At 48.6% G+C, this 120,934-nt stretch overlaps 4 protein-coding genes, 1 long non-coding RNA gene and 1 pseudogene across 15 annotated transcripts; 5 read left to right on the top strand and 1 right to left on the bottom strand.

The window, feature by feature from the left end:
* Nucleotides 1-24,573: 24,573 nt before the first annotated feature.
* On the top strand, nucleotides 24,574-25,393 carry LOC118553420 (large ribosomal subunit protein eL6 pseudogene; annotated as a pseudogene).
* A 16,489-nt stretch (nucleotides 25,394-41,882) lies between these two features.
* LOC118553414 (uncharacterized) lies at nucleotides 41,883-43,123 on the top strand. The gene is made up of 3 exons (XR_004926024.2): nucleotides 41,883-42,051; nucleotides 42,148-42,370; nucleotides 42,749-43,123. It is a non-coding gene; the product is annotated as an uncharacterized LOC118553414 (long non-coding RNA).
* Nucleotides 43,124-44,084: 961 nt separating this feature from the next.
* On the top strand, nucleotides 44,085-94,294 carry DDR1 (discoidin domain receptor tyrosine kinase 1). 6 transcript variants are annotated; one of them, XM_078055589.1, is made up of 18 exons: nucleotides 44,085-44,188; nucleotides 82,869-83,010; nucleotides 83,100-83,202; nucleotides 83,406-83,634; nucleotides 85,010-85,157; nucleotides 85,390-85,498; nucleotides 85,953-86,139; nucleotides 86,245-86,491; nucleotides 87,012-87,107; nucleotides 87,220-87,371; nucleotides 88,277-88,442; nucleotides 89,497-89,607; nucleotides 90,729-90,973; nucleotides 91,147-91,274; nucleotides 91,535-91,753; nucleotides 92,230-92,464; nucleotides 93,022-93,171; nucleotides 93,286-94,294. In XM_078055589.1, exons 2-18 carry the CDS (start codon nucleotides 82,911-82,913, stop codon nucleotides 93,424-93,426), a joined length of 2,766 nt encoding a protein of 921 aa, XP_077911715.1. In that variant the 5' UTR covers nucleotides 44,085-44,188; nucleotides 82,869-82,910; the 3' UTR covers nucleotides 93,427-94,294. The 6 variants fall into 6 exon arrangements, with proteins under 6 accessions (XP_077911715.1, XP_035976326.1, XP_035976325.1 ...); XM_036120433.2 differs by lacking the exon at nucleotides 44,085-44,188 and adding an exon at nucleotides 78,523-78,543; XM_036120432.2 differs by lacking the exon at nucleotides 44,085-44,188 and adding an exon at nucleotides 79,855-80,095.
* A 5,179-nt stretch (nucleotides 94,295-99,473) lies between these two features.
* Nucleotides 99,474-105,253, top strand: GTF2H4 (general transcription factor IIH subunit 4). The gene is made up of 14 exons (XM_036120440.2): nucleotides 99,474-99,711; nucleotides 100,363-100,505; nucleotides 100,767-100,871; nucleotides 101,224-101,355; nucleotides 101,635-101,731; nucleotides 101,823-101,911; nucleotides 102,108-102,219; nucleotides 102,361-102,429; nucleotides 102,629-102,712; nucleotides 103,089-103,221; nucleotides 103,425-103,555; nucleotides 104,221-104,268; nucleotides 104,421-104,499; nucleotides 104,954-105,253. Exons 2-14 carry the CDS (start codon nucleotides 100,366-100,368, stop codon nucleotides 105,124-105,126), a joined length of 1,392 nt encoding a protein of 463 aa, XP_035976333.1. The 5' UTR covers nucleotides 99,474-99,711; nucleotides 100,363-100,365; the 3' UTR covers nucleotides 105,127-105,253.
* A 109-nt stretch (nucleotides 105,254-105,362) lies between these two features.
* VARS2 (valyl-tRNA synthetase 2, mitochondrial) lies at nucleotides 105,363-116,717 on the top strand. 6 transcript variants are annotated; one of them, XM_036120436.2, is made up of 30 exons: nucleotides 105,363-105,508; nucleotides 105,907-106,133; nucleotides 106,275-106,356; nucleotides 106,474-106,574; nucleotides 106,870-106,991; nucleotides 107,112-107,178; nucleotides 107,278-107,375; nucleotides 108,100-108,181; nucleotides 108,361-108,480; nucleotides 108,884-108,995; nucleotides 109,697-109,785; nucleotides 110,266-110,356; nucleotides 110,590-110,717; nucleotides 110,843-110,946; nucleotides 111,182-111,263; nucleotides 111,583-111,659; nucleotides 111,742-111,817; nucleotides 112,113-112,218; nucleotides 112,420-112,490; nucleotides 112,639-112,764; nucleotides 112,986-113,090; nucleotides 113,239-113,307; nucleotides 113,431-113,509; nucleotides 113,626-113,753; nucleotides 113,880-114,032; nucleotides 114,647-114,853; nucleotides 115,512-115,623; nucleotides 115,782-115,957; nucleotides 116,146-116,274; nucleotides 116,366-116,717. In XM_036120436.2, the coding sequence occupies exons 2-30, from the start codon at nucleotides 105,933-105,935 to the stop codon at nucleotides 116,459-116,461; spliced, it is 3,189 nt and encodes a 1,062-aa protein (XP_035976329.2). In that variant the 5' UTR covers nucleotides 105,363-105,508; nucleotides 105,907-105,932; the 3' UTR covers nucleotides 116,462-116,717. The 6 variants fall into 6 exon arrangements, 5 of the variants coding, with proteins under 5 accessions (XP_035976329.2, XP_077911717.1, XP_077911718.1 ...); XR_013441336.1 differs by lacking the exon at nucleotides 115,782-115,957; XM_078055591.1 differs by lacking the exons at nucleotides 111,583-111,659; nucleotides 111,742-111,817.
* Nucleotides 116,718-119,835: 3,118 nt separating this feature from the next.
* SFTA2 (surfactant associated 2) lies at nucleotides 119,836-120,465 on the bottom strand. Its single transcript, XM_036120441.2, has 3 exons — nucleotides 120,405-120,465; nucleotides 120,072-120,160; nucleotides 119,836-119,922 (listed from the first exon to the last, which is right to left on the bottom strand). Exons 1-3 carry the CDS (start codon nucleotides 120,463-120,465, stop codon nucleotides 119,836-119,838), a joined length of 237 nt encoding a protein of 78 aa, XP_035976334.1.
* Between the last annotated feature and the right edge of the window lie 469 nt (nucleotides 120,466-120,934).

Genomic DNA, 120,934 nt, shown 5'->3' with positions numbered 1-120,934 from the left:
GAATTGTGATACTTCCAGTTTTGTTTTTCTTTTTCAAGATTGCTTTGGCTATTCAAGGCCTTTTGTGGTTCCAAACAAATTTTAGGATTGTTTCTTCTAGTTCTGTGAAAAATGCTGTTGGTATTTTGATAAGGATTGCATTAAATCTGTAGGTTACTTTGGGTAGTATAGACATGTTTTTAAAAAAGATTTTATTTCATTTATTTGAGAGAGAGAGAGAAAGAGAGAGCGAGAGAGCAGGGAAAGGGGCAGAGGAAGAGGGAGAAGGAGAGGGAGAGAAACAGACTCCCCGCTAAGCAGGGAGCCCAACTTGGGACTCGACACAGGGCTCAACCTCCCAACCCTGAGATCATGACCCGAGCTGAAATCACGAATTGGACACTTAACCGCCTGAGCCACCCAGGCACCCCTGGGTAGTATAGACATTTTAACATTATTTGTTCTTCTAACCCATGAGCATGGAATGTCTTTCCATTTCTTTGCATTGTCTAGAATTTCTCTCATCAGTGTTTTATAGTTTCAGAGTATAGGTCTTTCACCTATTTGGTTAAATTTATTCCTAGATATTTTTTTGTTTTTGGCACAATTGTAAACAGGATTGTTTTCTTAATTTCACTTTCTGTGGCTTCATTATTAATGTATAGGAATGCAACAGATTTCTGTACATTGATTTTGTATCCTGTGGCATTACAGAATTCATTTATCAGTTCTAGCAGTTTTGTGGTGGAGTATTTAGGGTTTTCTATTTTTGTAACATGTCATCTGCAAATAAGGAGAGTTTTACTTCTTCTTTACTATTCAGATGCCTTTTATTTATGTTGTCTGATTGCTGAGGCTAGGACTTCTAGTACTATGTTAAATAACAATGGTAAGAGTGGACATCCCTGTCTTGTTTCTGACCTCAGGGGAAAAGCTCTCAGTTTTTCACTATTGAGTATGCTTTTAGTTGTAGGTTTTTCATATATGGCCTTTATTATGTTGAGGTATGTTCCCTCTAGATCTACTTTCCAGAGAGTTTTTATCATGAATGGATGTTGTACGTTGTTTAATGCTCTTTTTTGCATCCATTGAAATGGTCATATGGTTTTTGTCCTTTCTCTTATCGAAATGACATAACATGTTTACATCCTGGGAATAAATCCTCCTTGATGGTGGTGTATGATTTTTTTAATACATTGTTGGATTCAATTTGCTAATATTTTATTGAGGATTTTTATGTCTATATTCATGAGAGACATTGGCCTGTAGTTCTCTCTCTCTCTTTTTTTTTGTGGGTGTGTTTATCTGGTTCTGGTATCATGCTGATGCTGGTATCATAGAATAAATTTGGAAGTTCTCCTTCCTTCTCTATTTCTTGGAATAGTTTGAGAAGAATAGGTATTAACTCTCTTTAAAAATTTGGTAGAATTTGCCTGCGAAGCCATCTGGTCCTGGACTTTTAGGGGAGTTTTTTGATTATTTATTCAATTTCATTGCTGGTAATTGGTCTGTTCAAAATGTTTATTTCTTCTTGCTTTAGTTTTGGTAGATTATATGCTTCTAGGAATTTATTCATTTCTGCTAACTTGTCAAATTTGTTGGCATAATATTCTGTTACCATTGTTTATGTTTCTGTGGTGTTGGCTGTCATTTCTCCTATTTCAGCAGTGGTTTTCTTTATTTAGGTCCTCTACCCCCCTCTCTCTTTTTCCTTTTCTTTTCCTTTTTTCTGTTTTGGATGAATCTGGCTAGAGATTTACCAATTTTGTTCATCTTTTCAAAGAACCAGCTCCTGGTTTTGTTGATCTGTCCTATTTATTTTTATTTTAGTTTCTGTATCATTTATTTCTGCTCTAATCTTTATTATTTCTTTCCTTTTGCTGGGTTTAGGTTTCGTTTGTTCTTCATTTTCTAGCTCCTTTAGGCATAAGGATTTTTGTGTATTTTAGAAGGAAAGGAAAGAATCAGGCTGAGTGGGACTCTAAAGGAAATCCACCCCTAAGTAGGCTTTGGTTTTGCAAGGTACTGGATGTCTGGTCTGAGAGGGGAGGGTGTGGAGACAGTAGCTTACCACTTGGTTGACTCTTAGACCCTTTAGGAACTCAGAGAGAAGATAGGGGATGAAACTTCTCCAGGGCATGTAGAGCTCTAGGCCTCTTCCAAAGCAGCCCCTCAGAGGGAACTGTGGCTGCCAGGTCCATGAGAGCTGGGCTGGGGTGCTCTGGATAGGGCATTTTCAGAGCCTCAGCAAATCGCCCCAGCCCCCAGGCAAGGCCAGATCAAGACTGTAGAGAAGCACTAAAATTTTACAGTGCTCCCCCACATATAATTAAAAATGAAAGAGCTATATGAAACCAAAAACAACTTAAGGATGTACTATAGATTTGTGATTTTTCCTAGTATATAACTGCTTTCATGTTCTCCTTCTCTCTCTCCATCTGTTTCTCCTGCTCCTCTTCCTCCTTCTTCTCAAATATAAAATTATTTCCAAAGTTGTTTTTTTTTTTTTTCCCCTCTTCTGGCTTTGTGGGTGTCACGCGTAGGTGATTAGGACCTGCCCAGGCTTGACTGAGCGGCTTGACTTCTAATGGCCCCCACAGGCCTGGGCAAGGAGTAAGGCAGTGCTGACCACCATGGTCAGAGCAGGAGACTCTCCTCTGTTTCCTCAGGACGGCATGAGCCTAGACTTCCTTGTATGACCCAAGCGGGCAGTCTGAAAACTGTTAGACTCTAGAATTCTGGTCTGTGATGGTCAGGGCTAAAGCCAGACTTGATATAAGTGAGTCCATAAAGACAGAGGACATTGCCTGTGCCCCAAGAGCTGTGGATCAATTCATTCTTACCTGTTAGTGTATATGGACATATACATAAATGTTTCTAGATAGAGAAGGAACCAGTAACAGTTGTGGCTTCTCAGAAGTAGGACTGAGTCTGCCTATTTGTTGTTTTTTGACCGAGTTTTTAAAAAACATTGAACAGATGTTATTTTTATAATAAAAATGTACTTCAAAAATTAAAATGACAACAACAATAAACTCATCAGATTCCTAATATCTTCAGATTTCAAACTATTGGACAGATGGAGATTCTGCTATGGGCTATGAGAAGGGGACCAGTGATGCCTTCCAGCTGGGGTGTATCCAGTGCATCTGGAAAAGAGGCTAAATATAGACTAGACTGTGCAGTACCCCAGGATGAATCAGGGCTAGTGCTAGAACATTCCTTCATTCTACCCACCTTATACCTAATCTCCAGGCACAAGGATGTGGAAGTAAACAGAGCAGGGGTGCCTGGCTGGCTTAGTTGGTAGAGCATACGACCCCTCATCTCAGGGTGGTAAGTTCAAGCCCCACACTGGGTGTGGAGCCTACTTAAAAAAAGAAAAAAAGAAAGAAAGAAAGAAAGAAAGCAGACTGAGTCCTTGACCCCTGAATTTGAAATCTAAAGGAGGTGATGTGTAGGTCACACTGGCATAGCAGGAGAACCAGGAGGGAGAGTGTGAAGCATAGGGCCCAGGAAAATCCCAATGGGGTTTGGGGTTAGGGTGGAGGAAGGTGGTGGCCTTTCCAGGGCACTTAGTTCTTCAGTGCCTCTCTCCTCAGGGCCCCTTCTGTGCTATTTGAGGGGCTAGAAGGTATTTATTTATTTACTTATTTACATGGGGCTTGAATTCATGACCCCGAGATCAAGAGTCACATACCCCACTGACTGAGCCAGGCAGGCACCCCTTTCTGGCTTCTTTCTTTCTTTCTTTCTTTCTTTCATCTTTCTTTCTTTCAAGATTTTATTTATTTGTCAGAGAAAGAGAGAGAGAGGGCACGCACAAGCAGGGGGAGCGTGGCAGGCAGAGGGAGAAGCAGGCTTCCTGCTGAGCAGGGAGCCCGATGCGGAGCTCCATCCCAGGACCCCGGGATCATGACCTGAGCCGAAGGCAGACGCTTAACCTACTGAGCCACCCAGGTGTCCCTCTTTCCTTCTTCCTTCCTTCAAGATTTTATTTATTTATTTGACAGAGAGAGCAACAGAGCAGAAGCAGGGGGAGCAGCGGAGGGAGAGGGAGAAGCAGGGTCCCCACTGAGCAGGGAGCCTGATACAGGGCTCGATCCCAAGACCCTAGGATCATGACCTGAGCCTAAGGCAGATGCTTAAGGGACTGAGACATCCAGGCATGCCTTAAAAGATTTTATTTATTTATTTGAGAGAGAGATAGAGAGAATGAGCGGGCAGAGAGGAGGAGCAGAGGGAGAGCGAGAGAGAATCTGAAGCCACCTCTACACTCAGCACGGAGCCTGACATCAAGATATAGAACAGTTCTACTGCCCCCAAAAGATCCCTTATATTATTCCTTTGTAGTCACATCCTTCCTCCCATCCCCCACAAACCTCTTGCTAGTTTGAACTGTTCTCCATGACTATTGCTTGTCTTTTCAAAAATGTCACATAAATGGAAAAATGTAGCATATAACCTTTTAAAAAAGATTTTATTTTTTTGAGAGAGAGCGCAAGAGAGAGCATGAGTTGTGGGGGAGAGGAACAGAGGGAGAGGGAGAAGCAGACTCCCCACTGAGCAGGGAGCCCGTCATCATCATTGTCATCGTGGGGCTCCATCCCAGGACCCTGGGATCATGACCTGAGCCAAAGGAAGATGCTTAACTGATTGTGCCACCCAGGCGCCCCTAAAAGTTTTATTTTTAAGTAATCTCTACACCCATCATGGGGCTGTGCTCCAAGGTTTGTGACCTACTTGGTTTTGTCTTAGAAAATAGAAGTCTCCAAAAACCTCACTTTGGAGAGAGATGCCGATGCCCTTTCCAGATGTGATGCAGAGATTGGTGAGCAAAGCAGGGTTTCTTATCATCTTGCTTCTGGCATGCCGTCAAGCCACAGCAGGGTCCAAAAACTTGGTAGAAAATGGCAGAAAAGGTCTAGGCATGCTAAAAATCCAATTACGTGGGAAGAGCAGAGCATCAGGAATCCAAAGACATGGGTTCAGCCTCCCTCTCTGACATTTCCCGAATGTCCTTGAGCAGACTACATCAACTTCTGGAACCTCAGCCACTTCATCTGTAAAGTGGGAACAGTAATATCCACTGTGCTTATCAGGCTTGTTCACAGACAGATGAATCTCTTTCTCCTTCCAGTTTCCTAGGAAGACTGTACTTTGTCACCCCATTTAACTCTTACCGATTAGCCAGGCATGGCTATGTAACTGACTTTGACCAGTTAAGATGTGTCTCTTCTATGTGCAAGTTTTAAAAGCCAGTGTGTGCTTTTCCACATTGTCTCCTACTTATGGCAACTGGCAATGTTTTAGATAGTGGCTGCCCTGGCAGCCTGGGTCCTGGAGTTAGGACTATGATGATTCAGAGCAGAGCCTCAGGCAACCCATACTGCAGGAGCAATAAATAAATTTTCGTTGCATAAAGCCATTGAGATTTTGGGGATGTCTATTACAGAAGCATAACCTAGCTTCTTTGGGTGATACACCATATTATGGATGTTACGAAAAATAAATGAAATAAAAGGTATGGAATTTCTGGGGACATAATGTTTGGTTTTCTTCCTTTCAAAATCTCTTTCTTTCTGTCTGAAGTCATGGGGGTACTCCTAACGGCCCAGAACTTTTGATGAGCTGTTAAGAGAATAGACATCCATTCAACCACAAAAGAAAGAAGAGGAAAGGATACAAAGCAACAAAGGGTAAGAAATATGACACAAGACGAGGAAGAGAAACAAAGTGAAAAAAGTGAGACAAAGTATAAAAGGGCAAAGAGAGGTACAGAGAATGCCTGAGACACAGACAGAGGTGATTCTAAGACAACTGATGAGGCCGACGGAAACTGTATCTGTTTGAGATGTCCAGCCCAACCCCAGGCAAGCAATACCATCTGTGATGGTAGCTGAACAAACAAGCTGTATTGGTTCCTGGTCATCCATCCATCAGTCTTGGCACCCAATGTTTACTGAGCACCTGTGCTTGTGCTGAGTTTAAGGAGCTAAGTACGACCCAGTGCTGGCCACTGCTTTCAAGAATCCCCCAGTCAGTTGTGAAACAGTCACATGAAGAATTGGGATAAAATCTGCCCTGGGCCATGATGGACGTGCCTTCAAGGAACCAAGCCCTGCACAGGACAGTGAAGAAGGACTTTCTGGAAGACATGAAACTAAAGGTCTTGAAGAATAACTAGCAGTTGGCAAAGGCAGGGTGGGTGAGGGCATGCTGGGCAGAAGGGTAATGGGGGCCAGGGGGTGGAAGTGAGAAGCTGCAGGTAGTTTGGGGTTGCTAGAACCTTGACGAGAGGCAGTAGGCATCAGGATATGAGGCTGGAGAGGAACTCAAGGGCCTATCTCAGGGGCTTGATAGCTTTCACTGGGTTGGTTAGGGCAGATTTGGGTAGTTAAGCAGAGAAGTGACATGGTCAGATTGTAGCTGAATTGCTTTGCCTGCTGTGTGGACAGTGGATTCGGGGCATAATCTCTTTTTGTGAGATCTCTTGGGATTAGACTGAATGCCCAGCCCAGGTCCTGGAAGTGCACAAGATGGCCTCTCGAATAATCAGGCTAGCCAGGGCTTGATGAGCGCTGCCATGAGCTGGGCAGTGTTCTGCGTGCCCATGTGCTCTATGTGGAGTAACTACTCAACCTCCTGACAATGCTGTGATGAGGGTATTCTTATCACCCCCATTTTTAAAAAAGATTTTATTTATTTATTTGAGAGAGAGAGAGAGAGCATGAGACGGGGGAGGCTCAGAGGGAGAAGCAGACTCCCCACTGAGTGGGGAGCCTGATGAGGGCTCGATCCTAGGACTACGGGATCATGACCCGAGTCTCCTGGAACTCTGGGATCATGACCTGAGCCAAAGGGCGCCCTCTTATCATCCCCGTTTTGACCACCAGGAAGCTGGGCGCAGCGAGGTTAAGTTATGACTCCCTGTCCCAGGGCTGCTAAGCAGCACAGCGGCTTTCCAGCGCAGGCTGCTTGGCTCCGATCAACCTGTAACCACTCTCCCTCCAGCCTCCTCGGGGTCTGCTGCTGTCAGGAAGGCCCTCATAGAAGCACACTTTGGTTTGGGCATCCTGCTTCAAGTTTATGAAATCTTCCACAGAGATGACCTCACTTAAGCCTTGCAACAGTAACTTCTGTGAGGTAGGTAGTGTTATTCATAGCTAAGAAAACTGACCAAGGAAATCGAATGATTTGTCAAAGGTCAGAAGTTAGGTGGCAGAGCGCCAACTCAGACTTGCGTCTTCCAAGCCGGGAGTCCAGGGTCAGGTCTCACGCTCATTTGTCAGTCAAGACTCTGGCCAGCCTCATGTTGTATGGTTGTGTGGTTCAAAGGTCAGAACACTTTCCACTCCTACTGCCTTCTGTCCAGGAAAATGCTTTTCTGAACCGAGGGAAGGAGTCACAGAGAAATGTGTTGTTGGCATCGGCTTCCTATGGTTGGGCAATGGCTTCCGCCATCCGGACCAGGTGACGTCAGCGGTCTGGATTTCTGCCAGTGTTCTCCTGCCCAGGAAACACACTTCCGGCCGGGGCTCCCAGCTGTCTCTGGCTTCCTGGAGCAGCAGACCTCTCAATTTTGCAGTGAGAGGGGGAAGAGGAGTTGAGAAGACACTGTCTAGGGATGACCATGGAGTCCCCCCACCTGAGGTCTGAGGTTTCTCTTCCAGCATGAGGGCAGGAGCCAATGATCAGACTGGGAGGTTTAAGACTGTGACCAAGAGGGACACCGGGGTGGCTCAGTCTGTTAAGTGTCTGCCTTCAGCTTGGTCATGATCCCAGGGTCCTGGGATCGAGTTTGGCATCGGGCTCCTTGTTCAGTGGGGATCTTGCTTCTCTCTCTGTCTGCCGTTCCCCTGCTTGTGCTCTCTTTTGCTGACAAATAAATAAATAAAATCTTAAAAAAAAAAAAAAAAGACTGTGACTAAGAGACTTAAATAAGTTGGGGGTAGAGGGGAAGAAAGGCAGGCAAAGCTAAGGAAATCTGGAAAAAATTACACACAGAGATATAAACACAGAAGGTCAAACATAGGCCAAGAATAGAATGTTGATCCCAATCCTCATGCACTTTTCTGTGGATACTAGGTCTTGAACAAATCAGTAATGCCGGAATATAAGCAGCCCTCATTCCTTTTTTTTTTTTTAATTCTGAAAGTATACCAGTTATAAAAAATCTGAAAAATAGATACATGAATTAAAGTAGAAAGTTAAAGTGTCCCTCCACCATCCCGAACTTCACTCTCCAAACCTGGTTCATAAATGATGTTGCACACTTTAGCCATTCCTTCACCCAATATTGATCTCATTTAATCCTCACAACAACCCTATGAGATAAGAACTACTACTGTACCTTTATTATTATTATTATCATTATTATTATTATCTTTGAGAGAGAGAGAGAGAATGCATGCATGCAATTGCGATGGGAAGGGCAGAGGGAGAGGGGGAGAGAGAATCCCAAGTGGACTCCCCAGCCAGTGCGGAGCCCCATGTGGGGCTCGACCTCACAACCCTGAGATCATGACCTGAGCTGAAATCAAGAGTCGGATGCTTAACCCACTGAGCCATGCGGGCGCCCTGCCTTTGTTACTATCTTTAATTGTAGTAAAATATACATAACATAAAATCGACCATATTAGGGATCCTGGTGGCCACTGGAGGTGAGTGGCCATCATGGCCTCTTGCCTAGCTGACCCGCTGGCAGCCGGTGCTGCAGCTTTATGAGCGGATGCCGGGCCACCACAAGTCGTGGTGCATTCACAGGGACAAATACTGGTCCTTTGCTTGTTTGACAAGAAGCCAATGTGAGAAATATAAGAATGAAAAGGATTTGGGGAAGGCTGCCCAGCTGCTGACGGAGACGGAGGAAGAATTCTGGCACAGTCGGCCTCCACCACCAGGTACCCTCCCTAACCCTCCCGTGGCGCCTCCCCTGAGAGATAGGGCTGTCACAAGGCTCCTCGTGGTGCATAGATGACTGGCATCCTTCTGAGAAAGCAACGTATTGGGATTTCTTTGCCAAGAGAGCCGTGGAAGACGCTGTGGAGGGAAAGCTGGGCACGAGCGGCTAAGGCGGCTGCGCCTGCTGGTCCTAAGACTGCAGCTTGGCCCCTTGCCCGAAAAGAAGATTGTATGTTTTTTCTCGTTGTATATTCTTGCCTCTTCTATTGTAGATTAATTGACCATATTTATTCATTTCTGGTTTATTTTTGGTTTCTCTATTCCGTTCCCTGACCTGAGTCTATTTTGTGCCAGTACTGTACGATTTTGACTACTAAGCTTTGTAGCATAGCTCGAAATGTGAGATGGTGATGCCTCCAGCTTTGTTTTCCTTTCTCATAATTGCATTTCACTTGTGCTTTGTTTCTTTTTATTGCCAAATACTATTCCATGCTGGGCATGTATATACCACAGTTTATATAACCATTTGATGAACTTTCGTGTTGTTTCTACATTTTGGCTGTCATGAATAATGCTGGCATGAACACTCACGTACAAGAATGTCTGTGGATATATGTTTTCATTTTTCATGGGTATATACCCGGGAGTGGAACTCCTAGGTCATATGGTACCTCTGTTTAACCTTTTGAGGAACTTCCAGATTATTTCTAAATTGACTGCTCTGTTTGACATTCCCACTAGCAGTGTATAAAGGTTCCCATTTCCCCAGTCTGTCTTTTCAATTCTAGCCATTTTAGTGGGTATGAAGTGGTATCTCATTATGGTTTATATTTGCATTTACCTGATGACTAATGATGTTGAGCATCTTTTTATGTGCTTTTTGGCCATTTGTGTATCTTTGGAGAAATGTGTATTCAGATCCTTTGCCCATATTTTGAGTTGTAAGAGTTCTTTTTTAAAGATTTTATTTTATTTTATTTAAGATTTTATTTATTTATTTGACAGAGAGAGAGAGAGCGAGAGCAGGAACACAAGCAGGGGGAGTGGGAGAGGGAGAAGCAGGCTTCCTGCGGAGCAGGGAGCCTGATGCGGGGCTCGATCCCAGGACCCTGGGATCATGACCTGAGCCGAAGGCAGAGGCTTAACGATTGAGCCACCCAGGTGCCCCAAGATTTGATTTTATTTTAACTTTTTTAAGGATTTTATTTATTTATCTGTCAGAGAGGGAGAGAGAGAGAACAGGAGCCGGGGGGGGGGGGGAGGGCAGAGGGAGAAGCAGTCTCCATGCTGAGCAAAGAGCCTGATGTGGGACTTGATCCTAGGACCCTGGTATCATGACCTGAGCTGAAGGCAGACGCTTAACCAACTGAGCCACCCGGGCATCCCAGAGTTGTAAGAGTTCTTTATGTAGTCTAGATATAAGCCACTTATCAGATATATGATTTACAAGCATTTTATATCATTCTGTGGGTCATCTTTTCATTTTCTTTTTTTTTTTTTTTTTTAAAGATTTTATTTATTTATTTGTCAGAGAGACAGAACACAAGCAGGGGGAGAGGCAGGCAGAGGGAGAAGCAGGCTCCCCGCCGAGCAAGGAGCCCGATGTGGGACTCGATCCCAGGACCCTGGGATCATGACCTGAGCCGAAGGCAGCCGCTTAACCGACTGAGCCACCCAGGCGTCCCTCATCTTTTCATTTTCTTGATTAGTGTCCTTCGAAACACAAAAGTTTAAATTCTGATAAAGTCCAATTTATCTATTTTTTCTTTTGTTACTTGTGCACTTGGTGTCATATCCATGAAGCCATTACTAAGTCAAGGTCACAAAGATTTATGCCTATGTTTTCTTCTAAGAGTTTAATAGTTTTAGCTCTTACATTTAGGTCTTTGATTTATTTTGACTCAATTTTCATATATGGCACGAGGTGGGGATCCAACTTCTTTCTTTTGCATGTGGATATCTAGTTGTCCCAGCATTAGTATGCCTTTTTACAGATGAATACATTGTAAACTCCATGAAAAAAAGGACAGTGCCTAGTTTTGCTCACCTTTGTCTCCTCAGGATTCATTTAGCCCCTGACATATAAGATGCTCAATAAATATAGGTGGAGTGAATGAATATATGAGTGACTAAGACTTAGAGAGTTTAAATAACTTGCACGGGTCAGTCAGTTGGAAAATGGCCATTCATGATTCAAATCCAAGGTTTCCCATTCATTTCTAATAAAGAATTTTTGTGCTTCCAAGTTTCCAAAACTGTCTCATGTTACCAAAAGCTCTTTATCACGAGAAACCAGATTTCCTCAAAGTTTCGTTTGATGCCCCCTCTGTATCATTCCGATCATTCCATTGTTTGTGAATAGCCACACTTCTCAAACTAGTGAGCCTCCTGTTCCTTCCACTTCTGGTGACTCCCCTCCTCTCTCCACCCTTCCCAGCCACAGAGACAAAGACTCCACTTCCTTCTTTGGTGGTTTTATAGCTGGAAAGCTCTTCTAGATATCTGACCACAGCCTTCTGCTGCACAATTTTACCATAAATCCCTGTGAGTGTTAGGTGTAACCATTTATTATGGGACCTGGTTTGGTGTGGGAGGCGTTTTGGCTGTTCAGAAAGTTTTATGAGCTCTGCACTTTGTGAAGTACAGTTCTGGTGAAGGCCCCTGACCTTGCTCTGGTCCTGACATGGTTATCCCTTCATGGACCATGGTTTCTGATTCAGGGTATAGCTTGCCATCTCAGAGGAGAATGAAGCCAGGTGGCATGAGCCCCAGTTCTAAAACATTTTGATGGACTCACCTCTTTTGGGATGAGGACAAGGGAGAGCCTGGAAGAGAAAAAGCTTTGTTCCTCAAAGCTTCCCCAGTTAAAGCCAAGACAGGTGAGAGAGTTGAGCTGAATTATCAGCCCCCACCCTGACAGTGTTGAGTTTGGGCTCCCCCTGTTGGACCCCTTGGAAAATAATTATGTGAACTACAGGAAAAATCAAAACAAGGGTGGGCACAAAAGAAAGAATATTTATGGAGAGTTTGCTATATATTAGGCATTTTATTTAGGCATCTCATTTCATTCTTCAAGTGATCCCACAGGTAGGTTTTATCAATTCTCTTTTGCAGAGTCGGAAGCTGAAGCTTGCCCAAGTTACACAAGGATTTGAACCCAAGGCTTTGACTCCCTAAAGTCCATACCCTTTCCAGTACTCTAAGCCAAGAGAGTCAGCAAGCAAAAATGGCACATGAGGGTTCTTACCTCCCTTCACTTCCACTGAATCTATTGTTCGTTTTGTTGAGACATTTCCGGAGGCCCAAGAATGCTCTGGAGATCCCCTTGAACAGTGGTGTGCTTCAGCCAGCTCAGACCAACTGGTGAGAGCAATTGTTAGACTGTTACAAGCTGGTTGTTAAACCATTGTAGTTGGAAAAGGGTCATGGTGGGAGGGAGTATTTACATCATGGAAACTGATAACCTTTACAAATCAGGGATTCTACCCCCCTAACCACTCATACTGGTTTATCAGCACACCATTGTAACTGAACTCTCCTCTGAGGTCACAAATGCCCTAACAGAGCATTAAGTTTGAGGCCTTGAGTGAGAGCCTGAGATGACAGGGCCTGCCCCCAGTGGTCACAAACCTTCAACTGCAGGCTGAGGAAGGATAGACACATCAGTTGGAAAAATGAGAACGTGTATACACGTGGGAGAGAGAAAAGAGGCTGTAGAATATTGGTTATTCACATGTAAACAAAATACCAATGTTTTTAATCATGGGGATTTCCGGGGGGAGGGGTGGTGACTTGTCATTCAGAGTTCTTTTCTTTCAGAGCAATGGAAGAGGAGATCCAATTCTTGTGGGAACTAGAAAAGTGCCCTGGATGGAGGGTGGGGGGCTCTGCACAACACAGAAGAGGGGAGATCTCATTTGTGAAAGGAAAGGCAACTTTGAGCCTTTAGGTCTTGAGGTGGGAGGCAATTTGTAGACCACATTCCTGACTCTGAGACTACAGTTGGGATCCTTTTACCTGCCTGGTGATGACCTTCCTCCATCAAGTCCCCCAGATTACCCAGGGCTACAGGAGTCTGTGAAGAGCAAAACAACTCTAAGCATCAGGAGAACAAATCTCCAGAGCCAACTCCGGGTGCTTTTGGGTCATCTCCATTTGAGAACTGGAGTCAGGGGCCTTCCTCGGCTGGTCTAGATGCTGCAAAGAAAGAGCCACCTCCCATAATAAAAGAAGAGGAACATCCTAGGGGGTGCAGTTGGAGGGAGCATCTCCATGGGCAGGGGAAGGGACTTCCCAGCCCTACCATGTCCCCACAAGTTTCCCTGTCCCTTTATGCTTGCGAGCAACCACATCAGCACTGCAGAGGCTCAGAATAATTAAATAATACTTCCCTAAAGGTCTAGAGTTAAGAAAAGGAAATCAAAGAATTGAGTAGCAGGCAACCAGGTAATCTGATTCACAAGACACAGCTGATTTATCTTCAGCCCACAGGCAACTGCAGGAATTGCTCTTCCTTTGCTCCTAGCTTGCTGCCTCCATCTCAAAAGAAGCTCCCTGAGTCTAAGGGGAGAAGGATAGACACCTGCACATTCCCACCCATGTCTGCTTAAGGCTCCCATTCTGAGTTCCAGGTCCCTGCCCTTGGACCCACCTCGCTTATGCCTGCCTGATGCCAGAATACGCATCTCTAAGAGATCCTGCCTGCATGTGACTTTAGCCCCCAGGGCACAGCAGGACAGCGGTCTCCAGGTAACCCCCCCACAGTGAGGGGTAGAGTGGGGTGTTGTCCTTTGTTCCAGGTGTTGAGACTCTCTTGAGGTTCAGCCTAGGGCTAGAGATTGTGATCAAAGAGACACCCGGATTGGATTGGATCGGCCAGAGCTATGACACTGATGTGATTCTTAGGATTAATTAGCCCTTTTGACAGGGCAAGCCTCCACCCACTGGTAGAGCTCCCGGGCTGGGCGGGCCTGGGCAGACCTCACGGTCAAGGCAGACACCGGAAGGTGTGTGCAGAGGGAGGGAGGCTTGAACTCAGAGGCTGCCGGTTTCTGTTAGGCAGAGATTAGCACCCTGTGGCACAGATAATATAATCAGCTAACTACTGGCTGGTAAAATACCTTCTCTAACCTTTGAGAGAGCCTGCTCCCACTGCCTGTTCACATCCATTCCTTCAACAAATATTAAGTTTCTCGTAGGGGCCCCGTGCTACACAAGACACTGGATATAGCAGTGAACGGGACAGCCATCTTGCCCCCGTGGAGGTCACAGGACAATGGGGTGAAAGACACTGAACAAATTATTAAAGGGTGATGAGTGCTATGAAGGAAAAGCGTAGGGTGTAGTGGGGTTCCACATTAGCAGGAGGCTCCAAGAGGACAGGGACCACGCCTGATCTGTGGACCTCGTGCCAGGGTTGGTGTGCAGGAGGCATGGACACGTTTGGTTGAGAGGATGAAGGAGTCTAGCTGAATAAAGGGTGTGTGTGTGTGTGTGTGTGTGTGTGTGTGTGTGTGTATTGTGTGGTTAACCCTCCTTTACTTCAGCTTGGTAAGCAGCTTTTATAAAACTGCTGATGCTCTGTGTAATTAATGATGGGTAAGAGAGTGATATAATGAGATGTGTACAATTAGGGGCAGCTTACTAATAGGACAAGCCCTGACACAGATTCCTTCCCACTTGGGTTTGAACTCTGAATCTACCACATACTAGCTACGAGAATCTGAGCAAGCTGCCCACGTTTCCTGGGTCTTGTTTCTTTAAATTCTATCTCTCCGCATTGTAAGCATATAAGACAATGTATATAAACTGGAATGTTATGGTATACTATAGCATTCATACTATAACTATTACTGTAATATATCTATATCTATCATAAATAGTATAGTATTATATAGAGTATAACTAGAGCTTATATCATAACTGTTAATATAATTAATAGCAATAATACTTGGTAGTTACTGTTATTATTCATGTACACCAAGCTTATATCCAAAAGGACTTTGGTAGTCAAAAGACATAAACACGATAAATCTGGATTTGAGAGACAAGAGTAGAATAATAAATCAAGAAGGAAGGGAGGAGAGGGTGTGTACGCAGTGCTAGAGAATATCTATGTAGAGAGAGGATGAGCCCTTGGAAAGTGAGTCAGAAGCCTTTCCTTTTGGGGAGGGGCCAATATGCTTGGCGTGGGGGCAGTTTTACCAACCTTCCTCCCCCCAAGACAATCTCATTCCAGGGAGTTCAGAATTTTTTAACCTCCAAAACCCGTTTGTAGAAAGTTCTGATTGAGGGCTGCTGCAATGAAAGGGAGATTGATGTGTATTCACGCAGTGGCCGTGTTTGCAGAAAGGATAGCAGACCCTTTTGACCTTTATAAGAGGCACCAGAGATCTTTGCGTATCTCCAGATTAGATGATACATAAATATTTATCCAGATTTTCTGGACCTTTCTCAAATACATTTATGTTGAGAAGCTGCTAGTTTCCTGTTTACAGTCTTTTTACCACGAGTTAACCGCTCTTCCTACTTTCACTTAAGTTTTGTATCTTGCTCTGTGAGAAACTTTCGAGCTGTCTGAAAATATTTCCTGAAATTGTTTCACAAGTCTCTTTTCAAATATCTGCATTTATTGAGGGTTAATAAAGCTAAGCTGCCATCAAGATCAAAATGCCTGTCTTTACCCCAATTTACAATTCCTAAAAACCATTATTTTCTCGGAACTCTTCACATTTTCATTACTTCGATTACCAGCGTTGACCACTGGCTTTCTTTCCAGGCAATTTTCACAAAGAAATAAAGTTAAAAAAATTTTTCCCCCCATAGGTCTCCGCCTACTGGACTATCTGCTGAGAAACACAAAGCTGCTTCCTGAAGCTGGGTGGTCGGCTCTCCTCACCCAACCAGACCCAGCTGGGCAGCACCATTCTTGCTGTGCCTCAGTAGGATCTTCACAGACAACTGAAGCAACCTGAATGTCAAATTTACAGACGCCCTGTGTCCTGAGTATCAAGTATCAAGTACCAAGACACAAACAAGTAATGAAGCCATGCACCCCATCAGCGCCTCATTGCTCCCCTGCAATAATTCTAGATATGATTAGTTGTAGCTACAGAGTTAAGCCCCATTGTTAATTATTTTTTGGTGTTTTTGGGGGGCCAAAGTCATGGGCATATAATTCAAATGTTGTTCCTTTACTGGGGTCAGACAGATCTCCCAGGACATCATTTGCTTCTCTGCCTCATGTGTCAGTTCTTCTCCCTCTTCTGTCATTATCATTAGGCCATTATTGACTTTTCAAGGCATGACCCTTGTTAGGAAATGATGGAAACAGTGCAGTTGCTCTGTAATCCCCAATTACATTGTGACTTCTTACAAACAAATGCACTCAAGCTTCAGCATCACTCAGTCATTGTAAAATTGTAAGAGGTCCAACATGTTTAAAGATGTGGTTCATGCTTTGCTTGCTCTACTTCCTGGAAAAGGATCCAGAATGGCCTGATGAGACACTGTGAGGGGAGCAATGGCTGGTCAGGGGTCACATCACACACAAAACCCTGACTGGAGAAGCGTGGCATCTTCTGGACATCTTTTGTAAAGATGACAGATTTCTTTAGATAGAAACGTTAGATGGAAGAAGCTTTGTTGACTGTGTTGTGGAGGTCTTTGGCCTTAGACCTCCCACAGGTGTAGGGAAATCTGCTACATATCGTATGAAACTTCAGTTATTATGTATAATTGCCAGGTGTTTAAAATAGGAAACAGGTAAGAGATGTATTCCTGAGAAGAGGGAGTGAAGTTGCCTTTGAGAGGAGGTTGAGGGCATTACCTATTTGGTTGTTGAGGGTATTAAATGGGATGGTGCATGAAAAGGACTTAGCCCAGCACCTGGCAGGTAGTAGGAGCTCAATAAATGTGAAATTATTATTATTATTATTATTATTATTATCTGCCTCGCAGCTTCAGCCCCCTTGGCTTCATATCCAGCAACATTTCCCAACTTGTTCATTTCTTGCCCTTCCTTGGGTTCTTTTGTTTATCTTTAGTTCTCCTTCTGTCTCCTGAAATAATCATATCTCATATCTACGGTTGAAGAGCTAAGAGCAGTGAGGGACCTCAGGGGTAGGTGTAGTCATAGATGGGGATAATGGCTAATTCCCAGGTCTTCTGACTTAAGAGTATTCAGGCCCTAGGAACAGGGTTTTTACTTTTTTCAAGATGGAGTCCTGTATTACATAGTTTATAGTTATTCCAGTCCGTGGGGTTGCTGGTAGTGGTATTGGTAGAGTATCCTAACCTCCTCCCTTTCTAAATCAGGCTCAGTTGTGATCAGGGATATCAGCTGACTTCATACAAACAGAACTTGTTCATTTGGGGCATCCTGAATGCTGCCAAAACTTGTGGTCCAGATGGGCAAGAGCCTGAATAAGAACCACCTCAAGAGAACCTCCTGCCTGGAGCCTCATGCTGAATTGTTGAATGTTTTTATATGGGAGGATGGGGAGGTGGGGGGCTGAGAGGGAAGAAGAGAGGTGGCCTTGTTATGTAGACTCTTCCTCTGACAGCAGAGCCAGTTGGATGGAGCTGTTCCAACTCTAGTTCTGGGCTCTGAAGTGGTCTTTACTTACAACAGCAGCAATGCCTAGGCTCAGACCAATGGGGAAACATCCTGGAATTTAGGAGCCTCAGATTTTCTTTTTCAGAGTCCCCCAAATGTCTCATTTTAAAAAAATGAGTTTATGTTTTTGTGAATCAGGATTGAAATAAAGGCCATACATTATTATATTGGTTATTTTTATGTTTCTTTTAATGTGTAAGTTCTCTCACCCATTCTGTTTTACCCTTTGTAATGTATTTGTTGAAGAAACTGTATTGTTGTCGTTTGTTTGATTGTTTTATCTTTGTCCTATAGAATTTCCCTCAGTCTGTGTTTGGCTTATTTTGCAGGATTCGCCAGAGAATGTTGTGAACTTCCAACAGAAGGTGCATAATGTCAGCTTGTCTCTCTTTTGGTTATGTTATCAGGTATTGACTAATCCATGCTTTTCTTAGTGGTTGCAAATTGGTGGTATTGGAATTCTACCATTCTGTTCTTCATTTACTACCTGGACTATTTCTGTAAGAGAAATTCCCTCATCAACCATGTGATCAGGTATGGTTCCTATAGGAAAGGCAGGATAAATGTTGATTTCTCTTTATGACCAGTTTTCAAATTATTGAGATGGCTGCCTACAACTCTCCAAACGTGACCAATTAAAAAAATCATTATGAAGCCATGGGTTTATTTTTATTTTTATTTTTTTTTTAAAGATTTTATTTATTTATTTGACAGAGAGACACAGCGGGAGAGGGAACACAAGCAGGGGGAGTGGGAGAGGGAGAAGCAGGCTTCCCGCCGAGCAGGGAGCCTGATGCGGGGCTCGATCCCAGGACCCTGGGATCATGACCTGAGCCGAAGGCAGACACTTAATGACTGAGCCACCCAGGTGCCCCGAAGTCATGGGTTTAAATATACTTGATCTGTTTCAGTTTATTGCAACCCATTGCAATTATTATTCTTATGAATGCTTGAATTGTTTCATCTTTGACAAGTGGGAGTCTCACCTCCCTTTGATATGGTCCTAAGATACTTTGATAGCTTCTTGAGTTTTTTGTTATGATGAGATATCCAAGCACATCTTGTATATTTCCTTCTCTAAGCTGAGAACCAAACATTTCTTTAAGGTTTCCATCAATGGGAAATTGCAACTAGAGACCACAGTCCGGGTGGTAGGGACGTTCATTGCTATTAGGTTGATCCTTGTTTTCAAGGACCTTCTGGTGGACAGGAAATGCAAGCATATATGTTTTCACATAAAGTAAATCTTTGTTTATACTAACACTTTCTTTTTTTTTTTTTTAAGATTTTATTTATTTATTCATGAGAGACAGAGAGAGAGAGAGAGGCAGAGGGAGAAGCAGACTTCCCGCGGAGCAGGGAGCCTGATGCGGGACTCGATCCCAGGACTCTGGGATCATGACCTGAGCCGAAGGCAGACGCTTAACCATCTGAGCCACCCAGGCGCCCACTAACACTTTTGATTCAAATAGAAACTCGCACTATTTTACATGACTTCATCTTAGATCTGCTCTTTCTCCTAACCAAGTATCTCAGTTCCCAAACACACCAACATTTGTGTTATCTTTCCATATTATCACCATTAATTGATTAATCATTAATCAATTAACATAAAAATGAAAACCACTTTTCAATTCTTTTTGTCCTTAGGGTATATCTCACTAGGTATATACACTCAAGTTAGTGTTTAGTGTTTAAATTTGTTTGAAATAGTTCTTTTTGTGATTATATCGCTAACTCACTGTGCAGATAGATTTTGTTTTCTTTCTTTTGCTTTTTAGGAAAAGCTGTTTTTTTTTTTTAAAGATTTTATTTATTTATTTGACAGAGAGAGAGAGATAGCTAGAGCAGGAACATAAGCAGGGGGAGTGGGAGAGGGAAAAGTGGGCTTCCCGTAGAGCAGGGATCCCGATGCAGGACTCGATCCCAGGGTCCTGGGACCATGACCTGAGCTGAAGGCAGAGGCTTAACGGCTAAGCCATTCAGGCGCCTCAGGAAAAGCTTTTTTTTTTTAAGATTTTATTTATTTATTTGCGATAGATAGAGAGAGAGCATGAGCAGGGGTGGGAGGGAGCGGCAGAGGTGAGGGGAGAAGCAGACTCCCCGCTGAGCAGGGAGCCCGATGTGGGGCTCAATTCCAGGACCCCAGGATCATGATGTGAGCCAAATGCAGACACTTAAGCGACTGAGCCACCCAGGTGCCCCTAGAGAGAGCTTTTTAAGTTAAAATTAATTTTTTTGTAATTATTTAAAATATTTACATAGCTTCAAAGTCAGATCTACAAAACAAAATGTATCAGAACCCAGTTTCTATCCCTATCTCCTCTACTCAATTTCCTCCTTCTCCCACAGACATTTTAAAGTTTTTGTCTTATTCTTCCATTGTTAAAAAAAAAAAAAAAATATATATATATATATTCATTTATTCTTGGACATATAGTAGCATTCTATGTGATTTTCCCCACCTTTCATTTAAAAGATTATTATTATTATTTTATTGAGATATTTACATACAGTTCTAGCAATATATGGTAATGGTCTCTCCATGGCAGTCTATAGAGACTTTTTTTTTAAAGATTTTATTTATTTATTTGAGAGAGAGAGAGCAAGCACAGAGGGAGAGTGAGAGAGAGAAGCAGACTCCCTACTGAGTAGAGAGCCCAACGCAGGGCTTGATCTCAGGGCCCTGGGATCATGACCTGAGCCGAAGGCAGACACCCAACTGACTGAGCCACCCAGGTGCGCCATAGTGACATTTTTTTATTCCTTTTTTTTTTTTAATGCTCCATAGTACTTCATGTTTAATTCAACCAGTTCTCTATTGTTGTACATTTGGATTGTTTCTATGCTTTTACTATTACAAACAGGGCTGCAATAAATAGTCTATGTAAACATTTTTCCATATTTTTGCCCTTAATTTTTTGGGATAGATTCTGAGAAGTGGTATTGCTGGATCAAAGAGGAAATGCATATGTAATTTAAAAAGCATATACTAAAGTAGTATATTTTACCTATCAGATTGGCAAAAATCCAAAAGTTTGTCAACACACCTTGTTAGCAAAGCTGTTGTGAAACAAAGAGGAAATGCATATGTAATAAAAAAAAACATATATATATATTCAAATATAGTTGGAATTGCCAACCAGATCCCCTCCATAAGGGTTGCCTCCTTCTGCATTCCCACCAACAGTGTACTAGAATGCCTGTTTCCCCTCAGCTTTGCCAACAAAGTGTGTTGACAAATTTTGGGATTTTTGCCAATCTGATAGGTAAAAAATACTACTTTAGTATAGTTTTGATTTGTATTTTTCTTATTAGAAACAAAGTTGAACATATTTTTATATGTTATGGAGCCCTTTACATTTCTTTGTGTGAACTGTTTGTTCGTGTCTCTTCCAAATTTTTTTAAGTTTTTAAAAATTTATTTAAGTAATCTCTACACTCAACATGGGGCTCAAACTTATAACCCCAAGATCAAGAGTTGCATACTCTTTCGACTGAGTCTGCCAGATGCCCTGTTCTTCCAGTTTTCTTTTTCTGAAGACTTATCCATTTATTTGAGAGAGAGAGAGAGAGAGGAAAAAAACATGCATGTGCATGGGTTGGGGAAGGGGCAGAGGGAGAGAATCTCCAGCAGACTCACTGCTGAGCATGGAGCCCCATGTGGAGAATCTATGAAATTGTGACCCAAGCTGAAACCAAGAGTCAGACAGATGCTTAACTGACTGAGCCACCCAGGTGTCTCCGTTCTTCAAATTGAGTTCGTAGGGACAGAAAAAATTTCCCTTCTTCTTTCTAGGCTCTTTGGCTGGCCTAATAATTAAATTGACATAAATTAAAGAAGAAAAACAAATTTTGTACATATGAGAGCCCAATAAAAATATGATACTCCAAGATAGTCAGGCAACTGAGGCTTATATGTTGGCCTAAGCTAAGGAATGGAACAGGGGCTTAGGGCTTCACAGGGGAGGGGGACAATTCATAGGAAGATAAAAAGAACAGATGTTTGGTAGTCATATGTTTGTCCTGCCAAGCAGGTAAATTTTTCAGGTAAAAAGTTACCAGGGTACCTGGCTGGCTCAGTTGGTAGAGCATGTGACTCTTGATCTTGGCGTTGTGATTTGAGCCCCACGTTGGGTGTAGATATTACTTGAAAAAAAGAAGTTATCTTTGGTAATAACTCTGTTTGTGGTTCAGAACCCTATCTAAGTTCTTTTAGGCAGTTGAAGGAGAGGTAAAAAGCTTTTCCTGAGTCGGCTGGGTGTTGATTACCTTCAGGTCAAAATAATTCACATGCCAAAGTGGCACATTTTGGGGTGGCCTATTCTGATCCCCTTAAAGTTCTTGGTTCTTTTCCCTCTAATTTTAGAAGTTCTTTATGTATTAGGGATGTTAGCCATTTGTCTGTGACATGTTTGTCATTTTACTGTGCTCATAGTAATGTTTTCCTTAAGAAAGTGTGTGCTTTTACATTTTTTAAAAAAGATTTCATTTATTTATTTGACACAGAGAGAGAGAGAACATGAGCGGGGGGGGGGGGAGCAGAGGGAGAAGCAGTCTCCACCCTGAGCAAAGAGCCTGATGTGGGACTTGATCCTAGGACCCTGGGATCATGACCTGAGCTGAAGGCAGACGCTTAACTGACTGAGCCACCCAGGTGTCCTGTTTTTAAATTTTTATGTAGTTAAATTTATCAATCTTTCTCTTCAGTTGAAGCTGGATTTTTAGCCGTAGTTATGAAAGTCTTCTCTACTCTCAAGTTATAGAGAAATTCTGCCGTTTTTTCCCTTGGTACTTCTATAGTTTCAATTTTTTTTTTAAAGATTTTATTTATTTATTTGACAGAGAGAGACAGAGTGAGAGAGGAAACACAAGCAGGGGGAGTGGAGAGGGAGAAGCAGGCTTCCCGCGGAGCAGGGAGCCCGATGCGGGGCTCGATCCCAGGACCCCGGGATCATGACCTGAGCCAAAGGCAGACGCTTAACGACTGAGCCACCCAGGTGCCCCTATAGTTTCAATTTCTTAAAAAGATTTATTTATTTATTTGAGAGAGAGAGAGTGTGCAAGCAGGGAGGAGTGGCAGAGGGAAAGGGAGAGGGGAGCTGGATGCAGGGCTCCATCTCACAACCCTGAGATCATGACCTGAGCCGAAACCAAGAGTCGGACGCTCAACTGATTGAGCCTTGCTATAGTTTCAATTTAAAAAATATATCCTATGTAGAAGTTATCCTTTTGTATGCTATGATAAATGGATCAAATTTATTTTTTTATATAGAGTCTCAAATTTGCTATTATTAGCTCCCTTCCCTCCCTCCCTTCAGCTTGCCTTTTCCTGGACATTGTATTCTTTTCTAGGTTTGCCAAAACTGGACATGGATCAAAATAAACATCTGTTCAACTCCCTGCACTTGTTCTATTTTGTTGCCTGTTTTTCTTTCCTGGACTCTCTGTGATTTCTGCATAGTGTTTTTCCAGCAGCTCAAGGGAGTGATGACCTTTCGGGCTTTAGGAAGAGTGGGCTGAAGATCTGTCCAGAGAGTGATTCAAGCTGGAGCAGGTCCTGCAGAGGCCTCTCTGCTGGGGGTCCAAGTGGCTTTGTGGGGGCAGGGCAAAGGTGCTCACTCAGGAGCACTCAGGAGGGAGCTCAGTTGTTGTTAATGACCCACGTTTCCTGTCCCCACATACCTCCTGCTCTTGTTTCTATGTTAGGAAGTGTCAGTTTTCTAACTGGAGAAGACTGGAGACAGAGGGAAGAGAAATGGACAGCAAAAGGGAGCAATGGGGTACGGAAATTGGAAGCTCTCTTCCTCTGTGTTCACATGCTATCCAGGGCATCTCTGTATCATTAATGCCAGTTCCCACTCGCTATTTTCTACAACCAACTGCCAGGTACTCTGCTAAATGGAGTAAAGCATCAATCTTGACCTGTTCGTTGGCTGAGGTTGTTACTGCCAGAAAGGAAAAGAGGCTCAGAGTTAAGGTCACACGGTTGGTAAGTAGTAGGATTTCGGTCTGTATGACATCAAATTCCAGGCTCAATGCTCCTAAGTCTGTGGCCCCCATAATAAAAGGTTCATAATACCCTGTAGTTAGGTTTCCTTTTCAATCTGAGCCCTAGCCTCATCCCACCTCATTGCCCAGATCCCCTTAGCTCATATGTGGGAACTGTGGTTGCCTCTAGACTGCGGCCCTCGTGCTGGGTTGCAAGGCTCTGTGGTCAGGAGGGCCCCTTGCTGGCCAGCTTTTATTCTGTTCCCAGCATGGTGTCTGGCCCTTGGCAGATACTCAGTACGTATCTGCTGGATGCTTGAATAGTTGAAAAAGAAGGGGAAAGAAGAATGTGTGTGGGAGATGAAGGGGCAGGAGTAGAGAAAGCACAGAGGGAGAGAGGCAGATTTGGGGGTAAGATGGTGGGGCCTGAAGATGCTGGTGGCTGGAAGGGGCCCATGTTGCTGTTGTTTAGAAGCACAGACAAGATGTCACTTGCAGCTCAAGGAGGATTTCAGTTTGTTTGTTTTTTAAAGACTTCTATTTATTTATTTGACAGAGAGAGACACAGCGAGAGAGGGAACACAAGCAGGGGGAGTGGGAGAGGGAGAAGCAGGCTTCCCGCTGAGCAGGGAGCCCGATGCAGGGCTCGATCCCAGGACCCTGGGATCATGACCTGAGCTGAAGGAAGACGCCTAACGACTGAGCCACCCAGGTACCCCGGATTTCAATTTTTTAACAACTTGGTCATGAGGAAATGACCTAGACTGTGGGCCCAGGACTGAAGAGAGCTCCCCTCTTTGCGGCAGAATATGCACCTCTTCTTCTATCCTTCAGATTCTGAACATTTCCATTCCACATTCAAACATCCTCAACTTTCATCCTCAGCCTTTCAACTGAGAAACAGAACACGCAAACACAAATCCTGACTGTATTCTACAAACAAGGTAAGGTGAAGAAGGTATTGATCTCTTTCAGATGGCAAAGAACAGGGAAACACCCAAGTTACCTTCAGGGAAGCCCTTTTTCCAAGGCTACACAGGTGAGTAAGAAAAATAGGAAATGGCTCTTTTCCATCTTGCAAGATGGTGGGTGAAAAAGCTGAGAAGCTGGATACTAAGAAGAAACATGAAGCCAAGAAGGCCGATGCTGGTTGCAAGGTTATGACAGTAACCTCCAGGCTAAAATACCAAAGAAGGGGAAGGCCCACTGCAGCCGATACCCTGTCTCAGTCCCAGGGAACCTCAGATATTCCCCACTGGGTGTGTATTCCCGAAGAGCTCTGTGCAAGAGGAAATAGCAGCTAAATCCAGGGTTGAAAAGAAAAAGGAGAAGGTTCTTGCTATTGTCACAAAACCAGTTGGTGGTGACAAGAATGGTGGTACCCAGATGGTTAAACTTTGCACAATGCCTAGGTATCATCCTACTGAAGATGTGTCTCAAAAGCTGTTGAGCCACGCAAAAAACCTTTCAGTCAGCATGTGAGAAAACTGTGAGCTGGTGTCACTCCTGGGACCATTTTGATCATCCTCACTGGGTGCCACAGAAGCAAGAGGGTGGTTTTCCTAAAGCAGCTGAGCTGTGGCTTGTTACTTGTGACCAGACCCCTGGCCCTCAATCCTCTGCATAGAACACACCAGAAATTTGTCATCGCCACCCCCACCAAAACATCTCACTGATGCTTACTTCAAGAAGAAGAAGCCATGTAAACCTACACACAAGGAAGGTGAGTTCTTCAACATGGAAAAGGAGAAATGTGAAATTACAGAGCAGTGCCAGGTTGATCAGGAAGCTGTGGACTCACAAATTCTGCCAAAAATCAAAGCTGTTCCTCAGCTTTGAGGCTATTTCTGCTCTGTGTTTTCTCTTACAAATGGAGTTTATCCTCACAAACTGGTGTTCTAAATTTCTTAGAAAGAACCTAGTTAAGTAACAGATCCATTTAAAAAAGAGAGAGAGGGGCGCCTGGGTGGCTCAGTCGTTAAGCGACTACCTTCAGCTCAGGTCATGACCCCAGCGTCCTGGGATCTAGCCATCGGGCTCTCTGCTCAGCAGGAAGCTTGCTTCTCCCTCTCCCTCTCCCCGGGCTTATGTTCCCTCTCTCGCTGTGTCTCTCTCTGTCAAATAAATAAATAAAATCTTTAAAAAAAAGAGCGAGAGAGAGAGAGAGGAGGGCACCTGGGTGGCAACAGTCGGTTGAGCATCTGACTCGTGGTTTCAGCTCAGGTTGGGATCTCGGGGTCATGAGATCAAGCCCCACATTGGGCTCCATGCTCAGTACAAAGTCTGCTTGGGATTCTCTCTCCCTCTCCTGCTGCCCCTCCTGCTCATGCTTGTGCGTGCGGGAACTTGCACTCTCTCTCAAAATAAGTAAGTCTTTAAAAAAAAAAAAGAAGAAGAAGAAGAAATGATCTGTGTAGGCCTTGAGGAGAGCTGGAGTGCCATTCACGCTATAACAGCCATGGGACGTTATGGCCTGGCGGAGGAGGAAACCACTCTCTGTCCTTGAGGAAGGTGACAGTAACTCCTTCTTTCCCTCCTTCTCTCCTTCGTACCTTCCTCCCTTCCCTCCCTCCTTCCTTCTTTCCCTCCCTCCTTCCTTCTCTCTTTCCCTCCCTCCCACCTTCCTTCCTTCCTTCCTTCCATCCTTCCTTTGTTTTTGCTTTAGGGTATGATTGTATCATTAATTTGGAAGAGTATTGCTCTTTTGTAAGACAAAACTCTGCAACATATCCTTTGATTACGTGAAATTAAGGCAGAATCTGAACTGAGAGGCTGATCAAAGAGGTGTTCTGTTGCTGACCACAACGAAAAGAAAGGGTGTCTTCCTTGAGCAGAGAGATGAGAAATGTCCAGAGTGGGTCCCCTGAGACTGAAATCATTTTAGGAACAGTTACCTTTGATATAGAATTCTACCATGTCCCTGCTCTGGGCTATAATTCCTTTTTTTTTGAGAGAGAGAGGGTGCACACATGAGGGGTGGTGGGGAGGGGCAGAGAGAGAGGGAGAGAATCTTAAGCAGACTCCATACTGAGCATGGAGCCCAATGCGGGACTTGATCCCATGGCCCTGAGATCATGACCTGAGCCAAAATCAAGACTCAGATGCTTAACCGACCGAGCCACGCAGGCTCCCCTGTAATTCCTCTTCTTGACTGGCCTATCCATGGTTCAAGCCTCTGCTGAAGCTGAGTTGACCCCTACCCCAGTGTTAGTTTGTAAAGGGAGGGAGGGGCTGAAGAGGCTGGATGCTTACAGGAAGTAGTGAGAGGAAGAAGCGAGAGGTGATACTGACCTTGGGTATCAATTGGGGATACTGACTGACCCGGGTGGCACTTCCTGGGTCAGGGTCCTAGACTTCCTACAGCTGTAGAAAAGTGGGGGTCTGGGTCATTTTGTAGCTGGGACCCCTACGTACAAGAGCACCCGGCTTCGGGGGTCCCAAACAGACCAGGTTCAGCCACTTGCCACTGACAAAATCCAAAGGCAGAGACACGAGTCGTGGTGAAACAAGAAAGGAATTCATTTCCGTGAGGCCAACATGGACTAACATCTCAAAGATTATCTCCAAAGTGCTGAAAAAGCCTCCAGGTTTATAGGGGGAAAATGTGGGACAAAGGTTGGTAGACAGCCGAGGTCAGGTGGCTCATTGCCTTGGGGTCTTGCTGGCTCAGGGCAGCTCTTATTGCTGGAGGGGATAGTGTCAGTCCCCCGCTCTGCCCACGGGGTCTTTTGCCTGAGTTAAGAGAGAAGCTGGAAAGAAGAACTTAATCAATTGGAAAGTAGAGACTGAAGTCCAAACGGAAGTAGTCGAAGTCCTCTTTCAGTGTGACTCTCAAAAGACAGCGATGGCCAGAGGCTGAGAAGCTGGGCTTCCCCTTTACCGGGTGGAGCTCTTTCTTGTTCCCCCTGTAGTGCCAGCAAAATCCCGTGTCTCTGGGGGATGGTTCCAAACCCCAGCGCTCTGCCTAGAGCAGCCCTGCTGCTTCCTACCTCTTCAAATCTCCTCCCCTTTCACACATTCTTCTCCCACCTTTTGTACCTTCTTCCTCCCAATCTCTTCTTGATCACATTCTTCAACATTTTTTTCCTTTCTACCTATTTTATTTTATTTTATTTTATTTTAAGATTTTATTTATTTGACAGAGAGAGACACAGCGAGAGAGGGAACACAAGCAGGGGGAGTGGGAGAGGGAGAAGCAGGCTTCCCACGGAGCAGGGAGCCCGACGTGGGGCTCGATCCCAGGACCCCAGGATCATGACCTGAGCCAAAGGAAGACGCCTAATGACTGAGCCACCCAGGTGCCCCCTATTTTTTTTTTTTTAATCTTTCCATCCCACCATCTTGGTCTTTTCTTCCATTTCCCCCTTCTTTCCCATCTCCTCACCTTACCTACTATCAGATAGCTCCTTGCTTTTCTCCCACTTTTTCACTGCAACAGCTTTTTATCCCGTCCATTCAGCATACCGTAAACTCACAGCCCACTGCCTGATAACTGCAGAAACATAATATGCCAACAGAATGTTTACCAAAAATATTGAATTCATTTCCAATATTAAAAATTGGGATATTTCACCTAAAAAAAAAATCCAGATTTCTAACTTTTAAAAATTGAGACTATCTGGCATGAGGCCTACATTGAATGCTGGTAGCAATTGATGGAGCTGGGTGGTAGCTGCCCATGTCAGGTCACCAGAGTCTACTCGGTGTCCCCTGACCTCCCTCACACTGAGGGAAAATGTCAATTAGCACTTGACATTTTAATGTCATTAGGTTGAGCAGCTTTTTATCCTTTAGCAGAAAAATTTCTGTGCCTACCCACATCTTTACTCAAAAGTGGGAGAACAAAGAGACAGTGAGAGTCTTGTTTTTTTTTCTCACCCCTGAGTGCTTTTAGCATTTACATTTCCTGCTTTGCCTCGGCGACGTCTGCAACCTCTGCTATTGAAGACTCATGCCTCCTTTCCCCATTTCTCTCCCTTCACGCCCTCTTTTAACATAGTACATCCTCCTCCCACCTTTGGTTCACATGAAGATTAGTATTTAACGCAGCACTGGAAGGTTAAGTAACTTCTGGACCACCACCGAAACTTTCAATCTTCAATCTACAGAAAAGTCCTGTGAAAAATCATTGTATTTTTACAGCAGTGTCTTGTGTATGTTCACAGATGGGAGTAGTTATCTTACTGACAGTCTATTACTTGTCTTGCTCTTTGTATCATCGGGCTAACAGCCTATTCATATGGAGCTGAGGAAATGTCACTGCGCATGCCCGAGACAGTCTTCTTTTAGGATCATTATCAGAACAGTAACAGAAACCTGAAAAATAGTGACATACACAATTTAGGGGTTTAATTTTTCTGCATTTAAAATCAACCTTCGGGCACCCGGGTGGCTCAGTTGGGTAAGTGCCCGATTCGATTTTGGCTCAGGTTATGATGTCAGGGTCTTGAAATCGATCCCTGCGTCGGGCTCTGCGGTGGGCATGGAGCCTGCTTAAGATTCTCTCTCTTTCTCTGCGCCCCCCCTTCCTTGCAAGTGTGTGCGCGCTCTCTAAAAAGAAAAATCATTCTCAAGGTGAGAACAGGGCTCCTGATAATGCAGTGGGAACCTGGCTCCCTCAGCCTCCTGAACGATGGTCTCTACGGCTGGCTGGGTCTTGCTTCATTTCTTCATCTGTTTTCCTCCTTACCCCTTACCACATTCTGACATACTATCTAGCAGTTTATGATCTGTCTCTTCTCACTGAGGGAAGGGATTTTTGTCTGTTTCCTTCATGCGGAGTCCCCAGCCCTGAAACCTCCTTGTGTCTGTTGAGTAAATGAAGGAATGCTGTTGAGATGCCCGCCGGAGGCCAGGCTGCCGTGCCGACGCTTCAGGCAGCAGAAGCGGGGGTGTAAAGGGCCAAGGGGATCCAAGCCTGTAGAGTCAGCTCCAGAAAAGTTCCATTTAGTGACTTAGAAGGACATCCCATTCAACTGTGTCACACACCCACTTCTACCTGCACGGGAAGCTGAGAAAAAAATTTTTTTTAAAGCAGAGGGACATTGCTAAACAAAGTAAAACTGGGCTTCTGTCAGTAGGAGGAATAGAGAATGGATATCGGGTCTCTGCAAGACGGCTGTGATGCAATCTGAGGGCTTGGAGCTCCAGGAATCCCACACGAAGCTCTTTACCATGGCCCTATGCCTCCTACTTTATTTACTCTTGTGAGTAACATCAGCTTCCTTGCACTTCATTACACTGTGATTCCTTAATTCCATACTTACAGTTTACTTGTTGGGTTTCTAAAATGTACTTGCATATAAAACCAAGAACTATGAATAGTAAGATAACCCCCACCTTTATTACACCAACTATTCAATTTTAGGTATCACTCTTCTTTCTGAAACATTCAGTGGCTTAAGCTCTACCCAGCAGGCCCCTGACTTTGTGTGCGCGTGTGCAAGCAAGTGTGTATTCATGTGTTCACACGTGCACAGACCTGTGTCCACACAGGACAAAAAAGGGGAAGAGAAAAGAAGCTTCCCCATGTCTCTTCCTCCTCCCTTCTAAGGCAGATGTTGTCTGGAGCTGAGAATGCTTTGATGTGTAGAATGCAGGGCTGTGCACCCCAACAGATGACCTGAGGCACAGGGAGAATTGGATAACTCGGGCCCTGCCTATGAGCTCACAAAGGTGGTAAGTGTGGCTGAATTTCGGCCTCTGCTTGGCTCCCTCGGCCTCACGCCCCAGCAGGGCATAGCCAGCCTACCCAAAGGAAGGGGCCTTTTTTTCTAACTTACACAAAAGGTGCCCCTTGTTGCCCAGCTTGTATGCCTCTGGGCTACCTGTGTCTATTTAATTCGCCCTGAGGGGGAGTCTTTTAAAAACCGCACACAAAGTCTCCCCACAGGTGGGCTGCAGCTCGCGCTCCTGTATGGACGTCAGCTTTCTCTCCTGCTGGGTCCGAGAGTCAGATATCTGCGTGTGAGTCATCACTGAAACCCTGACTCTTTCTCTTCCTTCTTTCCTCCATCCAGTCAATGTGTGACTACTGAATGAAAATAAGCTGAAGACAGACACATTCCGTTCTCCAGTTCAGACCATCACCTTCTGCTAAGCCGCCCCCCTCCCCCCGCGTGCTGCTGCAGGAGAGATGGAGCCAAGCTTGCGGGGCTACCCATCCGATCCGGTGGAGGCCAGCTAAGTCCGAGGTGACAGAATTCACCCAGGGCAGGACACAGGAGACAGAAGTTTACTGAATACCCTGCAAGGGAGGAGCGGGCAGGGCAGCAAAGGAGAGCCTGCCTGCCAGGAGGCAGTGGTGGGGGCTACAGTTAATGGGGGAGTGAGGAGGTGTGGGAACGTATGGAATTTTCCTTTTTTTTTTTTTTTTTTTTTAGGATGTTTGTTAAGGAGTATTCTTCTTTTTTTTCTCTCTTTTTTTATTGTTATGTTAATCCCCATACATCAGTAGTTTTAGATATAGTGTTCCATGATTCATTGTTTGTGCATAACACCCAGTGCTCCATGCAGAACGTGCCCTCCTCAATACCCATCACCAGGCTAACCCATCCTCCCACCCCCCTCCCCTCTAGAACCCTCAGTTTGTTTTTCAGAGTCCATCGTCTCTCAGGGTTCTTCTCCCCCTCCGATTTCCCCCCCTTCAGGCTTCCCCTCCTGCTACATTCTTCTTCTTCTTTTTTTCTTTCTTAACATATATTGCATTATTTGTTTCAGAGGTACAGATCTGAGATTCAACAGTCTTGCACAATTCACAGCGCTTACCAGAACACATACCCTCCCCAGTGTCCATCACCCAGTCACCCCATCCCTCCCACCCCACCCCCCACTCCAGCAACCCTCAGTTTGTTTCCTGAGATTAAGAATTCCTCATATCAGTGAGGTCATATGATACATGTCTTTCTCTGTTTGACTTATTTCGCTCAGCATAATACCCTCCAGTTCCATCCACGTCGTTGCAAATGGCAAGATCTCATTCCTTTTGATGGCTGCATAATATGGAATTTTCCTTTTTTGGTACCCGTGCCCATGTGTAAGTAGCCCCTTGGTCAGCTAGGGCTTCTGGCTATTTCGAGGTGGGTCGCCTGATGGGCCTGTTTGCACTCAGCCCGGTTGTCACCACAGGCCCTTTTTCCTTGCTCAGATTTCCAGGGCTCAAGCCTGCTGCCTAAGAGTGGCCTCTACAAAGCTCACAGGGGGTACAACCCGTATTGTACTCCACTGAGGGACACTTGGGGATATCCTGACTCCCTCCAGATTGCCTCTGCAGGTGTCTGACCCCCTCCTCCTTCATTTTAATTCCATTTTAGAGAGTGCTGTCTTCTGATACAAGCACCAAACAAGTATGAATTTTTTTCTGGAACCCCTTGTGCACTGGCCACACTTTTGAACTCAGAGGACCTACGAATGTATGAAATAATTAGATCTACCCCCCTCCCTTTTTTTTAAGTAGGCTCCACGCCCAGCCTGGAGCCCAACATGGGGCTTGAACTCATGAGCCTGAGATCAAGACCTGAGCTGAGATCAAGAGTTGGACACTTAACTGAGTGAGCCACCCCGGTGCCCCATAATTAGATCTCAAACTGCTCACTGAATAATGAACGTACACAACAACTATACAGCAGAATGGCTTTTAAAATAATGGTTTAGCCTTTTTATCAAATTAAATCTCATAGAGAAAGAAGCTCACTATATAAGAAAAACATGGAGGTGGAACTTCTCTGGGTGAAGAGGGCCAAGGAGTTGAATCCTACCCACTGTGTACCCATCTGGATACTCACTAGAGCCCTTAGAGGCCCTTCTGTGGATCTCCAAGGGTCCCTTGAATCCTTGGTTTGCAAATGTATAGGGTTTGCAAATGTATAGGGTGGTGAAAAGAACTCAGGCTCCCAAGTTGGGAAATGGTGTGCGTTTCGGCTTTGCTATTAACTATCTGAGGGACCTGGGGCAAGTGAAGCAATCCACTCACTCCCTGTCAGCCTCATGCCCACACCCACAGGAACAGGAGACCAAGCCATGCAGATGCCTGCATCTACCATGGAGAATTACTCAGATATCCCCTCCTCCTCATCTACTCAGAATGTCCTTTCTCAGCAGCCTCCTCCATCTTGTGGTTTGGCTATTTATCTGGATGACTATGTCTCTCCGATATCAGCAGAGCTGATTGCTGCCCCAAACGCCATCATCCTCTTCAATGGAATCTCAATCTTGTCTGGTTGACAATGTACTACTTAAGACACTTACTTCCCCAGACTCCCTTGCATCTAGGGGTGGCCACCTGACTCTACGGCTAATGAGTCATCAGCAGAAGTCCGCTTGGTGTGGCTTTCAGCAATTCAATTGCTTTCCTGATTAAAAAAAGAAAAGATAGGGCACCTGGGTGGCTCAGTCGTTAAGCGTCTGCCTTCGGCTCAGGTCATGATCCCAGAGTCCTGGGATCGAGTCCCACATCGGGCTCCCTGCTCGGCGGGAAGCCTGCTTCTCCCTCTCCCACTCCCCCTACTTGTGTTCCTGCTCTCACTATCTCTCTCTCTGTCAAATAAATAAATAAAATCTTTAAAAAAAAAAAAAAGAAAGAAAAGAAAAGATAGATCCTGTTGCGACATGCCTTATGCTCTTTCCTCTTCCTTTCTGCCTGAAATGTGGATGTGAAGCCTGCAGGCAGAACAGTCACCTTGCGCCCACGAGGCGGAAGGATGGACTGGTGTAGGTGGGAGGTAGCCACTTAGGCAACATTGGGGCCAGCATTTTACCAAGCTACAAGAATTGGGCCAATGCAGCAGCAGTGTCTTTCTTGGTGCGCGCTGTCCTCCTTGGAGAGCCGGATAGAGGTGGGGTCTAGGAGCCATTAACACCCATCCTGCCTGTGAAGGTGAGAAACGGAAATCCAAAGAGTTGGGTCTCATCTGGGGCCTATGAAGGGCTAATGGGCCAGTGATCTTGCCTGTCTTACCCACCTCCTTGTAATAATATTGTCCTAATAATCTTTCTTCCATGACCTTGCCTCTGTCTCCCGGGCTATTTCTATAGTCTCAGTTTTTGGCCGTAGCTTTGAGAAAATTTTCTTACTACTATTCTTTGTTTATTTTGCAGTTCTCTGAAGATATTCTTCTGATAGCTTTTTGTCATCCGTCATTCTCTTTTTCTCTATTCCTTGTGTGTCATCATTATTTCTTGCTTATTTCTGTCATATGCCCACTCCCTGAAATTTGATCTACCCTTCAAGGTCTGTCTCAGATGCTTTTATGAAACCAGCCTGGATGGAGACATTTCCCTTCTCTGGAACCCCACAGCACTTAGTTTCTGTGGCTTCTGGGATCATCAGCAAACTGGCATGTGCTTGATTAGACTTATTCCCTTTACTACCATTTAGGTTCCTTAAGACAGGGATTGTCTTGTACTTAGCCCTGCCCGTGGCACATTATACTTGCTTGATAAGTATTCATTGGATTCAACTGGAAATTCCAACTTGGGAAGAGAAGATACACGGTGCATTTAAATACAGTGGAGATCATTTTCCTCGAGAAATGCCTCCTATACAGGCCTTTGCCACACAGATATAGGACTGGAAAAGAAAAAAAAAAAGGCATGGCTGAAAACTACCTGGTCAGAGAATTCTTCTTCAGGAGAAACACAAGCTACAAAAGAAATCACTATCACCTCTCATCACCTGTAATAAGGGAATGCTGAATAACCCTTTCCTGGGGACCCACTGAGTCAGAGGTTCACAGCTGGTTAGGTAAGTAGTGGGTGTGATCAGGGAAGAAGTGATGAATATTTTTTCGGCTTCAGCACCCAGCATCAGCTATTTATATGGCAGTAATGCAGGTTTCCATAGGTAGAGTCTTTGCTGTTGCTCAGAGTACTTTCACACACAAGCCCAAACAGGACAGAGCAAGGGTAGCTGCCTAGAAAAGGAACTTGATGGAGCAGGTGCAAAGGATCCCTCAACTGTTGCCCCAGAAGAAGAGCCTTCTTTGGGGTGGGAACACAACAGGAAAGGAAAAGAACTTCCCTGTCTTGACAGTTTTAGCATCAGCATGTCTAGCAACCGATTAGATGTGAGAATCGGAAGCTCAGGAGGGAGGGAATGGGCTGAAGAGTAGATTTTGGAGTCACTGGCATGTCACTGGGGATTAAAACCCTGACGGTGGGCAAGGTCACCCTGGGAGGGTATGGAAGAAGGGGAGGATGGGGTCCCAGCACTTCGGTGGTAAGTACAGGACAAGACCCCTGAGAAGGCCAGCCAGAGACGCTAAGACTAGGTAGGAGAGGAAGTTATCATGGAAATTGAGAGTTGAGACTTCTGAGAGGAGGGAGAGAGAGAATGAATCAGCACCATGAATGCAACAGAGTTTCTGGGAAGGGAAGAATCACAAAGTACCTGTTGGATTTGGAGTGGGGCACAGGGATGGGATGCATGGGATAGAAGTGGAGACAGAAGGTGGATTTCCAAGGTGCCACAAAGGAAGGAGAAGCAAGGAGAGAGTGGTAGACATAGAGGTAGGGTGACAGTCACCAGCTGTCAGCTCCTTCAGGGTCCTTCCTTTTTCTGGGCAGCCCCACATAGTGACTGAGCAAGGCTGGGGTTGGAAAGGCCTGGCTGGTTCAGCCCAATTTGGTTTGCTCTGGGGGGCTGGCCATAGCTGTCAATGACTCTGCAGGCCTCCCTCTGCCCTGCCCTGCCTGCTTCCTCCCCTTTTACTTCACAGAGGTTGATTCCTAATCAACATCTCGCATCCCAAATTCCATCTGGGTGTCTGCTCCAAGAGACCCCAACCTCTGACAGAGGGGTGGAAACAAGTCTTTTGAAGAGTTTATTGGGAAGGAGAAAAGGGTCTCTAAATTTTTTCTTCTTGTTTGTCTTAAGAGCAGGAAGGAGAGGAAGGAGGCTGAGAGGGAGTGCTTGAAGATACTGGAAGGGGACAGGATGGTTAGTAGGTGAGGCCTGGGGAGAAGATAGAGGATGACCAGGAAGAGTGATTGGCCTGGAATCAGAGGGATATTTTGCCCACTCTGAGACTGAGGCTGAGGGCATATTGATCAGGTGAATTTAGATTGTTTTCGGGGTAGTCGAAGAAGTGAGGAACATTCTTCTCAGTGACTTCAAAGATCAATTGCTAGAGAGATGAAAGGAGGAATCCTTGGGGTTAAGGTGGATAAGATGCTTTCACCCACAGTGAGGATTTGTTGGAAGCAGGGCAAGTTTTAGCTGAGCCGTATACAGAGGAGAAACTTTGGGCAAAACCCATAAAACAAGACAATGGGATCTGGGATGGAAAAAAGAAAAGACCCGCTTCTTCCTGTTAGAATCTGTTTGGTTGACTAGATGGGTTTTGGGTAGATTTTGGAATCTAATGGATTTTCTATCCTTCAAACTCTGTGCCATCCTCATATTTGCTAAACATATCCTTTGTATAACACATGAGACATGATATAAATACTGAGCAGGGCAGGACTGAAGTGAGAACCCCCCAGCACCTTGGAATTCTGTCATTTAACCAGTTCCAGTTTCTCCTAACTGTATAGTTACCAATTCCAGATTTCTCCATTTGTTCCAGAAGGATATAATTTGAGATGTCATGAAATGCCTTAATCACATGCAGACCCTTGGTCTACTATAGTGCCTCTGTCAGTCTTAACCCTGACAAGACAACATGAATGAGGACAGTCTGGCATGACCTGCCTTTGCTGAGCCCCATGAGCCCCTGAAGCCCCAATGACTTCTCCTAAGGCCTCACAAGACACCTTTTTGTATCTCATTTGTGGATTTTTGCCTATGGTCATTGTCAAGGTCACCGATTTGTAATTTTCAACATTCACCTTTGTCCATCTTTGGAAGTCAAAGTTACCTCTGGCCTTCTAACACCTGTCTGCCTTTTCATGATTCCTCAAAGATCATTGATGGTGACTTGGTGATACTAAGAGTATCCACGTGGATTTTTTTGGGGGGGGTGTACTCTGACACGTAATCCTTTCATAATAGGAAGTTTGAACACATTCAGTGCAGCTACAGTTTCTCTTGTCTTCTTTTCTTAGGTGTTGTGTTCTGATCCCTGTTTACCAATACCCACCCTTCCCACTCAAACGGCATGCTTCTTATTGAGAAGCTGGAAGCACTCAAAGGATTCTGCTCTCCATCTCTCATCTGGGAACACTATGAGTGGCCATGAGTGAGGGATGTATCCCTTCGTCCTTTGTCCTTTTGTCATAATCAGTTGCACATCCTCGGAGACCAAACTTCCTTATCTTTCCCTGTAGGGATCCAGATACTATCAAGCTCAATGCCCCGGCACTCCAAATGCGGCGACTGATATATTCTCATGGGAAAATGGGGGTGGGGAATAAAAAGGAAGGGGAATAAAAGGACCCATTCACAGGTTCTCCAACTACAAAGGCCCTGCTCAAACCAGGTGCTTGCATGTTTCCAATTTATTTGGCCACCAGATGGCACCAGATGAGTGCGTTTAAGAAAGGAAAAAAAAGAGGAAGTCGGCCGTTCCTACCAACCACCACAAAGCAATCGCTAGATACAGGTACCCCTGCTTTTTGAGAGTTTGAGCTATGCCATTTCACTTTTACAAAAGACCTACATTAGTACCTACTTTCCCGGACCGAAAGAAATCTGAAGAGGATTTTTGCTTCTGTGGAAAAAAAGTGAAAAGTGAAAGTAGCAGTCAGCACTGATTTCCCGGGAGCCCCTAAGGAAACTGCCGGCACCACGAGCCGCGGGAGTGGCGCCACCAAGCGCCTTCGCGGGGAATTACACTCAGCCTCTCAGCATCTCCCCATGGAACTGTGTCTGTGTGCATCTGTGCTTTATCTGGATTTATTTTGTGTCTCCGTTAGCACGATGTGTCCTAAGGTATCAGAAAAGCCTAAGAGAGGTTATTTTTTGGGTCTTTGGATGTTAACATTTTTTCTATATAAATTAATGTTAGCTGTTTCTTCACTTTATGCCATTTTGGCTTCCAAAAGTTTTCATAGGAATGCTCTATTTTTGGAGAGGGAGGGAAACCTGTAATCAATGCTGAAAATGCCCACAAGAAAGCATATTTCACGTGTCCGTTCTAAGTGTCAGTTGATATTTTGATGTGCTTTTCTTGCCATCAAGGTACAGACAAATTCCTTTCTTAACCTTAAAATGACAGATAAGGGCCTCCTGGCCCTGTTTAGTCTAGATTTTCCTTCCCTGCCTTGTGTCTAGAAAGCCACCTGGGAGTAAGAACTGGAAGCAGGCTTATCTTTATCTGCATCTAACATGTACTTCCCTTGGCTATAGACTGCTCGCCAGTGAGCCATTGAATACCACAGTAGAAGAAGAGGTCAGTGAGGAATTATTGCTGGTATTAGCATTATTGGACTAAAATACGTATCCCATTTTGTGAAGAGAAGTGCTGACTGTCTTGTGCTGTCTGAAAATGAGTACAGTTGGCCCCTGCACATTAGCCTGTCTCTTCTGGTTACATCCAGATTGGATTTGGCACATGTGGGATCTAGAGTCCAAGGTAAGGAGTGCCTGAGAGTCCACCACAAGGTCTTTGGGGCTGAGAAAGTGGGAGTAGGAGGCACAAGGCGGGAGGGAACTGAGAAAAATAAAGACATACAGCGCTGGCTTTGTGATTCTATACATGTTTGACCCTGGGGAATTTTAAAGGACTATTTCTTTTTTTTTTTTTTTAAGATTTTATTTCTTTATTTGACAGAGAGAGACACAGTAAGAGAGGGAACACAAGCAGGGGGAGTGGGAGAGGGAGAAGCAGGCTTCCCGCGGAGCAGGGAGCCCGATGCGGGGCTCGATCCCAGGACCCTGGGATCATGACCTGAGCCGAAGGCAGGTGCTTAACTGACTGAGCCACCCAGGCGCCCCTAAAGGACTATTTCTAATATTTATCTTAGGTGGATGGATTCATTCTTTCACTCAATAAAAATACGAGGCACAGTGTAGGAGTTGAGGATAAATAGTAAATAAGGCAGAGTTCTAGGCTTTAAGGCACTTTCTAATTTTGGTCTTTAGTCCCACAGGGAGATGGAGATCCCAGGAGAGGTTCTTGACTGAGGCCCCAGGAAACCCCCAATGCCCAGATGTGTGGGTGGAGACAGAGCTCCCAGGGAAGGCAAAATTCCTTTAAAAACTTTGTTGATTGTGAGGAATAAATTAAAATGGCAAACCTTCATCATAACATCCTGGCTCATTTTTTTTAAAGATTTTATTTTTAGTTATCTCTATACCCTATGTGGGGCTCGAGGTCACGACCCCAGGGGGAGATCAAGAGTCTCAGGTACCCCTCGCTCATTTCTTATATAAGGGAAGATACTGAGGGTTTGCTGAAGAAAGGAGAAAGTAGTATAATGGAAACCATGTTGCAAAAGTATAAATTGCTCCCTGATCATTACCAGGATCTTGGTGATCTGATAAGATGATTGTATAAAGCAGAGCAAATATGCCCTTGTTGTAAGCCAGAAATTTCAACCACCGAGAAAGAAAGATGCATACCAAAAGGCAGTGCAGGGGTGGATTGGAGAAGTCAAGACCGGTATCAGGAAAAATAATTGGAGGCTATTGAAACTGTCTCAATGAGAGCTGATGAAAGTTTTGATTAAGATAACCACCAAAGGGCAGGCGGGGACAGAAGGGGGACAGACTTCAGGGTAGGAAGGACAGATATACAGCCGAGGGAGAGGAAGAATGACTGGAGAGAACATCACTGCTCGTGGCCTGACCACAAGGCCTGTGTTCTTTCCTGAGATGTCATGTTGCCCTGTCACAGAACGAGGACCCCACTTTAGTCCAGCTCTTTCATTTTATAGCAAAAGGAGGAAATCAAAACCCAGGAAATGGAAACCCTCGTCTAAGGCTGAACTGCAAGATGGTGGAAGAGCATGCGCGGAAGCCAAGGCTCTTCCCAAATCCAACCGTCTCCCACGGGTTCACATTAGAGCTTTTAGCTAGAACCACCTGAGGGGCCTTTCCAAACACATGCAATCATATATGATTGTAGCCATCCTAATGGGTGTGCGGTGGCATAAAGCCTTTCCAGAACATACGTTTACTAAAGATGTTGATGTCCCCAACCCCAAACTTTGAATAAAGTCCTAAGTTCCTTAATCACAATGCTTTCATCCAAGGAGAATTTTAGAATGGTTACAGAAGGAATACTCTATTGTCATTTTAACAATCTTTACCAACTAAAAAGGTAAAAATTAAATTTTATTTTGATTTTTTTCGTTATTGGTGAAGTTGAATTTTTTACTGTGATTTTTAATTAGTTATGGCTTCTCTGCTCTGAACTGTTTGTGTCCGAATTTATCACACAGTACAATAAAAAATAAAAACAGCTATTGAGTGCTTTCTATGCGCTAGTTACTGGTCGAAGAGCTTCACGTGTAGTCAGTCGGTTAGTCCTGACCCATGAGGAGGCAGGTGCAATGATTAATCTAGTTTATGGAGGACACAGAAACATGAAGACACCAAGTATCGTACCCCAGGTCATACCCAGAAAGTCTGGATTCAAAGCCTGCACAAACTACAAGATGGCCAGTATTTCCCTAATTTATTTGCTTGCCTTTTTTTCCCTATTAATATAATCATTACATTTTTATGGTTAAATCTATCAGTCTACTCCTTCCTTTTGTTGCCTTTTTTTTTTTTTTTCCAGTCAGCTTAGAACATCCTCCTCTTTTCAGAGGTTAGAAAATATTTGGATTTTTTTTTCATATCAAATGATATTTTTGTTTCCGTTGTTTTATAATGGCACCTTTCTGCTGGGTTTTATTTCATAATTGCTTGTTTTTAATGAACATTATATGTTCAGTCGGCTCTTTGAGGACACTGAAGTCTCCTTCTGGTTGCTCTTTTCACCTCATCTGGCGCGAATCTGTCTCCGGAGTGTTGATGCTGCCGGCGGACTTTCTCGGTATGTTTTTGTGTAGTTCCGAACTCAGCCTCCACGTTCATTTCCTGTTTTTTCCTTTCTGTCTCCCTTCTCTGTTCCTCAATCCTCCTGTCCAGTGACTGAGTGGTTGCTCTCCCTGGGGCGCTGGGGCCTGTCCAGAGGGAGGTCTTATAGGCAGCCAGGGCTCCTGCCCTGGTGTGACCCCGGGCATGACTCAGGGCAAGAGGAGGCTGTGTTAGGTCCACGTGCAGACTCATCTGGGTATCCAGGGACCTCCCTATCCATCTATTTTCGTGAAGATGGTGGGGACAGGCCAGACGTGGCTCCTGGAGTTTTGATCAGTGAACGTGGACTCTGGTCCCCCACCTCAAGCAGACAATTGAATTCTTTCTCATCACTTGGCAGGCCTTGAATTCCTAGCTGCCCTTGACTGTTCCAAGACTCAGAGCCCAACAGACCTCAGCTTCAGCCCTATTCATTTTTTGCTTTTATATTCCATTTCTGAGAATATCTGTGGGTATATTCTCCCCTTGTTGAACATGGATTTTTTATTTTCTCCAATATTTTATACATCATTGTTCCGCACTGGAAGCCTCTGGGCTATCTGTTCTGTTTCACTCACGTGTCCATGTCTTTTGTACAAGCATTAATTGTACGTGCTACATGGTAGGGGGCTACTCTAACAAGTTCCTCCAAGCATATTCTGCTAACTTTCTCTAGGCTGGATCAGGGAGGAGGCTCTATAGTAGTCACCTGAGATGGGGACGGGGGAGGGCGTGCTGTCCCCCACCCAACTCGAGGATGCATGAAAGGAGCCCTGGGATGGCAGCTTTAGGACAGGAAGAAGGTTTCTGCTTGGGGTTCCATGCCAACATTTTATTAGGGGTCTCAAGCCAGGCTGGATCCTGCGCCAGGGAGTATATGAGAGCAAACACTGGAAGATGGAGACGGTCCCTGGATGGACAACCAGAGGTGTCATATGTCATGGGTGTATATGATAGCAGGATGCATCAGGGGCATTATGTAGCCATGTCCTTGGGGCCCAGTGAGTAAATCATCCAATATTCCAGATCTACCCTGGTTTGGGTGAGTAGGGGATTTCCAGTTGCTTCCACAGGGAGGCAGGGGTCACGCATGGCCCCAGTTTGTTTCCCTTATCCTGCTGCACCAGTTTTGTCCGAGGCTCGAGGCTCGGAAGGGGATCTAAACATAGAATCTCATCAGCCTTGTTTGCAATATAAACAGACCCGGTTCCTGCTCGAGTCCCCTCTTGGCTATGAATTCAGGGGCGGTAAGGAGCAGCCTCTGCCCACCCCGAGGCCCTGGCTCCCCTTGCCACTAGCAGTCTGCGCTCAGGCCCAGTGGGGCTGAAGAGCAGACAAGGGCCGGCTTCCCGAGCACGACACACTGGGCTACCTGCTTGGCCAGACTGGGCACCCGTGCAAGTTTGTCCCAGAAGCCAGTTCTTCCTGGAACTGAGTGTCATTTCAGGACAGAGGATGCCAGGAGTCATAACTTGGCCCTGCAGCAAATGAAAGTCTTCCAGTCCTGCCTGAGATGGCAGATTGTTCAGCTTGGCCGGGAGGCCCGAGCTGGGAGTGCGGTGGCGTGAGGAGCGGCTGGAAGCCCCACCAGGGGGAGCCCTCGGCACATCTTGCGGTGGTGGGTCTCCGCCGAGCCTCCCCGAGGGTGCGTGGGGGTGCACACCTGATTTCGTTTTTCTACCACACACGTTGAACCGTGCCTCCATTTTCCTAGGTCACGGACTGGACTTGACCTTCCGCCACGGTTCAGGTCCCGGCGAGCTTCGGCTGGAGTAGTTCCGACCGGGTTCGGCACGCGGCAGGCGCCGAGAGAGAAGGCCCGGGGCGGTGTCTTCACTCCCCAAGTGCTGCTTTGTCCACCGCACCTGGTCACCGAGGTCCCGAGGACGTCCCGCAGCTTCAGAGGCCCAGGCAGAGGGAGGAGAGAGGCGAGGGAGGTGGGTGGGCGGGCCCCACTGCTCTCAGAGCCCCGGCTGCCAGCAGCCCCCCCCTTTCTGCCCTTGCCCTGTGCTCTAGAGACCGCGGGCGGGGCTGGGAACGCACAGAGCAAGGGCTGCTCAGGGAAGACACTGCCCCGGCGAGGGGGGGGGGGACCGCATCCGAGGGAGGGACTGGCACGGAGAGTGGGGTGAGGCCTGGCAGAGAGGCTGCGGCCACCTTTCCAGCTTTAACTGCACAAATACAGGTGTACTCTGGCTCCTCGGAAAGCCCCACAGGCCCCCCTGCGTGGGTTCAAAACACTAGGGGGCTGTACTGTTAGAAGCGGTCAAGTAAGTCAGAGGGAATTTCAGGGTCACGGGGCTTGTCATTCTCAGGTGCAGGCTGAGAAAATGCCAGGCTCTCCCAGGAAACCTACCGTGTTCCGCATAGTGCTGCCACGTTGCAGGTAAGAGACAGGGGGAAGGAGGGACCTAAAGCTAGGGCCTGCTGATCCTTCCGTGGCTCCTGAGTTTTAAATACTGGACCTTTGAAAAAGTAGGGACCCGAAAGGGTACGTGCACCCCGATGTTTATAGCAGCAATGTCCACAATAGCCAAACTGTGGAAAGAGCCAAGATGTCCATCGACAGATGAATGGATAAAGAAGATGTGGTATATATATATACAATGGAATATTATGCAGCCATCAAAAGGAATGAGATCTTGCCATTTGCAACGACGTGGATGGAACTGGAGGGTATTATGCTGAGCGAAATAAGTCAAACAGAGAAAGACATGTATCATATGACCTCACTGATATGAGGAATTCTTAATCTCAGGAAACAAACTGAGGGTTGCTGGAGTGGGGGGGTGGGGTGGGAGGGATGGGGTGACTGGGTGATGGACACTGGGGAGGGTATGTGCTCTGGTAAGCGCTGTGAATTGTGCAAGACTGTTGAATCTCAGATCTGTACCTCTGAAACAAATAATGCAATATATGTTAAGAAAGAAAAAAAGAAGAAGAAGAATGTAGCAGGAGGGGAAGAATGAAGGGGGGGAAATCGGAGGGGGAGAAGAACCATGAGAGACGATGGACTCTGAAAAACAAACTGAGGGTTCTAGAGGGGAGGGGGGTGGGAGGATGGGTTAGCCTGGTGATGGGTATTGAGGAGGGCACGTTCTGCATGGAGCACTGGGTGTTATGCACAAACAATGAATCATGGAACACTATATCTAAAACTAATGATGTAATGTATGGGGATTAACATAACAATAAAAAATTTTTAAAAAGAAAAATAAATAAATAAATAAATAAATACCGGACCTTTGAGGGAAATGAAGGGGTTCACGGAAAAGCCCAGGACTTAGGAGAAGGGGACACTAAGAGCAACATGCGCCCCTGGACTGGAGGGGCAGAGGTGATGTGATGAGCCTGGGGACACTTGTGGGTCCTAGAGGAAGGGGTCCTTGGGCTAAGCCCTGGGAAGGTGGTAGAAGTGCCAGAAAGGATTGTGGGACAGGAGGGAGGCCCCTGTCTTGCTTCCTTGAGCCCTGCAGGCTGCAGCCCTTGGGAGGGCAGCACTGTGTGGTGCTGCGGGCTGGGCCAGGTCTCAAATGCCTCAGACTGGTGCCCTTGCCTCAGCGAGAGGCGGGCGGAGCAGAAGTGCTCCCGACAGAGATATGGCTACCGGGGAACATGCTGCAGCCTAAAGCGGAAACAGCCCAACTATCCTTCCACAAGAGAATGAGAAGAAGAAAAACTGTAGCAGCTTCATGCAGTGGGATGCTTCTCAGCGAGGAAGGTGAATCATTTCACAGCAACTTCTGACAACACAGGTGAATCTGCAGACAGAAAATCGGGTGAGAGAAGCTGGCCATAAAAGGGCCCCTATTGTCAGGTTCCATTTATATAAAGCTCAAGTCCAGGCAAGACTGTAGAAGTCAGGAGAGTGGTTACCCTTTGGGGAGGGTAGTGACTAAAAGGGGACATGAGGGAGGCCCCTGGCATCCTGGGAATGTTCTGTTCCTTAATCTCGGCGCTGGTTGCATGATGTGCTCAGTGTGTGAAAGTTCATTGTGCTGCACACTTAACGATTGTGTGCTTTTCTCTATGTATATTATATTTATGTAAATCATTTTTTAAAAAGATGTAAGTATTAGAAATGAGTCTGCAGAATGGAGTGAGGGAAGTGGGAGTGGTCTTTTGTCATCTCAGTGCCCACCGTCCTCAGTGCCCGCCTCATAGGATCTTTGCTCTTGTCTCCTCAAGAGGAGGGGTGGGGGAGCAGAATTTAAATGGTGAAGGACTTTTCTTTTTGCTCACCCTTTTAATGGCTTCCTGAATTGATCTCATGCATTTTTCAGCTCCTGCAAAAACTGAAATGAACTAGATGGGTTTGTGTTATTGAGAGCTCCCAGTTTGCTGTCTCCTTCATCAAATACAGCTGGACTCTTGAGTGTGAGCATCGGCATTTGTAAACCGAGCAGTAAGGCCTGTGTGCTGTTCACAGCAGCTAGGCAGACACTGCTGATCAAGTTTGAGGTCTTCCTGGGATCTTCTCCAGGGCCATCAAGTTTCATAGGTGCTGTTGCTAAAGCAGGACTCAGCTCACCTGGAATCACCCGGAGGGAGGGGGCTACTTCTGTGCAGTGCAGATTAAAGATGGCCACAAATCCTTTGCTCCTTGTCCCATTAAGAGGGGGCTTTCCCTTGAATCTGGGTGATTCTATGGCTTTTTGATCAACAAAAATCGGTAAAGTGATGCTGAGCCAGTCTCCAGACATAGGCAACTTCCACTTCCTGTCTCTTGGAACACTCTGGGAACCCTGACCTGCCATGCAAGGAGTCCAAATTCCCCAAGACCGCATTCTGCAACAGCCGTGTGCAGCACTCCCATCGACTACCGGTGGAGTCCAGCTGTCCCCACCAAGGAGACAGAAACGTGAGGGAATGTCTTGAGCACTCTAGACCAAGCCCATCTGCATCTGATGGTGCCAAGTGATTTCAGTCAACATCAAGAGCAGAAGAGCGGCTCAGTTGGTAGAGCATGTGACTCTTGATCATGGGGTCATGAGTTCAAACCCCATGTCGGGTGTAGGGCTTACTTAAAAATAAATAAATGAACTGTAACTCTTACATTAAAAAAAAAAAGAGGGGCGCCTGGGTGGCTCAGTGGTTAAGCGTCTGCCTTCGGCTCAGGTCATGATCTCAGGGTCCTGGGGTCGAGCCCCGCATTGGGCTCCCTGCTCTGCAGGAAGCCTGCTTCTCCCTCTCCCACTCCCCCTGCTTGTGTTCCTGCTCTCGCTGTCTCTCTCTCTGTCAAATAAATAAATAAAATCTTAAAAAAAAAAGAAGAAGAATTGCCAGACTGACAGACAAAATCATGTTATGAGGCAGCGGTGGTTGTTTTAAGCTACGAGGTCTCAGCAATAGGTCACTGGAAAAGTTGAATCTTTACCTAGACCAGAGCCTTCACGCCCGTGATGAGCAGTTCCTTGGCTCTGAAAGAATTCATCTCCTTAACTCACTTTGCCAAATTGTGGCTACAGTATTTACTAGCTCTCCATTCCATTAGAATTTATCTAAGCTGCCAGGCTCATGGCAGCATAATTTATTGTGGAATTATTTTTTATTTTGTTCTTGTTGCTCTATGCACATTTTCCTCATTGAGCAAGTTATGAAGCTTTTGTTCTCAATTCTGAGCTTCTTTTTGGGTAAGGAGTGGGTGGGTGTTGTTGGCATCTGGATTATGTGCTAACACCTAGGCTGACAGAGACAGAACTGGGCTGTGGGTGTGCGCTGAGCAGAGGCTGAGATTCTCTGGGGTCTGGAGATTTGAGGTTTTCTCCCTATGAATAGTGGACACCCAGGCCCCTAATTTTGCCCAGAGCATTCCTAGGCTGAGGGATGGCTGGAGGATGCCTCGAGAGGCTGGGCCTGGTTTCTCCCAGTAGGAGCACCTAGGCCAGGGTCCCCCAGGGAGACCCTGCTGTCAGTGACATGGACACGTGGGAGGGCCAGGACTGCAGGCCTTGGCAAGCCTCTGAAAGCAGAGGGAGCGACCGAAACGGTGACTGCCACAATGGACTGCATGTGTGTGCCACCTGAAAATCCCTATGTTGAGGCCCTCACCCCCAGTGCCTTGGTATTTGGAACTGGGGCCTTTGGGAGATAATTCGGTTTGGGTGAGGTCATGAAGCTGGAGCCCCCGTGAGAGAATTCATGCCCTTATAAGAAGAGGAAGAGACCAGAGTCCTCCCACCCCTGCCATGCGAGGTTAAGTGAAAGCCTGGAAGAGAGTGCTCACCAGACACTGAACCTGCTAGCACCTCCCAGCCTCCAGAACTGGGAGAGAAATGTCTGTTGTCTAAGTCATCCGGACTGTAGTATTTCATTATAGCAGCCTGAGCTAAGACAGCTACCACTAAGTGCCTGGCCTTGCTTTCAATTTTTCTGGCACAGCATAAGCCCCTGATATTTTGTAACCTTGTGGAGGGAGGACGGAGCCCCACTAATGACTAGGGTTGAATTTCTTCCCAGTGTGGCAGGTTGGGGCACAGAGTAGATTCCATTTGATTGAGAAAAAATAAGGAATGTGACATTTGGTGTACATTTTGTAACGAAAATTGATAAACAACATAATTCTCAAGTCATTGGAACATTTTATGGCCTTCTCTCTTTTTTCTTTTTCTTTTTTTGCATTGTGGCTCCTCTGTCCATTGAATTCTAGGCATTTTCCTTGGCAGGTTTTTCCTGAAATGTCTCCAGGCTTGGAATTTTTATTTTATTTTTTACAAAAAGAAGGGCATGGAAACAGAAGAGAGGCTTCCTCAGAAAAATAAAAACCAGGTATTTTTTTTTTAAGATTTTATTTATTTATTAGAGAAAGAGAGAGAGAGAAACAGCATGAGAGGGGAGAGGGTCAGAGGGAGAAACAGGCTCCCCACTGAGCAGGGAGCCCAATGCGGCACTTGATCCCAGGACCCTGGGATCACGACCTGAGCTGAAGGCAGTTGCTTAACCAACTGAGCCACCCAGGTGCCCCGAGATTTTTTAAAAATTCTAATCTTTTTCTCCTAACAAATACTTCCTGGGTTTTTCATTCTTTTTTCTCTATTTCTGTTTGGAAACTAGTCTGTCTTCCAGTTCACCAAGCATGTTTTATGCTATTTTTAACCCATTGTTAACCCATCCCATCTCTTGAGTTCTTAATATCAGATGTAATTTCTTATTCCAGAATTTCCATTTGATTATTTTATAGATTTCAGTTTTGTGGTGAAAGTTTCCATTTTAATATAGGTTCTCCATCTTTTCCTCTCTTTCTGTGAACCTATCAACCATAGTTCTTTTAAAGCCCTTGCTTGTTAAAGCAATATTGGGATCACTTGTGTGTCTATTTATATTGCCTGTTTTTCTCTTGGTTTTCATTTTCATGGAAGTGTCTCTTTCATTTTTATGAAAGTGTCTTTTGTCTACTGATTTTGATTTGATATTAAAATATTGTTTATAAAAACTGTGGCTAGGCCAGATGATGATGTCCTCTACTACAGAGTGTTTACCTTTTTTTCTGCTAGGCAGACAGAGTGGAAGCTGAGCACCTTGATCCAGTTGGTGACCTAGCTATGCTAAGGCTGAATTGCAGTTGTTTATTTAGTTAGTGTTTATGGCTGTAGCCCACCTTTTATTTGTTCTTGTTCCTAGGGTATAGTTCTCAAGACTTTGAGCTAAGAGCTGGTGAGTTCACTGCAATCCTTCCCCTGGAGAGTCCTTAACTCTAATCTGTAGTATTCAAAACTTTGAAAGACTGTGGAAAACATTATTCATTTCAGAGGTTTCTGCCTGCAGCCTTATGTGCCTTCAAAATTTGGTAAATGTCTTGAAAGGATACTGTAGTTTTGAGACCTCTTAAGTCTCCAGTTTTGTCACCCTAACTCCATGGCATTCTGTCTGAGCCAAGGTCAGATTCTTAGCCTTTTGCCTGAGTCCAGGGTCAGCAAATGCCTCTGGGAAAAAAGCAGCTTCAGATCATAAGCTCACTTTCTTAAGTCCTCCCTTTAGAACTTTAACTAAATTAGTTCCATGGTATGAGTTGCTTCCTCAGAATCTCTGATGATTATAAACATTGTTTCATCTGTTTTTTCTAGTTTTTTTTTTTTTTTTTTTAAGTAATCTCAACACCAAACATGGGGCTTGAACTCATGACCTGGAGATCAGGAGTCACACACTCTACTGACTGAACCAGCCAGGCACCCCTCTAGTTGTTTTTTGTGGCCACTTTAGTTTGCCACAGATTACTCTAGCCTACCCAAACTGGAAGTCTTCTTGTTTAGATTTTTAACAATCTTTTGAAGAAAACATTCTTTAAAATGTTTTAAAATTTATTTTTAAAATTACTTATTTTATTGAGATATAACTGACATAACATTGTGTTAGTTTTAAGGTCTTTTTAAAATTTTTATTTATCTATTGTTATTTTTTTAAAAGATATTATTTATTTGAGAAAAAGAGAGAGAGCGTGAGCGGAGGGGAGGGGCAGAGAGAGAAGCAGACTCCCCGCTGAGCAGGGAGCCTGACCCAGGGCTTGATCCCAGGACCCTGAGATCACGACCTGAGTGGGAGGCAGATGCTTAACTGACTGAGCCACCCAGGCACCCTGTAAGAAGTCTTTTTAATAGATATTATATTCATGTAGTTCAAAATGAAAATTATATCAACAGATACATGAGAAATATCACTCCCACCCCATCCCTGTCTTCTTTGTTCTCCCTGGCTTTGCCCATGTAAGTAATCATTTTTATTATAATAGTGTCTTATTTATCCTTCCAAAGTTTCTTTATGCAAATATATAAATACTTTATTTCCTCCTTTCTTTTTTTACTTTTTATTTTTATTATTATTTTTTTAAGTAAGCTCTATGCCCAATGTGGGGCTTGAACTCATGACCCCAAGATCAGAAGTCCCATGCTCTACTCACTGACTCAGCCAAACACCCCAATTTCCTCCTTTCTTACACAAAAAGCATATTATGTTATGTATATATATATAATCTTATAAAATATTATTATATATTCTCCTTCATTTTTAAAATTTTTTAAAAGATTTCATTTATTTATTTAAAGAGAGAATGTGTAAGCAGGGGGGAGGGATGGAGGGAGGGGGGAGAGAGCATCTCTGGACTCCGCATTGAGTGCTGAGCCCAACGTGGGGCTACATCTCACGACACTGAGATCATGACCTTAACTGAAATCAAGAGTCAGATGCTTAACTGACTGAGCCACCCAGGTGCCCCTCCTTCCTTTTTAAATTTTAACAAAATATTCTGTATATAATTCCATAACGAAGCACATTTAGCAATTCCTCATGCCTTGGTCTCTTTTTGATAGCTGTATAGTATTCCATTGGTTGATACCGCAGACTTATACATTCAACCAGTCCCCTACTGCTGGACACTTGGGCTATATTACAATATAATAAGTTGTGATTATAAACAACGCTACAATGACTAACTTTAATACCTGAACAAGTTTGCGTTTGTGTGGGCAAATCTATAGGATAGATTCCCAGAAGGGAGATTTCTGGATCAAGGGGTAAATGCATTTGTAATTTTGGTGTATATTACAGGTTCTGCTCCTCAGGACTGTGCCATTTGCACCAGTACCAGCAATGTATGGGACAGTGGGTTTCCTCAGCCTCACTCATGCACTGCGATGTCAAACTTTGAATTTCTGCCAACCAATGAAAGATTTATATAAGTTTCACATGGTTGCACTTAGGCTAATTCTCATACCAGCATTTCCCTCAGAGTATCCTCAGACTCTTCTTTCATGTCAGACACCTTAATTAGCTCTGGGATGGGGAAAGTGAAGGGACCCCACAAAAAAAGCCATTTTTTCCCCCTTTGCTTCTTTTCTGGCTTCTATTCTTGCTAGGATCTGCACACCCACCCCACTCTACACAGGCCTTCTAATGCAAATAGCATATGTACTCCTTGTAAAGGACAAAGAGAATGATGTCTTTGGAAACTTCCAGCACAATAGATAACATCTAAGGAGTGACTAGGAGGGGTCCTCATAAACATTCTCCAAGACCGCTGACTCCAAACACCTTGATGCCAGGACCCCTGACTTCAGGGAATGAGTGACTTATTAAGGACACCTGGACCCTGTCCTCTGACCAGTTCCTGGATGCCTAAAAGGACACATACACCAGATCACAGTTGCCAGTAAAAACCCCAGACCCCAAGCAAAGATGAGACTCATGCTTTTTTCCTTTCCGAGTCTCCCAGACCTTGGTCTGTGTCTCTCTTTGTATATATATATCTTCAATAAGCTCTGCTTTCACCTCTTGCTGGCTCCCATCTGATCTCTATCCTTCTCGATGCCTAAGAACCTTCTTGGTTTGTCCTGCAGGACCCCCGTGGGTCCTCAGACCCAGGCTGCTGGCGTCAGTTTCATCCATCTAGGACTGGAATTTAAAGCAATCAGTCTGGAATGTCCTGATCAACACTGGTGAGGTAATCCGTATGGTAAAACCCCCTGCCTTCCCTTAAGAGAGGGTAACTTTGCTTACCTTCCACTATAATCCACTCCTTTTGACTTCCTGTCCCACTCTCTTGCCTATAAAAATCTTTCATCTTGTACAAAATCTTCAGAGCTCCCTTCTATTTGTTAGATGGGATGCCTGATTCACGAATCATTGAGTAAAACCGATTAGATCTTTAAATTTACTCAGTTGACTTTTTTATTTTTTATTTTATTTTATTCTTTTTAAAGATTTTATTTATTTATTTGACAGAGAGAGACACAGCAAGAGAAGGAACACAAGCAGGGGGAGTGGGAGAGGGAGAGGGAGAAGCAGGATCTCCGCTGAGCAAGACTCCCCCAGTGCGGGACTTGATCCTGGGACCCTGGGATCATGACCTGAGCCGAAGGCAGGCGCTTAATGACTGAGCCACCCAGGTGCTTTTCAGTTGACTTTTTAAAAAACAGTATCTATTTCCTACTAGTTCTGTACTGGTTATTATATATATATATATATACCTGCTCTGCTGTCTGTAGCTGGAGAACCAGAAAAGCCAGTGATGTGATCAGTATGAGTCTGAAGGCTCAAGAACCTTCAGTCACAGCAATGTGACTTCTGAGAGCAGGAAGAGACAGATGTTCCAGCTCAAGCAAAGAGCTTCCTTCTCCTTTTTGTTCCATTCAGGTCCTCACAGATTGGATGATGCCCACCCATGATGGGGGGGGGGTGGTATGGGGGGCAGTCTATTTTACTAAGTCCACTGATTCAAATGCTAATCTCTCCCAGAAACACCCTCACAGACAGATGCACCCAAAAATAATGTTTTAGCAGTTATCTGGACATCTCTTACCCAGTCAAGTTGACACATCAAATGAACCATCACAAGGAGTAATAGCTAAGGTATAAAAATCCCATCAGAGTTAAGGACTCAGGTGAGAATGCCTGGGTCAACCTCTCTTGTTGATACATGAGGCCTAGGGTCCTACTTAGGTGTAATTTTTACTGCCTCACAATTAACTATTTTGAAAATTTATCTTACATTCAAGACAACATTTTCATTTTGGTCTGATTTTCAACATCTTTGGGATGAATTGGTAAGTCTAGGAGGGAACAGGATGGCTGAGGCCACACTGGGGGGGTCTGTGCAGGTCCTCAGTAAGAGGCTACCAGGTGAGACACACCGAGCAAGGGGCTATCAGGTGAGATACCTAGCTGGCTGTCTCCTGGGCTGAAACTGTTGATTCTGCAAAATAAAACACATTCCTTCCCTGCTTTTGCCTCTCCCCCTCTTCCCTTCTGATAGCTTTTAGCCCTCTGATTTGAAAGACTTCCTACTGCATCCTGGCTAAGAGTACCAGTCAAATGAAAAGACATGTAGGGTGAAATCTAGGAGGGTCCCAAACACAGCTTCCACAATCTCTCCCCATAGAATCAGGGTGCCTCACCTTCCAGGCACATGGATGTGTTCACCAACCTGGAAGCTCTCCCAAACTTCATTATGTAGGCATTAATTGATTGAATCTTGGCCATATGATTGAACTCAATTTCCAGCCACTCTCCCCTGCTGGGAGGTTAGCCTGATTCAAAGCCCCAACCTTAAATCATATGGTTGGTTTTTCTGGTGACCAACCCCTCATCCTGCCATCTCATTAGCATAAGTTCAGGTGTGACCAAGGGGCTCATGAATTACAAAGATACTGCTATTATTCGGGAAATGCCAAGGATGTGGAGTCCCCTTCCCAGGAACCGGGGACAAAGAGCAATCTTTACTGTATATGGTACAACAGGGACACATAATATAAAATAAAAGAGAGTTGAGAAATGTTGACTTGTTGTGAGAAGCCTATCACGGGAGTTTTAAGGAATTCACACTTAAATATTTAGCAAGTGCTTTAGGGAAGAAATCAGCCAGGTATAGTCTCTTTTTGCAGTGGAATCATAGGACTCAAGCTCCTAGTTATTGCAGGAATTGAAATGTGGGTGTAATAAAGCCCAGGGTGCTGTGAAGGAATTGGTGCTCCAGAAGATGAGAGAGGTTGAGGGACATGTCAACAGAAACATGGAATCTGTCACAGTTTATGTACTCTTTGCTTTCTCTTAGGAATGGAACAAAATTAAAGGTTAACCTGGGAAGTGTTATGGAACAATATATCACAGCTGCTAACTCAGGAAATGAAGGAGTATGCCCTGGTGCAGTGCCATGGCCGACTGCCCCTCCTTGCCCCCAGAATCCTGAGGGAGCAGGTAAAAGCAAAAGCATAGCTCTTGGCTGGGTTTGCCAACAATGTTGCTGAACAAACTCACATAAACTCATTGCAAAAGAAGCTAAAAACTCAAGGGTTTGGAAAAGAGGACTGGAGAAATTTATTTTGGGTGCCAGCCAGTGAGGTGGTAGGCTCACACCTTAACAACCGACTTCTCCACCGGCAGGATGGACATCTAGAGTCTTACAGGGAGAGGTTGGGGGGCAGGGATGTACAAGAGAGCAGGCAGAGGGTGCGTGATCATGGGCAGGGGAAGGGATCTGTGGGGTGTGGTCTTCTAGGTGTTCCATTGCAATCAGGACTTTTCTCATCTAGTGCTTACCAGAAGGTCATTGTCAATGCCTCAAGAAAGTGTGATAAGAAATAACTATTGGGTCCATAGTTGAGCCAGAGGACTCACTGACAGAAGCATATAGAAAAGTTGACTTCCTCCCTAACTCAATCCTATGCTTTCATTTTCCACATTAAAATGTTTCCACATTTATATACATATGGAATTGACTTTGCATATAGAGAGACAATTCTAATTATTATTGTATTTCAAATGGTTAGAACCAATATCATTCTTTCTCCACTGGCCTGAAATGCATGTCTTACCATATATCAATTTATATACACTTAGGTTTATTTGGGGGCTTTACATTTTGTTTCACTGATTTATGTCATTCTTGCACCAGCAACAGTTTATTTTAACTCCTGGGACTTTTTAACATACTTTAACATCTAGTAGGTCTGACACCCCTTCTTTATTTTTATTTTTCAAAAATGTCTTGAAAATTTATTATATTACAAATCTTATTATTATTGTAATTGATGCAGGGTTGTTGAGCACAGCAGTCAAGAAAGAATTGAGACCTTTACGGTGCAACTTAGTAAGTTTATGTAAGTAGCATGGAGACTGCTGTGTGAGGCTGGTGGTTACATACTTAGTAATCAAAGGAAGAGGGCATGCGGGGAGTATCAGATTACAAAAGTTTCTTTGAATTTCTACTTGCAAAAATACTTTTGCAAGATTCTTCTGGTGTTTATCAATCAGCTCAGTATTAAGTATTGGTGAGATATACAGGCAGTCATGAGACCCTGAAAGAATGTAGCGACCAGCACATGTTTGATCCTTATTGAAACTATGTAGGTTTAGGTCAGCCTTCCAGACTAAGGGTAAACATTTTCCTGCTTCTGTCCCTTATCATAATGACCTTGTATTCATAGATAACTTGGGGGAGATTAATGTACAATATTGAGGATTCACATTCAAGTGCTTAGGGTATTTGCATTAACGTTTATGGGCCTTCAAAAACATTTGTAATCTTCCCATGGATGTGAATGTTTCTTTTCAGTATGTTTCAAGTATTTTATATATTGATATTGTTTTTTTTTAATTTTTTATTGTTATGTTAATCCCTATATATTGATATTGTAAATGAGAATTTTTTGAATGATATTTTCCAACAGGCTGCTATTGGTAAATGGCAAATCTATTACTTTTGTATATTATTTTGCAATTATCCACATTTCTGAACTTAATGGTTTTTCAGTTTACACTCCAATTTTTAAGGAAGATAATCAAGTCTGCAAATAAGAATACTCTTCTGCCTTTCCAGTGTATATTTAGGTTCTTTAATTTTATATTATCTTATTATATTGGATATGACTGTTTATTACTGGAAATATAAATAATAGTTAATACTAGTGGTTATAGTAGGAAATTTGTCTAATTCATGGTATCATAGGAATAGTTCAGTATTATGTTGGTGGTTGATTTGCGATAGACATTCTTTAGCATAAGGATCTTTCCATGTTTAGGTTCTAATCTTTTTTTTTTTTTAATATCTATACAGGCTTGATTGTTCAATTTTATCAAATGTAAAATAAAAATCATCATATGGTTTATTTTCTCTGGCCTATAAATGTGGTAAGTTTGAATATATTTTAAAATGTTAAGCTATCTTTGCATTCTTGGTTGGTCATGGTGTATTATTCTTTTACTGTTTCATACTAAATTTTTACATTCTGGATTGAGACTCTGGAAGTCTTAAAATTTCTTTCAGAAACTCTTCCTATATCCAATATGCTCCTAAACTAACCTCACAGAAGGAAGACATTTTTTTCCTTTGTTCTTTGTCCAATATCAGAGGAAATTTCCAAATTCCAGGTAGGTCAGGCTGCTAATACCTACAAATCAATTCTGATAAAACCATTTTACAATAAACAACTGTTGCTAAGTGATTACTCTCTACTAGGCATTGGATTAAGAAAAATATTTAAGCCCTAAATTTCTCCATAGTTTCAAAAGTATACTGTAGTGATAAGTCAGCAAAATCTTAAACAATATCCCTGTGACAAAGACCCTTACAGCTGTTCAAAAAAACACTGTGCTTGGGGCGGCTGGCTGGCTCAGTCAGCAGAGCATGTGACTCTTGACCTCATGGTTGTGGGTTCCAGTCTCATGTTGGGTATAGAGATTACTTAAAAATAAAAATAAAAAAATCTTAAAAAAACTCCACTCTGCAGGCACCTGGGTGGCTCAGATGGTTAAGCGTCTGCCTTCGGCTCGGTCATGATCCCAGGGTCCTGGGATGGAGCCCTGCATTGGGCTCCCTGCTTGGCGGGGAGCCTGCTTCTCCCTCTCCCTCTACTGTTCCCCTCCTTGTGCTCTCTTGCTCTCGCTATCAAATAAATAAATAAAATCTTAAAAAAAAAAAAACTCCACTCTGCTTTATGATAATTTTCAAACACACACAAAAGTAGTAAGAAGAATATAATGAATCTTCCTATGTTCATCACAAAGCTTCAACAACTGCCAAAATTTGGCCATACTCACTTAATCTACTCCTCCCACTTTTATTTTTTTCTGGAGGTTTTTTTTAAAATAATTTTTTAAAAAGATGTATTTATTGGGGCGCCTGGGTGGCTCAGTTGGTTAAGCGACTGCCTTCGGCTCAGGTCATGATCCCGGAGTCCCGGGATCGAGTCCCACATCGGGCTCCCTGCTCGGCAGGGAGTCTGCTTCTCCCTCTAACCCTACCCCCTCTTGCGCTCTCTCTCTCTTACTCGCTCTCTCTCAAAAAAAAAAAAAAATCTTAAAAAAAAAGATGTATTTATTTATCTGAGCGAGGGGCGGGGGAGGGACAGAGGGAGAGAGTATCCAAGCAGACTCCCACTGAGTGGGGAGCCTGATGTGGGGCTCGATCTCACAACCCATGCGATCAGGACCTGAGCCAAAACGAAGAATTGGAAGCTTAACCGACTGAGCCACCCAGGGACTCCTCTGGAGATCTTTTTAAAACAAATTCCAGACATCGTACCATTTCATCTATAAATTCTTCAGCATTATACCCAATTGTTTTTTTTTTTTTAAGATTTTATTTATTTGACAGACACAGCGAGAGAGGGAACACAGGCAGAGGGAGTGGGAGAGGGAGAAGCAGGCTTCCTGCTGAGCATAGAGCCTGATGTGGGGCTCGATCCCAGGACCCTGGGATCATGACTTGAGCCGAAGGCAGATGCTTAACGACTGAGCCACCCAGGCACCCCTATACCCAATTCTTATTTGAGTCCCTGCAAGCTGAGAGCATAATCACAAAGCATAATTCATGATAAGAGATTCTATAAAGGTTTAAAACAGTGTGATCAAAATTTACAATGTTGTGAATGTCTGGAATTACATAATCCACAGAACTGGATGTACTGCATACCCTTCAAGGAATCCTACATGGACTTTGTTTCACTTAACTGAGTTTTTGGTAAGAATTGGGGGGAGGGAACAATATTCAAAGTTATATGTTTTGGCAAAAAGTTAAGAGTGCAAGTTATTCTTGTTGGTGTTTAAGAGAGACCCATTAATCAGAAAGTGGATTTGGCATCCTTGTAGAAAAATTACATAGCCTAATCAGAATTCATGACACCTAGTCACTGCACAGGCATGAGCTCTTGGTAGGATTCACTAAGCTGAACTGGCTTTCATCAGAATGGTGTCTCTTAAAAGTGGACAGCCAGAGTGAAAGAAGCCAGATAAAGAAGAGCACATCCTTTATGATGTCACTTTATGAAAGTCTAGAAAATGCAAATTAATCTACAGTGTCAGTAAGAGGATCAGTGTTTACCTGGGAATGGGGCCAGGGAGGGGCAGAAGGAAAGGAATTACATAAGGGAATGAAAACTTTTGGCACGGTCACTTACTGATTGTGGTGATGGTTTCACAGACATTTAGCTCTGACAAAACTTATCAAAGTGCATACTTTAAATCTGTCCAATTTATTGTATGTCAATTATACCTTCATAAATATGTTTTTTCAAAAAGCATAGCTAGATTAACATAACAATAAAAAATTAAAAAAAAAAAAAAGCATAGCTAAAGGGCAGAGTGGTGGAAAGCCTGCAGATGCCTTTCCGGGGGTGTGTGCCTACAGTTCCAGGCCCAGGTCCCAAGTGGAACTCGAAACAAGAAAAGAAAGGAGTCTGCAAGCTGACAACTATGAGCCCACAAGTTAAGGGAACTACCCTCTGGGTACACAATCCACTCTGGGTGGAGTCCTAACCAGCCGGTTGGTTGAGCCAAGGGGTGGAGACCTGAGCCCTGTTGGTTCAAAAGGTTGCCCTGGAGATAGTCTTTGCCTCAGCAGCTTTCCTGGGGTTTTCTTCAGGCTGCCTGATAAAGCTCCCAGTTGTTAGTACAGCAGGACAATTTTTGTGTACGGGGACCTTGTCATGCTCAGGTGAAGCTGAGAACATGGTGTTTGTTTCTGGTCTTCTGTCTAAATATAAAAGCTAAAAAGGAACAAAAATGAACATGGGAATTAATCTAGTACCTGTATCTCCAAGAACTGTGTTGGGTGGAATTTAACTATGAGGCAGGGGGAAGGTGCCAGCCAGTCACTGGGATCTAGAATTTTGCCTGTTAGCTTAGGACTCCAATCTGGACAACTAAAATTTCAGGAAGGATTGACCAACTTTTATATGAAAAATTGGTTCAAGGGGTGGCCCAATGTATTTGGGTAGAGGGAAGGCTGCCCTTGCTGGCGTCTCTCTGCCTACTTAATAGACTGCTTCAGAGGAAGCACACCCCATAGACAAGGCCAGGTGTGTCCGTTACTGGGGACAGCTTTACTTATACCACTAGAGTCTTGACCCTGCAAGCTCTGGAGTCCTATAACAAGTTCGTTGTATCTCCTACTGGAAAATATTGGGGGTGCTCCAGGGTTGATATAGGAAACCATCGTACCTGCCTTGAGCTTTTTCCTCATGCCTGAAGGTCTTTGGCTGCCCTAAGAAATGCAGGAGAGCAGTGCCTGAATCCTCCCCTTTGGAAGATGGTTGAGGTATTAGTTTAGATTTGAGCTAAGCTCTAGGTCCTCAGGGGCTGACTAGAGCAGAGCATCTTACCCAAGACAACTGAAGTTGGAAGAGCAGGGAGAGTGGGCCCCAGATCAGGCCTCAGAGAGCTGAGCACCAAGCCAGGGAGCCTGATTTCCCAGGCAAGTCTAGGATAGGCGAGGGAACTCAGTCAGGAGCAACGAGAAATGGGAACAGGCTGGGAACAAAATGGTAGGAGATGGTTGCTTTGAACAGACTCCAAGAGTCTGTGGCTCTTGCCAATCTCTCTATAGGCCCTGGGAGCATCATTCGTGAAGGTGGCAAGTTGGTTTGGAGCTATAGAGGCAGGGCAAGCACCACTCACACCCCTACTACAGGACTGTGGCTCGCTTAGGGTCACCAGTGGAAGATTCTGAAATGTTCTGGGACATTTGGTGCAGGAGGCTCTTTCATAAAACCATATTGTTGGGCCATACTTCCCCATGGCCCGAGTATTTGGAGATGACCATGATGTTTGATCCTAAAAAGATCCTGATGGTTCATGTAGTGGCCACTTGGTATTTCCTGGCACCTCTCAGCAGATCATATTTTCTCAGTCACTAGTAGTTGTCCAGAGGACCGTTACACTTTGCCAGGAAAAGGCCATCCTGACTACAACAGTAGTTAGACCGTGGGTCCAAAAGTGCTCCTCTTGTGGGCTGGACAGGTTCCCTCTTAGTCTTGGCAGCCTTTCAAGTCACTGCCTGGATGCTGCTCTGTGGGGCTGGGTCTTCAAGCCTTACTGAGCACTACACCCATGGGCTGAGTTCCTCATGGTTCTTGCATGTTTTGGTTTCCTCTTTTTGTTATCTCTGTCTGTATTGGGCTTATTAATCATGGGAGACTGTGGGCCGCTCCTGCCCACCATCCCTGACTTCATGAGGTGAGTCAGAATTGCCGTCTCATGTGGGAGTCCCTTTCTTTTCTACTTTTCGTGAAGAGGTGTTTAACAGCTACACATGGAGATTCTCCTTTGTGTTCTAACATCTGCTGTGCAATTTAATGGCATGGCCCTGTAGCTCTCCACAATTCTAACCCTTGCGTACGTGGCACCCCAGGCATCCTGCCCCAGAGCCCGGTCTGTACTGACACCAGGAGTATTTCTGATGTGGCACCCAGAAGCTTTGTACTAACCTCATTCCTTCTCTTTCCTCTTTTATGATTCTGCTATTCCTCAAGTGTCTTAAAGGAAAGTTCCAGTCAACATATTAAATGTCTTACTCTCTGAACCTGGCACAAGACTGCCATCTTTTTCATCTTTGGTCCAAAGACTTTGTATTTTTGGTAACTCATTGTTATAACCATTATATCGGGTAAGCAGAAATCACGAGGCATGGGGTGGAGACTTCCAGCTGCATACCAAAATGCCCCTCTCTTCTTGGGGTACACAGACTACATTTCCCAGCCTCCCTTGCAAACAGGTGTGGTCACATGACCAAGTTCTCTCTAGTGGAATGTGATCAGAAGTGTATGTGCCAAATTCCAGGTCTGGCCTATTAAAAACCTCCCACATTCCTCCTCCTTTCTCTTTCCCCCTTCTGGCTGACTGAGAGTTTGATTCCCAAGGTGACCTTGGAAGCCACAGTTGAAAATGGTAAAGCCACTGTTGGTTCAAGTTCTTGATTGACCATAAGGAGGAGAGCTGCCCTTGGAATCCAAACCTGCTCAGGAGTGTATATAAGAAATAACGTCGTATTATGTTAAGCACTGAAACTTTAAGGTCTTTTTGTTACTACAGCGTATTCTACCCTAACTAATGCAAGGTAGGATCAGGAAGCAACTTAATTTTCATTTCTCTCTGTCAATGTAAACCCATTTTGTGGGATCCAGTCTCCTTCTGCCCCTAGATAAAATTTAAGGCAGGTTCTGTGAACTTTCTGGTCATGTGTAGGTAATCAAAGGTCATCTGGTCACTCTAATTCCCCAAACAGTTCAGTAATTAAATGGTCCAGTCTCATGTAATGGCAAAAACTTCAAGCTTTATTTAAATTTAAGGCTTCTTCCTCTTCCTTTTCTTTGTGGCATTTATAAACCAGCTGCCCTCACTAGGAATTGAGGTGTGCAGAAATCTCTCATTTCCCACTTTGTGCTTTGTAGCAGAAACTGCTATTGTCCCCCAGTAGCCATTTTCCTCCTCTTCCTTATTTATTTATTTTTTAGAGAGAGAGAGAGAGAAGAGAGCACATGTGTGCTCAGGGGGTGGGGGAAGAGGAAGAGGGAGAGAATCTTAAGCAGTCTCCACAATGAGCATGGAGCCTGCTTGAGCGTGGAGCCTGACTAGGGGCTCGATCTCATGACCATCATGAGATCATGACCTGAGTCAAAATCAAGAGTCGGATGTTTAACCCATTGAGCCATCCAGGTGCTCCCCTCCTCTTTCTTATTAATAGAACTCCCAAATTTGGCTACCCCAAATAAAGACTACATTTCCCAGCACCCCCTGAAGCTAGGTGTGGCCGTGTGACTAATTTGGCAACAGGGTCTGAATAAAGCTGGTGAGCAGTCTTTTGGTAATGTCCTTAATAGCAGGAATGGTGCTCCCCTTCCCCTATCCTTTCCCCCCACTCCTGGCTGGAATCCAGACTCTGTAGATGTGATGATGGGTCATTTCACCCTTGCAACTGAAAGCAGCATTCCAGGGAATGGCAGAACAGTAAGACAGAGGAGCTGGGTCCCCAACACAGTGGGCTTACGTATCCAGCTCAGGACTCTTTAAGCTGGAACTATTCCATGAGAAATAAATTAACTTTTGTTCTTTTTGTCTTTTTGCATGCTTCTCCCTCATCTCGCTAACTTGGACCTTGGACCCCTCTAGGGTTGGAGTGGTGAGAGGGAGAGACTTAAGGGGACCAGGAGAAGTCTGATTTGGCTAGAGTTACTGTGAGGTAGCATAAATGAGCCCTGGGTCATTAGGCATAGCTGATTCTTCCTTTCATTAGACACTTTGTGAATTTCTTGGAGATAAATCCTTGCCTTTGCTACGGTTTCTCACTCCCTGATCCTTTAACATGGGCAAATGTCTTTCTCAGGCTGGTCAACTATACATCTTTCTGCAGCCTCCAAGAGTCTGGCAACCCATCCCTTTATTAGGATCACCAAATCCCTCTGACTGACCATTTTGGACAGGATCTACCATAATCTTGTGCCCGCTCTCTCTTTTGCTGGCCCCACATCTGGTCCACAGGAAACATCATGAATCCAGTGCCTCTGGAATGTGGGAAGCTGACAGCCTCTCAACCCAGCAGCCTCCCTTGCACCACAATGAGAGCAGCTAGCCAGCCCCTTGCCCTGGGCTTCAATCAGGGCAATACCTTAGTTCTCCTCAGGAGGCTGAATTGCCTCCCCTTCCTACTCGACTATGGTTCAGAAGTTGCTCTTTCACCTAGGGACTCTGGCCCCTTCTGTTGTTAGTCCCCTCTTTTATTTAGGAAGAGGTTCAAACTTTTTAGAAGCTCATTGTCTTTCTTTTTTTTTCAAGTAGGCTCCACGCCCAGTGTGGGGCTTGAACTCACAACCCTGAGATCAAGAGTCACATGCTCTACTAGAAGCTCATTATCTTGAGTAAGAACCACTGTTTGCTTTCCAGATACCAAGCCCACCCACTTGCCTCATACATTCCAGGGCATCACAGAAGAATTATCCCTGGGAGCTCGAGTGGCACTGCGTTCACATTCTCCTTCTGTTTGAACTTCCAGGCCACCTTACCCGAGGCCACGTGTAGCAGGACTCCACCGCCACTGCCACCATCCCCAACAGGTCAGGGGTGCTCATCCCAGAGATGGTGCAAGTAGTATTTCAAGACTGAGTTTCAAAAATGTAACCTGAGTTTCCCGGGTTCTCACTAGCCTACACAGATGTGCAAATGGGGCTACCTTAGGGTAATAAGCCAGATTCCAGTGTCTCTTCCCAACCCCTGAAAGGTCCCCTTCTCTGCCCAAGTATTTCTGGGGTCTGAGGGAAGTCTCACAGGTGCTCATAAACCCAGCCATCCAGGTATACTGCCATTCTGTGCCCAGCCCCTGCTGAGTATCACCCCCAGTGAACTGAAGCACTGAAGTCATCGAATCCACAGTGGGGGGTGTCTGTGCCCAGAGGGGAAGTGTCCCTCTTTTTCATGTTCCGATTCATTGGAGGGCTGCCGAAGCAATGGCCGTGTGCTTCAAGGTCTTGCAGAGCTTCCAGAACCAGATTCATGTTGACATTCAGTCTCCTGTTTGCCTGGGAGGACTAGAGGTGGTGACAAATCACATCCACTTACTCTTTAATTCAACAAATATTTCCTGAATCCCTCTTCCATGCTAGCCATGTGGCAAACAAGATACATGTGGTCTCTGCACCCATGGAGTTGACAGTCCTATTGCAAGACCAAAACAAAACAAAATACACAATGACAAAAAAAGGCCACTTGAAATTTTATGTTCAAGACTTTGTTATTGGGCCCAGTTCATTGTGCTTGCCTGCTGCTTCTGCTTGGGCGAGTTTTGCACACGAAGCCTGCCAACTCTCAGGCAAATAGATGCTGACAGCCTGCCTCACCATGTGGAGCAAACCCCTCCTTAACCCATGGCTACACTGATCCTTGCTGTGCTAAAATTGTCTGATTTTTTTCCATATGTAGTGATAACCAAAGAAAAACATGAACTGTATTTCTCGAAGAGCTTTCTTCCTGCCATTCCACACCATGGTTCCCAAACTCTCCATTCCCTGTGGCAAAACTTGATAGTGAAGAGAATGGCCTGGTGGCTATGGTAACTTCAAAACCATAAGAGGAGGCCAGGGTTTTGTCCATCCTGGCAGAAGAGGGAGGCAGGCCAGTGCAAACATGGGGAGATGGGAAAATTTGACAGAAGGTGAAAGGAAGGAGGGTGTGCAGAGGGGGAAGTGGAAGGTTGAAGAAAGAGGTACCAGAGGAACTGAGGGAGGTCTTGGAGGCACATTCTTCATTGGCCTAGGGAACCCCATGCAGAGATAGACTGAGGTTCTGGGCAGCAGGTGCATGGCAGAGAGCAATTGGTACAAACTCCTGAGACTCCATACTGTTTGGATTTTGGCCTTGAAAACCTTGAGTACCAACCTTCCTTGGGATTTTCCGTGAGAGTGAAAAGTCTCCTGAACTACCAAATGGCATGTGAACGGGATGTGTTCTTGCCTCACTTTCTACAAAAAGGAAAGGATCTTATGAAAAACATCCAGTGAACAAATAGTAAGACTGAGCCCCCTTGCCTGCTTGCCATCCTGTCCTGGGTCTCCCTTGCTGCACATCTGCCCCCAGCTGTGAAGCCCACAGAAACGGAGCTCAGTTTGATGGTCATCCAGGGTTGAAAACCAGCCTGGAATTTTAGCTTCCTGTCTAAGAAAATCCAGATTTTTTTTACACCATTATAATTTCAGATTTCCTTTTTTTTTTTTTTTTTTAATTTTCTTACTTTCTCGTTCTGTGGCTTGAAATACAGAAACTTTTTTTTTTTTTTAAAGATTTTATTTATTTGACAGAGAGACACAGCGAGAGAAGGAACACAAGCAGGGGGAGTGGGAGAGGGAGAAGCAGGCTTCCCGTGGAGCAGAGAGCCCGATGCGGGGCTCGATCCCAGGACCCTGGGATCATGACCTGAGCCAAAGGCAGACGCTTAACGACTGAGCCACCCAGGCGCCCTTGAAATACAGAAACTTTCAATCCCTCCTTTTGTTAAGTGTCTATTGATCAGGAAACACGCCCTATAATAACATTAAGAGAAGATGCTACTCAGTGGGTTCATGTGATTATTTCATCAAGTGAGAGATTCTTTCATAATTTGAATAATTTCATTCTATGAGTAGAGTGTTTTGGAAATGATGTTATAAAGTAAGTTCAGTAACTTAAAAGGTCCATCCCATTATGGGGAGGATAGATCTCTGCAGAGAAGTTTCCTTCTCCACTTTGTACCTCCAACCCCTCGCTGCTCAGTGCAGGGTTTTCATGGAGCACACGGGCCACGCCTCACTCCAGGGGGCACCCCGCACAGATTGGAGGAATGACTCCAGGAGGTTGCTATACTGATGTTCTGAACCTGGCCCCTGCTGTGGGCAGTGGCAAACGGACAGGCAGCTCTTCCAGCGGAGAAGTTTGAACGCTCTTTTCCGGAGACAATGATGTGAACTTCACCCTCAGCTGATGATCTGCCAGGAGGGGTGGCTGACTAGCAGGACACAGAAGGAGGTGTATCACTTTGGCTGTATCACTGTTGCCCTCAAGTCAGGGGACAGGTCATTGTGAAGTTCTTGAGCAATGCATGGGATGACTCTTGGGCACTCCCCCCAGGTGAATGTATCATAGTTGGGAGTATAGTTTATGGCATGATGCCTAAAATTAGGCAATTACAAGTCTCAGATTGTCACTTTTGGTGCCTTGAGTGGGACATGGTGGTCTGTTCCGGGAGCAAAGCAGCAGAATTTAGCACTTATGTCAGCCTTCTTCGATTTAAAACATTGTCAGTCCCCTCCCACCCTGACCGCTGGGCCTTTAGGACCGCTCCCCCCAGCCCCCACAGCAGTGGATCCTAGCCAGGCACGAAGTCTGCTGTTTGTACTTAGGTTAGTTAGCTCCACCCAAGGGTGAAGAGCAATGAAGTTCATGGGGAGGATCTCCAAGAACGACGGTTTTTGCTGCCTGCAATCCAGTAGGCATCATAGGTTATCTATCCACCTGTCAGCTTTGGTTTCCTGATATGTAAATGATTTAGAATTAGAAGCAAATAAAAGACAGCTGTAGTGCTGGCACCCCTGCCTCTTAATCTCACTTCCCCTTCATATCATTCTTTATAACATTATGCAAATCTGATCATGCCCAGGCTCCGTTTTAGAAAGGCTTTCCAGAACTTGTTGGATTAGATCCAAACCTCTTGGCATGGCAGGCAAATCCGTTTAAGAAAGCCTGTCTAATCTCACGAAAGTTTTTTGTAGAGGACACTTTGGGTGCTCACAAAACAGTTATCCCTACTTCCTTCCTGGTGAAGCTTTTGCAAATTGTATTTATTGTTTCAGTGCTGCCTTCTCGTAAATTCAGGGAAGGAGGTCCCTTCAAGGTCCAAAGAGATACATGTATTTCTATGATCGGTCTAATGCGTCCTCCATCGCTTTTGCCATGACTGATGAAGCAGTAGGGCTCTGGCCCAGTGAGCAGTGAGGGAAAGTTGGCTGGGGCACTTCTGGGAAAACCTTTCTGCCTCTGAACATGGTTGTTGAAGATGTGGTTATCTACTGCTTCAGCAGCTGACCACAGTCCATTAGAATGAATTCCAGCACGCTGACGATGGGGGAACAGAGGGATGGAAAGAAGCTGGGTCCTTGATGATATCATCAAGCCACCAAATTAACCCAGAACTTTTTGTCTGGAAGCCTTTTAAACCCAAACATTTTTCACTTGCAGCCACCAACATTCTGACTGATAAATTTGCATAATATAGTCTTTTACAGTTCACCTCTTCTTTCCTTCTACTTAATGCCTGCCGTGGTCTCTTTCACACCTCCAAGCTCTCGCATACAGTGGTGCCCTCTGCCTGGAGTGTTTCCTCCCTGCTTTTTGGCCTGTAAACTCCATTCATCCTTCCTGTCCAGCTTTGCTGTGACCTCCTCTGTGAGGTCTTCACAGCTCCCCCACGCAGACTCAGGGGAAGCCATCCTGTGGCCCCACTGCTCCCCATTGCTCCATTCTCTACAAGAGCAATGCTTCCATTTGTGGAACAGATAAGAACTTCCCCATCTGCTCTTGCCAATTTCTCCATCTATCTGATGGAGAAATTCAAGCATCCCATCAAAGCCATTATTCTCAGTAGCAAATATAAGTTTGTAGAACAGTTAAAATCTTAAATTAAAATACACTTTTTATTATGGAAAGTTTCAAACATATTTAAAAGGAGAGGCAATGTGGGGCGCTTGGGTGGCGCAGTCCATTAGGCATCTGACTCCTGGTTTTGGCTCAAGTTGTGATCTCAGGGTCCTGAGAAAGAGCCCTGCATTGGGCTCCCCACTCAGCGTGGAACCTGTTTGAGATTCTCTCTCCCTCTCCCTCTGCCCCTCCTGCTCATGCTCTCTCTCTAAAATAAATAAATAAATCTTAAAAAAAAAAAAAGAGAGAGGCAATGTTATAATAAACTCCACTGTATCCACTCTGCCTGCCTGTGGCACATAAACGAATGACCAGTCTTGATTCAGCCACTGCCAGCCCCGTCTGCCCCGAGGCAGTCTCATGTTACGTCATTTCCCTCATTAATATTTTACTCTGATCTCCAAGAGTCACAGCTCTCTTTTGAAAAAAATATAACCACAATATCATTATCGCTCTTCAAAACATCAACATTGATTCCTTCACGATATCAGTAAATAGCCAGTCAGGGTTGAAGATTACTTTTCTTTGATTGTGCTGATTGTTTTATGCACACACATAGACAGTTTCTTGGAAAATCAGGATCCAAATAAAATCCATATATTGTAATTGTTTGATATGTCTCCTGTCCTTTAAAAAATTATTTAAATTTTATTTATGCCTGTATTTTACTTTACACTATGCTTTTTTCTTTTTCTTTTTTTTTAAGATTTTATTTATTTATTTGACAGAGAGAGACACAGCGAGAGAGGGAATACAAGCAGGGGGAATGGAAGAGGGAGAAGCAGGATTCCCGCGGAGCAGGGAGCCCGACGCGGGGCTCGATCCCAGGACCCTGGGATCATGACCTGAGCCGAAGGCAGACGCTTAACGACTGAGCCACCCAGGCGCCCCTACACTATGCTTTTCTAACATAGCCAGGATTTTTTTCTTCTCAGCATTCCTAATAGAATTAGTGTTTGAATGCAGGGACCACTTGCCCAAACAAGGTGACAGAGAGGACAGGCTTCAGTGGTGAGTAATCCGTAGGCTGCAATAAGCAAAATCTCTCTTAAAGAGAAAGTGGTGAAGAGCTTCAAAAACTCTTCTGAACACAAAAGAGAAGGTGTCTTCTTCCTTCCCTTTTCTTTCTTTCTTTCTTTCTTTCTTTCTTTCTTTCTTTCTTTCTTTCTTTCTTTCTTTCTTTCTTTCTTTCTTTCTTTCTTCTTGTCTTTTTGTTTTTTAATTACAGTGCCTCTAACTATATCTTGGCTTCCTCAACTTCTTAATTTTGTCAGTTCATTTATGGGAACAAATCTCTCTATCAAAATCTATACTAAGAAGACCCTCCTACATTTGTGGTATGAGTATAAAGTGGTTCAATTTCTAATGGAGGCAATCAAAATCACAAATTTCCTTTTACTCAGCAAGGCCACTTCTATGAATCTTCCCTACAAACATACTCACTCACGTGCAACATGACTCCTGTGCCAGGTGGTTTGTGCAAGAGTTTAGAAATAACAAATGGCCATGAGTAGGGGGCCAGTTTTTTTAAATTATGGTATTTCCATACCGCGGAAACTGTGCAACTGTAAAAACTATGCAAGCTCTTGATATACTGATAACAAACACTAATAAGTGAAAAAAGTGGGAAACTGAATAGTACACACACACACACACACACACACACAGCATGATTCTTTTTGTTTAAAAAAACAAAAAAATGGGGGCACCTGGGTGGCTCAGTCGTTAAGCGTCTGCCTTCGGCTCAGGTCATGATCCCGGAGTTCTGGGATTGAGTCCCGCATCGGGCTCCCTGCTCAGCGGGGAGTCTACTTCTCCCTCCTTTCCCTGCTCGTGCTCTCTCTCGCTCACTCTCCCTCTCAAATTAATAAAATCTTAAAAGACAAACAAACAAAAAACCCAACCCAAAACAAAACAAGAAAAACAAAAAAAATGCGTGTGTGCGTATGTTATGATTTTGCTTCCATATGTATAGAAGGATAGAAAGAATATCAGAAAGATATAAATAACCAATTGGCAGCATTGCTGCTGGGGAAGGGAACAGGATGGCCTGGGACTTGGGTTGGAGGGAAGCTTCACTTGTAGATACTTTCAGATCTTTTAAATTTTGAACTGTAGGAATGTATTAACTATTCAACATTAAGATGATCTAAATATAAAACTTAATACTTAAGGGGCGCCTGGGTTGCTCAGTCAGTGAAGCATCTGACTCTTGATCTCAGCTCAGGTCTTGATCTTGGGGTAGTGAGTTCAAGCCCTGCATTGGGCTCCAAACCCCCACCCCCCAAACTTAATACTAAAAAGGCTCAGCCAAGGGATTGGGAGTGATCTGTTGCAGGGCTCACATCCTACTGTTGGCCGTGACCTCCTTACACACTCCTTCCATTGGCCTCTCGGACACCTTGCTCCCTCAGCTCCTTCCTGTTAGCTCAGTTCCTATGCTGGCAACTCTTCCCCTGCTCATCTTACACATGGATGCTCCTCAGGGCTCAGCCGGGGCGCCTTCTCTTAGTCATTCTACACCAGTGGTTCTCTCTCATTCCTCCCCATGGAAACTCATGGTGCCTCGTTCTCATGTGTTTGTGCAAAGCCCCTCTTCTGTTTATTTATTCCATTTTCTTCCACTCCTAATTCTATTTCTCTCTCCCTTGGGCAGTCATTCTAATGTGCTCTTCGTCTCTCCTCTTGCTTGATGTGTTTTTATAAACTGTATTGCTATTTTGTGTGCATGTACTCTTAAATAAACAGTATTAAAATAATATCATGTTATAAGTTTATTTAACTTCTTATTTTTTCATTCAATGCTATGTTTTTAAGACCCATCAGTATTTCTATCTTAGAGAACTGAACCCTACTCTTGCATGGTTTATAAGTCGGTTAAGCCTCTGCCTTCAGCTCAGGTCATGATCCCAGGGTCCTGGGATGGAGCCCCACTTTATTCAATCAATAAACATTTATCATGCACTTTCTTTTTTTTTTTAATTTTTTTATTGTTATGTTAATCCCCATACATTACATCATTAGTTTTAGATATAGTGTTCCATGATTCATTGTTTGTGCATAACACCCAGTGCTCCATGCAGAACGTGCCCTCCTCAATACCCATCACCAGGCTAACCCATCCTCCCAACCCCCTCCCCTCTAGAACCCTCAGTTTGTTTTTCAGAGTCCATCGTCTCTCATGGTTCTTCTCCCCCTCCGATTTCCCCCCCTTCATTCTTCCCCTCCTGCTACATTCTTCTTCTTCTTTTTTTCTTTCTTAACATATATTGCATTATTTGTTTCAGAGGTACAGATCTGAGATTCAACAGTCTTGCACAATTCACAGCGCTTACCAGAACACATACCCTCCCCAGTGTCCATCACCCAGTCACCCCATCCCTCCCACCCCACCCCCCACTCCAGCAACCCTCAGTTTGTTTCCTGAGATTAAGAATTCCTCATATCAGTGAGGTCATATGATACATGTCTTTCTCTGTTTGACTTATTTCGCTCAGCATAATACCCTCCAGTTCCATCCACGTCGTTGCAAATGGCAAGATCTCATTCCTTTTGATGGTTGCGTAATATTCCATTGTATATATATACCACATCTTCTTTATCCATTCATCTGTTGATGGACATCTTGGCTCTTTCCACAGTTTGGCTATTGTGGACATTGCTGCTATAAACATCGGGGTGCACGTAGCCTTTCGGGTCCCTACTTCTGTATCTTTGGGGTAAATACCCAGTAGTGCAATTGCTGGATCATATATCATGCACTTTCTATGTGCCAGGCCCCATACTAGGTGCTGGGGATATAGTAGGTGAGCAGAAGTGGTCAGAGTTGATGGGGCAGAGAGTAAAATAGTGGGGGGATCCCAATAGCAGACTTGACTGCTGGGGCTGGCAGGGACTCTAGATCATGGTGGGGAATTTTAACTTCATCCTAGGAGAACAAAGGGAATCACTGAAGAGTTTTAGTCAGGGGATAACATGATCAGAGGTTCATTTTGATCTTCTGTCTGCAATGGAGGGGATTGATTGTCGTGGCCCAAAGTGAAGGCCAGGGGGGGCTGGATCATTCTCAGCAAGACATGTGAATTAGGAGGGCTGATGGAGAAGATGGGAAGACACTGTCAGATTTGAGAAATATTTAGTAAGTAAAATCCATAGGACCTGGTGCTGGGTTGAATATGGGTATAAAAGAGAGGAAGAGGCACCAAGGTGGAGTCTAAGAAACTGGGCTTGTCCGGGTGGACAGTGACAGGCAACTTTCTGAGAGAAGGAACACCAGAAGAGGTCTAGTTTGGGTGGCAAGGCAAGGAGGGAGGTTTTTGATGTGCAAATTATTTTTTAAAACTTCAGTAATAACAAATTATTATGTGTATATGTGTGTGTGTGAATTGTTTATTGTTGTTTGAAGCTATTAACTTTTGGGGTGGTTTGTTACACAGCGATAGAAGACTAACACAATGGATTTTCACCAAATTTGAAGATTTTGTTTGATAAAGTATGACTTAAAATATATGCTATGTGGCATACACTGTATCTAATTTAACAGACCTGTGGTCACCTCAAAGAAATGGCAGTCACCCACCAGAGCAGATTAAGTTTATGTACAAGGAGAGGCCTGGAAAGACATTCCAAGCTTACTAAGATGCTATGGACGAAGAAAACAAACAGTAATCGCAGGTAAGAACCTTATATAGGAAGCTATAACTGTGAGTGTTCCAAATTGTAGTGACTAATTTGCTATCTAGCTGCTTCTCACACAGGCATCTCCATGGAACCAGGCTTCAGGTGGCATAGGAATTTATTTAATATCAATTGATAATGGGGACAACACGAGGGTCCAGCTAGTCTCTGATATAGAAGTATCATCAACTGGCCACCATAAGTCATAGGGCTTTGTGAAGATCAAAGGAAATAATGCGGAAAAGATGTGGGGAGCACAAAAGAACTATGCAGATGTATCAAGGATTATATATCAGTCAGTTTTGTTATGGTGACAAAAACCCCACACTCTTAAGGGCCCATAGCATCCAAGGTTTACCCTTTGCTCGTGCTGTATATTACAGGTTGGCTGTGGCTCTTCCCATGTCACACCAGGACCCAGATGGAGTCATGGAGAACCACACACTGGCTTTCAAAGCTACTTACTGGAAGTAACATATCACTTCTGCTCACATTTCATTGAGTAGAGCAGGTGATGGACAAACTTGGCATTAAGAGGTGAGAAAGTGTAATCCTCCCATATTTTTGCTTGTTCTATTGTCCTTTCTTCCTTCCTAATGTTCCAAGAGTCCTCTTTTATCATCTCCTTTCTACTGTAGTTTAGGGTCAGAATGATGATGACAAATTCTCTTAGTTCTTCTAAGAATGTCTTGATTTCCCCTTCATTCCTGAAGGGTATTTTTCATGGATGTAGGATTCTGAGCTGACAGTTCTTTTCCTTCAGCATTCGAAAAATGTTGTGCCACTTTCTTCTGGTTGCCATGGTTTCTGTCATTTGAATTGTTTTTCTCCTATAGGGAATGTGTCATCTCTTGCCGCTTTCAAAATTTTTTGTCTTTGGTTTTCAGGTGTTTCATTATAATGTGTCTTGATGTAGATTTCTTTGAGTTTATTCTGTTCATGGTTCACTCAGCCTCTTAAACCTGCAAGTTTATGTATTTTGCCAAATATAGGAAATTTTCAGCCATTATCTCTTCAAGTTCTTCTTTATTTTTATTTTTTATTTTTTTTGTTTTAAAAAATTTTATTTATTTGACAGAGAGAGACAACTATGAATTTTTATGCTTCAATACTTGAGCAGTTATAAAGCTGTAGAAAGAAAACAAAGTAGAAATAAAAAAACATGAGAGAACTGGAGGGAGAAGCAGCCTCCCCACTGAGCAGGGAGCCCAATGTGGGGCTCCATCCCAGGACCCTGGGATCATGACCTGAGCTGAAGGCAGATGCTTAACCGACTGAGCCACCCAGGTGCCCCTCAAATTCTTTTTTAGTTCCACTCTGATTTTCTACTCCTGCTGAGACCCCAATGACACAAAATTAGATCTTTTGTTATAATCACAGAGGTTCTTTCTGTTCTGCTATTGAGCCCATCCAATGAAATTTTAATTTTGATTATGGTATTTTTCGGTTCTAAAAAAAGAACCCTGTAGTGGGGGCTCTTTACTATTGGGCAGGGATGAAAGTCTGGGATCTTCACTGAGTCTTCTCCAATGCCACTCCAGAAAAGGAGAGGAGGCACTCAGGGTATCAGAGCGCCAGGTCTCAGAGGAAGTCTAGGCTCCTCACTCAGCCTTTGCTGATTGAAGTGGAGAGGGAGCTGCATTTTTCCCCTGGTGTTTGGCTGGGATAGGCCATTATTTTTTTATTTTTTAGTTTCAGAGGTAGAATTTAGTGATTCATCAGTTGCATATAACACCCAGTGCTCATTACATCACCTGCCCTCCTTAATGCCCATCACCCAGTTACCCCATCCTCCCACCCACCTCCCTCTAGCAACCCTCAGTTTGTTTCTTAGAGTTAAGAGTCTCTTATGGTTTGTCTTCCTCTCTATTTTTATCTTATTTTATTTTCCCTTTCCTTCCCCTATGTTCATCTGTTTTGTTTCCTAAATTCTGCATATGAGTGAAGTCATATGGTATTTGTCTTTCTCTGACTTATTTTGCTTAGCATAATACCCTCTAATTCCATCCACGTCATTGCAAATGGCAAGATTTCGTGGTTTTTTTATGGCTGCATACTATTCCATTGTATATATATACCATATCTTCTTTATCCATTCATCTGTTGATGGACATCTTGGCTCTTTTCATACTTTGGCTATTGTGGACATTGCTGCTATAAACATTGGGGTGCATGTACCCCTTCGGATCACTACATTTGTATCTTTGGGGTAAATACCTGTAGGCTTGCACTGGATCTTGAAGGTGAGGAAATTTCTGGTCCTTAACAGGAATTTGATCACTACAGGTTGCCTTTGGAGTTTCCAAAAGGCCCAGGTTTAGTTCAGCCCTGCTTTAAAACTTGAGTAATGTATGAACCCTTTTGGAAGAACTACAATTCTCATGGACTTGATTTAAATTATTTTTATAATTTAAATGTGTGCAAACCCAGCTAACCATGAATTTTTATGCTTCAATACTTGAGCAGTTATAAAGCTGTAGAAACAAAACAAAGTAGAAATAAAAACACATAAGAGTAAAAAGGCAATTTAAGCTAACTAACCTGATGTGACGAATAGCTGTTTTTCTGAAATGAAGTTGCTGCTGGCAAGATGAACACATACTGCCTAATACAGGTACTCGTGAAATTGACACAGTATCCCACTGTGTGCCCGGTGATGACTCAGTTCTCCCCATACTTGTGTCTATTCAAATTGCTAAGAAATCGTTGTCAGTACATGTTCCCTGGGCTTTACTTGGTACAAATGCAACCCAGACAATTACAGAAGTGCTAACTTGACCATAAGAAGGAAAACACAAACATGAACAAACACAGGTACTCACATACAGGGCTGGGATCAGTTATTTATGATCCAGAAAATGCTTATGATACTTTTTAAAAATTACCAATGAAACAAAAACATGGAATTTAATCATTTTCATGGGGCATCATGGGTTCTCAGGAGTCCAGGGACCTCGGTTTGAGAAATGCTATCTTAGTACTGACCTTGACTTCTGGTGTGACCTTGAGCAAATCTTTTGCCATTGTTGGATCTCTGTATATTCTTCGTACACAAACAAGAATGATTTGGGCCACCAGTATTCTTGGGAGATGAAGGCAGTTAAGAGTATTTTCAAGGACTAAAAGGAAGGGATAAGGCTTTTTACAGACTCTAGATTTGGGAAAATAATGATGGCTAAGACCCTCCAGTGTAGCTTTGGCTATAGAGTCAAAAGGATTCGGGTTTGAATTCCAGATCTGCCAGTTGTTACGTCTGTGTGTGGGCATTATTTGACTTCTCTTATTCTGTTTCTGCCCCAGTAAAAGTGGGCATATATCAAAATGCCACATCACAGAGCTGTGGCGAGGGCCAAATGAGATGACTCAGGAAAGTGCTGAGGGCAGAGCCTGGCCCTAGCAAGGCTCATTAATCAGCAGCACGATCAGGAAGAGGCCAGGGGCTGCTGACAACAGCAGAGAGAAAGGGAAGATTCTGAGATTCTGTCTATAAATGACAATATTCCTGAAAAATGACTATCAGGATATTTCACCCCAATGACACCTGCTGCGACCCTAAGCTTCCATTCAGCCTTTCTCCTGCCTCCTTCCCTATCTGCCCTCCCAGGCCCAGGCTGGAATCTCTTGCCCTCCAGGCTTTCACTGCTTTCTCTGGTAAGCAGTGTTGGTCACTCGGGAAGCGAGCGCCCCCCTGTGGCAGTTCTGTTCATTACAGGGACCACGAGCCTCGCAAAAGAGTCTGAGGAAAGGGAGTTTCCAGGGGAAGCAGCGCTCAAGACGCTCAGGCGTCTAGTGTAGCCTCACAGACGCTGTTCTGGATCCCCTCCTAGTTCCCTCCCACTTCTGGAAGACAGAGGCAGAGGAATTTAGGAGAGGTCCTGGGTGGGAAGCAGCAACTTGCCTCAGATGAGGCAAGTTACAACCTCTCCAGGCCCAGTTCCCCTTTCATGAAGAGCCCCACGCCACCCACCTCAAACGCTCCAGAGGAGACAACCAAATGATAGGTGAAAATACCAGAAAAATATCTAGCATGTGCACTGCTTTCCTGTAGAATCTCAGCATTTTCTCATGGCATTCCTGGCTGGGGACGGGGGGTGAAACACTGGCTAGGTGTGGACAGGATGCCATGGGATCAACCCGTCCCTCCCCCTCAGCTGTTGCTCTGCCAGATGCTGCCAACACACCGCTTCCAGAAACCACCTTTAAAATCTAATCATGCCATCGCCCAGCTCAATATCCCAAGGCCCTTCCTCCTCACCTTCGGAATAAGCCAAACTACTAATGTGATTACCTCACCTCACTCTGCCTCTCTGGGTTTACTCACCTGGGCAGACCCTGTCTTCCGGTCACAGCTGCATTCTCACATAACCATGTTCATGCCTCCCTTCTTCGGCCAGGACTGGCCCTGCCTCATCCCTGCAAATCTCTGTCTGACTTAAGGCCCAGTTCAAGCTCCAACTCTTCCATGAAGTCTTCCTTGACCTTGACTCAGGAGGACCTGGGCTGCTCCTCCCCTGGGTTTCCTCAGCCCCTTCCACCTCCAGATAGAGCACGGGTGATGCTATCTTCTGTGATTATAGACACACACACAACACACACACATGCATATACATGTCTGGCTCCCCCTCTAGACTGTAAATGCCTGGAGGGCATGGAGTGGGTTGTGTTCCTCACTGTATGTCTCATAGTGCTTACTTTCAGGGCCCTGCCCCGCACAAACCCTTAGTAACTATGGAATCAGCTGGGACGTGGAACTCAGAGACACAGGTGACACGGTGAGGGACCCACACCGGTAGATCATGTTAGTGGAGTTCGGCTGGTTGCTGCCGTGAAAAGGGCCTGTGCTTTTCAGATGCCACCTCATAATATCACAGCAGACTCCAGGGGCAGGTATTATCATGTCTGTCTTACTGGTGAGAGAACTGGGATGTAGTAGGATGCAGCACGAGAAGCTAGATGGTGAGTGGCAAGGTCAATCCTCGCCTCTGAGAGGCCGAGCCTCGCTTTCTCCCCTCCCCATTTGGTACTCTGCTTCCTCCCAGCGCTGTGAGAGGCCTGGTGACTACCTCCCTCCCTGCCCCACCCCCTCCCAGCCTAATCAGTTACCTTCAGCTTTGAGGATCATATTTTCCAAACTAAGGATTGGCATACACTGTCTGACAAGGACATCTGATTTCAGAGCTGACAGGTCAGCATATGTTTGAAGTTGGGGCCGTTCTTGAAAACTGAGGGTGTTTTTCAGAAAATCCTGAGAGAAGGAAGTGGATTGTTAGGGACCCAGAAGGAGGCCTCCAAAGGACTGCAGCCAGTCAATGCTAATCTCTCCTCCCTTGCCTGGATTTTCCCCCCTTGGCAGGACCAGACGCCCCCTGCCTAAGTAAGCCCTGGGCCACAGCTAGCCAATGCTGCTTCCCCCCCTGCTGCCTCCCTCATCCCCCTTTGTCTGGGGTCTCTTTGTCTGGGGTCTCCCTTTGGTTCACTTTTGAAGTCCTCTGCCCCCTCCCCTCCTTTCTTTTGGCCCGGCGGCTCCCTCCCTCTCCGCGGGGCCGTGAGGCTCGGGGGAGGGGCGCGGGGCTGGGTTGCCATGGTCACGTCGAAGGCGGCCGCAGCTGGCCCGGGCAGCTGCTCCCAGCTCGGGATAGGCGGACAAAGCCAGGCGCCTTGGCAGCCCCGGACCTGGAACCCCGAAGGCCTGAGACGGGGGGGACTGGGACCCAGGAGAACCCTGAGCTGGAGGTGAGAGCGCAGACTGGGAGGGCAGCAGTGGGGACTGGAGCTGGGCCCACCCCTCTCGGGGAGGGACCAGGTGCTCTGGGCCTGTGGTGCGGGAGGAAGGCAGCCTAGCCACAGCAGGAGGCCAAGGATGCCAAGTGGAGTTGGGGGCCATGGTGCTGCAAATGGGCTGAGGGGCTAGGATGTCCCCAAAGGGAGGTATGGGGCCTCCGTGTCCTGTCGCCCAGAAACAGGTTCGGCTCAGCCATTAGGCCTGTGTCTCCTCTGGTCCGTCCCTCAGTAGCCCCTTCCTTTCCTAGCCTCTTGTCATCTCCCTCTGTGTCTTCCTTTCAACCCCTGTGCCTCAGTCTCCCTCCTCTTCCCCCATCTCTTGGTTTCACTCCAACCCCTTCTTTTCTCCTTTGCCCTTGTTTATTGTCCCCTCGGTCTCTCTGCCGCCTTTTAGGCCTCCTCACTTTCCTGCCCTACTTTCTGAGTGCCCCCCTCCCCTGTCTCCACTCCAGTTAGCTTCTCTGTCCAGCTCTCTTCTCCCCAAGTCTCTGTCTCCCTCCTTCCACTGTGTGTGCCCTCATCCCCATCCTGCCCCCATTCCTTTCTGTGACCCCTAGTCCCCCCCCACCCATCCTCTGAGTTCCATCCCCACTGTGCCGTCATTCCCCACCCCCAGGCTGCCCACCGCTGAGCTGTCTCATTTTCCTCCCCATACTATGTCATCTCTCCCTCCTCCTTCCACTTCTGGGCCTCAGTTTCCCATTTGTACTTGGTGGTATCAAGGCCTGACTCCTGGTTGTGGCCTTGCCACCGCCCTCCCCCCCAGTCAGTTCTCATTCTCCCCAGCTGCTGACCCGGCCTGCTTGCTCCAGAGGCAGCTGCATCTCTTGGGAAGGGAACTGCAGTTAGTGTGTGTGGGCCCTTCTGGTCCATCCCCCCTCTCACTGGTCCTGTGGGCTTCCTTGCAGTGACCAGGTGGTCTGCAGGCCTGAAGCTGCTGCTCTCTCCTACGTGCCTCTTCTCACGTTTTTTGAGCTCTTTCCCCTCCTCTCCTTCCTGGGGAGCAGGAGACCATTGGCTTGAAGGGGAGGGGAGAAGCTGGAAGGGCAGGCATGGATGTGGGAGGGGTGGACTGTCCTTTGGGGGCTCAGGAAGACACAGGGGTCCCTGGAGTTGGGAGTGATGCAGCTGATATGGGATGGGCTCTAGGGCCAAGAAAAACTGTGTGGACACTCTCAGCCTTTGGCACTGCTCTAGGGGCCCCTGGATAGCTGGGATTTCCCTCTCTGGCCCCTGGGAATCTCGGCTCCGAGCCCCGCATTCCAGGCGGCTCCAGCCTCCTTTCCACTGTCACTTGACTCCGCTGGGCCCCAACCCTGCATCCCTCCCACTCCTCCAGCTTTGGGCTGGGGCGAGGTGGGCATCACCGACTAGGAATTTCTCCTGGGGGAGACCAGGGGACAAGAGTTTCAGGATTCTATGGTTTCCTCTACTCTCCCCACTGGACCCCTCTGTCTGGCCCCGCCATGCCACCTGGCCCGGGAGCGTGGGCCTGGGGTGTGGAATGTCCCAGTGGGATGTGAGGGGCTGCCGCTCCTTCCCTGAGGCTTCTGGAAGCAGCCCAGCCCGGTCTGCCAGCCCAGGGTTCCTCCGAGCACAGTCCCTGGAAGGAGGGGTCGAGAGTCTGCCCAGGTGAGGTTACTGGGGAAACCTTGGCCCCACCCCCGGCCTGGCTCCACCCCCGGCCCAGCCTCTCCAGGGCCCAGATTCCCCAGCGGCTGTCTCCAGAGGGGTACGTGCTCTTGGGAACCCCTGGGGTTTTGTCGGCGGGGACGGTGGGAAGTGGCAATTCTCCGAGTGACCATGGGGCTGTTTATTAATGAGTCCCTTAGCAGTTGGGCGTGCTGGGATTGGTGTGTCCTTGGTGGTTTGGAGCTCTTGCCCACACCGAGGGCCAACTTCTTCCTGGTAGTACTTTTGTGTACTTGTCTGGTTGGGACGTCGTGTTTCTTTCTTGGAACTGTTGTTGGGACTGTACGTAGGGTGTGAGTTGATGTCTGCTGTGAGGTGCAGTGGGCCGGGGATCTGCAGTGGACTCAGAGATCTTTCTGAGCTGGTGACGTTGATAGGTGGCTGACAGGTGTGGATGTGGAGCGATGGTGGCCTGAGCCCGAGTGGGGTGCAACACCTCCCACCACAGCTCCTCTGCCCTGCCCACCTCACCCAGCCTCCTTGCCCATCTTCTCTGGGACTCCTGTTCCTGGTCCTTTTGGGCTGTGTCCAGTTTTCTCTTTGTCTCTATCCCCCACAACCCCCTCACCTTATCCAGGCCTATGCCTGCCAGTGGTCAGAGCCTCGACGTCACCTGGGCCCAAGGGAGGCTTGCCCTGAGGACTCCCGGGCCTTGAGCGGGGAGCCCAAGGGAACCTGGGTCTTGGAGTCTGGGCTGCAGGGTCCTTGAGAGGACTGGGGGATGGAAGGTGGAAGTAGAGAGAGAATGGGGCTAGGAGAGAGTGGGGGGCCATCAGGCTCTGGGGCAATCTGGGTTGGGGTGTAGAGGACAGGAGGCCAGAGGGTGCCAGAGAGAAGCAAAGGTTGGTGGTGTGAAAAGTGTGAGGCTGGGGGGCCTGGTTGGACAGGTGAGCCCTGCTCCCTTCCTCCATCCAAACTTCTGCTGCTGGGCTGGGCACCGGGCCTGTGGGAACCTGCTCCTTCCCTGTGCCCTGGGGCTGCCCCCTTCACCTCCCTCTCCAGGAACTGAGCCCAGAAAGGGGGAGTAGGGAGGGGGCCATCTCCTCACGGGGCCTGGATATGTGGGAGGCCCCAAGCGGGGCCTCAGCTTCGGCTGTTCCCTTTAGTGGGGACCCTGGGGCCTGGGGGTTGGGCCGCGGGTAGGCGGAGGGGGCTGGGCGCGCAGCGTCGAGGGGACCGCGGGGTGGTTTCCTGGGGGAGGCCGGGGCGCGCGGGGGAATGCGGGGTGGGCGTGGCGGGCGGAGGGGAGCGCGCGGCCGGGAGGGCGGCGCCGGGCGTGGGAGCGGCGGGGACGACGCGGGCCGGGAGGGGGAAGGGCGGCGACCCGGGCAGGCGGGCGGAGGGCGGCGGGAGGGGGAGCCGGGCTTGGGGGGAGGCGGCGCCTGGGCCCGAGCCGCCCCAGCCCTGGCTCCTCTCCCCGGAACAGGCCCCCGACAGCTGCTCGCGGGAGCCGCCTCCCGACACCCGAGCCCCGCCGGCGCCTCGCGCTCCCTGCTCCTGGCTCCCTGCGCCTCCCCCGCCCCTCGCCCTGCCGCCGAGGAGGCCCCGCTCCCGGGTCGGACGCCTGGGTCTGCCGGGAAGAGCGATGAGAGGTAGGGGGCGCGGGCGGAGGACCCCTGCGGGGCGGAGGGGCCGAGGCGGAGGCCGGGGCTCCAGGGGAGGCTCGGCGGCCGGGCGAGGGCCTGGCGGCGGAGGCAGGACGCTCCCGGGCTGTTCTTGGTTGTCCAGCTGCGCCAAGTGTGTCCCTGCCTGAAAATGGGGGTGGGGGGGACCTCCCTGACCTCCGAGAAAGTGTGTTCCAGCATTGAGGAAGGACCCTTTACTCAGTGTGAAGGAACTGACACCCAGGAAGACAGGTGCCCTTGTGTGGCCCCGTTGAATCATCCCCTCGGGCCCCTGGAGAAGTGGGCCCGCCCTCCCAGCAGGCCAGTCCCTGCGGGCATCCATCTGCTAAGTGCTAAGCCTCCACCCGGTCAGCTCCCGGTGGGACAGCCTGCCCTCAGCCCAGCAGAGAGAGGCACTGACGCCCTAACCCGCCAGTGACAGCCTCTGGATGGTCAGTTGGTTCTGTCGTGAGACTGGGCCACTGTCCAGTGAGCACCATCCTCAGTGTCCCCCCCCCCACACACACACACCGCCGCGGCCTGGCCGGGTCCCCTGCTGGCTGGACTTTCCTTCCCAGCACCCCTAGCCCCAGCCAGTGCTGCAGGCACCTAGGTGCGTCCAGAGTGAGTGCTACAGTGGAGACAGGTGAAGGCTGAGAGTATGGGAAAATGGAGCCGTGCCTCTTTCTCATTGCCGGCCCAGCCACCGCCTTGACTTCCCTCTGGCTTGGTCTTGGTGTGTATTAGGCGGTGGGCCCCAGTTCTCTTGGGATCCTGTGCCTGAGAGCCTGAGTGTGTGTGTCTCACGGTGTCCTCTAATCGCAGGAGCATGTGGTATCTGTCATTTCACGTTCACAGATGTCTGAAGATGGCTATTTACTAAGCGATGGCATTGGATTTTAAAGAAGGCCGACGTGTGGATGGCGTTGATGTGTGTGTGAGTGTCTGTGATTGCCCCGGCTGGGGCAAATGTGTGTAACAGATTCAAGTGGGTGTCACATGTGTCTGTCTCTGAAAGTCTGTGGAGAGCGTCTGCGACAGAGGTGTGTGTGTGTGTGTGTGTGTGTGTGCGCGCGTGTGTGCGCGCGCGCCTGTGCACATGTGGGTGTGTATGCTACATTTAGCCCCAGTGTTTACAGTCAGCTCTGTAAGTTTGCACGGCTGACGTTTGTGTGTTGGGGGGTGTGGGTGCACAGAGCTGTGTGGGTGGTGTTTGTGGTGGGGGGTGGGGGTGGAACAGGAGAGGGAAGGACCTGAAGCTGTGACCAGGTCCCTGCTTTGTAACGGGTTGAAATGGAGTGGAGTAGGGTAAGGTGGGGTGGGGTTGGGGTAGGCCTTCTCAGCCTGTCCTCCGTGTGTCTGACCCGGTGAGAGAGAAATAGGGTGATTGGAGTGTTGGAGGGATTGTCCCAGACATCTGTGTTTCTCTGCTTGGCTCTGTGCCGTGTACTTCTGAGCCTGCTCTATTTACCTCTTGCTTTGTGTTTCTCGCCCTGTCCCCCCCTGCCTCCTATCCTCTGCCTGTCTTTGTGTCTTTGCCCGGAGCTCCTCTCGCTCCGTCTGGCTCCGATGACTCATCTGGGATAGGCATGAAGGTTACCCAGGGGAACAAGGGCCCCGCTGTTCCCGGGAGAGGTGGGGGTGGAGAGCGGCACCCAGGAATTCCAGGCCAGCCGCCTGGGACCCTGCAGCCTGCTCCCCTGCACGTGGCTCCTGGACCTCCAAGGGACCAGGTGTGATGCTTCTGGTTCTAGCTCTTCTTTGATGCCTGGGTGCCCCCCGCAACTCAGTCAGCCCCCTCAGCTGCTGCTTCAGAGCTGTGGGGTCTCAGCTGCCTCTTACATTCCTGCCCTAGAGCATGATGGGAGCAGCTGGAGGAGGACAAAGGGATGGGGGAGTATCCCCCCACTCTTCCTACCTCCTGGGGTGACCTGGCCTCCCTGTCTTTAGACCCGCCCTCATCTCCAAGGCAACTCAGGCTTTTCCTCAGCGCTGGGCTTTTCCTTCAGAGGCAGCCACCTTGAGAAAGTGGGAACTGGGGGGACAGGATGTCTGGGTCTTAGGAAGGGAAGGCAGAAGGAGGAGAGCTGGGATAGGATGCTTTGGTAGATGCTGATGGCAGAGGTGGGAGAAGGACATGAGGGGTGGCACTAGGGGTTCCTCCTGATTCCAGGGCCTGGAGAACTCAGTGCAGACCTCCAGGAAGAGGTGAGGTCAGAACAGCTTCTCCTGCTGTTGGGGCTGCAGAGGGTAGATACCCAGATTCACAAGGAGATGCCAGTTGGAATGGTTTTAGGTAGTGCGTGCCACTGGGCCCCAGTGAAGAGCAGGGATTCCCAAATTTTCATGGGCACAGATCACCTGGGGATTGTGTTAAAATGCAGATGCTGATTCTGCAGATCTAGGGGAGGGATGAGGTTCTGCCTGTCTCCCAGGTGCCCGCGTGGTGCCGGGGCTGCTCGTCCAGGGGTCACACTGGGCTTAGTGGGGCTAGAGGACAGTGAGATTGGAAAGCCCTGGGGTCCCCCACTTCTCTTAGCATTCTGGGATTGTAGGTGGGGTGGGTACCAGAGTTTAGCCCAGCATCTGGCCCATGGCGAGCATTCTAACAATATAGCCGACGCTGTTAAGCGACTATTGCTGTTTTCACTTTACTCCTGTTCTTCCCAAAGCAGCCCATTCTGCCCGTCGGTTGTTGGCTGTGACTCGGGCCCCTGGACTGCCCTTTCACTTACCCTACCACTTGTTTGCTCCCCTGCAGAGATGCTGCCCCCGCCCCCTTAGGCCTGAGGAGTCAGGAGCTATGGGGCCAGGGGCCCTCTGTTCCCTACCGCTGCTGCTGCTGCCGCCGCTGCTCTTGGTGGCAACTGGACATGCTGATATGAAGGGACATTTTGACCCTGGTGAGAAGACTGGCTCCTGGGTCCCTGAGGATGGGGCTTGGGAGACAGAGCCAGGGGCCTTGACCCTCCGTATGCCTGTGTTCACCCAGCCAAGTGCCGCTATGCCCTGGGCATGCAGGACAGGACCATTCCAGATGGGGACATCTCTGCCTCCAGCTCTTGGTCAGACTCCACTGCGGCTCGCCACAGCAGGTAACTGGCACACCTGGGGGGCCACTCTGGAGGGGGCTCCTGTGGGGCCTCTTCCTGCCCTTCCAAGTCCTCTGCCCAAGCCCAGGGGCTTCTGGGAGGGCCAGTGCCAATGCAACCCCACCCCCCATCGTGAGGGGCTGTAAATACTAGAGACAGAGGCAGACCAGATGTTCTTTGTGACCTCTTGCCACCCGCCCCCCCAGGCTGGAGAGCAGCGACGGGGATGGGGCATGGTGCCCTGCAGGGCCGGTCTTTCCAAAGGAGGAGGAGTACCTGCAGGTGGATCTGCGGCGGCTGCACCTGGTGGCTTTGGTGGGCACCCAGGGGCGGCACGCGGGAGGCCTGGGCAAGGAGTTCTCCCCCAGCTACCGGTTGCGTTACTCCAGGGACGGCCACCGCTGGATGGACTGGAGGGACCGCTGGGGTCAGGAGGTGAGGCTGGCGTGGGCAGCCCCCAGGGAAGGTTGACTCTCCTCTTGTCCCCAGCTACACTGTAAATGCCACCTATCCAGCGATGACTTTCCCAATTTATACCCTCTCTAGCCCAAGCCTCTCTCTTGAGCTCCATGTCGTGTTGCAAACATGACCACCTTCTGGGCGTTTACACCTGGATGTCTAAAGGGCGTCTCAAACCTACCATAAACTTCCCAAGCTGAATTTGAATCCCATTCCAACCCCAAACCTGCTCCTCCCCCAGCTCAGACCAGTTGCTCAGGCCACAAGCTAGGATGATATCACCGATTCCTCTGGTCTCTCACTCCCTACTTCCAAAGCACCAGCAAGGGCAGTCTGTTCTACCTCCACATTTCCTGAATCCAGCCCCTTCTCACCACCGCCACCTCTACCACCCGAGGCCACGCCCACACCATCCCCAGCTTAGATGAACATGCTGGCCTCCAGACTGTTCTCCCTGCTCCTGTCTGTTTCCACCTGAAGTATCTCCACCTGGAGGCTACATCCACTGTACCTGAGAAAATGCAAATCAGATGAGGCACACCAGGCCCATAACCCTCCACCGGCTTCCCACTCTGCCGGAACAAGAGCTAAGCTCCTTCCGGGGTGCGGAAGCTTAGCCTGGCCTGGCTCTTGTCCGCCTCCCGTACTCCTCTTTCCTATATTCTCGCTCCACTTGGGCCCACTGGCTTTCTTGCTGTCCCTGGAACAAGCAAGGGTTCGTCCCACAGCTTTAGGACATTTTTGCTTGCTGGTCTCTGTGCCTGGAGAGCTTCTCCCCCAGATGTCCCCAGGTTCTCCTTCCACTCAGTTCTCCTCTAGATGTCACCCCCTCAGAGTGCCCGCCTCTCCCTGCTTCAGCCCCACACCCTGCCTCTGGCTCTTCACAGTGGTTTTTCTCGGTGCGGCATGGGGAAGGGGGAGGGCGGGAGGCTTGCCACTGAGAATGCACGTGGCTGGCACGGGGTGGGCACTCAACCAATGCCGGCTGAGCGAACAGAGGATGGGGTGAGGGGAGAGGGGAAGTTCGCAGCACAGGTGCGGAGCCGTGAGGACTGGGTAGAATCCGCGCACGGCGGGGTGCGTGGCTTAGAGACAAATGGAGACAGGCGGCGCTCGAGGCTGACTGGAGGCTGAGGACAGACCGGCAGGCTGAGAGATGTGTTGGAGGTCTTTGCTGCAGCCCCTCATTTTAGAAATGCCTGGCTGTACCCCATAGCCCTGTATGCTCAGCACCAGCCTTCATGAGTCTCCTTGGGCCACTGTGTGCTGGGCCTGGGGACAGCGGCTGACTGGGGAGTGAGGTCCAACCCGGAGCCTTTCCCACTCACCCACCCTGTTTCCTGGGCCACAGGTGATTTTAGGTAATGAGGACCCTGGGGGAGTGGTGCTGAAGGACCTTGGACCCCCCATGGTGGCTCGGCTGGTTCGCTTTTACCCCCGGGCTGACCGGGTCATGAGTGTCTGTCTGCGGGTGGAGCTCTATGGCTGCCTCTGGAAGGGTGAGTCATTCAGACCCCCGAGAATTCGCTTCCTGGGCTGGGGCCGGGGGAGAAGGGCCTCCAGGATCCTCTTTCTCCTGTTGAGAAGCTCTCACTCTGAGTGAGGGGGTGCCTGGCCAACTTGGTCTCCTCCATGCCCATGGGCCTGTCTGGGGACACAAGAGGGGACTGATGCAAGGGAGCGGGAGGGAGGCTTCCTGCCTAGAACACCCCTCCTCCTACCCCACCCCAGACGGACTCCTGTCTTACATGGCCCCCGTGGGGCAGACGATGTACTTATCTGAGGCGGTGCACCTCAATGATTCCACCTACGATGGACACACTACACACGCTGTTGGCGGGTAAGAGAGGCCGGCCCTGCAGGGCCTGAGCCTGGGGTGGGAGGAAGAGTGTAGTGGGTGGGGTCAGGGGCCTGGGCAGTGAGATGCAAGAACTGGGGAGAGGGATGGGTTAGGTGGGGCCTTGGAGACATAGGATCAGGATTGAAGGGTAGCAAGGTGACTACTAGCTCATGTGACACTTGGTGCGAATTCGAAAAAGGCACGCCTTTGCTAAGACACATCTGTTGGAAACTATCACGGTAAATGTACACACCATAGGTTGCATGGTGCTCCCTAGAGGCGGTGCCTTCCTGCAGCCTGCAGCCGCAAAGGACCGAGCTAGTCCTTGGGGGTGGGAAAGAGAGAGCCACTGGGGGTTGGGGCAGGAGGTCTAGGCTGGGGGTGGCAGAGCACATGGAAGGGTGGCGCTCCCTTCTCTCCCACCCTCCGCTTCCTCTGCTCCCCTGCTCTCCAGGCTGCTGTACGGAGGTCTGGGTCAGCTGGCAGATGGTGTGGTGGGGCTGGATGACTTCAGGAAGAGCCAGGAGCTGCGGGTCTGGCCAGGCTACGACTACGTGGGGTGGAGCAACCACAGCTTCCCAGGTGGCTACGTGGAGATGGAGTTTGAGTTTGACCGGCTGAGGGCTTTCCAGGCCATGCAGGTAAGCGCATCGGCTCTTCTGAGACCAGGGTGGTTGCTCCTGGGGTGCTCACCTGGGCTCTCCTGGCCTTGACCCTGTGTTCCATCCTCCCTTCCCCCCCCCCAGGTCCACTGTAACAACATGCACACCCTGGGAGCCCGCCTGCCTGGTGGGGTGGAATGTCGCTTCAAGCGGGGCCCTGCCATGGCCTGGGAGGGGGAGCCTGTGCGCCACGCCCTGGGGGGCAGCCTGGGGGACCCCAGAGCCCGGGCTGTGTCCGTGCCCCTGGGCGGCCGCGTGGGCCGCTTTCTGCAGTGCCGCTTCCTCTTTGCTGGGCCTTGGTTACTCTTCAGCGAAATCTCCTTCATCTCTGGTAAGCCCCTGGTCTATGCCCAATCCTCAGCCTCTGGGATTGCCAACCCGCAGGATGCCAAAGTATCCACTCCTGGCACCAGATCTATCTATCACTCGTGAGACTTCCCAATCAGGGATGCCCTGAATAATCAGAACGCCTCCCTACTCCTTTCCCCATCCCTGTCTTGCTTTATGAGCCCTTCACTCATGACTGATACTGAGCCAGTAGGACAGTGTCGGCTGTAAAAATCCTGAAGTACTCTGTGCTGGTTGAGGAATAGCCTCTTCTCCAGCCTCCTGATACCCCAGATCCCCACCTGGGGCTCTCTCCGTGGGAATCCTGTATCTCCTCACAGTCCGGCAACTAAAAACGTTGATATCCACACCAGCCCGGCCCCTCCCCTTCAGATGGACTGGTACACACACTGAGTATCACCCCTGCTCCTGGTGGTAGAATTCCATAGGTCTCCTGCAAGTAGCTTCCCTTTGGTCCCTCTTCCCTATCTGACTCCCTCCTTTCTTCTCATCCTTCCCAACAGATGTTGTGAATGACTCCTCTCCAGCCCTGGGGGGCACCTTTCCGCCGGCTCCCTGGTGGCCACCTGGCCCACCTCCCACCAACTTCAGCAGCTTGGGTGAGCAGCCCGGGGCCTCCTCCCAGACCAGTGGGGCCTGTGCTGCCATTCGTCCCTGGGGCCCCCCAGGGTGGGAAGCCTCCTGCGGTTCTGACTCCCCTGTCCCTGCCAGAGCTGGAGCCCCGAGGCCAGCAGCCCGTGGCCAAGGCTGAGGGGAGCCCAACTGCCATCCTCATCGGCTGCCTGGTGGCCATCATCCTGCTGCTCCTGCTCATCATCGCCCTCATGCTGTGGCGGCTGCACTGGCGAAGGCTCCTCAGCAAGGTGCGCGGGGCGGGGGCGGGGGCGGGGGGGGTGCCTGGGCGGGAGAGGCGGGGCCTGGGCGGGGGCAGGCGGGGCCTGGGCGGGGCCTGGGCGGGGGCAGGCGGGGGGGCGGGTGTGGGGAGTGAGGCCAGGCCGACGCCAATGTGTGTGGGGGCGCCTGCGTCAGTTTGGGTCCTGCGGGGACCACAGAACACAGTGTAATTAGAATAATCAGAGGCGGGCTTAGGAAAGTGACAGGTTGCAACGGAGCGGGCAGCCTTATGGAAATCGCGAAGAGTAGTGCAATTCCCACAGAACTGTTACCAACCGTGGGCCGTGGGCATGCAAGATGAGAGGAGGGAAGTTACCAGAACCTGGAGTGGGTCTGGGGAAAGGCTCCTTGAGAAGAGCAGTGGACTTGGCTTCAGGGATACAGTTAGCCTGAGTCCACCTCTCAGGGAGGGGCTGGGAGACTAATCACTCTGACCTTACTCCCCGCCTGCCCAACACACTCCTCTCCGGCCAACCCAAACGGAGCCTGTTGATTCAGTCCACACTGGTCAACCTCTTGGGGCAGAAGCCACATGGGAAGCGGGGAGAGTGGAGCTAGAGGGGCAGAGAGGAGCTATAGAGGAAGAAGCCAGGCACACTCCAAGCCCTTGCCTTCCTGGCGAGGGTTGGGTGGTGGTGAGATGCATGAAGGTTGATGATTCTAGAACTATCTGGTCAGATTTGGGTTGGAATCCCATTGTGGGACATCGGGGGACTCACCTACATGCTCTTGAACCTCTGTTTCTTTACCTGTGAAACAGAGTTAACAGTAGATACCACTATGCGACTGTTGTGGGGACTGAAGGGGAGAAGGGGGACTTGGCATTTAATGAGCTGGAATCATGTGCAGTTAACATTCCCATTCCCATGACAAGGCCGAGCGCCGGGTATTAGAAGAGGAGTTGACAGTCCATCTGTCTGTCCCTGGGGACACCATCCTCATCAACAACCGCCCAGGCCCTCTTGAGCCACCCCCTTACCAGGAACCCCGCCCTCGTGGGAATCCGCCCCACTCTGCTCCCAGTGTCCCCAACAGCTCTGGTAAGACCTGCCTTGTTCTAGTCCCACCTCCATTCTCTGCTTATTTTCTTATTGTATCCCTTTTCCTCTCTGTTTCCATTCTCTTCTTTTCCTGTCTTTCCAATTTCAATTCATTTCCTTATTTCTGTGTCCTTAGTCACCACACTTTATATCACTCCCATGTCCCTACCATATAATTTCTCTCAAGAATTTTCCGTGTATTACCCCTAATCCCTGTCTCTGTGTCCCATACACATCTCTCTCTTCTTTGTTGTGCCCTCTCGTTGTGTCTTCCTGGCCCCTCCCCTTTCTCGAGACTTGCCATGTTCATTCCATTCATCAATCTATCCATCCATCCATCCATCCATCCATCCATTATCCATCCTTCTATCCGTATTAATAACATCCATTCATCCATCTGTCCATCCATTCCTCTATCCACCATCTGACCCTTTATCCATCATCCGTCCATCCATAAATATCCATACATCCATTCATCCTTCTATCATCCATCCATCCAACCACCCATCCATCTTCTATTTATCTGTCCATCCATCCATCCCACCACCATCTGTCCTCTTTCTATCCATCTATCCATCCATTATCCATCCATGTTCATACATCCATTCACCCATTCATCCATCTGTACATCCATCCATCCACCATCCAGTCACTCATCCATCATCCATCTATCCATATATATTCAAACATCCATTTGTTTATCTCTCCATCCATCCATCTATCCATCCATCCACCATCCAACCATTCATCTATCATCCATCCAGCCATCCATATATATTCATCCATGCATTTGTCTATCTGTCCATCCATCTATCCATCCATCCATTCAACCATTCGTTTATCATCCACCCATCTACCCATCCATCTGTCCATCCCTTCATTCATTATTCATCCAGCTATCCAGCACTCTCCAGATCCTTGTTTTATCCTGTCCCTGTCTCTCAGTACATTCATTCCCATCAGCCCTGGTCTTGCCCTGTTCCAGGTCTCCCTGTCTGTCTAGCCTTGAGTCTCATCCCTTCCCCGTGTCTCCCCTCCCTCCTTCTCCCGACAGCGTTGCTGCTCTCCAATCCAGCCTACCGCCTCCTTCTGGCCACTTACGCCCGTCCCCCTCGGGGCCCCGGCCCCCCCACACCCGCCTGGGCCAAACCCACCAACACCCAGGGTAAGCCCCTCTGCCTCTAGGCTCCTCCAGGCTCCCCATACCTCTACTGGGGCAGGGAAAAGTCCTCACACCTTGCACTCCCTCTCTCCCTGCTGTGGCCTCTTTTGCTCTCCTGAGCTCCCAAGGAGGAAGCTCTTATGCCCTTAGCTATCCTCTGCTGTGCTTGTTCCTTCTTAAAGCCTTTCCCTTGAGCAGAGGAGCAGAAAGCTCACTGGTTCTCAGCTCTGTCCTCCTCCTCCTCATCCACCCCATCTTTTCTGCTCTCCAGAGCCAGAGAGGAGGTTGCTGTGCTGACCCCAGGTTCTCTTGTAACTCCTCCTTTGTTTCCCCTCTCTCTAGAGCTGCGAGGAGGAGGGCCTCTCACCCTGGGTGCTTGCCCTCTCCCCCCATGCGCTCTCTCTCTGCAGTCCCAGAGGTGAAGGCTCACACCCTGCCCTTCCTGTCTGCTCCTCTTCTCCTTGGTGTTGCCTTCTCTCAGTGTTGCTGCTTCCCCAGGGCTAAGAGGGGACAGCTCTGCTTCCTCTCCTCTGTCTGTAGATTCCTTGTTGTCCTGGCTGTGAGGAACTGTCCCCCTCTCCCCCTTTCTGTGTGCCCGTCTCTGCTTGTCTTTGAGCTTGGACTGTTGGGTCAGGGAGGGTTTGGGTAACCACGGCAGGGAGGAACCAAGGCTGATAGTGTGTGTGGTGGGGTGCGGGTAGGTAGAACAGGCAAGTGAGCAGGAGGGGCCAGCGGCGAGTGGGACAAGGGTTTGGAAAGTAGGGGGTGACCAGATGACTGGCACCATCCTTCTTCTGATGGTGGGTAGAGGAATTCCTCTTCCAGTCAAGACTTCTGTCATGGTCTCTTGGGCTGTGCTGGGATCCCTAGAAAACAGACTTTATGATATTCTTTGTTCAACCATTTCCATTGCCTTAAATTCTGGAACAGCTCACTCTCATCTCATACCAGCGTCTTCTCTGGTTTGAGGTTGGAGGGTAGAATACCAAGAAGATGGAGGGTAGACCCAGTCTCTCACCCAACTGGGAGACAGGGGGCTTTGGGAGGCTAGGGTGTGGAGAACCATGGCTCTCGGGGGCTGCTCCTGATGCCTCGTCTTGTCTTCTTTCCCCTCACCCCTCCAGCCTGCAGTGGGGACTATATGGAGCCCGAGAAGCCGGGTACCCCACTTCTGCCCCCACCTCCCCAGAACAGCGTCCCCCATTATGCCGAGGCTGACATTGTCACCCTGCAGGGCGTCACGGGGGGCAACACGTATGCTGTGCCCGCGCTGCCCCCAGGGGCTGCCGGGGATGGGCCTCCCAGAGTGGATTTCCCTCGGTCTCGGCTCCGCTTCAAGGAGAAGCTTGGCGAGGGCCAATTTGGGGAGGTAAGGAGGATCCCTGCCCAGCTATCAGTAGAGTCTCGACTGTCTGGGGCTCTGACGCCATGCCCATACATCCCCATCGGTCAGAACCTGTCATCCATGACTGTGTTATCCCAGCTGACCTTGTGACCTCAGTGAACCATGTGACTTTCTAACAAATGAGCTTCTTTCCCCAGGTGCACCTGTGTGAGGTAGAGAACCCTCAAGATCTGGTCAGTCTTGATTTCCCCCTTAATGTGTGCAAGGGACACCCTTTGCTGGTAGCTGTCAAGATCCTACGGCCAGATGCCACCAAGAATGCCAGGTGAGGTCCAGGGATGGTGTCTGGGGATAGGGAAGGGAGGCCATGAAGAGTGGGGAACCATCAGGAGAGAAATATGGTAGAGGCCAATAGGGCGGGAGTGGCTGGGGAAGGAAGTTTCCATCTCAGGCTGATCTCAAGCCAGGTCTCAGTGTCACTAGTGAGTCAGCTTGTCTGCTGGGGTTAGGGCACTGGTCTACATGGGCAGGAGAGAAAGTACAGCTAAGCCCCTCAGTAGCCCTGCCACCTCCCTGCTTTCCTAGGAATGATTTCCTGAAGGAGGTGAAGATCATGTCGAGGCTAAAGGACCCAAACATCATCCGGCTCCTGGGCGTGTGTGTGCAGGATGACCCCCTCTGCATGATTACTGATTACATGGAGAATGGTGACCTTAACCAGTTCCTCAGTGCCCACCAGCTAGAGGACAAGGTGGCTGAGGGGGCCCCCGGAGATGGGGAGGCTGCCCAGGGACCCACCATCAGGTACCCACTTGCCCAGGCTGGCCCTTCCCTGAGAGCTCCCTGGGGGGGTTCCTCTCCCCTTGCTGCAACCTGGATCCAACATGGGATGGGGAGGCAGGTAGAGGTTCAGGGGGGTGGGGACTGGGATGAGCAATACATGGCCATGTTCATCTGGGACCTGAGGAGCAAAAGCCAGAAGTTACTACAGTGGGGGTGCTGAAGGGACCTGGCCTCTGTCAGGAATCTCCCTCTGCTCTCTCTCACCCTCACTGCCTGAGTTCAGACAACAAAGCAGCAGCTCCCTGGGTCAGATGAGCCAAACAAATGTTGAGTGGGCACCTACCCCTGGCCTGTACATGGGCATTCCATCTCTGCACCAGGAGTGGATGTGGCCCGGTCCCAGGGAGTGGGCCCCACCTTGTCTCCTAGGAATCTGTGAGGTGGGGATGAGTCTGGGACAGCCCCCAGTGACCCTGTCTTGTTGGCTCCCTCCTCAGCTACCCCATGCTGCTACATGTGGCGGCCCAGATTGCCTCGGGCATGCGCTATCTGGCCACACTCAACTTTGTGCATAGGGACCTGGCCACAAGGAACTGCCTGGTTGGGGAAAATTTCACTATCAAAATCGCTGACTTCGGCATGAGCCGGAACCTCTATGCCGGGGACTATTACCGCGTGCAGGGCCGGGCGGTGCTGCCCATCCGGTGGATGGCCTGGGAGTGCATCCTCATGGTGAGAGGCCCTGAGAGAGGTGGGCGGGGCAGGGCCGTGCAGGGGTGCACTGGCTGCTCCGTGGTCCCGGTCAGTCACTTGCCTTCGGGGCTGCAGTTCCCTCACCCCTGACGTGAGGTCCCTCACCCCTGACGTGAGGTCTGTGAGGTCCCCTCTGGCTCTAGGGAGCAGAGAAAGCAGGGAGGAATGGTATGATGGGAAAGGGCCCAGGAGCCAAGAGTGGGTACAAGGGCTGGAGTCAGGGAGCAAGAGAGGTTAGGGGAGACAGGAGGCTAGAGATAAAAAGGCAGGAGTTGGGAGAGAATCAGGACCAGAAGATGAGGGTCGGGGTGGAGAGGAAGGGGGGTAGAAGAGGGAAGAGGTCAAGGAGAGGACTGGAGCCTGAGAAAGAAGACAGAGCCCGAAGGAGGGAGGAGCAGGCTTGCTGGGAGGGGACCAGCCAGGGGGAGTCGGGCCGGGAAAGTGCTGAGTGGACGTGGAGCTCCCTGTGGGGAGGGGAGGAGGGTCTGTGTTACCTGATGTCTTTCTCCGCCTTTGTTGCTTTATCCACACACCAGGGGAAGTTTACGACTGCAAGTGACGTGTGGGCCTTTGGGGTGACCCTGTGGGAGGTGCTGATGCTCTGCCGGGCCCAGCCGTTTGGGCAGCTCACTGATGAGCAAGTCATCGAGAATGCAGGGGAGTTCTTCCGGGACCAGGGCCGGCAGGTCAGAGCAGAGGAGAGGGAAGTTAGGGTTGTGGGTCTGGGAGGGCCAGAGCCTATCATCTTGGGGACTAAAGAACATTTGTTCCCTGCCTTTTGTCCACGCTGTCTAATGCAGGTGTACCTTTCTCGGCCCCCTGCCTGCCCGCTGGGCCTGTATGAGCTGATGCTTCGGTGCTGGAGCCGGGAGCCTGAGCAGCGACCACCTTTTTCCCAGCTACATCGGTTCCTGGCAGAAGATGCGCTCAACACGGTGTGAATCACACCGAGCTGCCCCTTCCTCAGGGAGGATTCAGGCAAAGCCAGAGGCAATAAACAAGAGGATTTTAATGGCACCCCCACTCCATTCCCTGTCCCGACCCCCCTTCACCTCTGAAGGAGAGGCAGTGTGACCGTATGTGGGCTGGGCCTACCAGGGAGCTGACGCCTTCCCTTCCCGGGACATACTCTCACGCCCCCTTCCTGCTCCTCTCTTCGAAGCCTCTGCCACCCACGCAGCTGGCCCTGTGGATGGGATCCTCTCTGACCTCTTCTGGCCATCCCTGGTGGGGGGGGGAAGATGGGGGCACATATAGGGCAGACACTGGATAAGGCCTATTGGAGCACCTGGGCCCCACTGGACAACACTGGTTACTAGAGAGAAGGCTGTGGCCTCCCCAGCCTCTCTCTCCTTCCGTCGCACACTGGATCCCACGGGCTGAGAATCTGGGGAATGAGGAGGACAAGAAAGGGAGAAAGATGTTCCCTTGTGCTAACTCCTGGAATTGTCCTTGGCTTTGGTTTCTCCCTCCTCCATCCTCTGAAACACTGGACCTGGGGGTGATCCCTGTCCCCCAGCCCCAGCCATCCCCACTTCCCACCTGCTGTGTTGTAGCTAGAACTTCTCTAAACCTGTATGTTTCTGTGGATTAAATACTGGGATTAGGGGGAAAGAGGGAGCAATGGCCTGTGGCCTTGGGGTTGGACATCTCTGTTGTAGCTGCCATATTGGTTTTTCTATAATCACTTGGGGTTTGTACATTTTTGGGGGGAGAGACACAGATTTTTACACTAATATATGGATCTAGCTCAATGCAATTTTAATATCCTGCACTAGGCAGGTAATAATAAAGGTTGAGTTTTCCACAGCTGTGAGTGGGTTTCTTGGGGTTTTGGTAAAATCTGCTTCCTGTGTCTGCTCCCAATTCATTTCCATTTCCTTTCTTCTCCTTTCTTCTCCCCATTCCATTTCCTACTGTGTATCTTGCCCAGCACAGTGTTCTGTCTATAAGCCAGACCCTTGCCTGTGGGACCTCAGGTCCTACATGAATGTGTGAACTTTGTCAACTCCAGTGGGAGCTCTGCAGGAAGCTTGGAGGGGGCTGAATTAGGCTAGATGTCTTAACCTTGTTTGACCCATGGATCCCTTTGGCAGACTAGAAAGGTCTACTTATTCCTCCTCAGAATTGTTTTAAAATGCGTTACACACACACACACACACACACACACACACGTGTATATCTCATATGATCACAGAAGAGATCAATTGAAAGAGTTTACTAAAATGTTAAAAAAAATCACACAGTAACCTATGTGTTTTTAAAATATATTTAATAACAATATCTAGCAGGAGGTGTAATAACTACTAATATCTCCAAATAGTAATAAGCATAAAAGATACTCAATACTCGGAGATTTCTACAAAGGTAGTGGATACAAACAGAGCTGCGGTGTCTCAGTGACAAGTCCCAGGCCCTGCTAATACTACTGGGGGTTTTGCTCATATTCATACTTGGAGGACATGCTAAATTTCTGTTAGAGGTTAATAAAAATGGAGCTGTAAATTTTTTGGGCCCTAATTCTAAGACCCCCTTCAAGGGTCTGGAAGTCCCAGGCAGAGAATCCTTGGATTTGGCTGATCAGATGTACAGATGACCCAATAGGTGGGAGCTAGTTGGATGGGAGCCAGAATCAAGAGCCTAAATTATTTCAGAGGTTTGGAAGGATGAAACACAACCACCAACGGAGCATTTAACAGAGTTTAAATTGGTTGGGGGAAAAAATCACTTGCAAGTATTGGAAAAGGCAGACCTATCTTGATGGAAGTTCACGTGAAATAAAGACCCTGGGGTCTTGGCTGATGATATTCACAAAATGAGCCAATTGGATAATGAGGATACCAATAAAGGTAATCTGTTGTATTAAAAACCCCTTGGGATCCAGGTCATAGATCTAAAAGTCCTGCTGAATCCTATGTGAGTCCAACCACTGTGACCCATGTTTTTTTTTTTTTAATTTTTTAAAAAATTTTTATTATGTTATGTTAGTCACCGTACAATACATCATTAGTTTTTGATGTGGTGATCCACCATCCATTGTTTTCATATAACACCCAGTGCTCCATGCAGTACGTGCCCTCCTTAATACCCATCACTGGGCTAACCCATCCCCCCTCCCCCCTCCCCTCTAAAACCCTGTTTGTTTCTCAGGTCCATAGTCGCTCATGGTTCATCTCTCCCTCCGATTTCCCTCCCTTCATTTTTCCCTTCCTTCTAATGTCCTCCATGCTATTCCTTATGTTCCACAAATAAGTGAAACCATATGATAATTGACATTCTCTGCTTGACTTATTTCACTTAGCATAATCTCCTCCAGTCCCATCCATGTTGATGTAAAAGTTGGGTATTCATCCTTTCTGATGGCTGAGTAATATTCCATTGTATATATGGACCACATCTTCTTTATCCATTCATCTGTTGAAGGGCATCTCGGCTCTTTCCACAGTTTGGCTATTGTGGACATTGCTGCTATGAACATTGGGGTGCATATGGCCCTTCTTTTCACTACATCTGTGTCTTTGGAGTAAATACCCAGTGTGACCCATGTTTTAAGACACATGTTGATGGGTCAGGAGTTTAGAGGCCAGAACCCAGAATGGTGAACAACAGACTCAATGGCAGTGAGCTGAGAACTCCCAAAGCTCTAGACCTATGCAACCACCTGGAGTTCATTTGAACTTGTCTCAGAGTATTCAAACCTGCTCCTCCATGGGTTCCTGAGTCAGTGAATGGTGGCATCATCCACTCAGCTTCACATGCCAAAAATTTGGGGGGCATCCCTGACACCCCTTCTCCCCTCTCCTCACCTTCCAAGACCAGCCTATCATGAAGCTCTGCTGATCTTGCTTCCCAGATTTCCCTTAAATTTGTCATTTCTCTTCATCTCCATCACCATCCTGGCACATGCTACTTCCATCTTGCCCGGACCACTGCAGTAGTCTCCCAGGTTCTATTCCTGCTCTTTTCTGATTTGTTTTCAGCTGCAGCCAGACATAAATCTGACCCCACTACTTTATTTCAAATCCTTTAATGGCTTCCTGTTGACCTTAGAATAAAGAACAAAATCTTCCTGACCACGTTTGCCCCCCTCGTTCCTTCAGCATCCTCCCCCAATCTGTCCTTTATACACTACTGGCCTGCTTTCAGTTCCTGCAACTGGCCACAATCCCTCCTGCCATGGCCTTTGCAGAATCTTGTTCCCCTCCCTGCTGTCTTTGCCTTGCTAAGTCCTGCTTGTCCTTCAGCAATCTTCCCCAACTTGGCCAACCAGATCAAACCCCCTCTTGCTGCTCTCAGGTACAGGACTTTCTTCTTTGTGGTAGTTACTAGAGGCGTGATTTTTTTTTTAAGAAAATAATGAATAACAACAGTATTTACTGAGCACCTACTACGTTCTAGGACCATACTTATTACATATTATGTCTTATTTAATACAACATATGAAATAAGGGCGCCTGGGTGGCTCAGTCGTTGAGCATCTGCCTTCGGCTCAGGTCATGATCCCGGGGTCCTGGAATCGAGCCCCGCATCAGGCTCCCTGCTCAGCGGGAGGCCTGCTTCTCCCTCTCCCACTCTCCCTGCTTGTGTTCCTGCTCTCGCTGTGTCTCTCTCTGTCAAATAAATAAATAAAATCTTAAAAAAAAAAAAAAACATATGAAATAGTTAGTTCTTGCCATTTCACAGAAAAGAAAACTTAATTGGCTTTTTTAAAGGATTTTATTTTTATTTTTGCGAAAGAGAGAGAGCACGAGTGGGAGGGGGAGGGGCAGAGGGAGAAGCAGATCCCGCTGAGCAGAGCCCAATGCGAGACTCTGATCCCAGGACTCTGAGATCATGACCTGAGCCAAAGGCAGACGCTTAACCTATGAGCCACCCAGGCGCCTGAAAACTTACGTGTTTTAAGCAACTTGCTCAAGGCCACACAGCCAGGAAACTGCAAAGCTGGTGAGAAGCAGCTGGTAGGCTCCTGGCTCTCTGTTCTTTCTCTCCAGGATGGTGCCTGAGGGGAAGAGGTTATGAACTCTCCATCACAGGTTGGATAATCCTATGTCGGGAAGCTCCTAGGAGCCCAGGCTGATTATCCTGCTCCAGAAACTCAGCCTGTTCCTGACATCAGACAACTTGCCCCCATTCACTGCATCCCTTCAAGCAGGAGAATCTTTGATCATAGAAACGGTCTGTATCTGCATGATCCAATAGGTAGCCACTAGCCACACGTGACTACTGAGTACTTGAAACGAAGCTAATGTGGCTGAGGAACTGAATTTAAAATTTTAGTTAATTTAAATTTAAATAGCCACAGGTGGCTAATGGCTCCTATTCTGGACAGGGTAGCCTTAAAGATTTTTCTCTACACTGCAGGGTCTCCCCAGCTTCCCTTTGCTTGCTCCTGTCAAAATGAAGCATATGACCTATTTCAGTTTTACACACACATAAAAGCTTCTTACAAAGATGGCACTGAACTAGGCATGCCATTTTGTAATCTGCTTTTCTCCCCCTCGTGATAGGTTGTACATAGCTCAGCCACTATGCAGTGTCCTAAGTGTTGCCAGTATTCTACATTGTTGCAATGACCCACATTTTATCTAACCAACTCCCCATGATGGACATTCCGGCTGTTTCCATTGTTTTCATAATACAATAACAGACACACATAAATATCTTTATAATATCTTATAAATATCTTTGCATGTATATCTCTGTATCCATGTGGGAGAACTTCAGTATGATACATTTCTAAAGGTGGAGTTGGTAGGTCAACCGGCAGTTACATTAAAATAACTGGTACATACTGCCAAAGCCCCCTTAAAAAGGTGTGACTATGTCGACTTTCAAAAAAAGTATATGAGTACTTATGCTCCTATGCGGTGACAACATCCAGGTTGTCAATTGCCCCCCCCCCCTTTTTTTTTTGCTAATCAGATATTTTACTGTTTCTTTAATTTACTTTTCCTTAATTACTGGCGACGAGAGCTTTTTCATTTGCTTATAAACAATTTATATTTTTTTCTGTTTATTGCCTGTTACATCTTTCTACAATCTTTCGATTCTGTTCTTTTTCTTATTGCTTTGTAAAAGCTCTTTGTATTGTCTATTTTGTCAAATATTTCTTCCAGACTAATTTGTCTCTTATTTTACTTAAGGTTAGCCATAAATAAGCTTTGTCAGTTTTGTGTCATCCTTGAGGATTTTATGCACCGACTGTTAAAGAAACGGAAAAACAAAACAAGCACGGGTGAGCGTAACAGAGTCTTACACAGTTCTTGCCATTTTGGTCCGCGGTCCCTCACGTGTACTTCAAATCCCAGCTTCGGGATTTTCTAGATGAACTATTGGGGGCAAATTTCTTAATCTCACTAGGCTTTGGTCTTCTAGTCTGCAAAGTGGGAATAATAAAACTTACTTTATAGGAATTTGGGGATATTTGTAGCTCTGGCTTTGGCTTAAGACGTTCCCTTCCTTTTTCCTGCAGTAGCCTCATAAATCAAATCAGACCCAACAACTGGTTTCTTAAAAAAATTGTATTTATTAGGATCTTCGAAAAAAACGGGGTGGTGGGAGCACGGTGGACGTGGCAATTAAGACTGAGTACTTACGTGCCGAGTAAGGCGCAATGAGTAGTGCTAACTCCTACCTCTCAAGAACGCTCTAGAGAGTGCTTTACTCCCATTTTACGAGGAGTGAAAAGCTCAAGGAGCTCAGTTTGTGTGTCTCTAAACTAAGCGTCTCACCTAGGAGCCATGTCCGCGCCTCCGCCAGGAAGCCCTCGGGGCACTTCTCCTCCCGGGGTCCCGCCTCCCGCCCAGGTCGGTTAGACTCGCCGTCAGCTGCGTGAGCTGAAAGCGACGCGGAACAAAGCGGCGCGGCCTCGGGTGTCTCCGGCTCTCTCAGTTAAAGGCCGGCCTCCTTCCTAGCGGCTTCCTCGCGGTGCCTTTTGGGAGTTGTAGTCAGACGCGCTTCAGCCTATTCCGGGGCGAGCCTAGACAAGACTCGAATTCCCAGAATGCCCCGCGGCGGGCGAGTGTGTGCAGCGCCTATTCTTATTTTCCCTACTTTTCCACTCCTTCCCCTCCTTTTCTTCTCTTCTGAATCCTCCACTCTGGACTCCTGTCTAGTTCTTTGTCCCTCTCCCCATCTTTTTCTCTCATTTTCCATCGTCCATTCTCCAATTCCCGGGAGCCAAGGCGAGACCTTAGCTACGATTAAGCGACGACTTGAGACTCAAGGTGCACGAAGGGGGAGCGACACGGAGTGGTAGGGGGGCGCCGAGAGAGAGGGGATGGGGGAGGTATGAGAGTTGCGTGAGAAGCGAGGAGTAGGAGGAAAGTAGGAGAGAAGTTAGGAGATCGGCATGTCGATCAGGGTGAATGGGGTGAAGTCTTGCGGGGCAAAGAGGAGAGGTGGACAGATTTGGGAGACAAGGAGGAGAAAAGTAGTTCATTGTTGTGCCCGGCAGGACCTTTGGGGCCAACAAACAGATGGGAAGGACTGACAAATTTGGAGCTCGTGGGCTAATCTGACCAGGAGAGGGGAAGGGAGAGGGGATTGGGCTTAAACAAGTTTCCTTGACACTGCTTAGGTAAAGACGAGACGAGACATTGAAATAAAAAAATGATTTTCCCAATATGGGACAATGAACAATTCTCTAATTTGGAAATTGAGAGATGACTGGAGTTGAGGCTAGAAGTGGGGGGAGGAGGCAAGAGAGGAGAGGAGGTTGGTCAGGTCTGGGAGAAAGGAGAGGAGATGAGTAACAGAAGAGGAAATCATAGAAAGGATGGGTTGTTGTGGGGGCCAGTGGATCTGGAATAGGAATGAGGTGAGGGATGACATTGGCATGGACTGTGGGGGTGACTTTCTAACTTTGCATCTCTCAGGTGATGGAGAGCACCCCCTCAAGGGGTGGACTGAACCGAGTACACCTACAATGCAGGAATCTGCAGGAATTCCTAGGCGGCCTGAGCCCTGGCGTATTAGACCGATTGTATGGGCATCCTGCCACCTGTCTGGCTGTCTTCAGGTAACGCCCCCCTTCATGGCAGGGACCATGTTGAGGAAATGTAATGAGGCCTTCAGACTGGAATAAGTTATCATGAGTTGAAGCTTAGCCCTCGGGGGCTTGAAGACTGAAGTGTGTCAGGCCAAAACAGATGGAGCTAGTGGGGACAGCAAGACTGGTAAAGGTGTGGGGGGTGGGATGAGATGTTTGCGAGCTTGTTGAGGGCAGAGATGCAGATAAGGCAGTTTCTGATATTAACATTTGACCTGTACCCCCTTCCAGGGAGCTCCCATCTTTGGCTAAGAACTGGGTGATGCGGATGCTCTTTCTGGAGCAGCCTTTGCCACAAGCCGCCGTGGCCCTGTGGGTGAAAAAGGAGTTCAGCAAGTGAGTCTCTGCTGCATGCTCAGCTAGATGCAGATTTCTCAACAACTAGCTATTCCAAGTGTGCCTTGGAATACTTCTAGGAAATATTAATGGATACACCACAAAGCTTGTATGTAAAAAATAAGTTTGGGAAACTCTGCGTGTATTTTCCCTCTTGGAAAATTGTGATGTCTACAACAAGATTCTGGTAGGCATTGCTGTAAAGAAATTTGCCTTAAGAAGACACTCTTTTTGCTGTATGAAATGGTGTTCCAAGGGATAACCAGTTCGGAAAAGGCAGAAGTGGAGGCTTTTATGGGCCCCCTTCTTCTTGTTCTCCAGACACCCTCTTACTTCCCTGCTTCTGTTTCAGAGCTCAAGAGGAAAGTACAGGGCTGCTGAGTGGCCTCCGTATCTGGCACACCCAGCTGCTCCCTGGTGGTCTCCAGGGCCTCATCCTCAACCCCATCTTCCGCCAGAACCTCCGCATTGCCCTTCTGGGTGGGTATGTCACTTCCATCTTCCTAAGCTAGGCCAGGGGAACTAGTATTTAAACTGCTGGGGGCGGGGGGTGGAGGGGAGAGCCCCTGAGGGGCCCCTCTGGAACCTTGTGGTCTCCACCTTTGGGAGCTCCTTTAGGAATAAGTTGGACGAGATGTAGCTGCATGATGTAGGAAAGAAATGTCTCGCGCTCATAGCCCATGGAGATGAAGGGGGAAAGAGGACAGAGAAGCAGGCAGGGAACGCAGGCAGGGTTCCTTACTCTTGGCCCATCCTGGCGTAGGGGCAAGGCCTGGTCTGATGACACAAGTCAACTGGGTCCAGACAAGCACGCCCGGGATGTTCCCTCACTTGACAAGTACGCCGAGGAGCGATGGGAGGTGAGGACTTGGGACTCTGTGTCTCTGCTTGTGCTCCTACGTCTCATGGCCCTTAGAGACATCGTTCTCTCTATCCACTTCTGTTCCTCAGGTGGTACTGCACTTCATGGTGGGCTCCCCCAGTGCAGCCGTCAGCCAGGATTTGGCTCAACTCCTCAGCCAGGCTGGGCTCATGAAGAGGTGAGGAAACCAGAGATACATCAGATCCCTGCTAAACTGAGTGTCTGGGGTGGGTTAGGATTGCAGGCAGTTAACTGAGAAAGGAGAGCTGAGTGGAGTACAGCCAGAGAGAAACCAAGACAAAATATGAGAGGACAAGTGGGGATGGTGGCCTCTCTCTGCAAACCGCCACCATTGTCCCTCTCTATGTCTCTAGCACTGAACCTGGAGAACCACCCTGCATTACTTCGGCCGGCTTCCAGTTCCTATTGCTGGACACCCCTGCCCAGCTGTGGTACTTTATGTTGCAGTATCTGCAGACAGCCCAGGTGAGGAGGCTGCTTGCCGGCATGCTCTGATCTTCTCAGGACCCCCTGAGAGATTACCCTTGCAGACTGTCCCCTGATGTTCTATCCCCTCATTTTCTCCCTTCTATCCCTGCCCCTTTGTCTCTGCCCATTCCTCCCTAGAGTCGGGGCATGGACCTAGTGGAGATTCTTTCCTTCCTCTTCCAGCTCAGTTTCTCTACTCTGGGCAAGGTAAGCAGGGGGATGGAGTTGGGGGCTTGGGTGGGCAAGCTGGTGGGTAGAGAGATGGGAAGGGGAAATCAGGTTATGGGCAAAAGCATGAAAGATAAGAATGAACAAAGCATAGATGGGAAAAGAGGGAATGAGTGTATGAGGTTGGGAGGGGGAGAATGGGATATTTTGGACCCAACTGGCCACCTCTCTTTCCCAGGATTATTCTGTGGAAGGTATGAGTGATTCTTTGTTGAATTTCCTGCAACATCTGCGTGAGTTTGGGCTTGTTTTCCAGAGGAAGGTATGCACACCCAGATACATGGCTTCTAGGAAAGAGGCAGGGTGGTCTCTTACCTTGGCCCTTAAAAAGGAGTGGGGTCTCAGATGGTACCTTCATTTGTAGTGAGTATAGCATAAGTGTAGAGTTGTTCAATCACTATGTTGTGCACCTGAAACTAATGTTACATTATGTGTCAACTATACTCAAAAAAGAGTTGGGGTCTCGGGAGGCAGTAGCAGAGGGGAGTCGCCAGGACCGAGTACTTGGGTCCCTTGGAGTTGATAAGTTGGGAGTTGGGGCTCTTGCCCTCGGAGGGGTCTGATGTCTCAGGCAGGAAGATGGTTAGTGACAGCTGAGAGAGAGCCAGCCCTCTGCCTTTCCCTTCTGTATTTTCCAGAGGAAATCTCGGCGTTACTACCCCACACGCCTGGCCATCAATCTCTCATCAGGAGTTTCTGGAGCTGGGGGTACCAGCCATCAGCCAGGCTTCATCGTCGTGGAAACAAATTACCGACTGTACGCCTACACTGGTGAGGCCAGACAGAGGGCCCCAAACAGCAGAGCGGGGAGGGGAGTGGGGAGAGGGAAGGAACCAGGAGGGAGTGCCAGTTTATGTTCATGTTTACCTGGCAGTTTACAGAGTTCTCGGACATTCCTCGTCACACTTGAAGGTCTTGAGGGAGTCTGGGTGTGGGGATAGCCTTCTCATCTTCTCTTCCTGTCCCTGGGCCAGAGTCGGAGCTGCAGATCGCCCTCATTGCCCTGTTCTCAGAGATGCTCTATCGATTCCCCAACATGGTGGTGGCGCAGGTGACCCGGGAGAGCGTGCAGCAGGCCATCGCCAGTGGTATCACAGCCCAGCAGGTATCCCCACTTGGGGAAGGTGGGGGCGGGAAGATAGGCTGCACTTGGGCTAGGGGGTACAGGGTGCTCATCTTACAGAAGGCTAATAGTGGCTTTGTTTCAGTGGATGGTGGTGAGTTGTTTGTGTTTGAGTGTAGACCATGCACATGAAGGGAAGTCAAGGCTCTACGCGTGGGGAATAAATATAGGGGGGTGGGGAGGTATAGATTTGTGTCTCCACCACCAACCCCTTCCTAGCTGTGTCTCCACCACTAACCCCTTCCTAGCTGCCTGGTTGCTTGACTTCTCTGAGCCTCGCTTTCCTCATCTGAAAAATGGAAATAATAACATTTCTCCCCTCATGGGGCTTGGGGAGGATTCAATGAGAGAATAGCAGTAAAGCCTTTGGCTCAGAGCCTGTCATGCAGTAAGTGTTACTGCTATTTTAAAAAAGAAAAACAAAACAAGACTATAGAAAGGGCAAATGTGCTAGAGAAGAAATAGCAGACATGACCAGTGGGAACAGCAACTTGGGATGACAGCTGAACAGGAATGGGTTAATGACAGGCACGTGGCTATGGATTTTTAACAGTAAGCTGATATTCCAGTGACATTAGGTAACAGCTTAGGTACCTTTCCTGCCCTCTTACCTGAGCCCCTGATCCCATTCTTGTCTGTTTTCCTAGATCATCCATTTCCTAAGGACAAGGGCCCACCCAGTGATGCTCAAACAGGTACCAAGCTGCTGGAGGCTGACAGCCCCTGGCACCTGACGATGAAGTGATGGAAAAGAGAAAGGGACAGCCCGATCTGGGGAATGAGTAGACGGCTGGGGCTGTCTGGGGCAGTATTCCTGCATCTTCACAGCCATTGCTTGCCCCTACAGACGCCTGTGCTGCCGCCCACCATCACAGACCAGATTCGGTTGTGGGAGCTAGAAAGGGACAGACTCCGGTTCACTGAGGGTGAGTGGCTTCTAGTCGCTGGTTCTTGGTCACGGGCCAGGGGAAGGACAATTTAGTCTTCATGAACTGAGAAAGCTATTCATGCATTTTATTTTTTTGTTTATTGCATGGGTTGGGAGAGAAAAGCTGGCAAGACACTATTTTGGGGGTGAGTGTGTAGTAGTAAATTGTCTCAAATCAGTGCAGTGTGGATTTAGCTAGAAGTGGGAAATTGGGAGCGATAACTGACAGTAATTTCTCTGGTTTGGTGAGCATTAGTGGGTTTTCTTACGTGTTCTATTGCCTTACTGAACGTGGCTGGATCACACTACTGTTACTGGAACAGACAAGCACCAAGAACTCGTTTTTAAAAACAGTGGTGGCTGGCAAGCCCAGACCACTGCCCTGAGGCTGCCGCCCAGGGGCCTCACGTTTTTGCCTTGTCTCCCGGCTGCCCCTGCCCTGCGGACTCCAGGTGTCCTGTATAACCAGTTCCTGTCGCAAGTGGACTTTGAGCTGCTGCTGGCCCACGCTCGGGAGCTGGGCGTGCTGGTGTTCGAGAACTCGGCCAAGCGGCTGATGGTAGTGACCCCGGCCGGGCACAGCGACGTCAAGCGCTTCTGGAAGCGGCAGAAGCACAGCTCCTGAGAGTGCGGGCTCGGACCCGGGCGGGGTGGGGCAGGGTGGCCGCGTGGAGGCGGGCGCGGCCTCAGAACTCAGGTGTTTTTTATTTACACGTCGGACTCTTAATTGTTTAATAAAGTTGTGGAAATGAGCCACGCGGCCCCGGGCGCCTCCCCGCGAGGCTTCCTCTCTCCTCGAAGGACCCGCTTGTCGCGGCGCCGGCAGCCATTGGGCCGGAGGGCGGCGAATGGGGCCGAGCCGGCTACCGCGCATGCGCCGAGCGGGACCCCGCCTCCCTGCCCCGCGCGGCTCGCGGGTCACGTTCCGGGGCTGGATTCGCTGGTTCTCTCCCCGTTTGCTGTTGCCGCGGCCGCGGGGCGCCCTGGGATAGCGGCGGGCTGGCCGGGTGAGCGCGCGCCGGAGCGGCCTCCGCGGGGGGGGGGGGGAGGTGCCGCGCTGCCGGGACCCACGCGGTGCGACGGGCGGGAAGGCCGGGCCGAGCAGGGCCGGGGGGCAGCGCGGGCGGTGTTTGGGCAGGACTCCTTGCTGGCTCTCGGGCGCCCTGATGTCGACCTTCTCCCAGAATCCCTGAGTCCTTTCCCCGCCTGGGTGTCAGCGGTCATCCCCCGACGCGGCTGCACAGTTTGAGGGCGACTCCCGACACCATGCACTCTAGTCCTCACTAGAAAGCGTCGTGTGGGAGGGAGTAGACAGAAAACAGACCAGTCCTAGTAGAAGGCAGGGAATAAGGAAGAGGGTGTGACCCACCCACCCACAGCTCCTACTGTGCTTTATCTGGAACAGATCTTGGCCCTTTCCAAGCACTCCTGATGCCTCATTTGCCTTTGGCCTCTTTTCGATCACCATTCTGGGGGCTGAGGCCCTCACAGGGCCTCCCCAGGCTCCATCCCCTCTCTACCCACTCAAAGCCCCATGGATCCTCCATCTCCCGGAGGAACCATGAAGCCAAACAGAAGCGCCAGCGAGAGAAGCAGGCGGCGCTGGAGGCTGGGATAGCCCGAAAGAGCAAGGTTAGGGGTCAGACAGCTTGTCCTTGGTTCTTTTGAGAAAGCTTTGGAGGGGGCTGGAGGAGAGACTGGTTGGATTCCAGATGCCCGGGGTATCCTGGAAATTGTACCCCCCCACCCCCGCTTTTTGGTCATTCTCTCCAGTCAGCTGCAGAATCCAGTAAGGCCTGGACTCCTAAGGAGGTGGTGGTGTATGAAATCCCCACGGAACCTGGTGAAAAGAAAGGTAATTGGGGAACTTGAAGGCCTTTTCACTCACATTTTTGTTGCCCATTTGGGCTGCTAAAAACGCAGCCTGGGAACAAAGTTCAGGACTTAGTGGAGCTCTCCTCTGCTGCTGCAGATGTCTCCGGGCTCCTGCCTCCTGCATACAGCCCTCGGTATGTTGAGGCTGCCTGGTACTCTTGGTGGGTGCGAGAGGGCTTCTTCAAACCAGAGTATCAGGTTAGTACCTGGAACGGAGTGGTACTAAATGGTCCCCAGAACAGAATGGCCTTTGAGCTTGGTGGGCAGAAAGGAGCCTCAGAGTCTGGAGCTTACAGCTGGCCTGCCCAATAAAACGGGAGAGCTTGTCTTCTGCCCCTGGTGTCCGCAGGGTTTTCTTGGCAGGGTTTTCCCTTTCCTGTTACTTGCCGGACTATTTTTCCTGCAGTTCTTTACGCCTTGGAGACACCAGAGGGTGCAATTCCCCCAGGTAACATCCAATCATCTTTTGCCCTTTGACTTTTCAACTTTCTAGACTAAGCTGCCCCAGGCAACCGGGGAGACCTTTTCCATGTGTATCCCACCTCCCAATGTCACCGGCTCCCTGCATATCGGGCATGCACTGACGGTGGCCATACAGGATGCCCTGGTGCGCTGGTGAGAGAGGAATGGGGATGCTTGCCTTCTTGGAGGGGAGGGAGAGAGTGTGATAGGCTGGAAGGAGTGAGAGTAAACACAGTAAGCTCAGGGGTTTGTGTGAGGGTGTTTGTTTTGCAGGCACCGGATGTGTGGGGATCAGGTGCTGTGGGTCCCTGGCTCCGATCACGCAGGAATTGCTACACAGGTATGCATTTTGCCACTTTGCCCTTTTCTTGGGTGAAGGAGAGTTGTTCTGCCAAAGTGACCTGATTCTCTGTTCACTTGCCTCCTAATCTTACTGTAGGCTGTGGTGGAGAAGCAACTGTGGAAGGAGCGAGGAGTGAGGAGACATGAGCTGAGCCGGGAGGAATTCCTTAGGGAGGTGTGGAAGTGGAAGGAGGAGTGAGTATGATGGGTGGAGGTGGAGGGGCCGAGGTGGCAGGCTTCGCCCTGCTTCCGGCCGATCTCCCTAACTTGACGGGCTCTTCCCATCCAGCCCTAACTTCCCTCAGCGAGGGGATCTCTGGATTCCTTTAGCTTTCAGCGGGGTCTCCAAGCTCTGTGTGTGGTATGTGTGTGTGTGCGTGTGTATTATATATGTACTTTAAAATGCACACATTTGTGGGTATGGGCATGTATGTATATTTTTTCTTCACTTATCCCATGTTTCCTGACCTAGATTTCACTATCTCTTCTACTTACTTATTCCTACCTTCCATTTGCTTGAAATTACCCTCATTCTTACAGGTCTGTTACCATGTGCCATTTTCTCTGTAAAGCTTCTTTTGGTTTTTCCCAAATTAGCTGCCGCCTCCTCTGTTACCATAGAACATTGTTTTTTTGTTTGTTTCTTTAAGTAAACTCTACACCCAATGTGGGGCTTGAGCTCACGACCTCCAGCCACAGTGCGTGCTCCACCGCCTGAGCCAGCCAGGCAGCCCAGAACTTTATACTTATTTTAATGCCATAGAAGGTCCCTACTGAGTTTGTGTGTCTGTCTCCCTGGGCTTCTCGAGGCTAGATCAATGCCACACTCCAATACTTGGCATTGCTGGTAGTATCACTGGGCCTGGTACATAGTTGGTGCTCAGGACAAGCTTGCTGACAGAAGTCTCTCTGGGCACAGGAAAGGTGGAGAGATCAGTGAGCAGCTCCAAGCTCTGGGGGCCTCCCTAGACTGGGACCGAGAGTGCTTCACTATGGATGCTGTGAGTGCTCCATGCCTTGCTCCCTGTGGGTGTCGAGGCAGTGTCTAGAGACAGGTGTGGGCAGGCAGGATGTTGTGTGTGTTGGGGGTAACGGGGGGTGGGGAGAATGCCTGGGTCCCTGAGTGTGGTGATGGGCTGAGAAGGGGCTGTTAGATGTGGACGCTGAGGTCATTCCCTAGGGCTCCTCGGTGGCTGTGACCGAAGCTTTTGTGCGACTCTACGAGGCGGGGTTGTTGTACCGGAGCCAGCAGCTTGTCAACTGGTCCTGCGCTTTAAGATCAGCCATCTCGGATATTGAGGTGAGGCAGAGGAGGAGGAGCGGGCCTTTGAGAACTCCTAGGTGGGCGAAAGCTCAGACTCTGCAGCCAGACTGCCAGGAGTCACTGGGTCCTGCCGCCTACCAGCCGTGTGCCTCTGTAAGCCTCAGTTTTCCCAGTCTGTAAATTGGGGGTGATGGAAATGCCTGTGTCAAGGGGGTGTTGTGAGAATCAAATGAGAATTCATGGAAGGTGTTCACGATACCGGTACACAGTGTAAGTGCTCGGTGAATATTTCTCTAACTGTGACTGAATTGGGGGGGGGTGGCTCCTGAATTCTGAGTGTCTTTAGATGGGCTGCAGGGAGCCCAAGGCAGGTGGGTGAGTGGAGGTGGGAAGCCTGCAGAAGGGCTGCTCTCCAACCCTGCTGCTTGGATTCCTCCAGGTGGAGAGCCGGCCCCTGCCTGGCCGCACGGAGCTTCGACTGCCTGGCTGCCCCACCCCTGTGTCTTTTGGCCTCCTTGTTTCTGTGGCCTTCCCTGTGGATGGAGAGCCTGGTGAGGGTAATCCTCGGAAAGGTTGCCTGCTTATCTCTGCTTTCTTGAGCATGTGTTGGGTTGATGGGAGGGAACCCACCAACCCGTTTCCCACATGGCCTGGTGGGAGGCACATAGGAACCTTGGTAGTGTTTGTGTTCTCGGGGGCATTTATTCTGGGTATTCTGTGTCACGTGAGAAAAGTGCACATGGTAGCTGCCCTTCAGGAGCTTAGCATCATTCTGCAGGAGGCTGCTACCCTGAAAGAGACAAAAGATTAATTCTGAAGTATGGTTTGAACAGTAAGTGTCTGGAAGAGTTCAGAGAAAGCGAAGAAAGATTAGCCGGAATACACAGAGGAAGTTTGTCAAGGAGGGGCTGGTGCTTGCCCCAGAGAGTGCACAGCATTTGTGATTAGGGCCCCGAGAACTCTCAATGTTCTCTGGGCACCAAGTAAGGATTCTAGTTCCTTTTGTTAACGATCTATCTGTTTCTCCCATGCAAGTTTTTGAGAAATTCCTTAGCACCAGACAGCCTCCCAGGCTTCTGGTCATCAGCTTACATGGAAACCCCAGGCTCCTAATATTCTCTAGTTGCTCCTGGGGGCCTGCTCAACCTTGATGGCTTCTCGCCTCCTCCCTTCTTTGGTTCTCCTGGCTTCAGTTACGGGAGTGAGGGGCCAGGTAGATGACCAGCGTCGAGTGCTTGACTTCTGTCTTCAGACGCAGAGGTTGTGGTGGGAACCACAAGGCCAGAGACATTACCTGGAGACGTGGCTGTGGCTGTTCATCCTGACGACTCCCGACACGCGGTAATACACAGCGCGCCCTCTGCCCCCGGAGTTTTCTCTTCCTACCCTTTTTGATGGGAGCGCCTTCTTTCCTTCGATTTCCTCTTCCTCAGACTTCTCTCATCTCTGCTCTCCAGTGTCTCTGACTATATGCCTTTCTTTTCTTGATGTTCTACCTTTTCTCTAGCTCAGTGGTTGACAAATTATGGCCCGTGGGCCAAACCCATCCCATTGCCTGTTTTCGTATGATCCACACTTGCACGTTTAGGTATAATCCGCACCTGGGTGTCATTACGTAACTGCCGCAGCGTCAGAGCAGAGTCATTGTGCAGAGGCTGAATTCGCTTCTTGGCCTGCAAAGGCTAAACCACACTCCGGCCCCTAAGAAAAAGTTACTGGCCACTGCTCCGGCTCTTTACCTTCTGGTGTTGAGCCTCTTTTTCCCGGGGTTCTCACACTCTACACGTGTGCCTGTCCTCGATCTCGCACCTTTCCTTTCAGCATCTGCATGGGCGACAGCTTCGTCACCCCTTGACCGGGCAGCTTCTCCCCCTCATCACAGACTGTGCTGTTCAGCCACACGTGGGCACAGGTGGGTGGAGGTCACGGGAAGGAGAGCAGGCCGGGGATTCTGGAGGAGTGGGGAAGCACCAGGAAGAGGAAGAAAGGAGGGGAGGGATAGCCTCTTCAAGGGTAGTCTCAGCGGATAGCGAGACGAAAAGGGGGCATAGACCAAGAAGAGAGGGGAGGGGTGGGGGCGTGGGCGATGACAAAACCACTGGCAAAGGTTGAGGGTCCGTGCTCACGGTGGGTCTGCTCTCCCAGGGGCAGTGAAGGTGACTCCAGCGCATAGCCCTGCAGATGCTGAGCTGGGGGCGCGGCACGGCTTGAGCCCCCTGAGTGTCATCGCAGAGGATGGGACCATGACCTCCCTGTGTGGGGACTGGCTACAGGTGTACTGGCCTCAGTGTCACCCTATCCTTTGGGGGCACCCTCTGCCTTTCCTCACCTCCTCCCCTCTCTCGCTTTCTTGTTTTTTAGCGACCTTTACCCTTTACTGTTGCTATTTTCTCCCCAGGGTCTTCACCGATTTGTGGCCCGAGAAAAGATTATGTCTGTGCTGACAGAGCGGGGCCTGTTCCGGGGCCTCCAGAACCACCCCATGGTGCTTCCTATTTGCAGGTAACCCCATTTTAACCCTTTTACGTAGGACTTCCCCGGGAAGGGCGTGGACAAAGCTCAAGAGTACAAGAGGGTAGGCTCTGTACCCCTTGCAAGGGAATGGAAGCTCTGTGTCAGTTTTGTTTTTTGCTGTGTTCTCTGTTCCGAGGGCCTGGCGTGTAGTAGGGTCCCATATCCCCTGTGGGGAAAAGCACAGAACCCAAGGAGCAGCATACTCACCCCGTCTCTTTCTCAGCCGTTCTGGGGACGTGGTTGAATACCTGCTGAAGAGCCAGTGGTTTGTCCGCTGTCAGGAGCTGGGGGCCCGAGCTGCCCAGGTGAGGCTGCAGGGCGAGGAAGGGCCAGCGCCTTGGGCAGCGAGAACTCCCCTGCAGCTTGGAACGAAGAAACGGGGAGGCTGAGACCCTCCTGCCCCACGGACCTCTGGCCCCGGCATTTGAGAGGAGAGCTGTGGGGATGGAGGCAGGGTGGCCTAGACAGGGCTGGCTCATCTCCCTCTCAAACCCAGAATCTCCTCGGGAGCCTTGGGAGGTCCTTTCTGCGTAACGGCACCACCTCAGGCCGCTTGTCCCGTCTCGGGAGGGTGCAGGTATGGGTGCAGGAAGGGAAGCACCACCTAAGGGCCTTTTGCTCCAGGCTGTGGAGTCAGGGGCTCTGGAGCTCAGTCCATCCTTCCACCAGAAGAACTGGCAGCACTGGTTTTCCCACATCGGGTAAGGGTGAGGGGAGCTCTGGGGAGGTGGGGCGGGCTGAGGCACTGCTTGTGCTGAGAAATCCCCGACGTCCTCTCTGCAGGGACTGGTGTGTCTCCCGGCAGCTGTGGTGGGGCCATCGGATTCCCGCCTACCTGGTGGTAGAGGAGCACACGAAGGTTGGTAGGAGGAGGAGGACGGGAGGGCTGGACGTGGTGGAAAGACAAACGGCCATAGCGCAGGAGTCAGAGGATGTCCAGTGCCGGTCCCAGCTCCCTGCCTTTCCTGGGCTTCATGCCTTAGTCATGTAACCCACCATGGGGTCAGAGCTCCTGAGCTGGCCCTTCTTCCTCTCATTGCCAGAGGGAGCTGGCCGTTCCCAGGTCACGTGTGAGGACGTGAGATGCAGTGATGTTTCACACCTGGCGGGTGTGACTCTTCCTCACTCTCCTCCAGCCCTTACTTTTTCTGTAGGGTGATGAGGAGGACTGTTGGGTGGTCGGGCGGACAGAGGCTGAGGCCAGAAAAATAGCTGCAGAACTGACAGGGAAACCAGGAGCAGAGCTGACCCTGCAGAGGGGTGAGTGTCCGGGTTGTGGAGGGCAGGGGAGGGCGGCTGGGCCGTTGGGGGAACAGATCCTGAGGTGGAAGAGGTGGGGTCAGGAAAGTTGAGAATGGGGCGGAGGGCCTGACAGTGGTCTCGGGGGGAGGGGGGTGTTGGGCTGGAAAGATGCACAGCCGTGGGGTTCCATCTGTCCCCATTCCCTGTTCTGTTTCTCAGATCCTGATGTCCTGGACACATGGTTCTCTTCAGCTCTTTTCCCCTTTGCTGCCTTGGGCTGGCCCCAAGAGGTGAGGGGGGTTGAGAGGAAGAGACTGAAGGTGGGGATATGATGAAGTAGACACCTGACATCCCCCCCCCCGCCCCCCGCCACGAGAGCCTCGAGGAGAGCTGCAGGCACAGGGCTTGGCTTCTCATTGCTTCTCTTTTTCCTCCTAGACCCCAGACCTTGCTCGTTTCTACCCCCTGTCACTTTTGGAAACGGGCAGTGACCTTCTATTGTTCTGGGTGGGCCGCATGGTCATGTTGGGGACCCAGCTCACAGGGCAGCTCCCCTTCAGCAAGGTAATGGCCCTTCAGTGCCCAGCCCCTCTCTTTGACTCCCCAGTTTTCCCTAAATCTTGTCCTCTCTTCTAATCCCTAACATGCTGTTGTTTGTGGTCTCAGTTCCTTTTGCCTGATTCACTTCCTATCCTAACCCCTGATGCACGGGGGCCAGAGATGCCCTGGGTACCTCCAGGGAAAGGCTCCCCTGGCCCCTCCGCTGACTCCCTCCGTGCCCCCAGGTGCTTCTTCATTCCATGGTTCGGGACAGGCAGGGCCGGAAGATGAGCAAGTCCCTGGGGAATGTGTTGGACCCACGAGACATCATCAGTGGGGTGGAGCTGCAGGTCAGGATGAAGAGTCTGGCGAAGGACGGCATTTGCGGGAGAGAAGAAGGGAGCCTGAGGACAGGAGCTGGCTGGGAGGGAGTGTGGCTGGGACCCTTGTCGGGGCAGGGTCCCAGGCCAGGGCCACTGAAGCACTTACCCATCCCAGGTGCTGCAGGCGAAGCTGAGGGGTGGGAACTTGGACGCCACGGAGCTGGCGATCGCGGCCGCGGCGCAGGTGAGTCACCAGCGTCTGCCCCTCTCAGCCTCAGGCTCGCGGCCGCCGGTGTCCTGCGCAGCCCAGACTTCTGGCCCTGCAGCCGCACAGGCATCTGCCACCCTCTTCTCCCTCTGGTTGCAGAGAAAGGACTTCCCTCATGGGATCCCTGAGTGTGGGACAGATGCCCTGCGGTTTGCCCTGTGCTCCCACGGGGCCTTGGGTAAGTCTGGGCAAGGGAGGGGCTGGGCACCCCCGCAGACGGGGGTGGGCCAGGGTCAAGGACTCCCCGTGCTGCTGCCACCCACGTGCACACTCCCCCCTCCCTCTCCCTCCCAGGGGGCGATTTGCACCTGTCTGTCTCTGAGGTCCTGAGTTCCCGGCATTTCTGCAACAAAATCTGGAATGCCCTGCGCTTTATCCTCAATGCCTTAGGGGAGAAATTCGTGCCCCAGCCTGCAGAGGAGGTAAGAGAATAAGAAGAGAGGCTTGAGGGGCAGAATCATCAGGTCTCTGAGGGTTGAAGATGGCATTTGGAGGGAAAGGAGACGGGGAGTCAGTCATCCCCTCCTGAAGCCCCCTTCTTCCCGCAGCTGTCCCCCTCGTCCCCGATGGACGCCTGGATCCTGAGCCGCCTTGCCCATACTGCCCGGGAGTGTGAGCGAGGCTTCCTGGCTCAAGAGCTCTCACTCATCACGCACGCCCTGCGCCACTTCTGGCTGCACAGCCTCTGCGATGTCTACTTGGTGGGTCAGACCGGGGCCGTGGCGTTTCCTTGTGCCCCCGCATACCTGCTTCCTGCTCCCTGCTCCCCTGGAGATCCGACGCCCTGGCAGAGAACTCGGTCTCTCTTTTTTTAAAATGTTAAATATCATTTACAGAATCATTATTTTTTTAAAAGATTTATTTATTTGAGCGAGCGAGCGAGAGAGCATGAGCAAGGGGAGGGGCAGAGGGAGAAGGACAAGCTGACTCTCTGTGGAGCAGGGAGCCCGACGTGGGGCTCGATCCCAGGACCCCAGGATCATGACCCGAGCCGAAGGCAGACGCTTAACGACTGAGCCACCCAGGCGCCCTCTGTCGCTGTGCGATAGGCAAAAAAACTTAGTGCTTCGCTTTCTAAACTGTGCAAACCACACGGACGGTTTTACCCCCCTCCCCACCCCTGAGAACCCCTGCCGTAGTTTTCCACTTTCCGTGTGCTCCAGAGTGTGTTCTGGGACGGCCAGTGGTGCCCAGGATGCTGTGTGCTCCTGCCTCGTTTACCCACAGCCTTTCCCACGGGCAGGGCAGTGCGTGTGTGGGAAAGGGACATGGGCGTGGCCCAGCCTGTCCCCTGACCCCATGGCTTCTTCCCTAGGAGGCTGTGAAGCCAGTGCTCTCGCGCTCGCCCCATCTCCCGGGCCCCCCTCAGGTCCTGTTCTCCTGTGCCGACGCCGGGCTCCGCCTCCTCGCCCCACTGATGCCCTTCCTGGCTGAGGAGCTGTGGCAGAGGCTGCCGCGCAGGCCTGGCGGCAGTTCTGCCCCCAGCATCTCCGTTGCCCCCTACCCCACTGCCCACAGCCTGGTGAGTCACGTGCCCCCCGTGTCTGGGGGTGGGAGCACTGGTGAGGGGCTGGGGAGCAGTCTTCTCCAGGGGTTTGGTGCTGTGGGGTCACGGAGAGTCTTGGTTTGTACTTCAGTGTAGGGTCTTTAGGAGGATGAGTTGTTCTTGCAGGGCTGTGTTGGGGGCAGTCTTAGCCCAGTGGGCAAGAGCAGGACTGCACTGCTATGTGACCGTGCCTCAGTTCCCCATCTTTAACCAGGGGTAGTAATAGTTTGTGTCATGGCTGTGGTGAGGATTAGCTGTTAGGTATAGGAGGGCCCCCAAATACCTGCAGTTTTAAGCTTTAATAATTTCAGAAGGATAAATGCTATAAACTCACCCCCAAAATCATTTTACAGTTTAACTATTTAAATTTTTTTCTGCTTACTTGGTCTTGTGAGTACTTTTGGTTGCTCGCCATCTTTGATCAGAGCAGTTAACAGACATCAATCACAGACATCGACTGAGACCTGCTTAGATGGTGCCCCAGGTTTTGCTTGAGGTGGTGAATTTTGTGTGTGGTGCAGAGGCCGGATTCTGTCGCCCTAAGCAGGTTGGGGTGGCGGGTGTGGGACGGAGCCAGGAGAGCTGATGCCGAGCCCCGGGAGCCTGCCTGTCAGCTCTGGGTCTTCCTCTCCAGGGGCACTGGCACCAGCCCGAGCTGGAGCAGCGCTTCTCCCGGGTCCAGGAGGCTGTGCAGGCGCTGAGGGCTCTCCGAGCCACATACCAGCTCACCAGGGCCCGGCCCCGAGGTGAGATGGGCCCTGGGTTCCTGAGTCCCTGCAGGAAGGAGGGGCTGCTGGAGGAGCGGGGTGAGCCCAGAGGGCAGAGTCCAGAGTTAGGAGGTGCAGGGTGGGAGGGGAAGCAGGATCTCATGCTCTGACCCTGACAGTTTCCCTTTCCGCCTCAGTGCTGCTGCAGAGCTCAGAGCCTGGAGAGCAGGGCCTCTTCGAGGCCTTCCTGGAGCCCCTGGGCACCCTGGGCCACTGTGGGGCCGTGGGCCTCTTACCCCCAGGTGTGGCGGCGCCCTCTGGCTGGGCCCAGGCCCCACTCAGTGACACCACTCAGATGTACATGGAGCTGCAGGTGCCCAGAGGAGATTGGAGGGGGAAGGGAGGGATCGAAAGGATGTTGGGAGGAGGGCAAGGTGCGGGTTCTGTAAAAGTGAGGCGGGCCCCTGAGAATGGGGCAGAGAGAGGCATTGGACAGGCTGCCCATGAAGCAGAGCTGCACGGGGTGCAGAGAAGGCTGAGCCCTTACTGTTCTTCCCGCAGGGCCTGGTGGACCCCCAGACCCATCTGTCTCTGCTGGCTGCTCGAAGACACAAGTTGCAAAAGCAGCTTGATGGCCTCATGGCCTGGACCCCATCAGAGGGAGAGGCAGAGACTAAGAGGCAGCAGAGGGTGAGGCTGGAGGCCTGGCTCCCTGCAGGAACGTGGGCTGGAGGGCATGGGCCTTCTATCGGGATCCTCACCTCCTTCTCTTCTCGTCTAGCTTTCTTCCCTCCAGTTGGAATTGTCGAAGCTGAACAAGGCGGCCTCTCACCTCCGGCAGCTGATGGATGCATGTCCCAGCCCCGGGGAGCTCTGAGCACCAGCTCACTATCCCTGGCGGTTTTTTCCTCCCCCAGACCTGCCTTCGAGGACAGACAGATCTGGCAGCTGTCGGGGCATGGTGGGGCCTCTGAGACCATGTGGCTCACCTCCCTCATTTCATAAATGAGGAAACAGACTGGCTTGGTCGGTGTCACTGGGCGTCCTCAAGATGCTTACGTTCCTGCCCAGCCTCCCTCCTATGCAGTCCCACTTGGAAGTTTAGGAATGAGATAAACCTTTAAAATCCCAAACATTACTGCCTGTGGTCCTTTTATCCCTCTTTCCCCTAGTGGTGGACTTTCTTGCCTCTCAGAGGTTCCCTGAGACTTTGGTCTAGGAAAGGAGGGCGGCTGCCTCTTGGCCTTGGACTCTGGGCTGCAGTGGAGTGTGCATGCTGGTGGTACCGGCCTCGTTGGGAGAGAGAGGAGCTTCCTAGGACGGTCTGGGTACAGTGAGTTGGGTTCCACCTACTTAGAATTACTGCCAGTGCCTTGGCTTCTGCGGGCCCTTCCCCCTCACCAAATGGAAGCTCCCCTGTTCCTTGGCCTTATCTTGGGGGTGCTGGAGAGGAGCAGGTACTTCCTGTGGGCCCGAGGGGCTCCAGAGTGCACTGGGGCTGGAGTGCTGCTCCCATGCCGTGTCCCTGACACCAGTTGCCAGGGACATGTTGCCCAGCCTCTGACACGTGTACGTCCCCACTGATGCAGACAGCCACCCACCCAGCCTGAACGTCTCGTGTCCTCCCCATGGAATTCAGGGGCCTGCCTCTTACACGCCCAAGTTATAGTCTGTCCAGCATCTCTGAGTAGCTACTGTTTATGGTGGGCCTCTCAGGGTCTGGGTCTTCCGTGATGCCATTGAGAACCTCATGGTGGATGTTTGCTCCATTTTGGAAATCAAGAAATGTGCTCTGAGAATAAAAGCAACTTGTCCCAAGTATCAACTGGGATTCAACCCAGTAAACAGGTGCAGTTCATTTTGGCCGCTATAAGCAAGCTTCAAATAGAATGGTGGCTTAGGCAAGGTGGACGTTTCTGCTGCTGGGCAGAGGTAGGGCAGGGCTCTGCAGAAATGGAGGCCCACACCCCACTGGATCTTATTTCCTGCCGTTCTGATGCACTCCTTCCAACTCGGGGTCTAAGATCTGTCCCAGCTCCCGACCCCCGTTCAACGAGTACTTCTTGAGTACTTACTACTGTGTGCTGGGCCCTATTCTGGACCCTTAGATTCATCAGTGAATGAAACAAAGATCTTTGCCCTTGTGCTACTTTCACTCTAGTAAAGAGTCAGAAAGAACCCATGTAAATAAACTGTGCAGTGTGTCTGAGAGTCATAAATGCTATGGGGAAAAAAGGGTAGAACAAGCTAACATGGGAGGGGGGCAGATTGTAGTATTAAATAGGGGGTCAGGGTAGAACTCGTAAAAGTGAGATGTAAGCAGGGACTTGCAGGAGCTGCAGGAATTAGCCAAGTGGATGCCTGGGAGGGAAGAGCCAGAGCAAAACTAAGACAGGAGCATACCTTGAGTACTCAAAGAGTAGCAAGGGGGCCAGTGTTGGGGCAAGAATAGGGGGTAAATTCCATTGTGGGGTAGGGCGTCGGGAAGGCTCAAGGCAGACCATCCAGTGCTCTGCTGTCCTAAATGGTTACCCCTTGACTAATTAAAATTAAATACAACTAAACATTCAGCTCCTCAGTCACACTAGCCACATTTCAAGTGTTCAGTAGCCACATGTGGCTAGTGACTACCATACTGGTCAGTGCGGGTCAGTCTTGGAAGAGAGATTTTTTGGGAAAAGAATTGGGAAATCACAGCCTGGTGATCCCAGGCCCTGAGATCTAGGAATCAGGTTGAGGAGCAGTTAGTGGTTTGCTCCTCCAGTCTTTTGGAAATCCAGACATCCAGTCCCCCAACTTGGTTAGGGCCTACACACCTGACCCAGGGGTGTCACCGGCCCACTGGTGCAGGCTAGGAGCAAGTCATGAAACACTGGGACCCTTTGCAGCTCCCAGCTACTTCTCTTCTAGCCTGCTGGTCCCAGGACAATTGTAAAAAACTAGAGGAGTTTTGTTTCACAGGTTTTTCTTTTCACTCCGCCATTTTCTATTCTCCCCTCATCTTCAGGGATAGTCTCTACCGAGCCATGCCTTCACCTCCCTCCAAAGGAGTCAGCATCTAATTTCACATGGTGTGTAGGTGGGAAGTATGATAGGCAGGGGTGAGGGCTGTGGAGAATAGGAAACGATCACATTAATACACCCAAATGGTCAAGTTTGGGCTGCTTGCTTGCATTTTGAGAGAGGTGGTAAGAAGTCAAGGTAATCTTGGGTGAGGAGTGAGATGAGTGCCTGCCTCACGAATATCTGGAGGAGGACCCTGGACCCCTGAGGGGACTAGGACTTACATGTTGGGACCGGGGTTCCACCTTAACCACCCCTACTGCCCATTCCCACTTATCTGGCATGTGCCCTCGGTAGCTGGTCCACGTAATCCTCACGGGGGTCCAAGCGGCAGGTACTAGCAATCATCCCCACGTTGCAGGTGAAGAAGATAAGAAATGTACGTAGGACTCAAGCGTGGGCCTGTGGGCCTGAATGTCCTCATAGCCAGCCCGTACAAGCTCTGCTCCCCCGCTCCTCCCCACCACTCACACCGGGCTGGCCATCCCTTCACAGGTGGAACCTCTCATCTCCCACTGGGGCTGCCTCCCCCCACGCCTACCTCCTACCCTAACTGACCTATGTGGAGCCTGTTCTGTCCACACTCCTCTCTGGGCTCCTGAGCTCCCAGCCCCAAGCTGAAGCGAAGAGAGATGAAATGAAAATCCTGCTCACGCCGAGGCAGTTGTCTGGTGTCGGACCTGTCTCTGTTACCGAGTGACTCACCCTCGGTAAGCCTCAGTCTTCATCTGTAAAATTGGATAATGACACCTATTATGCCACATTCAAGATCGCTGCAGGCATCAAAATGGGAAAGCATCGAGCCTGGAACAAAGTAAGAATTCAGTACAGGCTTGTTTGCTTTATTCCTGGGTGTTATGAAGATCTCAGCTTGAAGTGTATGTTCACGCACATGCGTATGTGAGTGTGGTGCGTGTGTCCCCAAACAGTTAATTCCCCAGATTCTTTCTAGGCCTTTCACACTGGTGTTGAGGGAGAGGGTGTCTGTCCCGGAACCCCTCTGCTTAATAAGGGGGAGAGTCAGAGACTTTGGTGTCCAGTTCTCTTTTCCTGCTGGCCCTTTGCTCATGAACCCACAAAGGCAAGTCACTGAATTCAGCACATTTACTCAGCAAGGTTAGGGCATCCCTCTTGTACCTCGGTGGCCAAATGCCTGGGCCAAGGGGGGGACACAGGGTTTGACCATTCTCAGACTTTGCAGATGACATGGCGTGGGGATCCTGCATGATGGAGGGTGACGTTGGTCCCTGACGGGAGGTAAAGGAGGAGGCAGAGCTGGGGGAGAGAAAGGGTTAGAGGGAAAGGTGTAAGATGGTTCTCACTCATCCCTTGGAGATGGCCAGGCCCCAGCAGAGAGGCCCACACCGAGTCAGAAACACACTTCGAGGTCACACAGCCTTGTCTTTCCCCTCCCAAAGAACTACCTTCTCGAGCAATTCCAGGAAGCTGGACTCATAGGAGAAATTTGTTAGAAAGGAGTCCTTCAGCTTCAGCTGCAAAGTCATTCCTGGCCCTAGAGATCCAAAAACAGAGCTTAGGGCCCAGTAATTAGGGCCATATTCCCTCAGAGACACGAGTACCCCATCCCCTGCTCCCCTCCCCCATTCCTCTTCCCTGACAATGCCCTTCCAGACCCTATCGATGCAGGGGTTCAGCCCCAGGCTGAGAGCTCAGGACTGGGTGCTCTGTCCCTCTCACTCCCCTCTTTGGCCTCTCCCTGCCATGAGCACCCAGGCATCAAGCCCTCCGGCCCTCACCTGTTCCCTGTGAGCTGCCCAGGAGAGTCAGGAAGAGGAAGAAGGGCATCCTGGCCCCCATTGTGGCCACCTTGCTTCTTGCTTCCCTGATGGACAGAAGAGATGTCTGAAGCTCTGGCTGGCTCTCCTTACCAGGCCTGCCTTTCTGCACTCCACTCAATCCTTAAGCCCAGGCGTTTGGAGGGAAATGGGAGAGGGAAGCTGGGTAACTGGATTTTCCAGTTTTCCCAATAAGGCTTTGAGGACCCAGGAGAGGGCCATTCACTGGGCTGTTGGGGAAAATAGAAGGTGGTTCCCTTTCCTCAATCCTGTGCGCCCCCCCATATCTGGAGACTTGAGGGGGAGGGTGCCCAGTCCTACAGAGAGGGAAGTTAAGGAGGTGTCCCTCCTATAGGTGCCTGGGCCCCACCCAAACCCGGGCCTCTCCTTGCTCTTTAGGGATTAATTATTAACTGCAATTAATTTCCATCTTTCACACCACCAAAGGGTTCAGGAATGTGGGCCCAAAAGAGAGGGGTAGATTACACCAA

This window comes from Halichoerus grypus, chromosome 9 (assembly GCF_964656455.1).
Source record: "Halichoerus grypus chromosome 9, mHalGry1.hap1.1, whole genome shotgun sequence".
Classification (NCBI taxonomy): domain Eukaryota; kingdom Metazoa; phylum Chordata; class Mammalia; order Carnivora; family Phocidae; genus Halichoerus; species Halichoerus grypus.
This window is presented reverse-complemented; position numbering and strand designations above follow the sequence as displayed.

What these genes read in the sequence shown, in the direction of transcription:
- DDR1 (XM_078055589.1), top strand. Translation starts at nt 82,911, where the DNA reads ATGGGGCCAGGGGCCCTCTGTTCCCTACCGCTGCTGCTGCTGCCGCCG. An exon ending in GGCGAAGGCTCCTCAGCAAG is followed by an intron (nt 87,372 to 88,276) that starts GTGCGCGGGGCG and finishes TCCCATGACAAG; the next exon opens with GCCGAGCGCCGGGTATTAGA. An exon ending in GCCCAGGGACCCACCATCAG is followed by an intron (nt 91,754 to 92,229) that starts GTACCCACTTGC and finishes CTCCCTCCTCAG; the next exon opens with CTACCCCATGCTGCTACATG.
- GTF2H4 (XM_036120440.2), top strand. Translation starts at nt 100,366, where the DNA reads ATGGAGAGCACCCCCTCAAGGGGTGGACTGAACCGAGTACACCTACAA. An exon ending in AGTATCTGCAGACAGCCCAG is followed by an intron (nt 102,220 to 102,360) that starts GTGAGGAGGCTG and finishes ATTCCTCCCTAG; the next exon opens with AGTCGGGGCATGGACCTAGT. An exon ending in CAGACTCCGGTTCACTGAGG is followed by an intron (nt 104,500 to 104,953) that starts GTGAGTGGCTTC and finishes TGCGGACTCCAG; the next exon opens with GTGTCCTGTATAACCAGTTC.
- VARS2 (XM_036120436.2), top strand. Translation starts at nt 105,933, where the DNA reads ATGCCTCATTTGCCTTTGGCCTCTTTTCGATCACCATTCTGGGGGCTG. An exon ending in CGATCGCGGCCGCGGCGCAG is followed by an intron (nt 113,308 to 113,430) that starts GTGAGTCACCAG and finishes CTCTGGTTGCAG; the next exon opens with AGAAAGGACTTCCCTCATGG. An exon ending in AGACTAAGAGGCAGCAGAGG is followed by an intron (nt 116,275 to 116,365) that starts GTGAGGCTGGAG and finishes CTTCTCGTCTAG; the next exon opens with CTTTCTTCCCTCCAGTTGGA.
- SFTA2 (XM_036120441.2), bottom strand. Translation starts at nt 120,465, where the DNA reads ATGGGGGCCAGGATGCCCTTCTTCCTCTTCCTGACTCTCCTGGGCAGC. An exon ending in GGGCAGCTCACAGGGAACAG is followed by an intron (nt 120,161 to 120,404) that starts GTGAGGGCCGGA and finishes TTGGATCTCTAG; the next exon opens with GGCCAGGAATGACTTTGCAG. An exon ending in TCCTGGAATTGCTCGAGAAG is followed by an intron (nt 119,923 to 120,071) that starts GTAGTTCTTTGG and finishes TCTCTCCCCCAG; the next exon opens with CTCTGCCTCCTCCTTTACCT.